We start from the raw sequence: 115,200 nt of genomic DNA on the forward strand, positions 1-115,200 counted from the left end.
TTTTGTAATGTGGGTAAAAGAATTCTGGAATGAAGGGGTAAATAAAGCCAGTGTCTGTATTCAGAGACTACGCTCCCCCTGCCCCTCAATCCATTTTTGTGGAATTCTTTAAGAGGCAGGGGAACCCACAGAAAATGTTTAAAACCGTAGGTGCTGCACTACTTCGGGTGCAGGGCTCCCTTCCCTACAGAGCTGTAAAGCAGAAATGTGGCGAGGGTTAATTGGCTCAGGTGTCCTAGTGCCCCCCACCCAAGCCTGAGAGATTGGTGCAAGTAGACCTCCCCTGACCATCCAGAACACTGAAAGACTCTGCACAGTTGTTTCCAGGTTTTCAAGTGTTGAAAGGAGTTCTGAAGAGGGCCTATATTTGCTCCTTTCTCTCTGATCCCCAGCCAGCGACAGTATTGACATGTTGGGGAGGGTTCCAAGCTTCGTCAATGCATGTCCTTCCCTTCCCCTACAGATATACACGGCCACTGTGCAGAGGCCAGGGGAAAAGTTAACCCCAGAGACCAGGCAGCCCACAAATGCTATAGGAGGTTCTGTGGGGCATCACATTTTTGGGTGGCTTAGCCTCCGAAATGCTAAAGGGCGGGGAGGCCTTTCCTAAGGAAGGGAATATTCTCCTCTTGCTGCACTGGTAATTACACCTTTCACTCTTTAACCTTAATAAGAATCTACCAAAATCCCCAGACATCAAGGGAAGACCTCAGAGAAGCTTGAACTATTCTGGCTACGCCCGAGCGTAGTGTCAGTGCAAGAACAGAGGCGAGGCGTCCCCTCAAGTCATGCACTTGCAAAGTGTAGCATGTCTTTTCCCATTGCTACCTTCTACGCCCTACAAGATCTGTCCCCAAATTCAAACCCCAGATATGCAGGCGCTTAGTGTACTAGGCACGCAAATTACAATCACTGGCTGTCATGCCTGTAGATCAGATTCTGCAGGATGCAGTCACATACAGTTATGCCTGCAAGACCAGAATCAGGCTCCAGCATGTCTTTCTGTTGGCCTTCAATGCCCACATTGGGCCAGATCCTGAGCTGATGTAAATCAGCATCGTACCACTGAGGCAATGGAACTGCGCCAGTGGACGACAGCTGTGGATCCGGCCCATTGTGTTTAACATGACTAATGAGGCACCTTACTCTGTGCTGCAGCACCAGCTGGTGGCTAGCAAGGGCTGTTAACGGCACAGAATCCATCGGCACAGGACAGCTGAATTCATTCCCTTTTTGTTCCAACAGAAAATGCTTTGTAGTTAATCCAAGCCCGTGCCAATCCTCCTATTTACATTGATTTACCTAGTCACAGACGAAGAAAAGAAAATCACTCGTATTTAACACGCTCACACACTTTACATCACTGCCACTCTCCCGGATGGAATCGGAGTGTGGGGACTTAATTATACTCTTAAATAAACTCCACTAAGTCAAGAAAAGACAGTTAAAAATAGAAAAACATTTAGTTCAATTTATTTAGCAGCATCTTTATTGCAACAAAAAGGATTTGTAATAAAACGCGGCAAAACTAATGTTTCCACTTTACATGATTAAAAGCCATGTAGCTAGAAATGGAGGGAAACCCATAAACCTACTGGCGTGAGACATGCAATTTTGTTAATACAAGTCGACGCTTAAACAGCAGGCACTTCATGTTCTAAAATTAAACACCTGAACTTCTACTGTGCAGAACATCAAAGTAAAAACCACAAAAAGACCTGTCCTTTCATAAGGGCAGCCCAAAGCACCCCGGAGGATACAGTACTTGTATTGACAGGGGTCTGGTAACTCAAGTAAATAGGCAATTCAAGGCAGTGTTCTAATCTGTCTGATTTTCCCCCACCTTGTTATTGCCCTCTCAGTATTCAGTGTCATGCTAGCAGCAAAACATACTGCTCTCCACAGGGAACACACAGATCAGCGAGAAACACAATCGATTATTTTACTTTGACAGGTTGAGTCTCAGGACCCTATTTTGTCAGTTAATGTCACAGCTGGATTCTTTGCTAGATGCAACACAATGCTCATACACAGCTCTGAAGAGTTAAACCTTCAACGTGTCAAGCCCATCCGGAAAGTCTCTGCTAAAACTAATCCCAAATACCCCTATTAGCAAGGAATACGTTTTCCATTTTACTATAATTAAGGTACTTTATTTTCAAAGCTTCACATCCTGATCAGAATTAATTGCTTCATTAATTAATATTGGGTAGTAAACTGAGTTTATAAAAATGAAGTAATTCTAGGTAATGAGTAAGATATATATTAATACAAATGATATACTTGGAAATGTGGAAAAAAAATGCAGATTACTTGCCCCAATCTAAAGTGTTCCCTGCCTTCTCCCTATTCTTTATTAAAAGGAAGATTTCCTGGCTTATGTAATGGAAAGCACTTCAAAACATTATACCATAGAATCTGTCTCCACTGAGGCAAACCGAACACAATTCCAAAAATGAAAACAGACAAAAGATATGTACACTGGCATCCCTATTCAACACCACTAGTCCCTCAGTTTTCGAAACCCAGCCTTTAATAAATGCTCTATCATTTTTCAGCAAAAGTTAAACGTGGAATTTTAGTGGTCACAGGATTGGGTGGTAAGATGCAAAGATACCTGCTACCGTAGAAAAGAGATTTACACTCAACACTTCGGGCCCAATCTTGCTATCATATACCACAAGGCGTAGTGGTTATTGCTGAGAGTAACCCCGCTGAACCCAAGAGATATGTCTAAACAGGGATAAAAAACAAAAACTGTGGGCTCATTTGGCTCAGGCTCACAGTTCTAAAAATCTCTGTAGACGTTTGGGCTCAGGCTGGAGATCAAACGCTGGGACGCTCGACATCTACACAGCAATTTTTCAGCCACGGAGCCCAAGCCCCATGAGCCCGAGTCAGCTGACCTGGGCCAGCCGGGCGGTTTTTTTATCCCTGTGTAGACATCCCCAGCTAGGGATTTATTTTGTGGGGCAAGGTGGTGATCTCTCCTTCATGGAATATTCTGTTCTCAGACTTCCTACCTAGGGAGTTCACTAGCCCTGCTTAAAATTTAAAGTAGCATTACCACATGGCCATTTTTAAAGTAAGTCCACAAACAAAAACAATTTAAAATAAATCCAAATGTAAAACATCATGGGCAATTCTTCTTGAGTGAAAGTGCCATCTCTCCAATCCAGAGATTTTTGGACTTGGATTTAGGCAATTCCAAGGATCCAAAATGCTGCAGTAACACTACCATCATACACAGTACTCCGGACAGATACTGTATCATAGGAAGACTGGCTTACAGCTGGCAACAGATGCAGAATTGCTGATCTTAGATGTGGCTTGTCCCACCAAGACCAATCAGGATATAATATTCTTATCTAGTGAGCAGCATCTCCAGTTTTAAGAGTTACTGATGGACTTACATTTGGTATTTCACAAGGCAGTGCTCATTCCCTGTGGACTTGATTGTGCCCCTTTGAAATCAACAGGAGTTTGGTCATTAACTTCAATGGGAGCTGGATCAGACCCTATGGGATATGCCTTTCATTACCGTTACATGTGGCAAGCATCCTTCGTACAGAACTACGAAATACTGATAGTAAATCCTTCCAGCATTTTCACAAGGAAAGAAAACATGGAGTTTTAAAGTGCCTGATAGCTGTAAAGGAAATTATTTTTGTAGAAAAGAAAACCATAATTTATGTTGCAAAATAAATAGAGTACATACTTGGTACTTTAATAGTTTTCTGATATATAAGATATATTTAAAATAAAGAGAGAATGCATTATTAAAAAGTTACATGTAAGCAATTTTATCATGTTCAGTGCTAAACCAAAATCTAGACTTGATTACCAGAATCCCATTTAATTCCTTCTTTGCTGTAAGCACTGTTCCATAGAGGCCATTTTGTACAAAAGAATCAATTTTTACTTCAGAATCATATACATTTATATTCAAGAGATAATCTCTGGAGGAAGAACAAAAATACACCCCCAAACACCAGTTAATTTAACATTGAACAAAATATAAACAACCTTGGAAAATGTGATACCATCCGTGTGTTATTTTATACATATAGGTATCTATGGACAGATACAGGGTATGTCTACACAGCAACAAAAGAACCTGCGGTGCGAGTCTGAGTCCAAAGCCTGAATGTCCGCACTGCTATTTTTAGCCTGCAGTGCAAGCCTGAGTCAGTTCACCTGGGCTGTTAGACTTGCTTCCCTGTGTTTTCTTTTGCTGTGTAGACATACCCATAGATATATGTATATATACTACAGCATAAATACATAAAGAACCAGGTGGGATACCATAGTAACTAATTTGTAGTTTTTATACTAACTGGCGCATTGTTATTCTTCAAGCTTATCAATGTACCAGCTTGTCTGTAAATACTAACTACAGCACATGCCATAGGATGGCTGAAAATGCCGGCTTTTTCTGAAGGGAATTCACTTCAGTTACAATAATTAGCTATTGTTGGTACAAAGAAGACAGTGTAGATATTGGGTTCCTTAGATTCCCCCAGTGCCCCAAAATAAAAACCTATAAACCTATTTCCATATGCTGATGGTGTAAATTACAGGACTTAAAATACCATAAGTCCAATTCAAAATAATTGAGAGAGATCTGGAAAAAAACGGTATATGCTTACAGGAAGTGTGTTTGCTTTGACTACCTTTAGCATAAGCCAGTGGACCTGATTCTGCTGACTCTTACACAGCTCTTATATCCAGGTGATTCCACTGACTCCAGTGGAGTTATTCCCAATTAATACCAGTGTCACAAATATCAAGGTCAGGGCCTACTGTTTTAAGTGTTAGAGTTCTAGGATCTGCTGATCATTCATTCACCTAAAAAAGTTATTAAAGCACACTGCGACAATATTTGGGTATTTCAAGTAGGAACACAAGCCACAGGGCATCCAGTTTTCAAAAGATGAAAAGAGAATCTTGCTCTGCTTCTCTCTCCGTAGCATCAAAATAGAAGGGGAAAAAGTTCTTGGCTTTTTAAAAGAAAGCACCTAAAAATTATGGGAAGTTAACACAGAAACCACAGGCAGAGGTGTCTGGTTTAAAAGTAATAATTTGACTATGGAGTTCTAGTTTAAACAACATTTTGAAATTTAAAAGTGTTTTCAAACACTTCACGTTTTTCAGCCACATCCAAAACCACACTAGCAAAGAAAATCGTGCTTTAGTGTGATTTTATACTGCAGGGTGCTAGCTTCCAGCAGCATTACCTTACGCAACATGGACAAGGGTTTCGCTCGGCGGACAGCATATGACCAGGCTACACTGCAGTGCTAGAGATGACTCAAGGGGTGATGGCGTCTATCTATATATACGGGAGCAGGGTGACTAGGACAATATACTTTCTCAGCACTGATGTGAAAATAATGCTAAAATAATGACAACAAAAAAATTTAATAAAACACAATTTGCATTGCTTCAATGTAGTGTTGATAGGCCCCCATCTTACCAGCTCCCCAGTGGACACTTGTACTTGGGTGTTGGAATTTTAAAATCTTAGTGAGGGAATATTTATACACCCACCTGCTGAGATAGGAAAGTATTCTGAAAACAGCCCCAAAATGCACATTGGGTGAAAGTCCCTGGGAATAGGCTGTATTGTTAAAATATGAGAAATATACAAAGTTTCAGCTGTTTGGCTTAAAACTAGTTTGCTTCTCAGCATACCCAAAGCTAACTTTTCTGCCCATGTTATTGTAAAATACATTTTTCACCTCCCTGTGTGAAATCAGGTACAAGCTGTTTATCACACTACAAAAGAAAAAAGCAGCAAGATTTGTACTACACAGAGATGAGCTCACTGAAAAAACTGGCCTGATCTTAGTTAAAACCAAATTATAAACTTCTTCAGGAGGCAGCTAAAAGTGTTTCTTTTTAAAAATAATTATCCCCAACATCTGGTTATATAATGTGTCTAATATGCAGCTAATTCCTAATGAGCCGGACATCCCTTGCACGAAACATAAACTATTACACATTACATTTTAAAATGGTATCAAAGTTGTAACCATCCAGCCAGATTTTTGCCATGACGTGAGTGAATCATCCAATATTACCTTGTTGTAAGAAACTGAGAAACACACTGTAAAAAAAAAAATACACCAATTAGACTCGCACAGCTCAATGTTTTCAGATGGTGAAGATATGGTGTTGTGGATATGTGTTACCGAATTTTCAGCTTCTTCCCCAAAGAATTTGCATGGTACTGCTGCATGCCACAGACATTTGATTTTATTTCCATTTTTAAATTATTAGGCCATTGTACTGTAGTTTCCTTGTATGGCACCTAGTTTACTTAAAAAAAAAAAAGTCTGTGTGTGGGTGCGCATGTGGGTGTGTGGGCTCGTGCATGTATGGCAGGCACCAAAATGCAATATTCTGTTCTATTTTCTCTACAGATCCATTTCCTCGTTTGGTTAAACAGCCAGTGTATCAGAGTTCCACAGAGGTCACAATTACATTGCCTTCAGTGCAGCAATGTGGGAGCCAAGATTCTCTTGCAGATAATGCAGCAGATGGAGTTCATAATGCTCTCCAGACTCAGGGACCCTTATACTGTGTCTCTCCTGAGGGTAAATCTAAAATATGAAATAAAGAGTAGTGAACACACACGCGCACACAACTGGCTAACAGCAGCACTGAAACCAGCTACCTGACACAGGTTAATGATAGGCAAGTAACTGTGTGAGAGATTAGAGAAGAATGTTTGATATAGAGCAGGGGTTCTCAGCCCTTTCCACATCCTGACCTCTGTGTTACAATAGAGGGGGAGGGGGAAGGAGAGAGAGATTCAGCACCCCTCTCCCAAGTAGCAATAAAGAAAGGGAGGGTAGATGCAACCCAGGATCTAGAGAACCCCATTTGCAGGGAAAAACCATTAGTCTCTATAGTAAAATGCTGGATCAATATATGACTTGAACATTTTTTGTTGCAGTAAAAAACAACAAATAAAATTGTCCCCGTCTCTCTGATGGAAGGACGATGGGGAGAGAGGAAAGAGCTAGAAGCAGGTCGGTGTTGGGTATGTGTTTGGACTGCCTCCCCCAAGAGCAGGGCAGCAGGCTGAAAGGTTGAGCAGCATGGTTAGGGAACGCCTATGTTTTCTTCTTGGCACAGGGACTGAAACCCCAAAATCCCAGCACTCAAAGGAGAAGCTTCCCTTTTACAATATTCTTATTTATCCTTAAAACAGAACTTGGTGGAAGAAACCTACAACTACTTCCTTCCTTTTCCAAATCCAAAGCGAGTGTAAACACAAATGAGTCCAAATGGCTAAACCAAATGTTAACATATTTTCAGCTCCAAATTAATATCAGGATGGGCAGTGAAGTGGAAAAAACATTCAGTTTTTAGAGCAGGCTCTTAATCCCCCAGTCTTGTCATTAGATGTTTATGATCCACAACAGATCAAATACACTCCATGTGTTCCAGTCTGGGTTTCCTCAGCCCTAGCATAAACTCAAGCAGAGCTGAATCATTTTCATATCCAGGTTCTCACAGTTTAGAAACCACTTACCTGTAAATCATATGGTTTTCCAGCCCTCACTAAAAAACTCAGCAATATACTTGTGTGTGCAAAGTGAACGTTCTCATCCAAGAAACCATGCAACAGCAACAAACGGTGTGGTCTGAGAAAGGCAAGAGAAAAACATTTAGAATGCTTCCTGGAATTTTCCAGTCATTCTGCAAACTGTGCGAGTCCCTTACAAAAATATTAACCATAAAAACACACTCCTTTTGGTTTAAGCAAAACAAATGGCCCAATCCTGCAGACTGCTCTCCAGCAGGAATTCCACAGGCTTCCAATGCCAGGCTTTCCTTCCCTGGGAGATTTTTGCATATACAGATCAGGACTGGGCCTTATATTTGCATATCTACTTTAACCTCCCCAGAAACACTTGATGAGAGAGGATGCTAAAATTGGTTTATATGTGCTCAAATCGCCACTGGACACCAATTCTTTAGTAAGATCTTTGCATTCTAAACACATACAAATGGATTTGCTCTTACATCTAGGATAAAGCATTTTTATCAAATATAACTTTTTGCCTAGTTCAATGCAGCTCAGACTGAAGAGCTAATTACATAATTGAAGTTATGTCTGCCATTTCTTTATGCATAAGAGATATTCTTTAATTACAGCCAGTATAAAAGGGATTACTTGGAAGGGCCGTAATTATGCAAATGTTCATTCAAGTTTATTAAGTGGTGGTTTAATACTGGCATTTATGGTTTCAGCATTTAATTACCAAGAACTAGGAGATAAAAATGTGGGTGTAGGTTTGAATGTCACTGGTCGGGGGCGGGGAGAGGGGGAACTTAACTTACTCTGAAGGAAACTTCTCCGCTTGCATGGCCACTGATCCTAGATAATATCCCTGCTCGTTGTGATCAGGGTGTCCCATGTAACGCTCTGTGTAGCCTGTGTCATAGAATATCCACAGTGTGACTGGGGCTCCAGCAATGGCAACCTGGAAGTTCCAACAAGATCAGCAGCATAAAAAAGGGATACAGGCGGCATATCTTACTGACAACGTCCAACCGTGATCGCCCAAAGGAGACACTTAACTCCTACGGATATTCACTGTGAACTCCAAAAAGAAACCAATGCAATGATAAAGCCTGCTCTGAACGGCATTGACAATAAGGTAACCAATCAAAAATAAAAAGCAATGATAATTAGCCAACACAAAGCAACAAAGCACCTTTTCAAACTTAAGTGACCTGCAAATGGGCAGCGGGGGTGCGGTGGGGGTGGTGGTGGTGGTGGTGGGGGCGGCGGGTGAATGTCTCTCATCCTCCCTCTCACACACACAGGGCTAGGGACTCCACTTGTATAACTCGCCATGACCCTACAACCATTTACACCAGCTAAGGCTCTGGCACCAAAAGCCTCTCTTTGGGTATGTCTACACTGGAAACTTCAAAGTGCTGTTGCGGGAGCGCTCCCACGGCTGCGCTTTGCAGTGCGAGTGTGGTCGCACGCGAGCGCTGGGAGAGAGCTCTCCCAGCGCTCCGCCTCCACGAGGGGATTAGCTCCCAGCGCTCGGAGCCTGTCTACACTAGCACTTTAAAGCGCTCAGACTTGCTGCGCTCAGGGGGGTGATTTTTCACACCCCTGAGCCAGCAAGTTAGAGCGCTATAAAATGTAAGTGTAGACATACCCTTTGGCTTGGTCTACACGTACAAGTTTTATCACCATAGCTATGTCGGTTGGGGGACTGATCTGCTACTGACATTTTCATTGGGTTTATACCAGCTCCCCAAACCAGCATAAGATGTACCAGGATAAGCACTTTTATACCTATATAACTGCATCCGTGTTAGCTATACGGGAATGACCATACCAGCAAAACCCTCCCAGAGTAGAAAAGGACTTGCATTAGAAATTCAAACCCTGTGCATCCTTGAAGGCCCTTTGGATGAACAAGGGACTACACTGAAGAAGTGAAACCCGAGCGAGAGGGGAAGCGGTTATTTTTGAGACCAGTGAAAGGTCTGGTTTTTCTCTGCAATACCTCTGTCCACCAAATGCCTGACAGATACCTGGAAGAAAAAGCTCTCCAGGATTTGACAACCCCAGGCTCTTCAGTTAAGGGCTGAGATAGCTACCACACCACATGTCAGGATGCTCCAGGGAAGACCTCCAACAAAACCAGGAAAGAGACTTGACATTGCAAATATTTTTTAAAGGTAAAATAAATACTTTAAAGGTCTTTCAGGCCTGCTTTGCACACTGCAATGAAGCAAAAAGAGCCACAAAGAACAAAATGCATGCTGTTAGTTTGAGATGACAATCAATAATTATAATTGTATTTTGCACTTCGTTAGCACCTTTCGTCTAAGAACCCTCTAATGCCGTGTCTAGACACAGAAGCATCACTTTAACAATACCACTATAAAGTGTATAACATCCCTAGGGCTTGGCTACACTTACATTTTATAGCGCTCTAACTTGCTGGCTCTGGGGTGTGAAAAATCACCCCCGAGCGCAGCAAGTCTGAGCGCTTTAAAGCGATAGCGTAGACCGGCTCCGAGCGCTGGGAGCTAATCCCCTCGCGGAGGCGGAGCACCAGGAGAGCTCTCTCCCAGCGCTCACGCGCGACCACACTCACACTGCAAAGCGCAGCCGTGGGAGCGCTCCTGCGACAGCACTTTGAAGTTTCCAGTGTAGCCATGCCCCCAGCGTGGGTACAGTTATCCCAGCATAAAGGTACTTTACGCTAGCATAGCTAATCCTGTATTGGAAGGGGAATAACTGGCTATACCAGTATAACTGAGTCCACACTAGGAGATGCATTGGTATAACTATATCTGGTTTTTTTTTTTTTTTTTAAAAAATCACACTGCAACCAACAGTTATACAGAGACAAAATCTATGAACAAACAAAGCCTAACTGCTTTGCAAACGCTAACTGACAATCACAATATGCTGTTGTATAGGAACATACCATCCCCGTATTACAGACGGTAAAACAAAATGACTTATTCAAGGTCTCACACAGTCATATCTGTTTACTGCAATATGTCCTGAAACTCAGATTAAAAATATACGGTACCTTGAATTTGAAAGCAATAATTTTATAACGTAGTGAATATTGTCTATATTCAAAAAAATATTTAAGTACAAAAGCTTGAATTCAAATATTTTCAGCCCCATACCAGGTAGAAATGTACTTTGGAAATGGAAATTTACTTTGTGGTAACTTTGTTATATCCTATGCCCCTCCACTGTTTGTATCTTGGGATGCAATAAAAACCAGACTATTTTGCACATGCATAGCACTCACTGTTTACAGTTCAAAAGTCTTTGTATCTACAAACACACATGGGACATGGAGATATAGTTTGATTAAGAAACATCCTTCCTGTGCCACAGAGATAAGCCTACGATACATTAACGTACCCTGAAGAGGTCTGACCTCTGCATTAATGCCATCAGAGACAGGTATCCTCCATAGGACCAGCCATGAATGCCAACTCGGTCTAAATCAATAAAGTCATACTGGGATGCTAAATACTGCAGCCCTTCCACTTGGTCATCAATTTCTATTTGACCCTGTTGGATAAAGATTATTTTTTTTTTGTTAGTTCTTGACAAAAGTAAGATTCTCAGAGTTTCCAAAAAACAATCACCTTTGAATATTATGATTAATGATTTCTACTGCAGTACCACCTAGGAGCCCCATCCCAGGATTGGGCCCCCACTGGGCAAGGTGCTGCACAAACACAGAACCAAAGGATTGCTCCTTCCCCAGAGGGCATATAAGGACACATTCCCTCCACCCCGCTCAGCTTCCTCATGGGAAATGTTCACAGGTGTGGTGTTCTGGTCTGTGGTGTTCTTGTTTGTGGAAAGGGGACTTCCTTAACCTAAGAGACAAATTCCTCTACAACATCTAGGGCCAGATTCTGGCTCTGTGCATCAAACTGGCACAACTGCCCCCCTCAAAACACATGCACATCATCCCTGCAAAGCAACACAAAGATGGCACTTCCTTCCCCTCCATAGCTGGCTGAGCAGGTTTCCTCTACAAACAGGACCCTAGGAATCACCATGCCCCTAGTGCAGCGATCCATTGTCTGTCTGAAGGTATCCCACCTTTGCATGGTCAGCAGGAGCGGGTTCAGAAATTCCACAATGGAAAGTTAGGGACTAACTCGCTCATGTCAGAGGTTGGCTTATAGCCGGTTAGATCCCTTATATTTTATATCCTCTCTCACGATCCGTTTTGCTGCCCAGTTCCATACCAGCTGGATGTGTCCACCCCCCTCTCAAGCCCAGGGAGTGGAAGGCTCTACAGTTTTGTGTAAGAAGCACACGAACCACTGCCAGAGCACTAAGGCAAGCTAGCACATTAGCCTTCTTCTGTAGGATGACACACCAAGACTCGCTTCCCCCGGCTCCCCATCTGAAAGCCAAGGAGCAGGCTGCATTGCTCAGAACCACATTGGGACACTGGCATACATCCCACCACTTACCATTTTGTATTTAAAGGCACCTTCAAACTTAAGCCCTCGGTGGCAGGATCCCCTGTTGTCAATTACAACAACTACGTAACCCAGCGAGGCCAGTGTGTTCAAGCGAAAATACTTGATTCCTTTAAACCGATTGTTCACCAGCTGCACCTGGAAAAAGACAACTGGAAATATTAACAGAGCAACATCAGACAGACCACTGGAAATAAGTGCAAGGGGCTACAAGCTATAGAACTGACTGCTCATCTCTTAATCCGATTCAGGATTGTTTGGTAATGTCCCCAGTGTCTCAGCTCAAGTCACCCACACACTGAATTCACCCCCTCATTGTGGATGCTGCGACAAAGCCAGGAGCCCTGTCTTCGCACCTCTCTTTATGCACGTGTGCAGTGATCCCGAATTCTCCTCTGCAGGGATAAGGGCCAACTGGTTCTCCTCCCTTAGCCTGCCCAACGTCTTCCCCTTGAGACTCACAGATCAGGTTCAGTGCTGCGCGGCAGCCTTCCGAAATTCTACTCATCCCCCTCATCCGAGGAGAGTTTTTCCCTGCTCCCAGGTATATGAAATATTGGGTTTTCTAGGGCCCAGGTAAATTGTTTTGTGCCTGGGATGGTAAATCCTCATGGTGATTTGCAAGGCTGCTGTCCCACATTAGATTTATCCCTCCGACCGTACTACCTTGAAGACACTGTGCATTTCTCCCCCACCAGTAAAATGAAGTTACAGGAAATGCTTTAAGTCCGTTTCATAGTCACTCAGGGTCAACCCCCGGCCCCCCAATCCCAGCTCAGGAACAGCAAGTACAAGAAACAAAAATTAGCAGGTATTTCTATCAGCCTCTATTACACTGCGCTCACCTGCGGCCCTCCATATATGAAGAGCACTGTGGGGTATTTCTTCCCAGGTTGTAGGTGGTGAGGTTTGTACATCATGCCATACAGTGTAAAGCCTGAGGAACTCTCAAAGGAGAAGATTTCCGGGGGAACATAGTCGGGAAGAGGACCTGCAGGCAGGCAAGAAGAAATGGGCCCATTTTAACAAGGACCTGATGGACAGAGGGAGCTCACAACCCTGCCCACACTACAGATGATGTCAGCGTGAGGCAGGATTGTTGTCATGTGTCTTATGGCCAGAAGGGACCATTGTGATCATCTAGTCTGACCTCCTGTATAGCACTGGCCATAGGATTTCCCTGGATTAATTCTTTTTTGAACCATGGCGCATCTTTTAGAGAAACATCTAATCTTGATTTTAAAACTGCCAGTTATGAAGACTTCACTGCAACCCTTAAGTAAATCGTTCCAGTGGTTAATTACCCTCAATGTTAAAGATTTGTCCCCTATTTCTAGTCTAAATTTGTCTAGCTTCAATTTCCTGCCATTTGATCATGCTACACCTTTGTCCGCTAGATTGAAGAGTCCACTATCAGAGTTTTGTTCCTCATGTACATACGTGTTTCTGGCATAGTTCTAATGCAATTTCTTCCAGGTCCCCCATCTCCCAAGAACTGTGTTAAAAAGTCACTGAGAGGAAGCTGGCACTACAGGAGGGAGGGGAAGGGGTTTAATTTTGTCTACAGCACACTTAGCACTGGAGTGTCTGCACCACGTAGGTCCAGTGCAGGTCCAAACCCTCACAGAGTTCAGGGATGTTTGGATCTGTGGGTTTTCATTAGGCCCATTACTAGGTAGTAAGGTTCTCATTCACAGAAAATGTTCTGAGTCAGGGATCCTGTGCTAGATGCATTCTAGGAAGGTTTCAACCCCAGCAGGGCCGGGGTGAACTCTTCAACCCTTTTTGGATGCCTACACTGCACTCTCAGAATGTGCTCGCCACTTGAGCTGACTTACTTGAGCTAGGTCTAAACAAGCTAGCTCGGGTCCCAGAACGGAGAAGCTGCAGCTGGACAAGACTCCCTTAACTGAGCTGATAATCTTCAAGCAAGAAACAAAATTAGCATAATTTTTCTGCAGGGGAGAGTGGGGCACTATTGGAATCACCTGCTTCTAAAATACATTTAAGATGATTATGAAACAGAGAAAACTTCCTGTGTTACCCAAAAAAAAAAAAAAAAAGTATGCATTCAGTCCATGTTCTCTAAGAACAAATCATTTTAATTCAGATCCCTAGGTGTTGTTCTGCCCTAGCCAGTTTCTTACAGTTACCTTGGCTAAGGCACTGTGGGTGAAGAGTGTCGGAGGCATGACCTGTGCGTCTGAGTCGGAACTGAGACTCCCCCTCCTGCACGCAGGCAGCTGGTAGAGAAGGAGCAGCTCAATGAAAGAAATCATCTTCTGACCAAAGTACAGCACATGGAGCCAAATTCAGCTGTCACATCAGCGTACGCTAAGAATCACTCCATTAGTCTCTCAGCGTGGGCTCCGGATGGACAGCAGCGAAACAGCAGATTTTAACACATCGCCTAAACGCCACTTGGCCATGAAGGCTGTTAACCAGCCCAGGAGCTAACTATGCACATCATTATCTGCAACAAGCTCCAAAATAAAGAGCAGCCTTTTGGTCATCCACAAGGTACAAAACTTGCGGGGATGCCCCCTTCAAATCTAAGAGTTTTCTGATTACACGTCCTATTAGCCCTGTACCCTTCAAATGGTTTGGAACAGCACTTACAAAACAACAAGTGTTTTGTTGATAAGGCCCAGCAACACATTCAAACTTATAACAGACTTGAATACTATGGCCAGCTACCCCTTCCTGACCTCAGCACAAAACCAAAGGCCGATCCAGCAATCCTTGCTCGTCATACATTCCCACAGGAGTAAGAGCACCATGATCTAGCCCATGAAGAGGAACACAGAGTACTGATGCTACAATAAACATGCAGCTAGGAGTCTTTTGATTGGGAATCTTTGAGGCAGAACTGTAAAGGAGAGCCAAAGCTATTACCTGCCGAATCTAGAATCGTGGCCCAGAATTCCTTCTTTCTGTGAGCAACATCATCTTCAGAACCAGTCAGCCTGTACAGTGACACACAGTGCGGGTTCTTCTGGTTACTGAATTTACTGATGAACATGTCACAGTCCTACACAGAGATGACAATATTTTCTTGAACAACACAGTGAAGAAACACGAGCCCAAAGCTCCTTTACTTTTGCACTTACAGCTCTCTGAAGAAGCTCGGATCAAATAAAAATTAGGAGTCCCAGCTCCTGTGAGAGGGGAGATAGCCTTAGGAGCTGCAGTTTTACTCAGTTACAGGCAGCATAGTAGCCACAAGGGTGTTAATATTCCAAATTTTCTGCCAGACACTGAAAAATGCACCAGCAAAATTAGCGGTGGCATTAGTCTATGTCTGCAAGTTGGCACTGATTCTTGCCATTCGCCAGGTTGCACACCCAGAGGTCAGGTTTCTGCAGTTGCTAATATATGCCCCCATCCCTTCACTCATGGGTTTTATAACAGATTTAAAAAAAGCTGAAGCCAACTTCCATATATCTGAACACAGCTAGCGCAAGGTGTGCCAAAAACCACCAAGCCCAGCCCTTCCCTAGAAGATGGTCCCTCGGAATACAGATACCTGACTAATGGAGCAGGCGTGAGAGTAGCTACGGTCCGTCAGTCGCTTCACCTCTCCAGGATTCTTGTAGCTAACGACATACAGGTGATGCTCTAAAGGGGAATCCTTTGTGCCTTCAAAATACACCAGTTTTTTTGCTTCGTCCACGTGGATCTGCCAAAAAAAAAACAAACAAACCCCAAACACAACCTTAGTCTGTACCAGCCAAATCACTGAGCTATCCCCACAATGATGCCCAGGACTCTCCGTCCCCATTTCCCAAGGTGATTACAGTCAATTTAGAGCCCAGCAATGGACAGAGCTAGTTCAAATTAGCCCTTCCAATACACACAACTTTGCATTTGTCAACACTAAATTTCATTTGCTACCTGGTTTCCCAGGTCTGTCAGGTCCCTCTGACCTTCCTTATTTTCTCTGGTCTTGATTATCCTAAATAATTCTGTGTCACCTGTAAATTTCCCCAATTCACTGTTCACTCCCTTTCCCATATTATTAATAAATATATTTCACAAACAGAAGCCCCAGCATGAAACCATGGGGGCACCTGTCTTTAAACCTTTTGCCATGGTACAAATTGACCATTTTTTCCTACTTTTTGACTATATAACAGGAAACAGTTTCTGATCCATAACAGTTCATCTCTCACCCTATGACTACTTTGCTTCCTTAATAATCTCTTGGAAGGGCCTTTATCAAAGACCTTTTGAAGGTCCAAACAACTGTTAACTGGTTCTCTCTGATCTACTCTTTTATTGACACTCAAAGAATTCTAGTAATTCAGAGAATTGTTTTCTTTTACAGAAGCCAAGCTGGTTAGACCACTGATCATACTAATCCAGGTGTCCTGTAACTATTTTTAGTAATTATTGCAACCAATTTCCCTGGTGCTCAAGTAAAGCTGATTGACCTACATAACCATGATCACCCCATGTATCTTTTTCAAAAACAGGCAAGACAATTGATACCCCCCCAATCCTAGAGTACAGCTGCTGATTTTAATGAGCGGTTGTATATTTTTTCTTAGTGGCCCAGCCACCAACTGCAGCAAAAACTGTCTCCAAACTGAAATAGTTGGGTTACCAAGATTGCTGTCCCTTACATAAACTACAAGTATTTCAGCTCTACTCAACTCATTTCAATGTACTCACACTTATGGTTTATTTTTTTTTAGATAACAGAGAAACATGGTCAGACCTGAGTAGCCACAGACATCGCTCACTCAAACTCTTTAACATTTAAAAAAAGAAGCAATTAGAAAGTAGGGGGTATTTTATCCTAGCAGGAGGAATTCCATGCAAAGTCTCAAAAGTGGACCTGGAGACACAAATATTGGGCCTCCATAAAAAGGAGAAAGAAGAGGCCAAAGCTGAAAAGAGCAGTGCTGCCCAGGTGTGTGTTAATCCCTTTGAAAAAAAGAGTCCTCAGATACTGGACAGCAGCTGGATGCTGGGGCTTCAGCCCTTCCATCCTACTTCTCATGGGATGCTTGGAAACGTTCCTTCCATCTACCTGCAATGCTACTTCTCTCCCCCTTCCACCTCCCTACAGGTCCATACTTCGTTATGAGCCTCTTTACTAGACAGTGGCAAACTCCTGAGAAACAAAGAGCACAAAGCAAAAGAAATCAGCAGCTAGAGATGCCTCTCTGTGCTGCTCATCTTCATTATCGAAACCAGAGACTCAGGGCTGGAATGGTGAGTTAAATAATGAGCTCAGAGGACAAGCTGCACCTTTGCTAACATTAAAAGCAAAGCAGCACTGGCTACTTTTGCTCACCAGCTGAGCCAATCAACCATCCCCACTTTTGTGCTTAAAGCTGCAGCTTGACCGGAGACCCAGTTCCTCTATTAATTCACCAGGGTACTATTCTCCCCAGGCAGGCTGTCCGCACCCACAGCCTTCTATTGGGCTTTAGTGGCTCAAGAGTGCCTAGTCCTGAAAGGCGAACAGATGTGAAGCACAGCCCTCACGCTGGCTCTTTGTACAGGGGTGAGTTTAACCCAGAAATGAATAGAAGCTTGGGCAGGTTTCTCCGTGTTGCCCCAAACCTGACCTCAAGAGACACCCCATGTGTGAGAGAAGGTAACTCAGTTTCCAGGTCCCCTACAATCTCTTGCACCTCTGCTGCATCATATATGTTTGCAGTTATGTGGATTTCCATGTTAATTTTCTGATGTGAGAGGTTTGATTATGGGGGTGAAATTAAGGAGTTTGCAAATAGCACTTTTTATTCAGCAAACAGAAAGGTCACAGCCTGGGCCTGGACAGCTGAAAGACCTCAAGCCATTCCAGGCAGCTTTTCCTTTTCTCAGTCTCTCAGCAATCCTGCCCTTCACAGAAATGACAATACGGGCGTGTCTCTCCTCTCACAAAGAGTGGGCTGCATGGCCAAGACACCAGAGCAGAGCTACATGAGGAGTGTCCAGCCTGCACCTTCTCCTCTGCCTCCAGAACAAAGTGTGTGACCTTCAGCACATGAGAGGTCATTCCCCTAAGAAGGGAGTCCCCAGATTGTTCCCAGAGCTGTTTCCCGTTTAGTGAGATGCTCTGGCAGGCACAACACCAAGATCAAATTCACAGGTTTTAAGGCCAGAAGGGATCATCATGATCATATAGCCTTGCATAACACCAGATAAACTGAGGTGTCCTCCATACAGCTCTACCATTCTATCTAGATCCTTACCTTGCTGTTCCTTAGACATGACTGGTGCCCTCTGTAGTCAGAAGAGGGTAGCTGTATAGTCTGGCAAGATAACCATGAGGCCCATGACAGACTCTAGGACCTAACTAATTTTGTTTGTTATCTAATCCAGAGTTTAACCCAGGCTATTTTACAGATACAGATCTTCATTCAAGAAAAGTAAAATAAAGGGACATACGTTGGAACCATGTCTACCAAGTACTTCCCATTCTCCACTGGTAATTGCTAATTCCTCTTTGATGGGACATTTGAAGTCACCTATAAACAAGACATGTACAATTAGAGATTTTATACTTTTCATCACAACAAAGCCTCTCAAATAGAACTTCACCTTTCAGGCTTTGCTTGCTTTAACCGAGTCACAAACTGGGGTTGGGAAAGAATCACTCCCCTGCCAACTCTCCAGAGCAGCATTACACAGCTGGCCCGAGTGTTCCAGGAAGAGATCACTAACATACTGGGGAAAATGTCAAAGAATTCTCAATTCAATAGGTTCTCCCTATCTTGTTCTGCATCCTTCAGTGTTTCCTTTTCCCACCACACTTGCACAGAAAGGCAGGTTTTGAACTGAAATATGTGAAACCTGATCTATAGAATTGGTAAAGGTAAGGTGTTAAAAATGAAGGATTTTTCTGGAAAAAATAGCACTTTTTATCAGGTTGGCTCACTTTCATTCAAAAGGAAGTTCTATTTTGTGCGAAGCTGCAAAGTTGAAGGATTTTGCAAAAATCAAATCGAAGAGTAAAACTCTGAAATGTCAAGATTTTCTAATTTCCCCAAGAACATTACACACAGCTTTATGTTAAATGGAAATCTTGCCTTCCTCAGAAACATGAGCTATTTGCCACTTTCAGAGGCAGGACGTCAGGCTAGACAGACCAACACCACTAGAACCGTTACGAGGTGTTTAACCACTATAGGAATAATGAGTTTTATTTCAAAAGGGGATTTTGCCTTCTGGAAGAATCAACTGCCTGACACTGGGATGCTGTAACTAGTAAAATGAGATGCATCTTTCTTTAGTATGCAGGGCTTAGCATGCTGTCCTCACATAGCAAATAGATCAATAGTATCGTAACTGCCTCCAGGCACAGGTTGCAATATAGGAGTTTAACTGAAAGAATGCACAGTGTAGCAAGATGTGCAAGGGTTCTGCACATAACTCTACTGTACACCTGCCTGGGCCAAAGTTTGACCTAACCTTGCAATTAACTTTATTTTATTTAAACTGAGTGTTCCTGTGTTTCCATTTGCAGCAGCTGCCAGTATTCTTCTTCTGTTAATTTCTCTGCCATAAAAACTTAAGAACGGCCACACTGGGTCAGACCAATGGCCCATCTAGCCCAGGATCCTGTCTACTGACAGTAGCCAATACCAGGTGCCTCAGAGGGAATGAGCAGAGCAGACAATTATTGAGTGATCCATCTCCTGTCGTCCAGTCCCAGATTCTGGCAACCAGGGGCTCAGGGACACCCAAAGTATTTTGCCTAATAGCCATTTGTGGACCCATCCTCCATAAACGTATCTAATTCTTTTTTCAACCCAGTTATACGTTAGGCCTTCACGACATCCCCTGGCAATGAGTACTACAGGTTGACTGTGCGTTGCGTGAAGAAATACTTCCTTTTGTTTATTTTATACCTGCAGCCTGTTAATTTCATTGGGTGACCACTGGTTCTTGTGTTATCTAATGGGATAAACAACATTTCCCTAATCACTTTCTCCATACCACTCATGATTTTATAGACCTCTATCATATCCCCCCTTAGTCGTCTCTTTTCCAAGCTGAACAGTCTGAGTCTTGTTAATCTCTCCTCACATGTTCCATACCCCTAATCATTTCTGTTGCCCTTCACTGAACTTTTTCCAATATATAATTTTCCAGTATATAATTTTCTTTTCTTTTTCTAATATAGCTTTTTTGAGATGGGGTGACCAGAACTGCACACCAGTATTCCAGGTGTGGGCGTACCATGAATTTATATAGAGGCATTATGGTATTTTCTATCTTATTATCTGTCCCTTTCCTAATGGTTCCCAACATTCTGTTAGCATCTGTCCAAGCAGCAGCCTCCCCGATGCCTGCTATAACAGACACAGCACCATGAATAGTCTTTGTTAGAGCCAGCACGCTGGGTATAATGGTGTGGTTTTTATTCCCTTCCCCACCCTAAAAACAGGCCAATTTTTGGCCTCAATCAGATATTCAATATTTCTAGGCATGAAACCCAAGGCACATCTTTCTACAGTGTGGTGTGTTCTTTACTTTAAATCTTTATATTGAAATCTGTGCCTAGAGGCAGAAAGGAGAGTGTTGTTATTTTTACACATTACATGCCAACAGTCCGTGCACAGCCCTGTGCACCAAAGAGCTTTACTATGTGGAGACCACAGATTTCACACACTTTATTTCTCCCTTTGGACATGACCCACATTACTACTAGACTGGTTAATCTGCAAGACCAGGACAGTATGTCAATAAACCAATCTTTTATCTTGACCAAAAAAGAAGCCAACAGAGCGTATTTCTCAGTTCGGGCTGGGATGTGGGCACTTAATTTCCATTTGTGCTTCTGAAAAATCTCCCCCTTTGTTAATGAAAAAGAACCACGATTAAAACTGAAGCCCGTTACGTACAGAATTATCTGTGCCATCCTTCCTCCTGCTACAAGCATACGTGCAACACTGAGCCAGTGAGTAGACCCAGTGATGTCAAGGAGACTAGTGCTATATAAAAGCTAGGGATTATGATGATGTACATGCTCCAAAACTCTGCTGGATGGGGGCCAGTCTACACTAGGGAGGGAGGAAGAAAGAGATCTGTCCTGCCCTCTGGAAGTGGCTGCAGTTACTTCACCAATATTCAGTGGCAACTGCCCAGTTAAAGAGAGAGAGTGGTATTGTTTACTTGGAGCAGGGAGACCTCCACATGATCGCTTGTATCTGCTCTCCTTCAAAACTGAGATGATTTTGTACAGGTGCCGGAACCCCGTTTGACATTCAGAGGCGAATATAAACTCTATCTCGTCTTGGCGGGTTTGAGAGAAAACATGGAAGATATCATGGATCTGCAGAAACAAAGCAGTTTGTTCATGGCTATTGATAGGACTTGGACCACAATGGAGTCCCTGTGCAACTATTACTTCTCACTGATCCAGCGCAGACAGGTGCAGAAGATGTATGTTATACCGTAGCGTAGGGGTTCACCCAACTTCATTCTATGGATCTATTATATAGGACAGCCCCAACTGGCAAACCTTACAGAGGTATGAGGGTGAGGAACAGTGAATAATTTTAATAAATGAGGGAATTTTCAACGTGATTAATAGACACTGAGGGACATAACTGTTTTAGGTAAAAAACGGTTTTAGATAATTGTGATTAGGATAATCACGTGGGCTCTTTGGTTTTGTGCTTAGTTCTAGAAGATATGCTGTGCTCCCATAGCATCAGTCTGTTGGAATCTGCTGTCAGTGAAAGATCTAAGGAGACTTAAGGAGCCTGAGTCTAATATAATGCAAAGCAGAGAGACAGTGTAGTCTAATAGATTGGGTGATGGATGGGTTCTAGTCCAAACTTTGCCACTGTCCTGCCACATGACTTTGGACATCATTTGCCCTCTCTGCTTCCCTAACCTTTTCCTGGTTGGTCTACATTGCAAGCTCTTCAAGGCAGGGACTGTCTTACACTGTGTCTGTAAATCACCTACCACAATGGAGACCTTTACCCTGATTGCACCCTTTAGGCACTACAGTAATGCAAATAATATCAATGCCATGAACCGTGTGACAAATAGTGCCCATAACTGCATACTGTTGGAAGAGTAAAAAATAAAATTCTTACATTTATCCAGATATCTGTTGTTTCTTCATAAATAGTAAGTGGTGTAACAGAGTCTGGCACAGCGTCTATTAGTTTCTGTCTTTCCATAGCATCATCTTCTACTGCGATAAATAATGCAGGGGAGATCAACACTATCTGTAGCCGTGTTTGGGAGCGATCCAATAAGATGGACCAGGCACTATTGCAGAAAAAAATATGAATAATTATGAGTGCATTTCTTTTAAGTATTAGACAGCAGAATTTTATTTGACTCTTAATAACACCAAGCATTTTGGTGGCATCAAGAATGGTCAATTTCAGGTCCAGTTAGAAGATCCCTTTAACTTTGGCCAGGTAAAACAAATTTTCGCTCTAGCATTTCAAAGAATCACGTCAGCTCTGAAGTAGGGGTAGAAGAACCAGTTTTGCCTGATTTCAGCCCCACTCAAACCCTGTGGTTTCAAAAGCTCAACTATCTCTAATGTTACCATATTTGGATTCTGCAGAATGTGGAAAGAGGAGCAAAGAAAAGAAAAATCTAAAGGGAAGGAGGAAGCAGAAGTTTGTAAACTGAAACTTAAAAGCCACTTGTGAAGATATTTCTAGTCTTCTTGGATGCTTAAAAAAATTATTCTGAAGCTTAAGTGGCTCGACAGTGTCCTCTCCAGTGGATCCAATCAGCCTGTTATCCACGTAGCCTTGTTAACATTTCTGTAGGAAGCCAAGCAAACATAGGAAGCGGGCTCCTGTATTTCTTCCATAAAAAAAAATGTTAAAAGGAGAATGTCAGCTTTTGATCCAAGAGGTGGGATAAGTACAATTCTTGTGAATTAGAAACACTGCACCACCTTGTCTTTAGGGTTAAAAGTTTCATGTAAATGTAGTTAGCACTTACAGTGGGGTTTCTGACCAATGAGTTTGGTCAGCAACCATGGCCCAGTGGTTCAGGTGCTAACCTAGGACTTGGGAGCCCTGGGTTCAATTGTCTCCACATCCACAGAGTGCCTCTGTGACCCTGGGCAAGTCTCACAGTCTCTCTAGCACTCAATTCCCCATCTGTAAATGGGGGTATCATCACTGCCCTGCCTACCAGAGGGATTGGGAGCTGTGTTCCCTCTAAGCCACACGACCACCCAAGAGTCAATCAAGTGTCACACACATCTAGCGACGTGTGCTCAAGTGCCCCTCCCCACCGCTGCTCTGCAGCCACGTTGCTCCTGCCCTCTGCCTTGAAGCCCCTGGCCAGCTGCTCCCAGAACCCTCCGGCTTGCTGTGCCGTGCAGAGCAGAGGTGGGCTGCTAATGTCAGGGTGTTCCCCTCCCACCAACCAGGTACCCCACCTCCACAGAGCGGGGGTGGGAGGACAGGGCTCAGGAGCGGAATGGAGTTTCTAGCAGCTGCTGCGGTCTGAACGAGCCTTCTGGTGAGTGCTGCTATGCTTAAAGAGATAGCGCATGGTCTCTCATAGACTTCCCCAGCAGCCAGCATACACACACAGTCTCTGTCTCTCTCTCTCTCTCTCTCTCTCACACACACACACACACACACACACACACACACACACACACACACACACACACACACACAGTCTCTTTCACACTCACTTCCCAACACATACTAGTGTTATTGTTGATACTTTTTGGTACTTCCTGCAAAGCACATACATTCTCTGTAATTTTATTCTTTCAAAGGGCTGTTATTTTAGTTTTTATACTGGTCTGTGCATTTCATAATTTTATTTCTCTCTTATGCTACGTTTAATTCTTTAAGTAGCGAGTTCTCAAATGCCTAATCTGTCCTGGCTGGAGCAATCACGCCTATGGTAACTTATTAAAAATACATATTATATCTAGGTTTTTTGCTTCTATTGGAGGCACACATCCGCACATGATCTCGATATTGGTGCATGTAACAAAATTCATTCTGCACGTGGATGGAAAAAAACAAACCAAAACAAAACAGAGGGGACACTGACTGGGAGGATAAATACATTGAAAAGACTGTGAGATGCTCAGCTACTATGGTGACTGGGTCAGATAAATACCAGAGACTGATTTGACTCTCTTTGATTTTGAAGAAGTGCCCCCATCCCCTTCACTCAAACCAGGGTGGAGCGATGCATAAACAAGAGCAGGCTTATGCCAGAAAGAAAGACAGAGCCCAAAACTGCCCATTTCTAACTGTATCACCCCAACCCCTGTAAGCAGAGACAGGTTTAACATACGCACTATTTTCCTTCTGGAGTCCACCCAGCTCTTGCAATATACTCTATTCCTTCAAACAGGATCTCGAATGGCTGCACTAGTTCTTTATCCATGACAGCTGCAATCTGTTGAAGACGACAGCAATTCAGTGACACTGAAATAACCTCACCAAGGTACAGTGTGTGCACGTATGTGTACACACACACACACACACACCAGGTATCTGACACTAGAACGGGCCTATCCTGTTTGAAACACCGATCCACAGATTAAAATTTGACAACTGCACATCAAAGAAGTCTGTTTGCTTTGACATGAGATACTAATTAAATAAAAAGTCATAAATGTCAAATTAATGTAGGAGATAAATGAACCTTAAAACTTACTCTTCCTTCAGCATCAACTGTTATTTCTGACATTTTGAAAGTGACCTTTGGATTTGCTGTACCTATAAAACAGACAGGTGTTAGCAGTCACACACAAACAGTGCAACAGACTATGTGTTTGCCTCCAGGAGGACACACCCAGGTTTCCGATAATTCTGAAATTCAGTTCATATAGAAATGAAAAAAGCGAAGACGCTGATTACCCTAAATGCGCTGTCTGTGGAGGGCATGGAATTCAGGTCAAAGAAGAAGTAACAGACACATCTTAGATTTAGGGAGAGGAGGAGGCATCGAGTGAAACTGCATAACCTGCTAGAAGAGCAGCAGCTCTCCAGAACAGATATTGACCTCTTTAGACTTGCAGCACGATCTTCACATGCAGTTGTAAGTTATCTCTCCAGACGCCTACATGTCAGTTCTGCCTACCCACTTCCAAATATCTCAGTACGCCAGTGTCCAACAATATTTGTTTCCCACCCTCCTGCTGCAATACAGTATCTATAAAAACCCAAGCCTGGCTGCTGGAGACGCTTACTCTTGCCATTCCAGGGGCAGTGACAGGACCACTAGCTGTAATATTGGGTCAGGAGCACACACAGTCTGTGGCCCAAGCTCTAAGCAGAAAGAGTGCACCAAATGCTCCGAACCCCCATGCCACATCACTAGTGCACTGCCAGCAGCTAAATACAAAACCCGCAGTGAAACGTGATCACTCTGCAGAGTTCACACTGAGATGTTGCAAAGAGAAACAACGCCACACTGTCAGATAAACATATGACAGCAGCTCCAAAAGAGGGAAGACATAGTGTGTTGCCAACTCACGAGAGACCTAGGTTCAGCAGTGAACTTAGGACCAACACCACATTGTAGCCGGAAAGCTGGCACGGACACAAGTGAGTAGTCTGACCTCCAGGGAGGCTGTTGCCCCAGCCATATTCAGTCCACAAGCACAGCACCATTCATAGAACCTTGTCTTTGGAGGCTAGGCTGGGCGTTGCCATAAAACAAGAGGAATACAATGAGAGCATCCCAGGCGATGAGACAGGGGAAAGAGGAGAGAAGACAGCAATGGTCTCACCTGTTTTGGGATATCTAAAGGAATCCGTCCTCCTGGTCTCCAGCATGGGGGATGTGACATGAATAATTTCCACCTCTGACTCATCGTTTTCTTCATAAAGAATCCTAAGAATTTTGCCTCCAGTGACAGCTAGAAAGGAACAAATATATATATTATTACAGCTGTGCTGAATGTGAAATGTATCGCACACAGCAATACTGTTCCTTTGGGTACTAGTGGGGAAGCTATATCGTATACCACATGATCCAACTATCCAGTAAACTGTATTTGACCTTTCACTACGCCAAACAATCTTGAATCTCTTACAAATGCTGTTATCACATGGGTTAGTAAAAATCTCTTCTTTCCAGGCTACATCTCCAGATCATGAGCTGACCTCTCATGAAAAACAGAGAGAGATTAGCCCTTCTGCTATATATTGTATGTACTCCCCTCCCTTTGTTCTTTTCTCCAATATTACTATAGGGACACTTGCCTAAAAGCAAATCTTCAACCTTAAGAGCTCATTTCCTTCTCTCCCCCTCTGAAATCATGGTTTTGTCTGGGGCATCATGCATTAAGCAGCAAACTGTTGCGAAGTTACAAACAGAGGGTCATACCGCAAAGCGGGCTGAGAAGCAGGAAGTGAAATTAGGCAGAGGCGTTGAGGTCATTTCCACCCAATTTCTAGAGAAAGTCTGTGACACTGGCAGACCATGTGCCAGCCCAGGCCTGACTGAGCACTGACAAACGTATAGCCAAAAACCAGTCTTGCCTATCTGCGTGTTCGCATTATCAAAATAAATATTAGATGTTAAGTTGATAAGAATGTGCTTAGTGTTTTATAAAATGCTTGTAGGATGCCGCATGTATTGTTCTCACCCAATTACACCCCACGTTATAAGGTAACAGCAAACATTTGCATTGTATATACACCTGCAATGAGGTAACCCATCAAATAGAAAGAAGCCTCAAGTAATGTAAATGAAGGACTATAGCGGGAAGGTGTAATTCCAGTGCATTTCAAAGCAAGTGGCCATTGTGTGTGATGATCGGAGATCAACAACTAAATGCATTCCTCATCCTCCCATCGTGAAAGAAAGAGCCCATGTGGGTCACAAAACTGTCAACTTGTTTTCTGTGAGAAGAAACTATGAATATGGACCCAAGAAAAAATTCATCATCTCCTGTTGGGATTCTATGAGGGCAGAATAACTGAATGAGAAGATGGAGATCCCCAGAGTTATTCTGGGCAGCCCCGAGAGACTTTTGGGAAACTGGCAAATTACACCATCTCTGTTACCATTGGGAATTCACTGTGATTCACCTGTATATATATTTTACCTCCTTTAACCTCTCAATAACTCATTTCTTTTTCCTAGCTAATAAATCTTTAGTTAGCTTACTATAGAATTAGCTACAAGCGTTGTCTTCGATGTGATATCTAGGATGCAAATCAACATGGGTGAGTGACTGGTCTCTTGGGACTGGGTTTAACCAAAATATTTTCTGATTTTTGGTGTAAGTGACCATTTATCATATAGTTCAGCTTGCCTGCATGGCAAGCTAGACTGGAGTGTCTAAGGGGACTGTCTCTGACTCCACTGTAAGACTACTGTTGTACTTTGGGAGATCACATTTGGTAGTAGGCTGGTGAAATCTAATTATAGAACATACTACCAGTTTGGGGAGCCTGCCCTGAAGTAGGCACTCCTGGCCGTGAGCCACTCCAAAGTGACGTTTCATGCCTGTCAGACAGATTACATTTAGCACACTTACTTGGCTCAGCATTCGGACACCACCAGTAGCCAGTGTATCTATCAAATTCCTCCTGAAGCACAAAAGTAGCTACCCCAGCAGATCTGGGATCCTCTTCTAGGTTGGCCAATTCTGAACAGGCAACATGAGAAACAGTTAGCCAAGATCTGAGCTCTTCTGCTGCCACAGCACCTAAAAACACTCCCAAGTTGTGTTTTCCCAACCGTTGGCCAAACTCACCCCCAGGATAAATTGACTGGAAGAGGAAAACAAGCCTTCCTGCCTTCTCAGCTTCCAACCAGTTTCTCAACTTTGAATGAACTAGTACTAATGAAGAAAATATTCTCTTTGCACCTGCTAGCTTAACTAAAAGCTAAAGTAACTATGGCAAAAGCTTTTCTGCACAACAGAAACTGAAAGTACTTACATTGGGAAAAATGTAAAACCAGTACCAGCATTCATTCCATTGTAAAGACTGAAAATAATATAGATCCTTAATGCAGTGCATGACATTGTGACTTACTTATAAAGCTTGAGTTGACCTCAAAAGTTAAAGATGTTTTCCCCCTGCTTCCATATATCATCGAAAAAGCAGCACCGTTAAATTATTTAAAGTTGGAGGAGGGTTTATTAATGCAGCATTATTTATTTATATGGGTTTTAGGAAATTAAGGCCTCAACACAGGTTGTCACTTTCATGTTTAATGGGTTTAAATTTAAAAAGAAGAATGTATTTAACTCTTAAACATAATTAATTTTAATTGATTTTTATCCACCGTGGAAGTGGGTATTTCCCCTGTTCCTTCATCCAAGTCACACACTGGTATATCTGTAAAATACAAGGAGTACTTGTGGCACCTTAGAGACTAACAAATTTATCTGAGCATAAGTTTTCGTGAGCTACAGCTCACTTCATCGGATGCACGATGAAGTGAGCTGTAGCTCACGAAAACTTATGCTCAGATAAATTTGTTAGTCTCTAAGGTGCCACAAGTACTCATTTTCTTTTTGCAAATACAGACTAACACGGCTGCTACTCTGAAACCTGTAAAATACGGTTAGGGTGGAAGCAAAGGAAGAGAAATTATTATCTGAACATGAGGCAGAAGCCAGTGTGCAAGTCAGAAGCACTTTAGATCACTTCCAAGAGCTTTGCAGCACGTCTGGTCACTGGTGGGAATTCTCCTCCAGTTCTGCCCAGCTCATAGCGCCTCCATTCTGAAGGAAGCAGTCACGGGGAAAAGGGAAAACTTTGGGTTCAACGAGAAAAGCTTCCTTGATGCATTCAAAGAATGAGCCACCTTGCCAGACTTCATGGACATGGAAGTGAATTGCTCCACAAGCCAGCAGAAGAAACACAGAGAACGTAACATACAGATGGCCAAATTCAGCCCTGGAATAACAGGGCCAACTCCCATGAATTTCAATAGAAGCCATTAATGCCAGTGCCAAATTTAGTCTAGAGAATACACACACACAGCTGAAGAGATTAAAGATCTGGATTGTAAATTGAACATGCATTACCGTTATGGACAAAGGTTAGCCTCCTTTCTTCTCTGGTTAGTATATTAGAAATCCAGATGTCATTGCTATGGATAAATGCAATCCAGTTTGGATCAGCTGGGCACAGTTTTGGATCCATCCGTATGTTTGGACAACTGGTCTCCACTAAATTGGGCTTTAAGGGCTGTTGCTGTTTAAAAGAAGAAAAGATGAATTAGACAGCAATATAAAACACATCGACAACAGGAGCTGAACTGTTACTCTGTTCATCTCCAAAAAGACGGATGGTTTCCATTAAGTACAGATACAAGTGTTACTGGCAGGTACAGTAGCCAACTTCTACTTGCATTCAAATGCTGGGGCTTAGTGCGAGAGGAATCCAACCTTTTTTGACCAAGAAAAACATAAAATACCCACATGCTGCCGGTAGGGAAGCTTCTGCAGCCACTGTGCCTACTGCGTGGTTCCACAGATGCCACGCTAACGGCCCTAAGACAGACACCTTTCATTAGCACTAGTAGAAAGTCAGCTTGTTTACAAAGGCTCAGTGCACTTTAAAAAATTGCACCCTGATGGATGACCTGGCTGAAGCACGTAATAGCCTCATTTGCTAAACCCACTGAGAATGCAGCAGCATCCATCAGATGATATGATTAGACTGACATCAAGCATTTGTTACATTAAAAAGAAATTACTCTGGCTTGGAAGTCGGAGTCCAGCTTCAGCACTTAGGCAGCAGTGACCCCAGCTGCTCTTTCACAAAGTTCTCTTCTCAATTCTTCAGCCCAATCTAATGAGTAGAAACCTTGTAACAAGTAATTTCACGGAACGACTTTTACAGTCTCCAGATTTATGATTTAGTGTTACTATGCACATTCCTTTCTCCTCTTCGCCCATCTGTTCAACATTACTAGCCGTCGACTTCACGTGATTTCCCCCCCAATCTCTAGAATGCATTTCAGTGACCCTAGCATATTTGTACATCCGGAGCTGGCTGCTTGATCTACAAATCTCATCGCCTGGACTCTTCCGCAAACAAATTCCTGACACAGTACATTAACAAAAGGATTAGCAATGTACTTGAACTCACAGTAAATCCATGAGGGCCGCCGTCTTTTACGTGGTAAATTCCACTGCCAGCCTGAAACAGAAAGGTGCCACTTTCTCTGTGATAATCGTAAGAGGCAATTCCAACTGTCCCAATGCGCTTTCTCTCTCGCAGCAATTCTTCTTCGCGGGAGTACATCCCGTAGTCTAGGGAAGCCTGAATAGGGAGAGAGAGGAGAACTCATCTGGCTTGCTCTACTTTTTACTTGGTCTTCTCATGTACAGAAAGCATCTTCTCTGGCACCAAAGAGCCAAAGATGGCTGGCTGCTTGAGTCGTATTCTAGCATCTCTGGCAAACAAAGAAAAGTGTTAATCTAATGAGAATCCCACTGGCTGCAAGCAGCCTGCTCATTCTTGAGTCTCTGTCCTCGTACCAGTAACTCTGGTTCAGATCTCACATCATTGTAAAGCTGGCTGTAATTCCGCCACCAATTTAAATGGTGTTAGTCCCAATTTACACCGGGGAGAACAAGAGCAGAATAAGGCCCTGTCTGAGCAGAAGTCCTGCTGATATGAGGTAGAGGTAAGAGTCTGATCAATAGTGCCCCTTTGGATGGAAAAGAGGGTAGGAGCAGATAGTGCCCCTTTGGCTTTTTAGCAGTCTGGGAAGTCTCCCCGCAACAGTCTTTGGGGATCTTATTTGAACCAGGGAAACAAATGTTCGTGATGTCCCTCGTAGACACAGCCATTTTCTTTGTAGGATCTGCGCTACCTTTTCCCAGTATCGGTGCATGGGCAGACATAGGCCAATTCTGTCTCGGGAGTTTTACATACACCCTTTTGAGCCAATGAACAGGAAAAGAGAGGAGAATGTTCCTTCCTGCTGGTTTCAGATCTGATTTCTCAAAGGAAGGATGGAAGCCAAAAGTGACCTCGGGCTGGCCTACACACAAGTTGCACTGGTTTGACTTAGGGCTTGTCTACATGAGAAAGTTGCACTTATATAACTTGAATTGTTCTAAACACAGTCAAACTGGTGCAGAAAGGCTGTCTGGACACTCTCAGTTCAGTATAAGAATAGCTCATTTTGTTTTTTTTTAAACCTGCTTCTAATCAATTTAAGCCAGGGGTGGCCAACCTGAGCCTGAGAAGGAGCCACAATTTACCAATGTACATTGCCAAAGAGCCACAGTAACACGTCAGCAGCCCCCTCATCAGCTCCACTCCACCCCACTCCCGATCAGCTGTTTGGTGGTGTGCAGCAGGCTCTGGGGAGGGGAAGGAGCAAGGGCCTGGCAGGCTCAGGGGAGGGGGCAGGAAAGGGTGGAGTGGGGGGCAGGGCCTGTGGCAGAGCCAGGGGTCGAGCAGGGAGCACCCCCACCCGGCACACTGGAAAGTTGGCGCCTGTAGCTCCAGCCCCAGAGTCGGTGCCTAGACAAGGACCTGCATATTAACTTCTGAAGAGCCGCATGTGGCTCCGGAGCCCCAGGTTGGCCACCCCTGATTTAAGCAAAACCAAAATAAGCTCCTCTTACACCAAAATAAGAGCATCCATAGAGCCTGTTAACTTTCTTGTGGAGATTTAGTTAAATTGTTGCAAGCTTCAATGTGGACACACAAACTGGTTACACTGGTTTTGCTTGCCCTTACAGCTGCAAGCTAAACCAATATAAGCCAGATTTCAATGAATTTAAAGAGTATCCATACAAGATTGCACCAATTTAACTAAATCAGTTTAAAACTCAACCCCCTTTGGTTAAAATTAGGCAACTGTGTGCACAGACCAGGCGCTAGAATGAGCAAGCGTCTGGAAATGCCTAGGGAGCTCTAGGTTTACAAGGGAGATTCTGCCTTAGGAGAAAGAAGCAACCTGGGCCGGAATGGTGCTCAGAAAGCTGCACAGTTTGTCCACTTTCGCTTCCAGACCCAAAAACCTAGTGACAGTCCATTTTTGTTTTCAGCAAATCACTAGTGGGTGCTTTACTGCTATACAGACAAGGTCCACACACCAGGAATGTCTGGCTGGCAGCTCGATGGTTACGAGGCAAACAGAACGTGTTGTAAAAGAATTAAAAATGTCGGCGGTGACTAGAGAGGAAAAGTAGTAACACAGTGTTTAACTAACTCAAGCCAAGATCCACAGTGATCAGCTGGGAGGGATGAGAGCACCACGAGCATTTTTAGTAGGACCTACAGCCTCATGAGGGGACAGACTGGTAACATCCAGGGTGCTCACGTCATAGCTAATGCAACAGGGGCAAGTCCTGCCACCCTTCCACACCAGAGGACTGCTGCAGGTTTGCTGAGGGGAAGGACAAGGACACAGGGAGACCACATAAGGGGCACATACCGCCTGTGCACTACTGAGTGCAGCTCGGAACTCCAACATGAGGACCAGAAGCAGCTGGGGAATTAAGCATATGGATCAATTGATCAATAACCCCCTCCACTGCATGGTATTCACTGTGGGCTCCCGTAGTCTTGCCATTGACACAGCAGCCATACAGTAGACTGGTAGAGGAGGATTTTGGGGAAGGCAAAAGCTGTGACACCTTTAAACCAACTGTATCAGAAGTCACCTGGACTCATTAGAAGTGAGGCTTCTATAATAAGTCCCTTGCTCTTCCTTCAGAAAAATTACTACAAGAGATCTGCTGGAAGCTACATGCAGCAATTGCAACCCCTGCAGGGGGAGCAAAACCATCCAGAAAAGGATTTTTTTTTTAAATGATTTACAAAAGGCTACAACATGCATAAAGTTGACAAGATAAGATCTTTTTAAAATTTAACAGTAAAGCGCTTAGCTATGCACGAGGGAAAGTAAAAACGTTTAAGACCTTAAGACATTGACTGCACAGCCTCTTGGTGGCTCACAACTGCAATAACTCCAGCTTGCCTGAGCAGCATGAATGCCTGCCATGAGGGAAAGAAGGTGTCATCATGTTCACGTACCTGAAAGAGATCCAAAAGGGGTTTCCAGGAAAGCATTAGGACTTCAGCTTTGTTTATGGTTTTGGGAATTTCCGAATAGAACAGCGTGTTCTCCCTGTTCTCGCCAGACATGGCTATAAAGGAAAATAGTATTCATTCCCCGTTATTGAAATATGACAAATGCTCTCCCAGGAGTTGATAAAGACAAACCAAAAGACACAAGAGCATATTGAGCAATTGCCTTCCTAAGGGGGAACCACTGAATGTCTGCACATTGCAGCCTCATTCACAGCATGGGATGGTGGGGCTGGGGGAAGGGGGGGCGCTGCAAGCAGAAAAGGAGGAGGTGCCTGTAGGTGAAATTTTGGAACAAGGCACCACACCAAGCACACAGGCATGCTGCCCCAGCACACTGACATTCCCTGGAAAGTCTATATCAGGACCTGTTACTGAGGGACAATTCAAAATCAAGCTCCAGCAGCAGGGCTTCTTAATTATTAAAAGCTCTTTGCCGGATTACAGAGTCATGCCCCTTGCCTGAAATGGTACGTCTACACTGCAGCTGGGACAGCAAGCCTAGGCCTACCCAGGCTAGCGTTGCTTAAGCTTGCTCATTAAAAATTGGAGTGTCGCGGCAGTTGCACAGGTGGTGGCATGGGCTAACTGCCTGAGTGCATACCTAGGGTCTGAAGCAGGACTGGACTCCGGTGGCTAGCTGGTGACACTGTGGCTACACTGCTATTTTTAGCAAGTTAGCTTGGGTATGCCTGTGTGTGGTACAATCCCTGTTCCTGATTGCAATGTAGCCATACCTCAAATGAGAGGGTTTCCAGCTACCTTTTGATGGGGTTTCTCCCTCACCCCCAAAAAGTACACTTGTTAGACAAAACAAATCCACACATTTTTAATCTTCAGCATGGGGGTTGGACTAGATGACCTCCTGAGGTCTCTTCCAACCCTAATAGTCCATGTTTCTATGTTTTATAACCTTTGGGGCCAACTCCTTCTAAAGTTAATGGGACTTTTGCCACTGACCTGATTAGCAGCAGGATTAGACCTATTTACGAATCACTTTCAACATAACAGTCACTCTTCTGCCTAAACATTCTTTACCTCCTTTTGTTAAAAAGAGCCCATAAGATTTCTCCAAAATGAAAGAAAAATTTCTCTTTATTTTTCATTGTTTACTTTGTCTCTAGTCAGTTTCGCCTTCCCCTGTTTCAGACAGACGCTTTCCCATTATCTGCATGGGTTTTTCACACAGCAACAACAGAGAAAGGTATATACCTTTTAAATATATAAAAGATTGCGATAGTAAAACTACAAGGAGAAGCAGGGTAGGTGCAGTTCCTGATTTCCTGTTGGGCTATGTAAGGGTTAAGTAAAGACTTGGAAAATCGCTATCACGGTAATAGGGAGTAGGCACCCACACACACGATTTCGTTGCTTGATAAAGTTGCCATCCCTCTCCCTTCCCTTCTGCTTGTTAAGGACTGATAAGTGTTGCAGCTGCATAAGGAATGTGGGTGTCTAAAGAAAACACTTCTTTACTCAAAGGGTAATCTCCCCCTTCCTTCCTTTCCCAGCTACATAGATGAGCTCGGGGTCATGGCTCCTTCCTCCCTTCCCTACGAACTGCTGAGTAAGGGAATTTTTGGCTACAACTACTGCAAAGTAATGTATCTTCAAGGTAAAAATGGCTGTATAATATGCTTAAACAGTAAACAGGGGCGTCAATAATCATATTCAGTATATAGCTATTAATATTCATTGTATGGGCGTTCATATTACTCAATAAGGGCTTTGGGGGTGTTGCAGTAAATGTAGGTATTTATATACTAACTTAGATAAAAAAAGTGTGCTGTAACTAATCCAGTGCTTGCTCGACAATTGGGTCGAGGGGAACAAGTACAGCAATAAAGAAGCCCGTTTACTCAATCCGCCTCTGGGTCCTCCTGCTCAATCTCTAAAAAATTACTTTAAAAGTACTGCTATAAATGGATGAAGTGTCAAATTAACCATGTCCATGAAACTGCCTCACCGGGGTGCTGTGAAGGCCAGTTAAAATGTTACTAACTCCCATTTTATGAGAGGGGAAACTGAGGGGCACAGATCATCAGTTTCAGGTTTTGGATCAGCTTGTGGGCAGACTGTGCCCCCCATGTGGCACTCCATGGATTTCATTGAGGTTCCACACCTTCATTCTGAATTGCTAATCAGACTCTAAGGGTACATTTATACAGGGATAAGAGACACACAGCAGAGCTGCGGGTGGCTCAAGTCAGCTGACTTGGGCTCGCAGGGCTAAAAATTGCTGTCTGGACTTTTGGCATTGGGTTAGAGCCCCAATGTTTACACAGCAGGTTTTCATCCCTGGAGCCTGAGCACCATGAGCTTGAGTCAGCTGACCCAGGCCAGCCGCAGGGTTTTCTCCCTATGTAGACTTTCTCAAGAAGCAAGCACTGAAGTCAGAATTCAACTCTGGCTCTGTTTTCTGAACAGGGCTTCACCACTCCCTGTAGACTGGATTTTTCATGTTTACTACTGTGGCTTTTGGACAGAAACCACAAAACCTGCTAAGCCCCGCCCCCATCACCTGCAGTACCTTTCACACTACAAAATCACATGGAAGTACTAAAATTGGCACAGCATTGACTTAGAACCCCAGATTTACCCAGTTTAAGTGAACCACAATTAGTAAAAATGAGTGAGAAGTGAGGAGAAGAGGCCAAGAATAACAATTTTAATACATCCATTCACGAGAGAAGCCAAAAATAACTACAGGAAAAAGAAAGCATTTCATTTGTGTAAATATATATGTCCCCATTTCTGCATATCCTCCCAGCTATCTGCAGTGACCCTGGAAAATATGCTCCATCTGGAACAGTGGCATTGAGGTGTCTGAAAATTATGCTTACAATTTCCCTTTTTAGGAGGCTAACATGCAGATATGCTCTTTTCCCCCTCCATCAGGGTGCAAGCAAATAGGTAAAACAGATCAAATTCTACCAATGTTTGGGGGGAGGGGGGGGGGAGAAATCAAACTTCTTGTCAATAGAATCAAGTCCATAACAATGGGAGACATAAGCCCAGAAAGACCTCCACGGGTGGCTACTCCATCTCCCCAGCTAGTGCAGGACTGTTCCCGAAAGAACACTTTCTAATTCTTTGTCCAGTTCTAAGAGTCCCAAGAGATGAAATTTCCACCACCCTCCCCGCTTTCCTTTGGAAGATTTTTTTTCACAAATGTTAAGGCCTGAAAGGACCAGGACGATCAGTTAGTCTGACCAGCAATTGTAGCCTCAAGCCCATAACGAGCCCTTCTGGTTTTGCTGTCCAATACATCTTATTCACAGGAACACCATGAAAACCACCACTGAGGTTGTCTGGGTTTGAATCAAGACATGGGTCACGCAAGCAACTTACCCAGATAGTAGATCCTATCTGAATGGGGTCCTTCAGGGTCATTTTTCTTCACAAACGTGAAATCATGAGGAGCCTTGGCCACCATGTAGCCATGGTATTTCCTAGTGTCTGTGAGCAGTTTTTTAAGCTGACTCCAGGAATATCTTTCTACATAGAAGGGTTCCAGTGTTGGCTGCTCCTCTGCCTCAGCATGCTCCTCGCTTTCAGACGTTCCAAAGATTTCAAGACCCAGCTGTTCAGTTTCCATGGCTGCTGCCATGTTGCATGTTTCTGGAAGAACGGGACAAAGGGGACACTTCAGACAGCTGCCTTTTAGCATGCTAGCAAATATACTCCAAAAAAGAAATAGCCCAGCAAAAACAATACAAGCAAACTGCTATTTCAATACAAGTTTTAAACAGAGATTTTTATTTTGGAAAATACCTTGTCATCATTAAGGCCCAAACCTTTAAGCATGAGATGTGAGGATGACATTAAGAACTTTGCAGATCAATGTATATTTTATATAAAGTTTTCTACTTTTGTTAGATAGGTGCTTACTCTCATTTTACGAAGGAGGTACAACAACAATTCCTTGGTTCTTCTTTGTTAAATCTTGCATGATTACTTTTCTCTGTCATTATCCTGCATACGTTACCTACCTTTATAGTATAAGCCTACATTACAACCAACGATGACTAAGGTTGTGCAGCAGTCAGGGGGAAAAGTTTCCAGATACTGTATATGGAGCCTTCCAACCGTGCACAGTTGACCAATGCAACCACATGACCTTATTAACATCGTCCTCCTCCTTGCAGTCACTTGATAAGTCTTCTTTCAAGTTAGATCATAAGCTCTTCAGGGCAGAGATCAAGTCTACTCTTGTGTAGCGCAACCTGATGCTAACTGGGGCCTTTGTGCACTGCAATGCAATACTGCTAAATAACAATGATGCAAATATTACCATAACTGTTGACACTCAGGTTCAACATTCCCTCTACACAAGAGAGTGCCGTGCCATTAAGTTCCAGTTGAGCAATGTGAACATCCAGCATGAAGCCCAAGTCTTGTTTTGTGTTTTTCTAGAGATCCATTTCAGAAATTAACAAATTGAGCTAACGTTCAGTTTGCCAGGATGGAGAGCCATCAGCATGGAAACTGAATTGCTTGTTCGCTCCTAGAGGAGGTCCCTTCAGTGCAGAGGAAAGGGGGAGGGGGGCACCATAGGAACGATGGTGTTGCCATTAAGCGTTACGTACCTCTTCTAGGGACAGAGAGGGCTCCAGCGTACAGGAGTGTCAGTCCAGCACTTTACACAGACACTGAAACAAAAATAAATAAAATACTTTCTTTTATAAAAAGAGTGCCGTGTTGCTACAAGTCCCAGTTATACCACAAAGCCACACAAGTCCAAGCTCCCATGCAACTATAATACACACACACACACACACGTGTGCCTGACATACACAACAACATACAACAGGCGAGCTGAATAACAACTGGAGACCAGCCAAAGTCGCTGGGTGTGACCTGAACCCCAGCCCATTTTAATACAAACAGCTAAAATTCAGGGGCCTGGGGAGGGCGTGTTTGGAAAAAGTTCCAGTTTGGCCCCATCTTTGCAAAACAATCATATTATCAAGAGCTTACCATCCATAGATCTCAAAGCGCTTTACAAAGGACGTTAGCATCATTATCCTCATTTTACAGATGGGGAAATTGAGGCACAGGGAGAGGAAATGACTTGCTGGGACTAAAACCCAAGTTTCCTAATTCTCAGTTTCCAGCCACTAGGCCTCTCCAAATAAATCTCTGCCCTATTTTTCCTTTGTCCAGGCCATTTACAAAGCATAAAACGGACAGCAGAAATGAAATGCCTCCTCCATCACAATCAAAGCACATTTGGAGAGTGTCCAAAATCTTACCTGGGTTAAAGCAATGCTTTGCTCATAACCTAAAAGAACTTAAGACATGCGTGGGCAAACTTTTGGCCCGAGGGTCACATCGGGGTTCCGAAACTGTATGGAGGGCTGGGTAGGGAAGGCTGTACCTCCCCAGACAGCCTGGCCCTTGCCCCCTATCTGCCCCCTCTCACTTTCCACCCCCTGACTGCCCCCCTCAGAACTCCCAACCCATCCACTCCCCCCCCCACTCCTTGTCCCCTGATTGCCCCCTCCCGCCCCTAACCGCTCCCCGGGGATGCCATCCCCTATCCAACTCCCCCTGCTCATCGTCCCCTGACAGCCCCACCCCATCCAACCGCCCCCTGCTCCCTGTCCCCTGACTGCCACCCGGAACCCCCTGCCCCTTATCCAACCCCCCCGCTCCCCGCCCCCTTACCATGCCTCTCAGAGCAGCAGAAGCTCGCAGCCATGCTGCCGTGCTCCCCGGCAAGAGAGGCGGGCTGGAGCACTGGTGGCGCAGCGAGCTGAGGGGAGACAGCAGGGGAGGGGCCGGGGGCTAGCTTTCCTGACCAGGAGCTCAAGGGCCGGGCAGAACCGTCCCGCGGGCCGTAGTTTCCTACCTCTGACTTAAGAGGTCAGACCTCACACTTGCATCAGAAGCCTCTTGTATATTTTGCAGAGTCCAACAAAATTATTCCTGGTAATTTTTTCTACCCACCTACCTGGGTAGGTTTCCAAAATTCTGGTTTTCAACATACACATAAAAAGCAGCAGCAGCTTTTAACAGGCAGATAAGCATGAAAAATGTCTACCCACATAAAAAGCTGAAGTCAACAGGATTTTACATAGGAGCAGGGGTCTGCCCACTCACAGCTGAATTTGAATTACAAATGTCATCAGCCCCTTTCACTCAGTTGACACTTGTGGACGCCCCTCCCCACCCTCTTCACTCCCCTCCCAAATATATTTAGGACATCAAAATAACACTCTCTTAAGCCCGCTTAATGGCATAGCTGCAGCCTACACAGAGGATGGAGAGGTAGTGAGGGATTAGATGCCCACATCTGTGTCTCCGCATTAACCACCACAGAACAATATCTTATGAATAACATCCTTTGGAGTGGCTTAGCTGTGCAAGTGTCAGGCAGGTCAGGTTTTAGAGCTTGCTGAACACCCATACATCTGCCCACACAGTCAATTAGGAGGACATATTTTCTTGTTACAGCTACGACTTCTATGCCATTCAAATGAATTAGAAGTCAAGAAAGGATGCTTGCAATAGGAGAGGAAGCTGGAGTATGACCAGCCGAAAACAAACAGCTTTCAGGCTGTAAGAGTCAGGGGTCTGAGGCGTGGCTGGCCCTGAAAGCTGCCTGGCAAAGGGTGGCAAAAGGGATCACTTCCTCTTTTGGAAAGGGAGGCAGTGTTGCTTAGAAGACAGAGCACTGGGCTGGGAGGCAGAAGATATGGGTTCTATTCCTGACTTTGACGCTGACCTGTTTGACTTGCCAAAGTCCACCTCTTTCCCCTCCTTGTGCCTCAGTTTCCCCACCTGTAAAATTTAATCAGACTGACCTCCTTTGTATAGCACTTTGACACATATGGATGAGAAGGGCTGTATAAGAACTTGTTATTAATATTTCTTTGCTGATTCTTAATTAATGCCCTCTCCACCCCGATCTCTCAGTATATTAAGTGGAGGGTAGAGAAAGGCTATGGTAACTGCTTTGGGGATTGTGAAGAATATGAGATACCTAAATGGAAGGCCTGAGATTTTTTTCCCCCCCACCATACTTTAAATATCCCTAGTGTTAACCGGAGTGTGAGTGGGGTGAGGAAAGAAACCACTCAGGCCTGACTGGTCTCTCTGGAGGGTACTGACCCAGATAGGAGGCTCTGTCCAAGCCCTGTTGCATTTTATTCTCATACTTTGAGCTGGGTATTCCCAACAGCCTTCCCCACCTGGCAGTGCTGTCTGCACAGCAGCTCCCTGTTCAAACATACCCTGCCAGAACGCCCCTATTGTCATGACCCATCTGGGGAAGGGTCCTGCATGTGAGTGGTAAGTCAGGGGAGAGAAGAAGTGGGTGCATGCATGTGGGGCACAAAGAGAGAGAGAGAGAGAGAGTGTGTGTGTGTGAGAGAGAGAGAGAGAGAAGGGAAACATCCTCCGGGTGGGGCACAGGTGCGTGTGGGCAGGGAGACCATTCCTGCAGATAAGTCACTTGGCACTACAGAGAGTATGAGAGTCCAGCAGATAAGGCCCTCACAGGAAGAGCCCTTTAGAGGGAAAGGGGGGAGGAGAAGTTATTACAAAAGACTTTACGTAGGCAGAGAGTGAGGGAGAGCATGGGGGCTAGTGTGGGACCAGCAGCGGGGAGCGGGTGGGCACGTGTGTGTGGGGGAGGGTGGGGTGTATGGAGCCCTGCAAGGTCGGGGGGGACAAAGTGTGGGGGTTGTGGGATCTGGCAGGTGGGAAGACACAGCAGGGATGCGTGCACACATGTAGCAGGGGGAGGAAGCACAGGGGGAGTCCAGAGGTGGTGGAGAGGAAGCCCAGCCATGGGTGTGTAGCCCCGCTGGAGAAGGAACACAGGAGCTCTGTGTGCGTGTAGATTTGCAAGGTTGTGTATGTGGGGAGCACAAGGATTGTGTGTAGCCCTGAGGGGGGATGGGACAGAGGGGGGGTGTGGGAGGGGGAGCATTCTCAAGGTAAAGAGAAGCATGTCTTGTGGAAAAGGGGAGCGCTGTGTGTCTGCGTAGCCCTGCAGAGGGGGATATGGGGCGGGGAGTGCTGTGTGTGTGTGTGCAGCCCTGCAGAGGGGGCTATGGGGGGGGGAGCGCTCTGTGTGTGTGCAGCCCTGCAGAGGGGGCTATGGGGGGGGGAAGCGCTGTGTGTGTGTAGCCCTGCAGAGGGGGATATGGGGGGGGGAAGCACTCTCTGTGTGTGTGTGTGTGTGTGTGTGGCCCTGCAGAGGGAGGCATGAGGGGGGAGCGTTGTGTGTGTGTGTGCAGCCCTGCAGAGGGGGATGGGGGGGAGCGCTGTGTGTGTGTAGCCCTGCAGAGGGGGATATGGGCGGGGGGGAGCGCTGTGTGCGCGCGTAGCCCTGCAGAGGGGAATATGGGGGGGGAGCGCTGTGTGTGTGTCGCCCTGCAGAGGGGGATATGGGGGGGGGAGCGCTGTGTGTGTGTCGCCCTGCAGACGGGGATATGGGGGGGAGCGCTGTGTGTGTGTGTCGCCCTGCAGAGGGGGATATGGGGGGGAGCGCTGTGTGTGTGTGTCGCCCTGCAGAGGGAGATATGGGGGGGAGCGCTGTGTGTGTGTGTTGCCCTGCAGAGGGGGATATGGGGGGGAGCGCTGTGTGTGTCGCCCTGCAGAGGGGGTTGGGGGGGGAGCGCCCTGTGTGTGTGTCGCCCTGCAGAGGGGGATGGGGGAGGAGCGTGCTGTGTGTGTGTGTGTCGCCCTGCAGAGGGGGATATGGGGGAGGAGCGTGCTGTGTGTGTGTGTGTCGCCCTGCAGAGGGGGATATGGGGGGGGGAGGGCGCTGTGTGTGTGTGTAGCCCTGCAGAGGGGGATGTGGGGGGGGGGAGCGCGCTGTGTGTGTGTGACGCCCTGCAGAGGGGGATGTGGGGGGGGGAGCGCGCTGTGTGTGTGTGTCGCCCTGCAGAGGGGGATATGGGGGGGGAGCGCTGTGTGTGTGTTGCCCTGCAGAGGGGGATATGGGGGGGGGAGGAGCACTGTGTGTGTGTCACCCTGCAGAGGGGGATATGGGGGGGGAGCGCTGTGTGTGTGTCACCCTGCAGAGGGGGATATGGGGGGGGAGCGCTGTGTGTGTGTGTCGCCCTGCAGAGGGGGATGGGGGGGGGAGCGCTGTGTGTGTGTGTCGCCCTGCAGAGGGGGATGGGGGGGGAGCGCTGTGTGTGTGTGTGTGTCGCCCTGCAGAGGGGGATATGGGGGGGGGCGCTGTGTGTGTGTCGCCCTGCAGAGGGGGATGGGGGGGGAGCGCGCTGTGTGTGTCCCCCTTCAGGGGGAGAGGGGAGCCCCGGACCCGCGGGGGGGGGAGTTGCAGCCCCGGGGGGGGGTTACGGGGATAGCCCCGAGGCCTTGCGAGAGGGGCAGCTGCAGCGCCGCGGGGGGGGGGGGGGGTCCCGGCCCTGTCGCCACGGTGACAGGCCCGGCCCGGGTGCGGCTCCCCCGGCCCGTTACTCACCGCGCGGGGGCGGCGGCGGCGGCGGCGGGCTGGCGGCTCCCGGCCGGGTGGCTCTGCCCGCGGGCCCGGCCGCCGCGGAGGGCCCGGACTGGGGCGGGCCGGGGGCGCGGCGGCGATCGCAGCCGGCGCTTCCGTTTCCTCGCGTCCCTTCGCTCCGGAGCCGCAGCCCGGCCCGCCGAGAGCCGCCCCGCGCGGCCGAGCCGGGACACTGCCCCCGGCCGGGAGGGAGGAGGCGCTGCCGGCAGCGCGCCCGCCCCCGGCGCCGGCAGCACCTCCCCAGCCCTGCCCGGCCGCCAGCGCCGGCCGCCGCCCCCCCGCGAGGGCAGGGCCCAACCCCCGGGGCGGCCGCGGCGGGCCCCGCGCGGGCCTCCCGCCGAGTGCGGGCTCCGGCCGCCGGGGCCAGACCCCGAGCCCCCCCCCCGGGCGCGGGCAGCAAGGGGTGTTACCCGCCCCCCCATATCCTGTCAGGAGAGGGCCCAGGTAAGGGGAGCTACTACGGGGGGGGGGGGGGGAGCTCTTGTAGGGATAATCAAGGTGGGCCATTTCCATCAGTTGACAGGAACGTCTGAGGAACAGTGGGGGGGGGGAAATCAAACATGGGGAAATAGTTTTACTTTGTGTAATGACCCATCCACTCCCAGTCTCTAGTCAAGCCTGAGTTAATTGTATCCAGTTTGCAAATTAATTCCAATTCAGCAGTCTCTCCTTGGAGTTTGTTCTTGAAGTTTTTTTTGGTGAAGAATTGCAACTTTTAGGTCTGTGATTGCGTGACCAGAGAGACTGAAGTGTTCGCCGACTGGTTTTGAATGTTATAATTCTTGACGTCTGATTTGTGTCCATTTATTCTTTTACGTAGAGACTGTCCAGTTTGACCAATGTACATGGCAGAGGGGCATTGCTGGCAGATATCACATTGGTGGCAGATATCACATTGGTAGATGTGCAGGTGAACGAGCCTCTGATAGTGTGGCTGATGTGATTCGGCCCTATGATGGTGTCCCCTGAAACCTCTCCAGCGCATCATCAAAGATCTACAACCTATCCTGAAGGACGACCCATCACTCTCACAGATCTTGGGAGACAGGCCAGTCCTTGCTTACAGACAGCTCCCCAACCTGAAGCAAATACTCACCAGCAACCACACAACAGAACCACTAACCCAGGAACTTATCCTTGCAACAGAGCCCATTGCCAACTGTGTCCACATAGCTATTCAGGGGACACCATCATAGGGCCGAATCACATCAGCCACACTATCAGAGGCTCATTCACATGCACATCTACCAATGTGATACATGCCATCATGTGCCAGCAATGCCCCTCTGCCATGTACATTGGCCAAACTGGACAGTCTCTACGTAAAAGAATAAAATGGACACAAATCAGACGTCAAGAATTATAACATTCAAAAACCAGTCGGAGAACACTTCAATCTCTCTGGTCACTCGATTACAGACCTAAAAGTTGCAATTCTTCACCAAAAAAACTTCAAGAACAAACTCCAACGAGAGACTGCTGAATTGGAATTAATTTGCAAACTGGATACAATTAACTTAGGCTTGACTGGAGACCGGGAGTGGATGGGTCATTACACAAAGTAAAACTATTTCCCCATGTTTATTCCCCCCCTCCCCCGTACTGTTCCTCAGACATTCTTGTCAACTGTTGGAAATGGCCCACCTTGATTATCACTACAAAAAGGTTCCCCCCTCCCCTCTCCTGCTGGTAATAGTGTGTATGGTAACACCCATTGTTTCATGTTCTCTGTGGATATAAATGTCCCCACTGTATTTTCCACTGCATGCATCCGATGAAGTGAGCTGTAGCTCACGAAAGCTTATTCTCAAATAAATTGGTTAGTCTCTAAGGTGCCACAAGTACTCCTTTTCTTTTTGCGAATACAGACTAACACGGCTGCTACTCTGAAACTTGAGAAAGGGATAGATAATGAGACAGAAATATCATATTGCCGCTGTAATTCCATGGTACACCCACATCTTGAATACTGCATGCAGATGGGGTCGCCCCATTTCAAAAAAAGATACATTGGAATTGGGAAAGGGCAACAACAATGATTAATCTCTCCTCATATGGAAGCCGTTCCAGGCTGCGACTTTTCAGCTTGGAAAAGAGATGACTTAACCCCTGAGGATAGGACAAGAAGCAATAGGCTTAAATTGCAGCAAGGGTGGTTCAGGTTGGACACTAGGAAAAACTTCCTGTCAGAGTGGTTAAGCGCTGGAATAAATTGCCTAGGGAGGTTGTGGAATCTCTCCATCATGGGGGATTTTTTAAGAGCAGGTTGGACAAACACCTGTTTGGGATGGTCAAGATAATACTTAGATTTGTCTTGAGTGCAGGGGACTGGACTAGGTGACCTCTCGAGGTCCCTTCCAGTTCTATGATTCTATGACTAGGGGAGATATGATAGAGGTCTATAAAATCATGAATGGTGAGGAGAAAGTAAATAAGGAAGTGTTATTTACGCCTTCTCATAACACAAGAACTAGGGGTAACCAAATGCAATTAATAGGCAGCAGGTTTAAAACAAACAAAAGGAAGTATTTTTTCACACCACGTACCGTCAACCTGTGGAACTCATTGCCAGGGGATGTTGTGAAGGCCAAAACTATAACAGTGTTCAAAAGAAGAACTAGATAAGTTCATGGAGGAGGATAGGTCCATCAATGGCTATTAGCCAGGATGGGCAGGGATGGTGTCCTGTCCCTAGCCTCTGTTTGCCAGAAGTTAGGAATGGGTGACGGGATGAATCACTTGATGATGTCCAGTTCTGTTCATTTCCTCTGAAGCACCTGGCATTGGCCACTGTTGGAAGACAGGATATTGGATTAGATGGACCTTTGGTCTGACCCAGTATGGCGGTTCTTATGGAGTCAATTCAAAAATATCTGGCGGTCTGGCTTTGGCCTGTAGCCCACCTACTGACTACCCCTGCCTTACAGTATCTTTGGGGACCAATGGGTTGCTGTAGGATTGTGTGGTAGCCCCTGTAGGAAGGTTACTGCCACCACCACTCCAGCAACTACAAACAGGGGCATTAGTTAGGGAAGGGGCATAGTATGCTGGGGCTTGTAAACAACTCGGGAACAGCACAGCCACCGGGGTAGTTAGTCAAACTAGATTTTCCAGAAACTCCAACAAAGGAAGAGCTTTTGGTATAAAAAGATGAGCTTGAGCTGACCCAGGGTGTTCACTTTCATCCAGCCAACAGCAGGATTGTCCCAGGGGGTCCCCAGATCTTGCAGACGGTTGAAAAGTCTTTGGCTTAGTAGGGCCCCATAAGACTGATAGGTGACCGCTGGTAAGCTTTTAGCAGGTATATAGGAACAATTATTGTCTTTAAAATAAATGTACTTTGCTGAGAAAGAGCTTGTAGGCAACCATAAAAAGAGCACATCCAGATGCTGGTCTTTCAGCAGACTGGCTTGCTGGGGGATACTCAGTGTAAGACAGGGAGCTGAGCAGACTTCAACCTCCCATTCAGAAGGGAGTGAGGCAAAGGTCCCAGCTCAGAGACAGGTGACAGCTGGAGACCTGATGAGGCATTCCTGGAGCAGCCCACAGGAAGGAGACTGAGGTGCAGTTACCCTGAAACTGTGACACTCACCATCTACTTTGCTCCACAGCTTTCAGAATTTTGTGGGGCCTTTTCCCCACCCCCTCCTCCTAATTGATGGGGAATTTCACTGCTTAATCAACAATGGCTTTAAGAATCTGCTTAGTTTCCATCCCTCCCAGCTGTCCCATGCAAACATCAACTATTTTTAGTCCTACTAAACTTGTACCCTAGGAGTTAAATGGTGCATATTTGGGAGCTGTAAAAAAAAAAAAAAAGTCCATTCCTAATCATATGATTTGATGCCAAATAAGACTACAAATCTCAACCCATCCTGAACTGTGGAGCTGCTAGCAATATCCTTCTATTTAATGAATTAATGAGATCAGATATGCTAAATTCCTAAGCCAAGGTCAAAAGAAAACATTACATGTGGTACACCTCAAGAGCCTTGGTCCCATCTGCTGTTGATTTTTGCACCCTTTGCATTGTCAGTAAACAGAAACGTAACATTTGACCCTACTACAATATAGCTATTTTTCTTTGAACAGGATTAAACAAAGAGAGAAAGGATTAAAGTAAACCCAAATTGTGCTATTATTCCATGACTTCCATGCACTATCCCATCTCTGAGCACTGGGAGAGGCTGATCATGTCACACAAAGGATTCAACACAATGTTGTATATGCTGGCAGTGTTTGGAGCAAGTCACACAGGGCACTTGCCTCACTGTGTTTAATTTTAAATTGAGATGTGTTTGTGTGTTTCCTTTCATGCCGGTGTTTCTTTGAATAGCTGATGGGATTGTAAAGCAGACTGGGGAACCTAGAAGTCTAATCTAACTGTCACCAGCCACCAAATAGTTTGCTTTCAGGACATCCCAGAATTAAAATGTTCTGCAGTCCATTAGGTCCCTGTCTTGCACATGGATCTGTGCAGGTGCACCGCACGTACCTGCAAGGATTCACATCATGTCAACTGGGCTCTATACAGGCACGGGTATACACCTGTGCGGATCTCACTGCAGGATTGGAGCCTTCATTTGTATGATGAATAGATCTGGAAATGGCCCAAGAGAAATTCAACCTACAGAGAAATTATTCTCATTAAAAAAAAAAAAAAAAAAAAGCAGCTAACTTCAGGGTTAAAAACACGTCTGTTTTCAGACACACGGAGATTGTCCGTTGGGTGGAAACCAGAATCACTATTCACCATGACAGCTCTGTAGAAATAGTAACAAATGTATGCATTGTGAGCCCAGTCCAAAGCCTGTTGAGCCTTTCCACTGGACTTCAATGGGTACTTGTGACATACCAGGGTGCAACTGAGATCAGTGAGGGGCAGTGTCACCCCTGCCCTACAACCGTGGGTGCCTTACAATACCTTGCTAAAGTAGCTCCCACCTGGGCCACTCACAAACAGCCTTCCAGCATGCAAGCCCCATGTTGAGTGTCTGTGTGTAACAACAGCCTGACAACCACACTTGAGTTACACTCTGGCTCTCATCAGCCTTGGTTATACCGGAGGGTGAACCCAATACACTCCCAGTCCTGGATTCCCCCCCCAGAAATGTATGCCTTGTATGCCCAGCCCTCCGCTGAACAGTCCAAATATGACATCTGTTATTCCTTTAAGGGAATAATATACACCAGCTTACCACCCTAATGGAGTTACTCAGACACTTTAATTTAAAACACACCAGATTAGATAAAACAAGTTTATTAACTACAAAGGTTTTGAGTACAAGTAATGAGGCACAGAAGTCAGAAATGGTTACAATAAAGATAAAAATGCTTTCCAGCACCTACCTAAACAAAACTACATTAGATTCAAAGCAGTGTCTCACCACATGCTTACAACAGCATTACTGACCGAACTTTCAGGTCAGGACCCCTTCCCCAGAGTCCAACAGCTGATTCTTTTGTCTTCTCAGGTGTGGAAAGTGATATGGGCAGGGGGAGAGAGAAGGGTCTTGGGCTGTTTGCCCCTCCTTTTTATAGTTTCAGTCCCAGTCTGAAAAGCATTTCCAGCTGAGAAGCAAGAGACAGGGAGTCTGGTGAAGGAAGGAGACCTCATGCTGTTTCTTTACTAAGATGCAGATTTCTTTGTCTCTGGGACCAAGGAAATCTGAGGGTCCTTGTTGTCGTGACAATCTTTTCAATGATTTATCATTGGGAAGCAACTGTCAGCCTTCAGGGATGCTAGATTCAGCTGTCTTCAGGCCAGTGGACAGCCTATGTTCCAGGGGGAAACGCTGATCATCTCAGCTAACAGTGGATGGCCTTCTCCAGCTAGGAAGGACAAAGATCCAACCCACAGCACTGTCTGAAACTCAGGAGGACTTGGTGTTTGTGTCCTCAAGACACTGCTGAGCCTCAGAGGATTCAGACTCCTCAGTCAGGATCTGCATAATTTTATCCACAAAGTGGCACTAACGTACTTCACCGGGAGAAAAATTAACTCCACAGCTATGTGGCTGCCGCCAGGTTTAACCAGGCTATCAACTCCCTGGAGTGGCTCCTCTAAGGGCTGCTGCAGGCGAGATGGAGAAGGCTCCCTCCACCTCCAGCATAGCCACAGTTTCAGAAAGGCCTAATGTGGCAACTCGTGTCAAGTGACAGCACTCAAACTGCATTCCTCCCCCTTCATCCACCACTCTACATCCCTAAACAGAGGTGACCTATACAGGTGAAGCAAGGGGAGAGGTCAGGCAGGAACCATTGTACTGATGGGCAAGGACATAAATATCACAATGAAGAGAATGGCCTTTAATGGAGCAGCATGTTGGTCCAAGATGAGTAGGGAAATCTCTACCATCCTGTTCCAGGCACGGCATGGAATCATAGAAATGGAAGGGACCTCGAGAGGTCATCTAGTTCAGTCCCCTGCACTCATGGCAGGACTAATTATCTAGACCATTCCTGACAGGTGTGTGTCTAACCTGCTCTTAAAAATCTCCAACGATGGAGATTCCACAACCTCCCTAGGCAATTTATTCCAGTGCTTAACCACCCTGACAGGAAGTTTTTCCTAATGTCCAGCCTAAACCGCTCTTGCTGCAATTTAAGTCTATTGCTTCTTGTCCTATCCTCAGAGGTTAAGAAAAACAATTTTTCTTCCTCCTCCTTGTAACAACCTTTTACATACTTGAAAACTGTTATGTCCCCTCTCAGTCTTCTCTTTTCCAGACTAAAGAAACCCAATTTTTTCAGTCTTCCCTCATAGGTCATGTTTTCTGGACCTTTAATCATTTTTATTGCTCTTCTCTGGACTCTCTCCAATTTGTCCACATTCTTCCTGAAATGTGGCGCCCAGAATTGAACACAATACTCCAGCTGAAACCTAATCAGAGCAGAATAGAGCAGAAGAATTACTTCCTTGTCTTGCTTACAACACTCCTGCTAATACAAAAAAAGCAAACAACATTCTGGAATGTAACAGTGTTACACAGTTGACTGATATTTAACTTGTGGCTCATTATGACCCCCAGATCCCGTTCTGCAGTACTCCTACCTAGGCAGTCATTTCCCATTTTGTGTGTGTGCAACTGATTGTTCCTTCCTAAATGAAGTACTTTGCATTTGTCCTTATTGAATTTCATCCTATTTACATCAGACCATTTCTCCAGTTTGTCCAGATCATTTTGAATTTTAATCCTATCCTCCAAAGCACTTGCAACCCCTCCCAGCTTGGTATCGTCCACAAACTTTATAAGTATACTCTGTGCCATTAATCTAAATCGTTAATGAAGATATTGAACAGACCCAGAACTGATCCCTGCAGGACCCCACTCCCTTTATGCCCTTCCAGCCTGACTGTGAACCACTGATAACTGCTCTTGGGGAATGGTTTTCCAACCAGTTATGCACTCACCTTATAGTAGCTCCATCTAGGTTGCATTTCCCTAGTTTGCTTCTGAGCAGGTCATGCAAGACAGTACCAAAAGCTTTATTGTCAAAAGCTGTCAGCAAAGCCAGAAAGGGGAACCAAAAATCACGTGGGATGGTCCCATGGTGGCCACATAGTCCTGAGCGGGGCCAGAATGGCGCTCTGCACAGACACCCAGCACAACTGGCCTCAGCAACTTCAGAACCAGAGCAGCCAGAAACCTCATCAATCCAATTAGCCTCTTCCCGGGGCACCAGTGCCATCAATGCAACAGGTGTGGTGCACCCCTTGTCCCTGCTTCACTAAACACCGACGCAGTCCATAGCTCCCACGCATCGGTGCTGCAATCCCTAGCCTGGCTGCACCAAGCCCTAGTGCACTGCCTAGCCCCGCTGCACCATGCACCGGTGCTACCTATGGCCCCGCTGCACCATGCACCGGTGCACTGCCTAACCTGCGGCACCATGCACCCGTGCTACCCCTGGCCCTGCTGCACCATGCACCGGTGCATTGCCTAACCTGCGGCACCATGCACCCGTGCTACCCATGGCCAAGGTAGCCTAGCCTACCTGCACCATGCACCGGCGCTACCCAGGGCCGGGCTGCACCACGCACGGCCTAGCCTAGCTGCACCATGCACCGGTGCTACCCAGGGTCCAGCCGCACCCTACACAGCCTAGGACGTACCAACCCCTCGCCCGGGCCCAGCCCCACGGGGCACCCCACTGGCGGGCGGGCGGAGACAGCGGCAGGGCGCGTGCGCATGGGCCCGGGCGCTCGCTCCGCCCCACGTCGGGGGCAACTAACCACCCCGGCCTCGCCAGGCGCCGCGCGGAGCCCTCGGAGCCCGGCCTGTCCCGGCCGCCGCGATGCAGCGCCAGAGCCTGACCCCGCACGTGCACTGGGCGCAGCGGCACCGCGAGCTCTACCTGCGGGTGGAGCTGAGCGACGTGCAGGTACCGCCGGGCCCCCTATCCCGCGCGCCGGGCCGGCCCCGCAGCCCGGGGAGCCGCCCCCCGTCCCCGTGGCACGGCCTCTCCCACGCTGTGCAGCGCCCCTGCTGCGTGCAGCGCGCGTACAGCCCAGGGAGGCGCTCCTGTCGCGTCCCTGGGGCATGCAACCCAGCGAGACCCCCCCCCCCCTCCCATGCATGGGCAATGCGGACTCGGGAGACACTCCGTCCCCACTGTGCAATGCCCCTGTCCCGGGCATGGTGTGTACAGCCCAGGGAGACACCCCCTCCCTGCTGTACAGCGCCCCCTCCCGTGCACGGGGCATGCATTCCAGGGAGACCCCCCCCCCAGCCCGCTGTACAGCACCCCTGTCCCATGCACCGCGTACAGCCCAGGGAGACCCCCCCCTTGTACAGGCCCCCGCACCGTCCTCTGCATGGTGTATACAGCGCAGGGAGACTCCCTCCTAACTGCCGTTCCCCCATCTCATGCCAGGTGCATTAGGCTCCAAGAAAAAGTCTGGAGAACCACAGGTGTAACTGGTAACCTGGGTACTTTGCTGCTTGAAGTGCCCCGAGGCTCTTCTGGGTCAGTTTCTGAATCCCCCTCAGTTGCCACAATCCTGGCCTTAAAACAGTTTGTTTGAAAGGGGTACACGCCTGCCGCCTAAAACATCCTCTCTTTCCTCAGAGCCCCGAGATCACCATTATGGACGACGTGCTTCATTTCAAAGGTAGGCGACTACGTTTGTTTTAAAGTGAATAGCATCCCTGATCCCTCTGCACAGGGGTGGACTCCTAGCAACACGCAGATGTGCAGCCTAGGATTGCCAAGGGATTGCTGGCCACAACTTCTCTCATTTCTTTTCTTGGTCGTAATGATTTCGGCCCTGATCCTGGACCCCTACACTCACCCAGGGGAGCTCGAACATCAGAGCCTTTAGGCAGAAGTGTAACACAAAACAGCTGGAGCTGGTGGTTTTGGGTTTCAGATAAATGTTCTAGGTCTAGCTGTAGTAATTGATAGCATCACCATATTTAATTAAAAAAACCCAAACAAACCATGCACCACATTTAAATATGTCAGCTGATTATCCATGTGTTTTTCCCTAAACTTCACATTGAAAGCAGTATTGCTGTCACAAAGACCTTGTGTGCAAATATTATCAGGTTTTGGACCAGGAACTAAAATTCAATTTGAAAGGTAAATAGATTCCTTTGTAAAGGTTTTTGTTTTGTTTTGACTGAACAGGTCACCCTTAAGGGACCGAGTTCGCTGTTTTGCTTGTCAGGTTAGTGCAAGGAATATACTGTTGCTTTTTTGCATTAGGAATCTACTATCTATCTTTCATACTGCATCCTTGAGCCTGTATACCACTCTTGTGGCCCAGAAGCATATGGTAAAGACATAATGTGTTGGCTTAGATTGTATCGTTTTATGTGGACAGGATTATTTTACAATGGCACCCTTTAAAATGGCATATATTTTGCCGAGCCTGCTGGCTTTCAGAGGATTTTATGGGGAAGGACCTGGCTTTGTAGGAAACTGATAAATCCTGGGGCGTATTTGCACTCTGTCGTCACTGATGTTTTAGGGATTTCACCATTGCATCTTAAATTGGGCAGCTGATCCTTTGCTGCGATAGATCCCGTTGGGAGGAACTTGCTCCTCCTGGAGGCTCATCCATTCCTGCCTCACGTGAAGGTCCTTTTCCAGCACTATTCTCTGTTATAGTGGATGTCGACCCCCCTATAAGGCACCCAACCCATTTTTAAATGTCACTTTGTTAAAAGCGAATTAAATTCTAAAAAGCTGTGACGCTGTCTTTGCATGTCCATTATTAAATAGTTTGATCATGCAGCACCGTGGGGCAGGGGAGGGCACTTTAAACAAACACTGAATAATTATAGTTAAAGTACATTTTGCATATGGTGTGCGGTGGTGGTGGGGAATCAGGATCTTTACACTGATTGTTGCTCCTTTTCTTTTAGCCCAGGGTCATGGTGCCAAGGGGGACAATGTATATGAATTTCAGCTTGCATTTCTAGAACCAGTCAAGCCCCAAGTATGTATTTTTTTCTTCTATGTTTTACAAAAGAAAAGTATTACTGTTAAGTGGTTAAAAAAAAATAAAACTCCAAAGGGAAAGGGCTATGCTTTAAATCTCCTGGGATGCTATTTAGGGCTGTTGCTTTGCTTCCTGATGCTATAACACAGAGGTGGGCAAACTACAGGCCACATCCAGGCCCGCGGGACCGTCCTGCCCAGCCCTTGAGCTCCCAGCTAGGGAGGCTAGCCCCCAGCCCCTCCTCCGCTGTCCCCCCTCCCCCGCAGCCATGCTGCCGCGTGGGCAGCATGGCTGGCAGTCCTGCCACTCTGAGCAGCATGGTAAAGGGGCAGGGAGCAGGGGGGTTGGATAAAGGACAGGGGGTTCCGGGGGGCAGTTAGGGAACAGGAAGCAGGGGGTGGTTGGATGGGGCGGTCAGGGGATGGGGAGCAGGGGGGGTTGGATAGGAGGTGGGGTCCCAGGGGATAATGAGCGGGGGGGTTGGATGGGTTGGGGAGGCACAGCCTTCCCTACTCGGCCCTCCATAGTTTCGCAACCCCGATGTGGCCCTCGGGCCAAAAAGTTTGCCCACCCCTGCTATAACAGATGATTTTACTAATGTTTAAAGTTCTAAATGCAGTACACATTCAATACCCTGTCTTTGAGCCTGATTCCGCAACCTCTCTCACACAGATCTCATACTGCTCTCATAAAGATGGGTTTACATGAACATGGCTTTAAATTAATTACAGAAGCGAGTGGTGGGTAGCTTAAAAATTTACTGGAGCAGTAAAATAGCAGAGAATCTAGCAATTTTTCTGAATGAAAACATCCCATCCGCTGTTAAGTTAGCTTATGGGAAGTGCAGCCTCTCTGAAATAAAACACCACCACCTCTTACGTATTCTGTGCCCTTGCTAAAAATCTTGACGTGGGCTCTCATTGCTTGTATGAATTACTAAGAATCCCAGCATGAACATGTTGCAGCGCTCACACTGTGAAGCGCTGTCTTAGTTCCTGTCTTATAACTGGAGAGAGCCTACCTGGGAAGATTGACCCTTCCTGGCGCTCCCAAGATCTGCCTGTCCTTTTAGTCACAGGGGGTCCTGCAAAACTGATCTTCACTCCCAGTGGGGAGCAGCTGTAGCAAGACTTGTCCTGTAATTGTCCTGGTTCTTTTTATTTGCCCACCAGGAATAGCGGCAGTAAATCTGGGAAATTCTGCAGAATCCTTCCTTCCTTGGGGTAGATAGACCTTCCCTTCCCATCTTGCTGAGCAAAGAAAGGAGAGGAGTCACTTCACTTGAAATGCAGAATTTAACTCCTCTCTGGAGGGGTAAATTGCTGAATTTCAAGGGAATTGCCGACCCATCAATATCGAAGCAAAGCTTTGCAGTAAAAGCAGCAAAAGTTCTTTGCCTTAGACTCCACTATAATAAGAGTTCCAGGCCTTGTCTACCCAAAGATTTGCAAGAAAACAACAGGAGGTGAGAATTAAAATTGATCTAGTTAGTTATTGTGGTGCATGGGTGCTCTTAGTGCAGAATAAAAAACAAGTGTTCATCTATTTAACTAAAGTCAGCTGGCTCCATAGACTCTAGTCGCTTCTATTCTGAAATAAGTGTCCACTCACAGAACTGCAGTGAAATAATGACATTGGCTCTAGCAAACTGATTTGGTTAAGCTGGCACAGGCCTATGTGTGAACCAGCCATTAGTCTAACCCCAAATCACTCCGAGCACGTCCTGCTGTATTTGTGCACCTGCACATCCCCCATGCCAATGCAGAACAGCGTTGTTAAGAGACTTGACATGTGTTTTTAAATATCTGATAAAGACCAAACAATGTGCTGGCTGGCAGTTCGGATAATCTGAGGCCAGGACTGGAGAGCGAGCTATGGCTCCCAACAAGTGGCATCTTGAGTGTCATATTACTAGACAGCATGGAAAGCTAACCAGTGATGGCCATATTGCCGCAGATGAGCCCACAGAGGTGCTGGAGCCCCCTGGGCCAACACAGCTGTGCCAGCCAAAGTCCATAGCGTAGATTCAGTTACAGCTACAAAACTATGCTTTGATTGGTATAGTAGGAGCACTTTGCTCATATAATATACCTGTACCGGTGAAGCGCTCCCAGTCTGGACGCAGCTATTTCTGGCAAAGTTATGGTATCGTAAAACCACCCCCCATGAGTGAAACAAGCCATGCCAGTAAAAGGCTAGTTTTGCACAGATCATTGCATCTACACTAGGGACTTTTACCTGCACCCCTGTGTTGGTCAGGGAACTCGCCTCTTCACACCCCTGGCCTGCATAGCCATGCTGGCAAAAGTCCCTAGCATAGACCTGGTCTCAGACAAGCAGGTCCCAGGCCACTTGTGGTGCTATAGATCAAAACCAATCTCTTCATCAATCCCTTGGAAGCCATCAGGCACCCAGGGCAGGGCGCAGCATTAATAGAACATGCTAATTAAAAGGCTACTGGGTTTTGCACCAGCTTCGGTTTCTGGACGGATCAGAGATGCAGCCCCATGCAGAGTGCGCTGACAAAGGACTGGAGGATGGTAGCAGGGGGTGAATGGCGTAGGGGAAACAGCTGCACTGTGCTGGTGCCACATAGGGTGGAGAAAAGCTGTTGCTCTCCGGTCAGCTAGTAGGTGGGAATCGAGCCACCCCAAGATTGCAAACTCAAACAACAAAACGTGGAAACACCCTTGTTCAGAGGCAGATCTTACCTTGGCCATCGCTTCTAGTTGCCTTCTCCAGTCTTCTAGCATCCATCGTATCAGATTGAGCTCAGCTCATTGGCCCTAATTTGAGCTAGGTATAGAGTAAGGTGATCCTCTGTACTGGCTGGCTTGGAGAGGAGAGAGCAGGGTATTATCAGCATTTTGAAGGACTGAGCACCCTCAGCCAGGAGGAACAAACACCACCATCCTTTTAGATGACTTAGCAAGAGTAACAGAGTCCCCCAGGGCAACCCCCTCAAAAGCTGTGGTGATCTGCTGGTGGGTGAGCACCACCTTGCAATCAGTGGTAACAGACCATCCCGCATTAGCTGATGGAGCTAATGATACTGCCTTGGACACATGACCTTCATCCCTTCCTTCCCAAATCACTTCATCAGTTTTTTCAATAAACTTAATCAAGGGTGGGGCCGGCATGTGACTAGATTGTTGAATAGATTAAGAGCCCCATGTTGTGCAGCTCAGCTGTTTTACATCTTCTCTATAAATACCTGTAGGTCCAGTCAGTCTGGTTCTCCAACCACAGCCTCAGCTTATTGACATGATACCCTACTGCCACAGGATTAAATCTGGGATGTTTGCTGGTGGCTTCATACGGGTGGCTCATATTTTCAGAGATGGCCGCTAGCCATCTTGCAAATAAACAAAAGTGTTTCACTGTCCATTAATTATCCATTGTCTCCATCACATCAAAGGAGAGCCACACAGCTCTGCTGCCAGTGGGAAGTAATCAGAGCCCTCTCCCCACGCTGTGATGTATGTAAATATAATTAAAGTAGGTATAGGAGTGCATGGAGGGAGACCACACCCCACTCGCTACAGTAGAATAGACCTGGAATGAAGGACCATTCACTGAAGATGCACCTGATCATGTGTCTCAGTGTGGTTGAGTTAGAAACAATTTAACTTGGCTGCTTGAAGAAATAAAGCTTTGAGTAAAACTCCAGCTTCTCCGTAAGACCCCCAAAACATGAAAACGTTAGTTCCAGAAATGAGATTTTTAACATAGAAGTTGTAAGTTGTTGTTGCTTTATTTCAGCCCCATTTTTAACTCAAACTCCACACATGCCCTCCTCAATGTGTCAGGGCTTTGGAGCTGTGCTCTGGCTCCGCTCCAGCTCCAGGCAAAAACCTGCAGCTCCACTGCTTCAGAGCTGCTTTGCGCTCCAAAGCCCTGCAATATGTACTGTCCCTCGCTACCATACAGTGGGTTATTTTAGTCTTGAGTGCATTTTAATCTCATATATTGAGAAGTTCAATTGGCAGAAGCCTTGGCCTTTAACAGTTGCAAAGTCCTGGACAAAGGGAATGTACCTAATAGCTGGAATAGGACACAAAGAATCAGTTTTGTAAAGATATTTAGGCAATCAAGGATGCAGTAGTTGCCTTGTGTGGTTTTCAAAAATACTGAGGGTGAAAATTCCACAAGGCACCTATCTGGTCCTCTGTGTCAGGTTTCTGTACCACTGACTTGCTGTTTAAACTCAGGCAACTCACTGTTCTCTTTGAGCTTGAATTCACTAGCCTTTTGTACCTGATTCCTAATTAACGTGAGATGCTTACACATTTGAAAAGGCTAGTGTAATTCACCCACCACACATGTTGGATGCAGGTCGATCAGGTGTTTATAGCCTGGCTCAAGTGTGTGTGTGGGGAGGGGAGTGGTGACACTAGCCTTTACGAATGTGTAAGTACCTCAAGGGGCCAAAGTCTAGTGCAGTTGTACCCTGCTACCTCATTTGTCTGCTACCTCATTTGTAAAATGGAGAGATCTACTCCTGAAGGCTTTGTGTTTGTGAAATATTTAGCACCCCTTCTTACTCAAAGGATTGTAATCAAAGTGCTAAGTGTGGATTCAAACTGCACCAAAGATTTGACAGGTAGGTGGGGTAGTGTAGAAATCCAGACGTGTGATTTTGCCCCCTTTCTAATTAAAGGTGCAAATATTCGTTCCATGGCCACTGCGGGGGGCAGGTGTTATAGTTAGGAGATGGAGTTACTGTGCTGTATGAACTATCCCCAGTAGAAACATGGGGAAGTGGCTTTCCCACCATTGGCCTGGTTCTTTGGCAGCTTCTGAGTGCCTGATCCATGACCTTCATGTGCAAACATGTGGTCACCTGTCTGGATTCTTCTCTGTCAAAGGAGCTGATAAAATAAGAAAAGAGCAAAAGAACTGAGAAACTTTCACTTTGACTTGCAGCTACACAAGCGGCCTCTCGGCACTTCCATATCTCTAGGTTATTTTAGGAACTTTTAAAATTGGGGCAGTTGCCCCTTGGGAAAGAGAGACCCCTTTCTTTCAGTTGTTACCACTGTACATTTTGCTAGTAAGAACTCACCACAGCCAGTGCTAGCAGTATCTTCACGCTTAGCCTGAAATGTACTTATTAAGGAGGATTGGGTGGTTCAGGGGCTGACTAACAGGCCCCAGCACTTTTTGCATTTAGGTCACTGGTTCAACTCCAGCCTGAAATTGATAGTTACCCTCTAATGCAGTTAGATTGTGATCGACTGGTCAACCGTGGAGTATCTGGCAGTGAATCTCAGGCACTGAGACTGAGATTGTCAGAGGCTCCATGATCGACCAGTCGATTGCGATCCGGTTGCCAACCCTCCTGCAGCCGAACGGGGAGTTTGACCATGAACAGTCCGGTGGCGCAGTGGGGCTAAAGCATGCGTCCTGCCTGCCCTAGCCCCATTCTGCTCCTGGAAGTGGCCGTCATGTCTGGCAGTGGCTCCTGGGGGAGGGGGTGGTTCCCGTTCCCAGCCAATGGGAGCTGCGGGGGCGGTGTCTGCGGACAGGGCAGCATGTGGAGCCATCTGCCTCTCTTCTCCGCCCCCCCGGGGGAGCCACTGCCGGACTCGGCGGCTGCATCTGGGAGCGGTGTGGGGCGAGGGCAGGCAGGGAGCCTGCCTTAGCCCCGCTGCCCGGGAGCTGTCTGAGGTAAGCAGTGCCTGGCCAGAGCCCAGACACCAAATTCCTCCTGCACCCCAACCCCTTCCGCCAGCCCTGAGCACCCTCCTCCCCGCACCCAAACTCCCTCCAGAGCCTGCACCCCACACCCTCTCCTGCACCCTGAGCCCCCCCTACACCCCGTACGCTTCCTGCACCCCAACCCCCTCCCACAGCCTGCACCCTGAAGGGTATACTTGTGTTCATTTTAAACAAAATGTGATTTAGAAGGTCCGTAGGCATAAAGAAGCATTCTGTGGCTCACCACCCTAGGAATATTCTAGAAAAGGCCAAGGGGACAGGGGTGAGCTCAACGTGTGGAGTGGAGAAGTATAAGCATGTGATGAACAAATCCATATATGGAAAGGTTAAATATGATTGGCTAGAGGTTAGTGTTACGTAACTGCCATGTACTATAAAATAGCAACGGGAGGGGCTCCTTGCTGGAGGGACTCTGGCTGATCTTCGTACCGGGGCTCTCCCTTTGTTTGGTTATTATTGGGAACCACAAAATCCCAACAACCCCGCAGCTCAACACCCTGCCCCAGCCCACTCCCAGAGCCTGCACCCGAACCCGCGGCCTGAGCCACCTCCCAGACCCAGCACTCCTGACCCCCAGCCCTGAGCCCCCTCCTGCACCCAAACTCCCTCCCGGAACCCACACCTTGAACCCCCTCCTGTACCCCTGCCCCAGGCTCAGTCCGGAGCCCCTCCCACACTCCAAATTCCTCTGCCCCACCCCACAGCCCGCCCCCCCTCCCACAACTCAACCCCCTGTCCCAGTCTGATGAAAGTGAGTGAGAGTGGGGGAGAGCGAGCGACAGAGGGAGGGGGGATGGTGTGAGTGGGGCTGGGGCATGGGCAGGGGGCGGGGCAAGGGTTTTGGGGTTTGTGTGATTACTGTTATTTCTACATTTCCTTTGAGGTAGATCTTGGGTTGCGCTTAAATTCAAAAAGTGATCTTGTGCTTAAAAAGCTTGGAGACCACTGCTCTAATGGCTGCTTAGTGGCCTGTGTGAAATGAGCTGAGGGTCTTGTGAAACCAGTCTACTGACAGCTAGACCATCCCAAAAACTACCACCACTGCAGCTGGCACCCTTGATAGGCAGTTACCGCAGAGGCACCAGACGCTGAAATGTGGCTGTGGGTACTGAACTGCCTTCTCCCCTTCCGGTAGATCCATACTGCAGTTGGGGCATGATTGCAGCTCACGCAGACATACCCGAGCTAGCTTTAATCTCAGCCCAGAGCCGTGAAGCTGCAGCAGCCTGGGCTTCCGTGGGGGCTAGCCGCTTGAGCGATTACCCAGCGTTCCAGGTGGGCTTGTACAGCATGCTTTTCTGTGGCTTACTGCTACCCTCCCCGAGCTAGCTAGAGTAAAAGTAGCTCAGGTTTGTCTGTGCAAGCGGCACTTGCAACCCCCCGACTGGCAGGTAGGCAAATCCTCAGACACAACCCTTCTGCTCTCCAGAGCTGTCAATACAGAACCTTTCAGCAGCCCTGATTGAATCAAAAACATTCTTGTCATGAGGGCCCCAGTTCTAATGAGGCATGTTCCTGTGTCTGCCCCCCATTGTGTGTTTCGCAGCTGGAGTACAAAGTGACTCAGAGGCAGTTGAACATCAGCGTGCAGAAAAAAGAAAGCAACTGGTGGAAAAGACTCACCAAACAGGAGAGGCGCCCGATGTTCCTAGCCCCTGATTTTGATCGCTGGCTAGATGAGTCGGATGCTGAAATGGAACTCAAAGCAAAGGTCAGTACTCCATGCTCTTTCGGAGCAGTTTAAATAAGCAGCTAAGAGTGCATGTCCTAAGAAATACCTAGATTCTTGCCATGGAGTTAACAGATTTATAGTTGGGAGTTCTGACTAGTGTGCTGGTTGCAAGATCCAAATTAAACAATAATAAATGGATTCAGTATAAAGACCTGAAACTAAAAGGGGAGGCCCTATTAGGTGAGGTGTTTGGTTTAAAATGAGCATTATCTGTAAATTATTATACACAGAGGCCCCAGTCTGGATCAGGGTCCCATTGTGCTAGACCAGTGGTTCTCAAACTTTTGTACTAGTGACCCCTTTCACATAGCAAGCCTCTGAGTGCGACCCCCCCCCCCCTTATACATTAAAAGCACTTCTTAGTATATTTAACACCATTATAAATGCTGGATGCAAAGCAGGGTTTGGGGTGCAGGCTGACAGCTCGCAACGCCCCATATAATAACCTTGTGACCCCCTGAGGGGTCCCGACCCCCAGTTTCAGAACCCCAGTGCTAGACACTATATAAACATATATGGATGGTCCTTGCCCTGAAGAGCTCGCAGTCTAAATAAGCTGAAATCCATGGGATATCTGATGTTGGCAGACGGTTCAAGCTATCTTGCCTACCTGCGAACCAAGGTCTCCAAAAGTTGAGGTGCCTAGCCATGAGAGACAGCATGTCCTCTGTTCTCCTTAAACGAGACTGTCTCAAGCACATGCTCGTCTTTTACTTATATTGCTTTTAGAGTTGGCCCCCAATCAGAATGCTCCCAAATGGATCTGGCTCTGAACCTGACAGGTTATATCCTCTAGATAGTGTGTGCTGTTTCCTTCAAAGACCAAGAGAGACTCCCTTTCTAAAACACTCCAGCCTTGCTTGTGTGAAAAGTAGGAGTCCCGAGGTTGTTTCTAAAATGAGGATTTCTAGGTAGAGTGTCCAGAAAGCAACCTCTGAGCCATCAGGCTGGCCCGTCTTTACATTCAGCTACGTGGTAATTCAAATGCTCTCTACTGCATTCAGAATGGTTAGCAAAGAAATAGTAATCCCTCTTGGAAAGGACACAAACATCCATGCAAAAGTGCGAGTGGGGTCAGTTCTACAACACACGCTGCCCCAGAAGGACAAGTCTATTTCTTACATCCTAATGACCACGTAAGTTATACAGGATATTGCAAAGGGCTGTTTTGATTTATACAGCAATCCAGAGTGACTTTACTTCTTCCCAGGAGTTAACAATTGGGGTGTGTGTTAAATGGTCTGAAGAGAGCCAGAGGATGACTTCACACTCTCATAAGAAAAGGAACAGTTTTGAGTGCTGGTAATGATCAAGAATTAACATGGAAAATGGCAGTTTTCACACCACAAAACGTATTCATTAGATGAAAATGTGCAACGGAGGTTACATAGCTGGCTAGACAACCATTAGCTATTGCAGTAACACTCTTTCCTGACAATGAAGAATTTGCACAGTTTTGCCTAGGTGAAAAATTTAACACATTAGACTCGTAAGTGGATATTAGCTGACTCTAAAACCCCACTAGCTTTGCAGCAGAACAGTTAACTAAATATTAGCTGCTAATTACTGTACAGAAATACGACACTAAAACCATTTACAACTTTATCCCTAATTTTTAGGAAGAAGAAGAAAGGATTAACAAAATCAGAATTGAATCCAGAGTCCCTAAAGACCGTAAGTGACTGTATCTTTAAATTAGTAAGGTTGATTTGGTGGATAAGATAGTGGCAATGGCTTGCTTATGCACACACAGGCAAAATATTACCTCTGTAAGCATGCACTTAAGTACTTCCGATATGGTCACGGTAGTGTTGATAGACTTGTTGTCTCTCTGTAAAACTAGTATACAGCACTTTATTATGTATATAACTACTTACAAGCTGAGTAAAACCACACTACTGGTTCCTAGAGGATTTGATCATTTTTGTCATCAAACGTGCCAGCAGGTGATGTGAAAGCCCAGCCCAAGCTGAGATAGGTGCAGCAGTCCTGTTACTTCAGTGCTGCATTTCCCTTGAGTCCACACGGCAAATCTTTGGTAGTCCTGTATTATCCAGAATAGCGTGAAACCTTGTTTTCTTTTGTAACCCATCTTCAGATTTGAAAGGCTAACTCAGTAACCCACCTCGCTGCTGAGAGCCAGTTGCAGAATATAGGAATGCTGATGCATTTTGCTAACATGATTGTTTAACGTTGATTATAGCTTTCAGACAGCTGAAGAGAGGATATTTGTTCATGTATAATCTTGTGCAGTTTTTGGGGTTCTCCTGGATTTTTGTGAATATGACAGTTCGCCTGTTTATCTTAGGAAAAGGCAAGTAATAAGCACTATTTTATCCTATTTTATTTTATTCCTCCTTTCACCCTTTGCAGTAATTTCTAAACAATGACATCTAAATTAAGCCACATGAAACTGTAAATACTTCATTGAAATGCACAGCAAAACCCTCCCAAAAGTTGTCATAACATTAAGGACAGGACCTGTAAATAATTGCAGAGCCTGTGATTTATGGGCATCAGTAATATTTGCTGTAATCTATACATGCTAAATTTTAATTTTAAAAAAGAAACTGTGTTGTGGGGTGGGGGGGAATGAAAAATCTCACTTGAGACTTTTATTGGACCGCCTTCTGTTGGTGAGAGACAAGCTCTGTGTGGCTTGAAAGCTTGTCTCTGTCATCAGCAGAAGGTGGTCCAGTAAAATATATTATCTCACCCACCTTGTCTCTCTACCATCCTGGAACGGACATGGCTACCACGACACTGCCTCGCACTCGAGACAGACGTTTCTTCCATTTAGAGAGCCAGTATTACTAAAAATGGATTGGCTCAAATGTTATTTTTCTAAAAGATCCAGTTGTCCATTCTGTTAATCCAGAGCACAGCCCTCTTTCTTTTCCATATTATTTACTGAAATAGCTCTAATTGTACTTGCATTGGGGGTTAGACTAGATGACCCTTGCGTCCCTTCTAACCCTATGATTCTGTGATTCTTTCAGCATAGGACTTTTACTTTGATCGGGTAACGTTTTTAAGACTTTTACTCTGACTGCACACTAGCCTGCATATAGGCTTTACACACAAGGTTGAACACTAAATTTTTCCAACACAAATATAGTTCTAAAATATTTGAGTGAGTTAGTATATTTTGGGGGCTGTGTAGTTAAGCTGGCTTCTCCTGGCAGGCAAATTCAGATGCCTTAAAGCGGTCTTTTGTTTGATAGATTCCTTCTACGATACATTTCACACCATTGCTGACATGATGTACTTCTGTCAGACGCTCGCATTTATAGAGATCCTGAATTCACTAGTAGGAATCGTCAGGTCACCATTTATACCTTCTTTTCTCCAGGTAACATTTTAAGATTCCTCGCACCCCAGGTTATTACAGTTTATATTGTGATAGTCTTAGCCATTACTGCTTTTAAAAAAAAAGCAGGGGGTGGGGAAGGGGAGGAGGAAATGGCATCACTGTGGAGTTACCCCAGGGATATATATTGCCCCGTAGGTAAGAATCCATGGTTCCTAGCCTGGGTTGGTAGGCTACCTTCTTGGGTTGTCTGACGAGACAAGGAGTTGGGGCAGAGACCAGAACAGCAAGGGGGGCGGGTGGGAACCTCATGCACTACCAGCTCAACTTCCCACAGCAGACACACTCTGCTGCAAAAGGCGTGGCCACCTTCTCTCTCTGCTCCTGGGTTGGCCCCTAATACAGCTGGTCAATATGTACAAGGACTGCGGGCTTAGGAAGCACTTCCCCAGCCCACAGCTCCGCCCCAGAGGCACATGCCGTGGTCTTCCAGCACCACTAATGTGCCCGGGCCCTGAGCTGCGTGTGCCTTGGGCTCTTAAGGAGCCTGTGTATTTCTAGTGGTAGGGGCTCACTGTTGCCCTCTGACTGTGCCACACTGGTATCCGTTGAGTATACTCACGTGTATGTGTTGGTGTTTTGTTAAACAGGTACTTGGAAGAAATTTTGTCTTGTTTATTGTCCTCGGAAATGTGGAGGAAATGCAAAGCAAAGCGGTGGTGTTCTTTGTATTTTACTGCTGGAGTATTACTGAGTTATTCAGGTTTGTAGGATTTTCCTTTGACGTGCATGGAACGCCAAGGGTCTACTGAAAAACAGCCTTTTGCTTTAAAATAATTTTGATTTTGCCATTAAGAAACACCCGGTGGCATTCGCATTATAGCCCCTGCTGATAAAGCATTCCTTGGGACTCAGATTTGTCACAGCATAAGTGTCTTGCTAGTTTCCTGTATCTCACGGAGTCTGGGACTGATTCCAATGTGAGATACGAGAGCGCATGTTGCTCCATGTCTGGGAAAACTTGCTGCTATGTTCCTCTACCCATTTCCTAACCCTTGGTAAGGAAATCTGATTTTCATGTCACTTTCCACAGGAAATTCAGGCCTTTGGCTAAAGAATGTGATGGATTCTGGGAATTTCTGGTGTTTGTCAGACAAACTACATTGTATTCTGTTCATTTTTTGGGATCTAAATTGAAATATTTGTTGAAGAAAGCAGGCAGTTAAACCTATCCAGGTTGCCAGGATAATAGGTCTAGTACAGTAAACTGCCAGAGGAAAAACATACCTGCCGCAGCTCCCTATGAAACAGTCCCTTTTTAATATTCTTAATCATTATTTACAATTAAGACAATAACTAAAGAAATTGATCGTGTTTATCATGAATATTGGACATTGATGACATCATACAGTGATTATGCACAATATTGTAACTTAAGTGGAAAGTTAAACTTTTAAGTAATGTCTGTCTTTCAAACTGAATTTTACTCTAGGTATCCATTCTACATGCTTTCCTGCATTGATATAGAATGGAAATTACTAACTTGGATCCGATACACCATCTGGATTCCTCTCTATCCTTTAGGCACCTTGGCAGAAGGTATGCTTCAAAAACACAGCCTTGTAGATCATGCTGCTCTGTATAGAGATGAGAGAGTAATTCATATTTTGGTTTGATGGTGGGATTGAAAAACCTGAAAAAAATTAGTTTATTTTGAACCAAAATTAATTTTTTTTTTGACAAAACCAAAATAATTTCATTCTGATCAAACACAAAGTTTCAAAACAAAACTGCTAGTTTTGAAGCAACCTTTTGATGGTTAGTTTCAAAATAAAATGTTGAATAGGTTTGTTTTGACTTCTGCGTCTCCTCCCGCCCCCCCATTTGTTATTCTACCCAAACCATGTGCTGAATTCGACCTGAATTTTAATAGTTTGGGTTGCCTCACAATTGCATTTTTGGCAAATTTGTTAGTCAACCGAAAATGTTCACCCAGCTCTCGTTGAGTCTAATGCACTGTACTGTGCCTTGGTCACGTCTGAAGGGTGAAAGCTAAGGGTAACACCGGCCCCCATTCCCACTATTTGCATAACAAAAGGGGTCGCGATAATTGGCGGCCTTGCTGAGAGTGTCAGAGAGACCTACGGTTGGATTGGTGCAGAAACTGAACTTACCTCAGACCTGTAGAGGTGCAGACGTGAGGTACGTCTGCACCAGGGAAGCTTGCACTATCATTGGCTTTGCTTTACTTCGCCCTTTGGATACGTAGAGGACTTCCGTCTCCAGCTCTGTCACTTCCTTCATCCATCCTACTATCACCCATAACACCTCAAGAAGAAATGTTCGGATTGCCAGGCTGGCAGTCTAGCGCTTCTGTCCGCCAAGAGGTGCATCGTGGAGTTACACTGGTGTGAGCCACAGCTCCTCCCACCTGATACAAATGAAGGCATTGCTAGGAGCTTTGGGAAAAGTTACATGGCCATAGCTGCTCAAAAACTAGTTACAAAGTGATAGGAGCGGCTGGAGCAAGAGTCGATGCTACTGGTCTGCGCTTGAAATAATCCTTCTAGGCTAAGGGCGAAGAGAGGAGAATGGTCCCCGGTCAGGGTTTCTCCCTTCGCAAAAGAGAGAGTCTGCTTAAAGTGAGGTAGGAAGCACGGATCTCCTAATAAACAGGAAGAGCAGGAGAACGAGACGTGAGGCATGGGCACAAGCAAATCACCCCACACATGATTGAACAGGAAAACGGATGCACAATTTGTTTACTTTTTTTGGCCGGTTTGGGTTGTTGCTCTTCTTCGTAGTGAGATTTGGGAGAAGCTGTTTTTCACTTTGTGCGTGTGTGAAAACGCTGTATGGTCCCTATCCTCTCCTCCTGCAGCAGGGAAGGAGAGCCGTGTCTGTGCACTTTGTCACTCGGGGAGTCTGCCTCCTTCTCCCCTGGACGGGGAGGGCGTAATGGTCTCACACGGGCCTAAATCGTAAATTGCACAGGGGACCCATGAGCAATCTTGGCTCCAAGACCCTGGATCTTGGGACACTCACAGGGTGCCACTCTTCCTGGAGCTCCTCCACCCACTGGCTCTGTGACTGTGCTACCAGTCATTGCAGCACCAGGGGGTAAAAGCCATAGAGTGGAAGTAGTCTGCAGGCTGCAGCTCCTATTCCTGTAGAGCCCGAAGTATAATGTTCTCATGAGAGGAGCGTGGCCAGCTTTAGAGGCAGTTGGGGAGCATGAAACGTGGGCTGTGTCCCTTCCTGTGTTTTTAGGGCCAATTTGAAAACAATTACTTTGGGGAGACAGCAAGGCTCGAATTCTCTTGCTACACATCATCTTTTGTGGAGATGAATGGTGTGTGTTTAACTTCTGTTTCACCGCAATAGAAATTTATACCAACATAAGTTCCTAAAGAAACAGTGAGAAACAGCAGAGTGCACTGAACCTAGCTAGCAAGGCTAATATCTTGTTGCTGTGGGTGGATTCATAGTATTGCCCACCAATGCCAACAAACAAACAAACCAACCTAGGAAAATATCATGACTTAGGTGCAGCTGTGTTTAAAGATACCACTTAAAACTAGTTTATGCTGAAGTCTTTCTAGATTACAAGAGTTTGTCAGAAAGTATCAAAATATTTTACCATTTGAGAAGCTTCGTTTTTTAACCAGCTCTAGAGTTTACCTTGTCCTTTGTATTTTGTCAATAATCTTCTTGGCCTTCTGCTTTCAGCTGTGTGTCTGATTCAGGCCATTCCATTCTTCAGTGAAACAGGGAAGTTTAGTTTCACACTGCCATATCCGATGAGCATCACAATCAAATTTTCATTCTTTCTTCAAATCTACCTTATCATGTTATTTTTAGGTAAGTTTTTGTTGTTGTTTCATTGTATTTCTCTCCTGTTGAAATACCAAAAGTTGTTTATGTACAAAAAAGGAGTAACAGATTGCAACTTTAAATTAGCATATCTGATCGGTCATTGTTATACCAATTTGAGCTTAACCTGTCTTCATAGTTGTAGTGAATAGCACAGGTTAACCCAGAAAGGAGACCTCAATAACAGATCACCTTGAAGCACATGCAGATACATCAGAGGCCAAAATATTACAATTATTATATCAGTATCATTGGGTAAAAGTGTGGACTTCTGCAGGATTTTGCTGGATTCTTTGTGTACTTCAAAACTATACAGATGTCAACCAAAATACACTGATACTAGTGGAATATGAAGAAGCAGTTCCCTGAAGAGCTTCATAGGAGGGTTGTTTTTTTTAAACAGTAGTTTAATGTTTAACTGATCAGCTACAATTGTTTGTTCTCTATCATTAGTGGACCAATGATAAAAGTGTACTGTGGGCAGGTTGAGCCTACACCTCTGGGGATCCAAAAGTCTCACTGAAGTCAGAGGAATACAGAATCTAGCCCATGATTTTTAAATGAAAATTTTGAACTCCAAACTTCAATCTATCAGATGAAAAAAGACTTAAATGACACCAACCCTGTTTCTGTGGTTTAGTCTGATGTGGGCTGCTTAGGTTTGTGACACTTTTTCTCGCAAGCTATCACAAGATTCTACAATTATTTCCCCCTCCCTCTATCTTCAATACCGCTACCCCTAAAGGGTGACAACCAGAACTCCTAAGAACCCCTACAATAACAAACAATGTGGGTTGTTGCAGTCTCAACCCTACCCCAGCAAGGACTCATTTGTCGTTAGCTTTCATAGTTTTATGTACATACGTGAGAAGAAAATCCGAAATCATTTTTAACTCAGTGCAGTCATTCGGCATAAGGAATCTGCAGATTTTCAGCTCTGCCTCAACCATTATTTCTCTTTTCAGGTTTGTTTATAAACTTGCGTCACCTCTACAAGCAAAGGAGGCAGCACCTTGGATCAAAAAAGAGAAAGATGAAGTAAAGCAGGGACTACAGTGCTTCCCTGACTTAAATCAACGACAGGAGCCTCGGAGTCTTACAATTTTATCTATTATAATAATGGAAAGGATTTTCTACAGCTAAATGATCATGTTAGATTTCATAGTGCGTCTTCAGATAGCATTCCCATACACTGTATTGAGTTCCTCTTCAGTCATACATGCATGGCACTTAATGTTGAACAATGGCAATAGTTAAACATGTTTCCTATCAGTTACCATATTATAAAAGGTTTCAGAGTAGCAGCGGTGTTAGTCTGTATTCGCAAAAAGAAAAGGAGGACTTGTGGCACCTTAGAGACTAACCAGTTTATTTGAGCATAAGCTTTCGTGAGCTACAGCTCACACTGAATGCATCCGATGAAGTGAGCTGTAGCTTACAAAAGCTTATGCTCAAATAAATTTGTTAGTCTCTTAAGGTGCCACAAGTCCTCCTTTTCTTTTTGCGTATTATAAAAAGAAATCCTATTCTTCGCAAAAACCTGAGCGGTTCTAACTGGGAATATAATAGTTATTCTTACTTGGATATTTGCTCTCTTTCAGATATTGAATGCAGATAGGGCTTGTGATGCTGGGGTATAATATTTCAGACCATCCACTCCATGATATGTGAAACCGACTAGGAATGGCCTGAGGAACAGAGACCAAGAGCAGCATGGAAAATATATTTATTAATGGTCAGTGCTAGGTCTGCTTTTCTTCAGCAGGCTTTTGCTGATACATTTAAACCTGGGAGCAACTAGTGTCAGCATTGGACAGCACCAGCTTGTTCTTAACATATGTACAATAGGAAGGCTTAATCTCTCTCCCGCATGGAATAGAAACACGTAGTGGTGTCCCGCAGCCTCTGTCTGGCTACGTATGTCCTAGCCAGTCATTAGTGGGAGCTACCTACTCCTTCAAATTTCCCTCACCAGTTGACATAGCTGCTACTTTCCATGGCCTTGTGGTCACTAACTCTGCCCTTTCAGATGGTGAGAATTTAAATGTCCAAACTCAGACACTAGAAAACCAGGCTGTGTAGGGTTGAGCTTCCATTCCCTGCCATTCTTCCCCCCAGTAGCACACAAAAATTAGAATTACACCAGGAAATGCAGAGGTAAAGCAGGCCTCCCTTGAGATGATCCCATAACGTTCCTTCTGCTACTATAGGGAGGCCAGCCCCTTGTCCTCTCTGTTTTGGGAATGGTGGTGTAAGTGCTTGGTTCAAACCCTGTTGAGAAGGCAGCAAGCACCTGTTTTCCTATTCCTTCCATATTCCCTGAATGCAGAGGACTGCAGCTAAGGAGTCTGCAAGCCAGGCTGGCAGTTTGCTTTTGGGGTGCAGTGTTGGGGGCCTAATAAGTGAGGGACCGTTTTGGTATTGTGTACCAGTGTCAGCAAATGGGAGGCAACTGGTATGTTTCAGGTTTATGCCTTAGGTGAATTTTAAATAATTAAAATTACTTTTACAACAAAGAAACCCCCATTGGTTAAAAAGGAGCCGTTTTGAATAAAAGGTACCATGATTAAAATGACCCCTGTGCTCCCAACCTGATCTGCCAGGTCTTAGCCCCCTCTGATCTTTTGCATCTTCCCTGAAATTAACTAAAGTGTGATTTAAATAAACTTAATTGTAACCTTGACTACAGAGCAGCTAATTGCACTGTTGACCCAGCTGAGTCTAGTACTCTTTCCCCCAGCACCCACTGTAACCCTTGTGCAAGTTAATTCCAGAGTGATCACTAAATTTTAAGATCAATTTATTGCCATCCCACTGATTGTATGGTTTTGTTCTACGAAAGCATAACACCAGGAAAAAAACAACAAAAACACCCACTATACAGGAAAGTAGGTACTTTTCGTTCTCCATCCCTAATGCATCAAACATGTTGCTGTATTTTCGATGTGAAATATCTTTTCCCCCAAAGATTGTTATTGTGAGGTTAACACGAGGACATTTAGGTGGGGTTTTTGCAGAGAAGTGGTCCCAACCGCCACTGAAGGCATTCTGCAAAAAGGCACCATCCTAAGGAACTTTCACCACTATTGAAGGGCAGGTCCTCCAGCACAGCTCACCGCTGTAGCACTTAAGTGAAGTCATACCTAGGCCAACGGGTGAGCGTCTCCACAAGAGGTGGTAGCTGTGTTGACAGGAGATGCTCTCTCACAGACATAGCACTGTCTACACACTAACCCCGGTCAGTATAACTGCATGTCGCTCAGGGGTGTGATTTCACCCCTGAGTGACGCCGTAATACCAATATAGGTCTGTAGTGTAGACCTGGCCTAAAAGTGTTAGAAGGAGCCTTTCTGCATGAAAGGCTAAAAAAGGGCATGGCCAGCTTCCTCAGGGTAGTTACACCATAATTTGTGTACTGTGTCACTTCTACATACACATCTATTTGACAGTGAATCAAGGGAGTGAATATCTTGGTGCCGACACTGAGAATTTAACACCGCATTCATTCTTTTAATTCCTTTAAAGGGCATTTAAACGTTTATGAAATACATGGTGGTGAAGGTATGGGGCAGGCACTGCAACCCATATTTAGTGTGATTTGCCATGGATCTTCCACTGAGTTTGGTTGTCCTTCCAAAGGCAGCTGAATGTGTATTTCTATTAATAAAGATTTACAAGCAAAGTCTTTCATTTTGCTATTTGTACAGCCTCTTATGCAAGCGAACAAGAGAGCAATTTGTTACCTGATCTTCATGATGGAAAGACATGATCAAGGTCTAAGCCTCTGTAATGCTGAACACGCATATCTGTTCTTTTGAAACTGGAATCAAAACCACTGAAAGCTTCCATAAAAAGTTACTCTTTATTGGTTAATATGATATCTTACAATTTTGTTTAAAAGTGAACTTTTCTCTTGCTAGAATGTAAGTTACTTTCTCAAATATGAATGTCTTGAGGCACATGAGATACCTGAAACTTTAGTAACTTTACATTTTGAAAGGCAGGCCTTAAATCTTTAAAGTAAGGAGTGCAATTAGTGACAGCACCCAAAAATTGCCAGCGATACATCGAACCACATGCAGTATGCATACACTCAGTCTTTGACTGGGCAAGTCAAGTGCATGCAACTGCATAGCTGACATTTTTGAAAGCCAGGCCCTAATAGATAACACCTGCCTCTCACTGGAGTGCTTTTGTGCACCAATCTAATTGTTATGGGTTATGTGTGGGGTTACTTGATGACTGGTTCTCGGGGGAGAAAAAGGGGGGGGGGCAGGGGGAACAGTTGTAAACCACTGGCTCCAGTCCATTGCATACGGCAGCATTTTCCTCATCTCCCCTCACACACCTTAATAATCATACTATATAACCTCCTTTATTCTTGTGAGACTTTCATGAGGCATTTAAAAATACAATTTCCAGGTAAAACTCTGAATCCACTAAGAGCTATACGAATTAATCCCAGCTTTAGAAACTAGATTGTTTTAGAGCCCTGTTTGCCTGAGAAAGTTCTTCAAACAATATTTGAGTCAGTCCTAGAAAACAAATGAAACAGGAAAATTTGGAGCATTTGAGACTTAAAAGTAATGTTCTAAAAAGTGCATCTCATATTCTTTCAGTGCTGCTACTGGAGAAGTCTGTCTGCAGTGGAGTGATGTTATGGTCATAGGCGGCATATTCAGAGGTCCCATTACTTGCTGCTTTGAGTTGCTGAGCAGCGTGTGTAAGCTGAAATGCTGCATCGGGATGAGCTGTATCAGGCAGCAGCGTACACTCCCTTTCCAGCATATCCGCCACTCCTTTTAAAAGGTCCAAAAACCCAAAAGCCAAGGCTGCCTTGCGTAAACGGTTGAGTTCCTGGAAGGGAGAAAAGCCCCATTTAAAGTTATCTTGATTCTTCTGAAAGGATATTTTATTCATTGCAAATTTGTTCACTCAGGAGAGAGATGGGAGGAAGGGGGCCCTCCAGCAAGCTTCCTAAGTGCTATCAGCATAAGAGTGAATTCTAGTGCTGGTGCGAGATTGGAGACAGCAGATATAGCACCTTAAGGTGTTAGCTTTCCCACAACACCCTCCCAGTGTGCCTCAGCAGCTCTCACCCCCGGCTCCAGGGCCCCAGGTGGATAGCCCTCCAGCTTGCAGAAGGGTGCGCTTTGTTATCTGCTCTATTTCAGCCACGTTGTCCAGCAGAATTTATAGAACGTGATTTTCTTAGATTGTAAACTCTTAGGACAGGGACCACAGTTTTGTGTGTGTTTATAGTGCACATACCAGAACCCTGGTTGGGGTGTCTCTTGGGGTTTGTGTCACTGCTAGGCTTGAGGGAAGAATTATGGTCATAGTCTGGTTTTAGAGTGGTACAATGTAGCTAACTGTATCTGGCTTATTGGATTTCTTGCCCTCTGCATCATAGGTGGAACACACAGTGATAGTTGACTTTGTTACCCACGTATAGGCTGCTCTCTACCTGTGCTCTCATTTCCTTCTGTGATGCCCTTTGATCCCTCAGTATTAGTAATATCTGCTGCAAAAGCAGCCCTTGATTTCTGCCTAGGAGGCAGGATAAGATTGGGTCTCCTGCTGCTCTCCAGTTCATTCCAGAGTCCAGCTGGCAAGGGGTATTTGAAGTGCACACCGTTTCTGCCCTTCCCCATGGAGATGTGTACAACACCTCTGGGATACACGGGATCGCAAAGGGTCACTCACTCTCAGACCTAGGTCTCCCACAATTGAACCCTATATGCTGTCCTGTGAGAGGAGCTTAGATCAGGGGATTCCAGGCTATAGCTTTACCAAGCTGTGCAATAGGTCAAGTATCTACCTTCCTCACTAGGGCTGTTGAGAATTAACGTTTGCAAAACACTACAAGCTCTTTGGCCGGAACACACAGAGAATTATTAACCTCATCAGTCAATGCGCTCTACGGATCAGGCTTGTATCGGTACAGTCACATGTTACATGCAAACCCATAACATGTTACTCACTTTGTAGAATGTCTGAGTTTTTTCAGGGAGTTTTCTTGCATTTCTCAAGATCTTCTGTACATCTGTCTGGAGGGAAAAAAAATACCATAACTTTTGGGGGAGGCTGCAAGAAAGAAAGAATCCCCAATTATACTGATAAATAATCACTTGATCATTCCCGCAGGCTCAGTGATCAGTCACTGTTTATGCAGCTCATACAAGCTACCATACAAATGGTTTACACACTAAACCAGATGCCAGGCAAAGCTTTCATTCAACAAACTATGTGCCAATGTGTTTTAATTATGACACTTCAAACAGGAAGCTTTAATAGGAATTAAAGAAAAAAAATTACACTAGATGGAAGTGACAAGTATAGAGACCCTTCTTCTACTGCCCAAGTGAGACGACCCTTTCAAAGCATTGATACTGAACTGTGCAAGAGCAGCAAGGCTAAGTACTGAGTTGCTACCTGGAGGCCGCTTGGTTTGATCCACACAGTGACATTCTGCGCATAACTGCGCTTGTTTTTGGGCTGTAAGGGGAAAGGGCTTTTATTGTCATCTTCACCATAAGGATTTTCTTTAGCATCTGAAAGAAAATAAAGCTTTTTAAGAAGAAGACATGACAAGGGCATTAACATAGAAAACATCAAATGCGCGAGAGACTTTAAAATCAGTTTGGTTACTACCTGAAATAGGCCCAAGCTGTGCCATTTTCCCTAGCCAAGGCAGGGGCTCAGGACCAGGTTCAAAGAGAGACATCATGAGGTTTGATTTCTTCTTACTATCAGCTTGGGAGTACAGCATTCCATGCCATTCAGGCCTAAAGAAATGAGCAGATTGCTAAGGTCAAAACCGCCCATACCTCATCCCTAAAATTCACCTCCCACCCTCGCTACCTTGGGGCTCTGGCTTTCATTATTTGCAAATTATTTACACCGTCAGTGCAGAGTCACAACACTACTAAACATGCTTGTCAAGCCACCTGGGGCTCACGGCTCGGCGTGCAGTATTTCATAGATGACTGGTCCCAAAGCATCACCCCCAAAAGGGACTTTTCAAAGAGAAATGCACCTCCGTACCCGAACTGAACAATGGCCACCATGCCTTCCACTTTAAGGCTCCCATGCAGCAGTACACAGAAGTTGGGTATTTTGCCAGCAATTTGATTAGCTGAATTCTCATCCTCAGTGTCATCAGTGATCCCCGGACCCACCTCATCACCTTCTGTGCAAAAAAAAAAAAAAAAAAGAACAAAAACAAGAGGGAGATTCACACTCACTAGCGCTGCTTTGTTTTCTGTCATGCTCAACACCTTACAACCTCTGCCCGGCAAGTCACCCAGCAACAGCCACCTCCTTGTCAACCCAAAGCAAACCACCCTACAGGGCAGTTCAACAGAGCAACCTTCCTTACACACAGCACAGGCTCCAGTTCCGCAAAGCTTCCCAGGCTGTTGGCACTTTGAAGACGTGAGGTATTTCAATGCTGTTGTTTCTGGGCAACGTCAGCCTCCTGTCTGACAAGCTTGAGCCTTTGCATTAAGACTCCAGCATAGCAGTGGCGCGAACAGCTTCCACGTGGGACGCCCGGGCATGTGGGTGGTGTGGCTAAAGAGGCACAGCATGGCACGCTGTTCTAGTGCAGTGGTTTTCAAATTTTTTGTACTGGTGACCTCTTTCACACAGCGAGCCTCTGAGTGTGACCCTCCCCCCTTAAAAACGGGCAGTTTAATTTAATTTAACAGGGGCGTGGGGCTGTCAGCCCCACAGAGCTGACAGCTTGCGACCCCCCTGAGGAGTCACAACCCCCACGTCTGCCCTGCTCTGGCCTCAGTCCAAGTGAAACCTCACCTTTGGGAAAACCAGACTAAAATACAAGGTTCCAACACAGTGCTGGTTGCAAGTGACCCCTTTTAAGGGAACCCTTAACCCCTCCCTTCATATGATTTTTTTTTGTCATGAGCAACTTACTGAGTTTTAGGAGCTGAAAAACAGCTGTTCTTCAGCCATCAGCATGAAGTTCCCACAGGGAGGAAAGGTTTGGCACAAAAGAGGGCGAATACACAGAGCCAAAACCCACTAACCACATATTTGGTCCTTTCAAATTTTCCCAAGAAAAACCTCATATTTCCTCCCTGCTCCACTTGAGGAGGCGTAACTAGGAACCACACTGAAAGGGCAACAGAAGCCCTTCTGAATGTAACCACAAGCACACAGCAAGTACAGACAAAGCAAAGCCTGAGATTTACCCAACCTTCCTCACTACTTACACCAGCCTCCAGGGCACAGATACAAATGTTAACACAAGTGAGCAGTAGCTAGTATTCCTGAATAACAATGGATAAATCAAAGCACAAATACCAAGCTCTCAATTACCACCCCCCCCCCCCCCACAAGGTGGGTGAGGTAATATCTTTTATTGGACACAAGCTTGTCTCTCTCACCAACAGAAGTTGGTTCAATAAAATATTACCTCACCTACCTTGTCTCTCTAATATCCTGGGACCGACACGGCTACAACAACACTGCATACAAGCTTTGTTCTGAAGACCATTTAAAAAAACCCAATCATTACAAGCAGATAAAAAGATGCATTAAATATTCAGCTTGATTCCTGGCCTAGAATTATTTTTATCTCTAAGTTCAAAAAGTTCTATTTATGATGTCACTAAAGAGACACTGTCCCTCTTATTAACGATGCTGTTTTATATACAGATGCACTGTTAAGAATACTCTTTTTAGGAAAGGTAAAGAGCTCGTGTTTAAGTTTTTAATTTTAATGGGATCATCAAAAAAGTGTTCTCCAAATGGCATGACACTTGTCCTTTAAGAGAACTTTGGAATGTCTGGCTCTAATTCACCACCAGCAACCTTGAAAACCTTGTCAATTCCAAACAGTGCAATGTTCACTACTAGAAACAAAAATGGCTCACCTTTGTTGAGTGCAATGGGCAGTACCAAGTGTCTAGATAATACAGGAGGGCTAGAAATATCAGCTATATCTATAAAACCAACTATTTCTAGATCTGCAAAGAAACAAACAGTCACAAGTCAGCCCTGGAAACAGCTGAGGATTTATTCATATTAAGTTTAACATCAAAATAGGAATACTCTTCCTTAGACTGTGAGCTTTTTGAAGCACAGACCATATATAACTACAGCACTTTGCACAACGGGGCCCCAATCTTGATCGGGGCCGCTAGGTGCCATTGTAATACAAATATTTACTATACAATAATGAGTAACTTTAAGATGAGCAGTTGAAAAGCAGCTACAACAGACAGAACCTGGTGTGTCTAATGGAAGTTATCTATGAAATATGTTGTTATACACCATGCTTTTGTTCATTGGTACCTAACACTTTGCCCATAGCAGAGAAATAACGAGTCATCTTTAAGAACAAAGGGGCAAGCTATCTGCCCTGATCCACTCCTTTGCACTGCTCAGGTGTCACAAATGCCCCACCCCGGGATAGCCCCAGTGTGGAGAGTCCCTAGCAGATATAAAGCCAGGATAGCCGCCACCAACACCTCTATTGCCAGAGCTCCTGTGCAGAGGGCAAGGAAGGGGAGTGGCCAAAGCATGATGCTCTCTGATTATGCCCAGCTTGCACATGGTCCTTCAGAGACCATATCCACCTGTCACAAGTTAGAGGAGCCTCTGAGGCTATTCTAACTTGTGCTGAGGCCAAGAACCAGAGAACCTGACAGCCCTCTGGTCTGTTGCAAAGAATCTGTCCCAAAGGCTGATAACATTGATGTTTTCCATAGCTAAATAATATACTGCTTAATTAAACTCACAAAGACATTCAATAATTGACTGAAGACGTTGAAAGGCGTATTTTAAAGGATGTAGAATGGAATCTCATTTATACCCAATTCCCCTATCTCAAAGGACAGGAGATCCACCAACATATATTAAATACAATTAAAAGTCCTCTTGTTTGGATAAGTTTCATGCCCCCAACGTCATTCAGTTGCACTATTTTCCAGTAGTTAACTCAATTAAAAATTTGATGTATACTAGTCCAAATTCAGTATAGAGCCAAATAAAAAGTGTTATTACTGTGTTCCCCACTCCAGATGGATTTCTCTTGCAGCTGAAAAATCAAGGAAACTTGGATGGCATTAATTTCAGAGTTCCTACTTCATTTATTAGAGTAATTTAACCTTAATTGTGCACCCATCAGTTTTTGGAAAGAACCGCACACTTTTTGATGAAGAATCCAATAGAGCCAGATATTGTTTAAGACATGTCACAGAGCAGGTTTGGGAAAGCAAGTTACCACACAGTTACCTACCAAGCACTCTACTGCCAAATTGTAAAGCATAAAACAAAAACAAAAGCACACAAGGCCAAGCGCACTGCTGAGGATGAAAGTTTACTTTGGCATAATAAGCAGGTCTGGATTAACCAATGTATAATCTGTGCACTTGCACAGGGCCCCCATCTCATGGGCCCCTGCCCACTGGATTTAAGTGAGTGCACTGCAATCTGGCATGCGGGGGTCGCAATTCTGTCATGATGGGGGCGCAGTCGGGCAAATTTAAGTGAAGGTGGGGGGCCCTGCAATTTCCATAGTGCATAGCACTCCAACATTCTTTAAATCAGGCACTAATAACAAATAAACCTTCATTCGGTAGGTCATATCTGCAAATATTGCAGAGCGTATTCTCTCCTTGAGGTGCATTCGCTCATTTACGCATTGTGTGCATGCACCAGTGACAGAATGGACCCCCTCTTCCCAGGTGAAAGTTTGGTCTTTGGGATGGAATGAGGAAGGTTGCACTCTGCACAATTGTTTTTTAAAGTGAATTAAGCGGTGGTGAGAGGGGCAAATTAACACTCTTGGAGAATGAAGACATAAGTAAGGGCAATGCAAGCTTCCTCCATGTTCCAATGTCTCAATATCAGCCTTTGGAGGGTAGTTCAGACTCTACAGGATTCAACCCTTGGTTTCTCTGCTGAGGCTGCCAACAAAGGTGCCAATTAGTTCCAACTGAGATGGAGCGGGGAGGGTTTGTGATGCAGGTAAGTCTAATAAGAACTGCCCTGACACCACCAGCTCATTTGCCACTGAGCACCCCTTAGAAGATAATGACTTCTGCTCACCTCCAACCTGGACTGATTTCAGATTAGTTTCCTAGAAGTGAAAGTCTCCATATCCTGAAGCAGCCAGCCTACTTCTAAGAGACACAGCCAGAACCCACAGCCCAGGGGTGCTATGGTGGCTTTAAGACACCTGTGGACCCGCCCAGTTTTGGGCTGTTCCATGGGCCAAAGCAGTCCTCACTTAGCTAAGTCTGAGTGGTGCCTAGATTACATGAGGCTGTATATGGGCAACCAGAATTTCAGCAGGATTATGTACTGCTGCCCTAGTCCGAACCTGCCCCTCCTGCCCTCTACATCAGGCTTGCAAGGGAGTCCATGGAAGATAGCCCACAGCTGTCTTCCACACTTCCTGCAATGTGGGATTCTCAGATGGCCACAGATGGGGTTTTAAAAACTCTTCTATGCCCCTCTGGCCCATCTGCCAGGTATACAGGGGCCAAAATAGGGTGAGACTCTCACCCTCTGATGGCAGATGTAGCTGGCCATTGCTATGTTATTGGAGACTGTATTCCATTCTCTTCAGATCAGAGAGAAAGTGGAGGGAACAGGCACTATGCAGGGTAGGGAATGTCAACAGAAAAAGAAAAAGTTAACATGACAAGTTTAAAAAACAAACAAACGTTTGTTACCTGTATTAATTGCTTTAGGGATGGGATCTATTTCCTCATCTATAATGAAAGGTTCTGGTCTGGGAAATACTTGCACATCAGATGTTAAGTGACCACATTTGAGAACAGCATGGAACGGTGTATAAGCCAGGTCTATTAGTTTTCTAGAACATGATCATTTATTATTAGGGAAAAAGTAATACAAATCAGTTGAAAATAAGTTTTGCAAGCTTGTTTAAGTACATTATACTGAGCTCCCAAAATGGATTTTTTAAAAAACCTTGAGTTAACTCAATAGTTCCAGCATTGTCAAATTACAAAATGCTACAATACGTTACAGACAAGGTGGGGGAGGTAATATCTTTTGTTAGGTATTAGATATTACCTCCCCCATCTTGTCTCTCTGCTATCCTGGGACCAACATGGCTACAACAACACAGCATATGTGATACATTATGACATTTATGGCAAATTAATAGCAGCTCCTGAAAAGCCTATGACCTAATCAACCTTTCAAGTTGCCCAATCACTGACAAAAGGAAAATCAACAGAAGTTGCCCAATCACTGACAAAGGTAGCATCCATATCACTGTAGATACTGATGCTACTGTTTTTAATTAGAGAGTGAACAAAACAAATATCAGCCTTAACCAATGAAAGTCAAAGATCAATCAATAGTCGTCAACATATTGGACTAGGAAAGAAAAAGAAACCTATGAATCAAAATAAAACAAATCAAATGTCTTGCTTTATGCTTCGTTTTCTTTACAGATGTTAATTTCACAGAGTCACGTTAGTTACAAAAATACTAACCCAAACATGGACTGTACATTCTTCAAGCAAAGAGGTCCATCGATGGTAAAAATCTGTCCCTCCCCATTATTCAAATCTACAAGTCTTTCCAGACAATCTAAAGAATCTGAGCTCTGGAGCTGCACACACACAAAAAAAGAAATTATACCTTTTTTTTTAAAAAAAAAACAGCATAAGAACAGAAGATGCAGTAGACTGTTTTTAAGGAAATATATGCACATGAGAGTAAATGTCTGAGGCCTGATCTACACTAGAAAATTAGGTTGGTTTAACTACTTGGTCAGGGGTGTGAAAAATCCACATCGCTGAGCGGTGTTAAATCAACTAAGTCCCCACGTAGGCAGTGTTAGGTCAACCTAGCTATTGCCTCTCAAGAGAGGTGGATTACCTACGCTGACGGGAGAACCTCTCCCATTGGCACAGATAGTGTCTCCACTGAAGCACTACAGCAGCACTGCAGTCGTGTTTTAAGTGTAGAGAAGCTCTAAGTCAATAAAAAAAAGATCAGGACAACCTTATCTCGCTAATTTTTAAGGAAGCCAATGTTTCTTCCCCACAAGAGATTTACTCCTAATGTAACATTTATTATTAGCCCAGAAGGTTGTCCCCACACTGAGGTTCGTAATACATTGTTTTACCAAGTCAGACCTAGCTTCCAGCTCTTATATTAATAGATTCCAAAGCCAAAAAGGATCATCTAGTCTGACCTCCTGTATAACGCAGACTATTAGGACTTCCCCAAAATAATTCCTAGAGCAGATCTTTTAGAGAAACAGCACATCTTGATTTAAAAAGTGCCCTTGATGGAAAATCCACCACAATCCTTGGTAAATTGTTCCAGTGGTTAATTACTCTATTAAAAATGTACACCTTATTTCCAGTCTGAATTTGTCTAGCCTCAACTTCCAGCCATTGGATCGTGTTATACCTTTGTCTGCTAGAATTAAGAACCCATTATCAGATATTTGTTTTCCACCCTAGGTTCTTATAAACTGTGATCAAATCACCCCTTTACCTTTTCCTTGTTAAGCTAAATAAATTCACAGATTCTCAGTCTTCAAGCGCGCACGAGTGCCTTTGATAACATAATACTTTATATTTCTACAGTGCCTTTCCTCAGAGGATTACTTAGGCTATGTCTATGCTACAGAGGCTACAGCAGCATAGCTGTGCTGCTCTAGTGACATTGCAAAGACACATGCTACATCAATGGAAGGGCTTTCCTGTCACCGTAGTTAATCCACCCCTCCGAAAGGCGGTAGCTAGGTTGATGGCAGAAGTCTTCCACTGACCTAGCAGTGATATACCGGGGCTTAGGTTAGTTTATCTACGTCTCTCAAGGGTGTGAACTTTGTACAATGAACTTACATATATTGCAGGTGAATGTGACCCAATTATCACTAAAACCAAACACATTACCACCAGATTATTAGAATAAATCTTGGGGAGAATATGTGATTCTGTAAAAACAATAATCACTCAGTGTAACAAAACCAGCAAGAATTTGTTAAAGGAGTCACCTCTTCTAGATTAGCCATGCACATGATGTATAACTTGGACGGGAAGGGGAAAGGCAGTGGAAATCGGTTGCTTTCATTTCGTTGGTTGCAAGTAGCTAAGGAGTGCCTCAGAGAGCCTCTGCCAATCCCTAAACAGCCATCAGTTACTAGAACAACCTAGTGCACACACAAACACACAAAAAAGGATACATTAGCATTTTCACCTAAACACATTTCTTCATCTGCCCCAATCCTGCAAACACTTACACCTGTGCTTTGCTTTACTTCTGTCAGTAGTCCCATTGGGACAACAGGGCTTAGTCCTGAAAATCCCTACTCACATGAGCAGTCCTGACTCGCAATGAATTAATTACATAAGGATTACTCCTGTAAGGTTTGCATGTAAATTGTATATTTAAGCAATTAACCGTTACAAATACAATGCTCTACATAATAAACAGTCATCTATATTTTAAGATTTAATGAAGAAAATAATGGCTAGGATTTATTTTTATAAGCTATAATCAGACCCTACTACTAATGAACACAGAGTAACAATTAAAAGTACGTTTTTCAGTTTTAAAAAGTCACACCCCCTTTCAGTGTAGAAACTACACTGCCACAAGGAATTCCAACTGCCGTGCAACTCAAGAGCCTCAGAGGAAAGATACTCAAGAGTGCAAGGTATTATAATCACTTGGCAGAACTTAGGAGCCAACCCAATTCCCACTGAAGCCAATATGGGCCATAAAAAAGAAAATATCTGTCAGGTACATCAGTCCCTCAGTACTTAGCTAACTATTACAGCATGTCTCAACCCTTTCTGGTTTTTCAGCAGCAGCACTACGGCACTAATGTGATATTTTTCATCCAAATGGATCCCAAAAGTTATTTACACAACATTGCACTCCAAGGTTAAATAAAATCATTGGATTTGTTTGCAGTCCACTGAAATGCTGCCATTTCTGGGATGGAACATGGCAGCGGTGTGGTGTTCCTGTGCACCAAGAAACAACAGTTTTGGCTAGCAAGTAAGGAATACCAACTCCAGCTGAAATTAAGCATTTATTCTTTCCATCCAGATTTAGAATCCAGGTTTGAACAGGTGAGAGAACGCACACTTTTTATTTCTCCCTTTTCCTCAACACACCTGTCACTTTCATAGCCTCATTAGTGCTTGTATTTGCTCTGATGCTTGAAAATAACCTGCCTTACTTAACAAGAGTTTGCGCATTTCCCATGGCCTTTCATCCCCCAGCAACCTGATGTGCTAGCACAATGGCCTATGGTGGCAATAAGAGATCACCCTACTGAAGATCTGATATACGCTTGATTTTTACATCTTTCTGTTTGGTTCTGACCTCTGTTTTTTCAAGGGGTCTTTTATGGCTGTATTACAGGCGGTCCCAATCCACTGAGCTGCAAAATCAGTGAATGCAAATCATAGCCCAACCAACAATGAGGGCCAAATGCAGGCTTTTTCCCCAAGAAGGAGCACTGCATGGGAGGGGAAACCAGACCCAAAGCTGTAACAGCCCAGTGGAAGTTCTGAGTCCTTTTAGCTGAGCACGGCAGATGCAGACACAGTGGCTCAGCAGGGCTTGGGGATCAAAGACAGAACACATTCAGCAGCAGTCCTTACTACTGCTTCAGAGTAGGGGACACTGCTGAGCCCAGCACCAGCAGGTGCTCTGTGTTTGGCCATGCCCCTTACCTGCTGACTGTGCTCCCTGGAGCTGGGGAATGCAGGCAGGAGCATAAACCAAGCCTTCCAGAAATGGTAGGGAACTGTTCGATTTTGTAACATGTAGGTACCTCAGGAGGGAAAGGGGATCAGTGTTGAAAGGGGTCCTCAAACATTTTTTTCTCTACCACAACACTGCACCTGAGCCAGAGACGGCAGAAATTAGCTCAAATGTTGCTGCTGATTATTTTATGGAAGGGCTGAAGCATTTTGTTGCCATAGTGGCCAACCAAATATATTCAACTGATAATCTGCAATTTATAGAATTCACCAAATACTGCAAGCTGGATTCTGAGAACAGTCAAAGGCGGCAACCAATCATTACCTGGCAGGGAATCGCAGCACCCCATTCCTGTTGCACAACATTACAAACCCCAACCAGTGCAGATTCTAAGCACGTTTTGTCATAATCATCCATGTTACTTAGGGCTTCCTGGAAAGAAAAATTACACATTATCCTGCCTGAGTGGACAATTGTTATCAGGGAGCACATGCAGCTTATTGAAAAACAGGAAGTAATTCATAAATACCTTCCCTTCCCACTATACCTTTATTAGGGAAGTATTGTATTCCCAAGGATGATCTGCAAAGTTTTTAAAAAATTGGGTTTATGCCCTTTTGTAGGATGTAGAAAGCAGGCCTGAAAGAACTGAAGTTTGATTTGTTTTGTTAAGTATTTTTCTGATTTCCTTTATATTAGAAATTAAAGCCTGAAAGGCCACATATTGGCTGGGAAACAAGTGAAATTCTGACCTCACAAACTGCAAGTAAAAGCTGAGAAGGAAGGAATTCTGGTCCACAAAGGGTACAGACCTATTTTTAAAAAAATCCTTTACAAGTCTACTAAGAACAGTACAGTCAAAACCTGGAACTATGTTACTCCCTCAAGTAAAACAAAATGTCTACTCCCATTGTTCTGATATTTCAACCCCCCAGAATACATGTGAAATAATAATCATTTACCTTTTTATAGCACCTTCCATCCAAATCTCTCTAAATGCTTTACAACCATTAAAGGCTCCTTTACTCACACTGAGTAGTACTTTATGCCACAAATAGACCCAGTGAAGTCAATGGGAACATAGTTGCTGCTTTAAAGGGTACTATTTGTTGGTATCACAATATGACCTTAAGTAATATAGCCTCACAACATGCCTGTGAAGTGGGTCAGTAATTTTATACCCAGTTTATAGATGTGGAAACTGAGCCACAGAGTGCTTGGCTAAGAGCCTACCATGCAGGAAGTCAGTGGCAGGGGAAGTAACAGAATCCAAGCCTCTTACATCCATATCCAGTCTTTAACATCAAACTATACTTCCTCCCTCAAAAGGACAAGTTTATACGGGATCAGAAAAACACCACATAAAGTGTCTGATGCTCCAAAACACACACAGAAGTACAAGCTAGAGCAACTTGGTTAGACATTTGGCCTGGATGGAAGATTTCCACAAGGCCAAACAGCAGCAATGAAAATGTGCTAGAATTCCTATGGTAAAATATGGAAAACAGCAAAGGGAATTTGTTCTCAGCAACATATGTAACATCCCTCCACCCGCAGCTCCCTGCTTATGACCCTGTGACCCTCGCTCCTGGCCCTGTTTGTCATTAGTTATCCCCTGTATTTACATGAGATCTGGGTCTGGTAGCTCCTCCCCTTAAGCTGGGGGAAGGGGCCTTCAGATGTTGGCAGAAGCAATCCCAGATTCCCAATAGGTGCCAGAAAAAACGTATGTAACATAATCAAGTAACATGAAACTTGGAGACAGGTTTCAGAGCGGTAGCTGTGTTAGTCTGTATCAGCAAAAAAACCGAGGAGTACTTGTGGCACCTTAAAGACTAACACATTTATTTGGGCATAAGCTTTTTCATGTTCTCTGTGTACATATATATCTTCCTACTGTATTTTCCACTGCATGCATCCGATGAAGTGGGCTGTAGCCCACAAAAGCTTATGCCCAAATAAATTTGTTAGTCTCCAAGATGAAACTTGGAGTGCCTTGTCCAGTCTCTTTTAAAGCACTGAGAAGCTTCTGCAATTTTCAACTTATAACCAAATTCCACCCTCAGATAAATTGACGCAACTCCCATTAGGGTCAAAGGCTTTCAACATCATATACCATTCAGCCCCGAGCTCCTTCTCAGATCTTATCTCCTTTCCATGTTCTCCCCACCTCCCTCCACTCTGCCAATCATGTCAGGCCTGAAACATCCTTCGTCACTTTTCCCACTCTCTTCCTGCTTCCATGTTACCGCAGGCACAAAATGCCTTCTCTAAACCGGTTTACTTTATTCAGAACCCTTCCTGGAGCTCCCTTATGCTGTGTCACCTCTGAAGAGCACATCAAAATTCTCACACAAAACAGGGAAGTCACAAAACCATCAGTGTATGGACATGTCTCCTCAAGTATCCTGCTGATCTCATTACTGGAACCCTCTGAACAACTTCTCTTCATACCCAACTTTGCCTTCATTAGCCCTACCTTGTTGGGTGACATCTGAATTTACACTGTAAGCTCTTCAGGACAGGAAGTGTCTCTTGACTTGTTTTGGTAAACTACCCAGCACACTTTTGGATGTTCAGACGACATTACAGGCAACACTATCACTGACTTGTCTGATTATAAAACACAACTTTCCCCTGCCTCAGTGTCCACATTTTAAAATAGGGATAACACCCACTTCATAGGGTTGTTGTGAGGCTTAATTAACAGTGCATAAAGTGATACGAGATCCTCGGATAGGAAGCCTAAGGTTTCACTGCAGTTATGAAACACACACAATGTTTTGAAGAGTAGTGACTTGCTGATCACAGTACGTTCTTTATAAGGTGTACCTGAAGCGTGTTGTAATCTCTTGTAAAGGGAACCATCAGTTCCCAAAGCGAAGAGAAGACCACCAAGGCTGTAAACTCAAGTTTGTAATTGGTGGCCATGTGCTCGAACAACATGGTCAATCCATGGACAGCCAGGTGTTTCCGTTGATACTCTTCAGAGCCTTCCACAGAAACAGGCCGGGTCATGGAGAGTGACACGTCCATCACCACCACAGTCGGCATGATGATCCTTTCTCTGCGTAACCAAGAGGAGGGATTCACTGCAAAGGGGGAAAAGCTCTACAGAGTGATTATCCCAAAGCACTGAAGAGAAACATATGCCCTGTCCAATCCTACTGAATGGCCCTATATGAGGCCACATCACGCTGTAGCACTGACAACACATTAAGACTTTTACATGCTTAAAACTGTAAAGTGCCCCAAGACTGGGTTATGAGGGAATACAGAGGGTTAGCTGGGATAAGAGGGGTAGCTAGAGGTCAGGAATAAGGGCTTGCCTATATTTTAAAATTAATTTGGATTAAAGGTATGAATTTAAAGTGCATTGGCTATTTGTGAATAACTCCATGTGTGGACACACTTATTCTGGAACATGAGTGCCTTGCACCAGTTTATCTTGAATTCAAACTGGGCTACGTGGTCCAAGGGGTTTGTAAAAGCAGGCTGCTAAGTACTGTTGGATAGAGCTGAGAGAGGAGGAGGAGGCGAAGCAGCAGCAGAAACACCACATAAGCACCCAAAGAAGGCAGCAAGGATACCCCAGAGAAATGCAGTTGTAGTGAGCTTTTGGGAAGAGCAATGGCTGGTAAGATGCTTGGAACTGTGAGCAAAGAAACCGTCTCCTGCTGTTTGAGTCCTTCTGTGTTCAGGGAAACAGGACATTGTGTACATTCTTGTAAGTAAGCAGGATTGCATCAAAGACACACCTGACTACGTTAACAATTTCTCCTTCCAAAGGAAACAACCAGCTACCCCCCAAAATCAGCATGGGTCACACAGGATTTAGCTAAACTGAACAAGATACTCCTGTTATAGAATAAGAGTGTCCACACACGGAGTTATTCAGGAATAGTTATTCCAGACAAGATATTCCTGAATAACTCCATGCATAGACAAGGGGCAGGGGTTGCATAGGGCTGAGGCTGAGAACAGGAATGGGATAATGGGTGGTGCTGGTGGCATAACGATTTGTGATGTCCTGGAACTTTGTGTTTAAAGGGTCCCAGAACTGGGATAGCAAGAAAGGATCTGGACTTTTTGGAGGGAGATAAATGTGTGTGCGCAAGGAGGAAGGTGGTTAGCTAGAAAGGAAGATACAGCTTTGGGAAGGCAGGACAGGAACAGCAGGAAGGGCAGAATTTCAGGGTTCTGGGACTGAGGTGTGGGGTAGGATTCAAGGAGTCCCAGAGCTGGGATAGTAGGGATGGCTGAGGGAAAACAGAATTCGGGGGATGGGGGAGCAGGGAGGGCTGAAAGGGACAGGTTTGGGCAGAGGTCCCAGAGTAGAGAAGTTCGGATTTGAGGGAACCCAGGGAGGGTAGATTTTGGCAGTATCCCAGGACAGGCGGACAAGATTCAGAAATCCTGAAGCCGCAGGGGATCAGGGACTGAGACAGATTATGGAGATGTCCCAGGTCGGTGGGGTGGGGTGGGGTGGGGAAGGACTGAGGGTCCCAGGAGCTGTGAGAACTGATAGACGCTGATGGGGCAAGTTTGGGAGAATCTCAGAGCTAGTGCGGGGCAGGATTTTGCATCCCGGGGGAGCTGATAGGGGTTGGTGGCTGAAGGGGCAGGTTTGGGGGAATCTTGGAGCTGGTGGGAGGAGCAGTTTGGGGGCAGGGGAAGCCAAGGTTCAGGGTCTTGGGAGCTGGTGTGGAGGTTTGGGGGCAGGGGGCACAGGTTTGGAGGGGGTCTTGGAGTAGGCGGGGGAAACTGAAGGGCAGGTTCAGGAATCAGGAAGCACTGGAGGGGAGATTTGGGGGGCCTTAGTTAGTGGGGGTGCTGTGGCAAGTTTAGGGGTCTCAGGACTGGTGCGGGGCAGGGTCTAGGGTCCCAGGGGGAAGGGGTCGGGGCTCTGGGGCACCGAGGGGGCAGGGTCCGAAGTCCCCGGGCTGCAGAGGGCCGCGGGGGGCGAGCGGGCGCAGAGGGCAGGACCCGGGGCTGTGGGAGGCGCAGAGGGCCGGGGCACTCGGGGGGGACGGGCCGGGGCCCCGGCCTGTGGGGGGCAGGCAGAGGCCCGGACTCAGGGTCCCGGGTCTGGGGGTCCCCGCCCCACCGCCGCAGTTCGCGGTTCCGCCGCCCGCTCCCCCGGCCCGGCCCGGCCCGGCCTGGCCCGCTCCGCTCACCCCGGCCCGAGGCCTCCGCAGTCCCAGCCCCGCCGCCGCTGCCATGAGTCCGGCCCCAGAAACCTTCCCCCGCTGCGGAGGCCGGAACTCAGGGGCCGGGCACAGAGCGGCCCGCTGCAGGGGCGACCCGGGCAGGGGGAGCTGGGAGGTGCTGTGTGGGGCAGCTCAGTGGGGGGGCTGGGAGGTGCTGTGTGGGGCAGCTCAGTGGGGAGGGGGGGTTGCTGGGGGGGGGAGCTGGGAGGTGCTGTGTGGGGAGCTCAATGGGGAGGGGGGGGTTGCTGGGGGGGAGCTGGGAGGTGCTGTGTGGGGCAGCTCAGTGGGGAGAGGGGGGTTGCTGGGGGGGAGCTGGGAGGTGCTGTGGGGGGGAGCTCAGTGGGGAGGGGGGGTTGCTGGGGGGGAGCTGGGAGGTGCTGTGGGGGGAGCTCAGTCGGGAGAGGTTGAGGGTACTGTGGGGAGAAGTTCCATGTAAACATCTGCAAAATTTAACTGATTATCCTCCTTCAAATTCCTCCCTAAACGTCTCCTTTCTGCGATGCCTACAACAAGCTTGACAACACGTAGGCTGCTGGAGGTGCATTGTTTCAAATAGTCCTTTGAAGCTCATCACACTTTCCAGTTTTCACACTGGTTATGTCTCCCCACAGAGATGTTACATACAATCCCACAATAATATACACACCTTTGCATTTCTAATACAATGAACTCCTAAGGTCTTTAAAATTAATTCAGTATGATTTGGCCTTGGAAATTGCCGGAAATTGCCAAATCTGCCACACCTAGCTCGTGGGGTCTTGTGATTACATGAGAACCCCACTTCTCCCCACTGAGCTCTCCTGCACAGCCCCTCCTAGCTCCCCCCCCCCCCAGCAACCCCACCTCTCCTCACTGAGCTCCCCACACAGCACCTCCCACCTCCTCCTCAGCAACACCCCTCTCCCACTGAGCTTCCCCCCACAGCACCATCTCAGCTTTCAGTTGAAAAAGCAAGTTTCTAGCCCTCATGGTAGCAGAGAAAAGCATGAAAATGTGACCTGAATAGATCTTCATGGCTCAGAAATCAGAAGGCAAATAGAAAGCCCCCAAGTGTATCTATAGGTTTTTAAAATCTCATGGTCTTTTGGAGCCTGACTTAAATTATGAACACATGAGGTTGGCCACATTACATACTTATATTATGGACTGTCTCCTACTCTGCTCCAGTTGAAGCCACTGGCAAAACTTGTATTTCGACTTTAGTGGGGCCCTATATGTCTGCTTTACTGTCTGGTATGGGTTGTCCTGGTGGTTGATGTAATGTGTGAATTCTTCATTATCCGTCCTGGTGCCAGTCCAGCAGAACTCTTGTCACACAGCAGAGGGAGCTAAACATACCTTCTGCTCTACAATTTAATATTGAACAACTTTGCACATCTTGGAAACATGCCCTGTTTTTTCAGAACGGCAGAGCACAAACAGAGCTCACTGAAGTCAACGGGCTGTGTAGGGGCTCAGCACTTTTGCAGATTAGGCCAAGAGGTTACAGGGTATGTGCATACGTGTACAATGCATCATTTGCCAAGTCACATCATGATTTACACCCAGATAATGGAGGGTAGGATCAAACTCTTGTGGCTGGTGCATACAAAAGGCACCTACACTGGACTGGACCTCAAAAAACCCAGTTCTAGTCTTGGCTTCACCCCCCCCCCCCCCGTGCCCCAGTTTACCCATCTATAAAATAGAGATATTGATACTGACCTGCTTTGTAAAATGCTTGGAGATTTACCGATGAAAAGCACTAGATAAGAGCTGAGTATTATTATTACTGACCCACAAAGAGTCACAAATCATGGGGACTATATGCTATCTGATGGGTAAATGTAACCCACTGGTCAGTGTGTATTATGTATCCCTCATTGTGCTGGAGCTAGAAAGAGTGAGTCTGTTATAGCCCCATCATGAAACCAGGCTGGATAGCTCAAGCTATAACAATTTATGCTTTTAGTGCTGGAGGTCCCAGTTCAGTTCTCAGTATCAGCCAAGACGGTGATCATCGCATAAGCATCTCCTTTCCAACAGCCACAGAAAACTGCATTGGGCAGTATCTCCTTCCCCAAGGCAGTCCGTGACTTTCCCCACCATCCTCTTCATATATTTCATGTTCTTGGCAATTAATATTACCTTAGCCTCCTGCTATTGTGCCATGGACAGGCAGTTGGAGAAATCTTCTAAAAGGAGCTGTGAACTAAAGAACTGGGCTCATGCATAGGCAATGAGAAGGAATGTGTCGGAAGATGACCCTACCCCTAAAAATTCATCTGGGAAGGCAGAAAGAAGTTCTCACTTCCCTAATAGCAGACTCTTACAACAGACCAGGAAAGGAAAGGGCTAGAAGCCAAACATATCCATATCCGCATCAAGAGGAGTCAATTCTCAGCTATCAGATGGTATTAACTTTTGATCACCACCAAGATGAGCAGATTAAAAGCTGGAAGGACAGATCCGTTGACTCATTCCCAAGCCCCTGGGTCAGTCAGTCCCCCACAGCTGTTTTTAGTTTTCTTCATTCCACACAACAACATGGAAATGTATAGTATGCCCATAATGCCACCTTGCAGGCCACATCACCACATAAACCCCAGTTAAAATGCCACCTGCCATATTTGTGGCAACAGTTTAGAAATCCATATCTGAGAATGAAGTAAGAAATCCCAACACTGGACTTAACCAGAAAAGACCAAGTGCCAGGAGAGATGATCATGGCAAAGCAATTCTTATTATTTCTAAAGCAGCCAAAATTGTACCAAATGCTACCTGGGCATGCAAGAAGATAGGCATCTGCCCTAAAGATCTTACAGTCTTTGGCCCAACTCATGCAAGCTGACCTGCTTGCATGGGGCCTCATTGGGGCTCCATGCATGTCCTGGGTTCTGTCCACACAGACAAGGGATGCAGAGAAAAGATTTAGCACAGAACAATGCCCCCCTTAAACAAACAGTTTAAGCCCCGCAAATCACCTTTTACTTATTTCTGTTTAGCAACACTGCTAACAGATTGCAATGCATTTAGCATTTCACCCTAATGGAGAAAAATGAAATATCTGACCAGAGTTTTCATGCTCCCTCAATCCTGGAGCCATTCTGTGCCAGTGACACCCCCACATGAAATACATTACGCTGGCCACCCGCCCCCCCCAGGAATTGCCAGAGCATAGGGGTGTTCCATTCACGCCTCCTTCGGTCTGTCCATGACCCCCGTGCTGGAGGTGGGGCTGTAGGAGCTACTGTGGCAGGCAGAATTCTCAACTAGCCATTTCAGGTGCAAAGCAGATTTATAGCAAAGAAGGGGTGGAGGGTCTGGCCCATTTTCCTTTGCTAGTTATTGAACTTTAGCTTCTAGCAGTGTTTTGGCTGACAGAAATTCTAATTTGGGAAATAATTGCTAGCGATGTGCAATGCTTCATCAAAATGAAACCGTGCACAAAGCCATCTGCTAATGGCAAGTACCTCAGGGGGAGATCCACAACTGGCATAAATTATCATAGCTTCCTTGAAGCCAATGGAACTATGACAGTTTATGGCAACCGAGGCTCTGTCCCCGAAGTCTGCCACTGGAAAGATCGATAGCATCTTACTGTCCGAGGGTTGTTGCTGTTGTTGTGTGTTTCATTGCAGAGATTATCTCCTGCTCTGAAACTGAGAACATCCCATAGTCTAACACAAAGATATTTGCTTCAGAGATAGTCCCGAACCTATAAAATACTATTTAATCTTCTTACAGGCTGCAGGTATTAAACTGGATTGTCTATTCCTCCAGCAATATGCCCTTCACACCTGACCCTGTCTCTTATTGGAATTCAGCTGGGAGAGACCTAACAAAAATGGGATAATTTTCTGCTGCTTCTACCCATAACTCATCTCATTTCTGGGTGCTACATGTCAAAGAAACTTCCAGCACTAAATGCTATCAATGAAACCCCAATTCCTCTTGAACATCATTTTTGAAGGTAAGCTATGGAGTTTCATATGATTGCCTGAGAGATCTCTATTAGATAAGACAGTCTAATCACAAGGTAAAGGAATAGGTTTGAAAATACTCTGCTTACAAAAGAATATTATAATAGTCTTCAGTCAATGAGACTGGAAAAAACAAGGGATAGATGCTCAGAAGGTATTAAAGTCATTGAGCTATAAATTTCCATCAGCTGATGATCTGCCCTTTACTTGCAAAAATTGTTTGGGTAGCTCATTTTGGAGAGGAAAAGTAAATTCTGTTTAAATAAGGGGTTAGTTCAGGTATCCTTTTCTGTTCTCTGTTTTTCTTCTCTTTCTTTGGTCATGCTTTTTTTGTTGTGTTATGAAGGGTGACAATTTCCTTTACTTCTATACACTTTACTGAAGAATACAGCTGGCTGTATCATTACATGCTTATAGTTAATTATGTACATGAACATTTTAGACACTAGGAGTAGGATTTATAGGATCTCTCTCTCTCTCTCTGTAGGCACTTCTGTAGCCCCCCATTACTGGAGTGTCTGAGCACCTCCCAAGTATTTAAAACAGAGATAGCAACATCTGCACCTGCCCTTCCTTTCCCCTAGTTAGAAATCTAAATTGATTAGCTTATGGAGTTTTAAATATGTGAGTACATGTGCTTGAAGAATAACATAGTGAATGGCTTAGAATTGTGTTCTATTTACATCCTCTCCTCATTTAATATAACAATCCTATTCTGAAAACTGTGCTCAGAATAATAGTTTACGATACAATACACCAACTCCAAACTGCAAGGTGAATGCACATCAATGTTTCTGTACTGCCATAGCCCAGGTTCCTGTTGCTTTGAGATTTACACTTTGGCTCCCTCTGTAAGTATGTAAAATATGCTAATTATGCCCAAACAGACAGTGTGATAACTAGTCCACTTTGCCAGTCCTAATTTGGACAGTAGGTTTGAAGAGGTGTAGCCATAGTAACAAATGAATGCTCAGCACCTTTGTTTTTACTATAGCCAGGCCTTGTCTTCTGCTCTTCTCAAACTGAAAGCAAACATAGAAATCACCTTTTGTTTGGTTTGTACCTCATGAGAGTGCAAACGTTGGGAAGCTGTGGAGTGGTACTAGCTGGGAGATATTAGAGCAATTGCCAGGTACATTTCCAGCAACGTGTCAAGCTTATGTAGGTAAGTAACTGGCCTGTATGAAGAGTGGATTTAACATGATGGGGTCGTCCTTAGTACTTAATCTTCTATAGTGATTTAGACTGTAAGTAAGCTCCTTGGGGCAGGGACCATGTTGACTTATATGTTTATAAAGCACTGAGCACAGTGCTACAAACTATCAGATGGACCCAAATCAAAACCCAGATCTGAAGAACCCTGAGCTTTGTGGGGCGAAGTGATGGGGGAGAGCAGAATCCAGATACAGAGATAAATGTTGTGGCTGGCTCATCTCCATAATGAGCCAAACAAAAATGCCAGATCTGTACAGCCCCAAACTTTGGGAAATGGGGGGGTTGAAATCTGGATCCAGATCTGAATTTGCCACTTTAGGCCCATCTTGTATAATGCAAACATAATGCCAGTTAATAATGCGTTGAGTTGAGTTAGGTGACAGTAGATCCTTGCACTACGTGTTTCACACTAGAACTTCTTCTTTTGTAGGATTCTACACTTTTTGTAGCATGTAGTTCCGGTCCTGTTGAGATCCCTACATCTAGGAGCAGCAAGAGACTCCCAATGATAGGTGTAAATGCAGTTTGGTGACCAGGAGAAGTCTCCATTGGCTCCAGGAACATTGATCAGATTTGTGAGCATTCGGGAAATGCATTTACCACTGAGGAGAAGGCTTCAGAGGAACCGGGTTCTTTTCCTACTGTCCATGGTATTGGCTTTTTCCATCTATCAATTTCTCTGTGGCCCTAAAATTCGTTCAGCACCTTGGACAGCATCTCAGCCTGAGGACCAAGTGAAAGTGACCACCAGGGACCTTTCCAGCAACAAGGCTGCTGCAGTGGACAATGGGACAACAGCATCCAAGATAAGGCATTGTGTATATGTGGACCCTACACCAACCGTGCCCATCACATCATCAGTAAATGCAACCCCACCCCTAGGAAGTGTCAATCTGAGCCACCTGGATGAAGAGGGAAGTTACCCAATACCCCCCTCCCATGGAGAATACCCTCAAGACCTTTTTAGCTTGGAGGAGCGCAGGAAAGGGTGGGTCATACTTCACATCTTTGGCATGATGTATGTGTTTGTGGCCTTGGCCATAGTGTGTGATGAATATTTTGTCCCCGCCTTGGATGTAATCACGGAGAAGTTGCAAATCTCCGATGATGTGGCAGGGGCCACCTTCATGGCAGCAGGCGGATCAGCACCAGAACTCTTCACCTCTCTCATAGGTGTCTTCATCTCACATAGCAACGTGGGCATTGGCACCATTGTAGGCTCAGCAGTGTTTAATATTCTTTTTGTCATTGGCACCTGTGCCCTTTTCTCGAGGGAGATACTCCACCTGACCTGGTGGCCCTTGTTTAGAGACGTCTCATTCTACATTCTAGACTTACTGATGCTCATCCTGTTTTTCTTAGACAGCTTCATTGTTTGGTGGGAAAGCATCCTTTTGTTGAGTGCCTACGCCCTCTATGTGCTCACCATGAAATGGAACGTTTACTTAGAACAATGGGTGAAGGAACTGGTGAACAAGACAAGTAGTACTGTGAAGGCGGCCACTTCTGAAGACACAAGGAAGGTTAGTGTCCTCGTTGTTTTGTTGCCTCGTTGGAAATATTTGTTCTCACTTAAAGCACAAAGAAAGGTTGAGGCTCCTTGGCAAAGGGTGCATGGGACCAATCTAATCAACCCCTTCAAAACTACAGCTGTTGGTCAAGACAATTGCTTTACTTACTGATGATTGTTAAAAGGTGAGGGAACGTAATCTAAATATTAGAAAGTGAGGGGGAAATCAAGGAAAAGACCATAATCCATTCAAAGGGGGATCAACTGTAGAACAATTCATACTGTATCCATTAGGCGCACCTCTGCATTTTCAGAGAGATGTATGGTATTTTCCACTCAGCTGTCATTAGTGGGAACTAGATGATTCAGTCCCATTCGCTGCTGGAGATATAGGGTCTACATTAGCAGTCGGGAACCACAGAAGACACACTGGCTTGAAATGAGCATCCTAGGAGCGAACAGGAGCATTTCTTTGGTTGTTTGAATCTGAACAATATAAAGATCACAATCCTTCCCTTTCGCCTGTCAGGCTAGATCAGGAGTGGGCAAACTTTTTGGCCCGAGGGCCACATCTGGATGGGGAAATTGTATGCAAGGCCATGAATGTGGGGCTGGGGCAGGGGATTGGGATGCAGGAGGGAGTGCAGAGTGTGGGAGGGGGCTCTGGGCAGGGGGTTGGGGTGCAGGAGGGGTGCGGGCTCTGGCCTGGTGCCACTTACCTTGAGCAGCAGCATGCAGCGGGGCTAAGGCAGGCTTCCTGCCTGTCCTGGCCCCACGCCACTCCCTGAAGTGGCCAGCATGTCCGGCAGTGGCTCCTCGGGGGCGGGGGCAGGCAGCTCCGCCGGGTGCACTGCCCTTGCCTGGGGGTACCACCCCCAAAGCTCCCATTGGCCGTGGTTCCCTGTTCCTGGCCAATGGGAGCTGCAGGGGGCGGTGCCTGCAGGTGAGGGCAGCGCACGGAGCTCTCTACCCCGCCCCCACCCAGGGGCCGAAGGGACGTGGTGCCGTCCACTTCTGGGAGTGGCACAGGGCAAGAGCAGGCACAAAGCCTGTCTTAGCCCCAGCTATGCCACGGGGCTGGCAATCCCACAGGCCGGATGGAAAGCCCTGATGGGCCGGATCTGGCCCATGGGCCATAGTTTGCCCTCCTCTGGGCTAGATGCTGAGCAGTCTAAGCTACTGACTCCTGTGGTATATGAAAACTATGTGTAATTGTGGTATCATCACACCTTTTTTGTGCAGAATGTGAAAAGGAGCAGAGACCAAAGAATAGGAGTACTTGTGGCACCTTAGAGACTAACCAATTTATTTGAGCATAAGCTTTTGTGAGCTACAGCTCACTTCATCGGATGCTTATGCTCAAATAAATTGGTTAGTCTCTAAAGTGCCACAAGTACTCCTTTTCTTTTTGTGAATACAGACTAACACGGCCGCTACTCTGAGACCAAAGAATGATACTGAAAGGGATGAGTGGCGCAGAGAGCGCTCCACGTAAATCAGGAGACATATGTGCAAATACTGCAGGACAACCTGATCTAATGGGAAACTGAGAAAGTTTTTCTAAGGAGTTTTGCCATTTTCTTTAACTGTGGATCTCCAACCCCCTTTTGCTCCCCTAAAAGAAGCTGAAGAAAGGGAGCAAGAGTGGGCTGGAGATCCACAGTTCAAAGGTGGGGAAGTGTGGAGCCAAGGAGCTGCCAGCCCATGAATTATGCTCCCCTCTGAACACGGCAGATTTCCAATAGGAAACCCATGTGTAACATCAGCTGCGTGCATAAATCAATACACACACCATGGTCAACAGCAAGAATCAAACCTGGGGTCTTCAGCACCCAAGGCACAAGCCCCTGCCCCCCTTTGAACCAAGGGAGAACTCTAGCTGTGAGACAGCAGCAGACTGTATAGCTGCTGGAACCAGCCATGAGCAAGAAATGTGATCCCAGACTCCATGTGTGGAAAGCAACGCTGCACAGTGCAGGATTAACCCCCTCTGCACCTGCTCTCCCTCTCAGCAGATGGGTAAGGCATAGATGCTGGGGACAGAGGCAATGGTTACCCAGCTCCTCAGGAAGTACTGCAGAAGGGGAGGCTATCCTGGGTCTCGCACAAGATTCATACGACTGTGTTTTGTCTTGCTCACAGATCCTGGGGATCTATAGGGTTTCCAGGCCACTCCGCCTACCCCTCTATGTGGCCACGAGATCCTCCCCACTGAGGCAAGTGTGTGACTCCAGTTCTGTGAGCAAACCTCATAGGCAGAGTTCTGTAGACACTTCCTTGCAAGGGCAGCGTCCGTGCAGGTTGATGAAGAACGAATGGCATTCCCACAATTTTATATTCTTGTTTCCATGCAGCAAGGCAATGGGTCAGTTGCAAGGGGTGGAGCAAAACACTCAGATGACAGCAAGAGACCGGAGGTAGGTGGATATAATAGTCTGTGCAACACTATATGGATCTGGAGTTATTGCAACTGGAACCAGCTCTGAATTTAAATAGATACACCAGGCAGAAACCGTTATGTCCGTCAGGAAAGGAAAGGGCACAAACGCCTTTCAGAACGTGTCCTCTTCTCGGTGTAAGGAAATATGAATCAAATTCTGCCTTTGTGAACAGGAGCAGCCATGGCCATTGAGCAAATGGAAGCGGAGGCAGAAACTGGCTTGTCTCAGGATAGGCCAGTGCTGTAATCTGATGCTACTCTCGGGGATACTGTGAACTTGATCAGAGGGGCAGGCTTAGTCAGAGTAATGTGGATGATTCTCAGACCACTTCCCAGCAGACAAATGCCCACAACAGATAAACCACCATAACTGGAACTAAGGCCCCAAGCCAGCCAACAGCTTAAGCATGTGCTCAACTTTAAACATATGCTTTGCTGGATCAGGGCCTAACTTAGGACCCTCCTTGTTGGCAGTCTCTGCAGAGAGGCCATGGATAGGCTATGGAGACTGACCTCCTCTTTCTTCCCTGGAGCTGGCTGAGACATGTTAGTGAGGCAGGGATGGGAAACTTGCACTGCTGCTCCCTGTCCTGGCCCTGTTGATTGGCTTGGAGACATCAGCCTCCTGGGCGTCAGCACTAAAAGACAGGAATAGTCAGACTGTGGGCAAATACCGAAGGGGCCTGGGATTAATGGCCGTGTTGTACATTCACCCTGTTCTACAGCTCATGCCACCCTTCCAGCGAGGAGGCAGCGCCGCCTCTCTGCACAACAGCCACATGCGCACCACCATCTGCCAGCTCATGATCCACACCCTGGACCCCCTGGCCGAAGGTGAGCTAACGCCCCACCTCTGTGTGATTCGACTCTCAGTTCTGTGGCCTGGATGCAGGCAAAGCTCATAGCGATAGACACAGGATCAGGTCCTAGGCTGGTGAAAATCAGCACAGCTCCATTGAAATCAGTTTGGCTGTTCCAGTTTACAGCAGCTGAGAAGCTGATCCACAGCAGTGTGTGCACATAATTATTTCAGAATGGGAGTACTTTCCAAAGTTCAGTCCTCTCTCCAAGCAAGGCCCTGTGCCTGGAGGAAATGGCACTCCATTTCTGATGTGCTGTGGGAGCTGTTATTACAACAACAAAAACCACCCAGACTCATTAAGCATACCTGGGAAGACACAAGCAAGGACAAATTCAGCAGATCTGGTTTTGCTGTGGCGCTGAACCGTTTCCCCAGCAGCTGAAGGATGACTGGCCACATAAAAATATGCACCTTTCCAAGCTGATGTTTAATGGCGCCGTGAATTTGTAGCCAGATGTTTTCTTTTCACCGGGCTACAAAATAAGCTATGTAGAGATTGCTGAGGGTAAATCTGACATCAATGTGCTTTGGAAGGCAAAGCGCTCTGACCTTGGTAACACACCACTCTTAAAATTACAACCCTAACCTGAGGCCTTCGGTTCTTACTGAGGTCAACTTGCTTCCAACCGGCATACAATAGCTGGTGTCTCCCATATGATGCCAGCCGCTCCTCTTATGTGGTGGAGGTGGCACCATAGGTCCCCAGGATTTCCAGTGGCTGTAGGCATGCTTTCAAAATGTTAATTAAAGCACTAGCTAATTTTGCCTCTAATATATAATTGCAGCTATCTGGCAGGTATAACAAAGTACCATTTCTGATAGTGTTCCATGAAGTTCACACATCAAGTAAATTCTCATCTTAATACTAACACCCACTTTTGATCCAGGGTTAATTAAGTAAAGGGATATACACAATGTAAATTGATGGCAATCAATAGGTTACAGATAAGTGAAGACAATAGCATTCACATTTCCCTTGACCCATATGAACACTCCAGTGAATTAGTACACTTAACATTCCTTTGATGCATCCGATGAAGTGAGCTGTAGCTCACGAAAGCTTATGCTCAAATAAATTGGTTCGTCTCTAAGGTGCCACAAGTCCTCCTGTTCTTATTCCTTTGATAGTCACACATAAGTTAATTGGTCTGTCAGAGTCACAGGCACTATAGGAAAAAAAAACGTATCTAAACAGATTAAACTAGCAATTGAAGAGAAACAGATCAACAGTGACTTCAGGGGGGTTTCCTCTTGTTACACCAAAGCCGCATTTGGCCCCGTGGGCGTTACAGCCAGGCAGGAGGCGGAGGATTCAGAACAACACTGGAATCAGGGATACCCGTTCTTTTCAATAGGCTCAGTAGGCCACGCTGATCTCCTGCCATGGAGTGCTTGAAGCCAATTCCATAAGAGGAATATACAAGAAATTAACAAACAAACCAGGAGGGTGGGATATCAGACACTGATCTTCCCGTGGTGGTTAGGCTGCGGAAATGCACAGGCAGACACAAGTTACCTGTCATCTTGCATAGCTGATAACTTCTCCATGAGCGAGACAGCTCAGGTTCGTGGGTAATTTGCAAATGATAGTGCCACATGAGCTGCAGGGAAGAGGGAAGCTCTCTCCTGGAATGGAGAAAAGAAGCCATTCTGCAGAGGGTATGTTTATTGCTTCGCTATAAGAAACCATAGCATTAGCTATGGTGTGCCTCCCCGCGCCACAGCGCTGCCAGGATAAATGGGGGCAAGGTGGTGGTGGAGCGAGGCAGCTGAATAAGCCAGAGCACTGACAGAGACTTAACCTACAAATATCCCTTCTCCCTGCACCAACCTGCAGTTGATGCAGCCTCCTAGGCCAGCGACAGCCCCCGCCCTTGGAACGCATGTCAGGAGAATTAATGTCCCACTTTCAAATCACTGAGGCTGATCTCATGCAAACTGGCCAGTGGCCAGTCAGACCCGAAGCTAATCAGTTTATCTTGGTCGAGAGATGCCCAGCCTGCCCTCACGCTCCACTCCTAGAGGGGTCCACAGACTTCGCTCAGGGAGCCAACAGCTTAGTCCCGTACAGTGCTGGGGCATGGCTGCTCTGATCCACCCCTCTGCAATTCAAGTGCTTTATCTCCCACTAGCAGCTGGGAGAGCATCAGGGAGACAGGGTGGTCTAGTAGTTAGAGAGCGAGCCTGGGCATTCGCCACAGCACCCAGCTGTTTGCATCTGTGCACAGCAATGGGGGAGCTCTGCCTTGGAGCATTCCATACCCACTCTGCACATGGTTAAATGACAGTACAAGGGGTAAGGCTGCAGGGAGTCTGGCTCTGAGCTCTGACTTATCCTTTCCCCCTCTGTACCAGGGGGATGAGAGCTAGAGCTGGTTGGAAAACTAAAAACACGGGGCTGCAGTTTTACTCCCCCACCCCCATCGCATTTCTCACTGAAATATCATTTGGCTAAATATGCCCCCACCAACTCTGTCATCCAGCTGCCTTTGTCAGGTGCTATGAGATCGTGGCCTGAGACACTAGTGTTGCCTGATTTATGGATTATGTGTTAATTATACTGATTACTTAAGAATCATAGAATATCAGGGTTGGAAGAGACCTCAGGAGGTCATCTCGTCCAACCCCCTGCTCAAAGCAGGGCCAACCCCCAACTAAATCATCCCAGTTAACACTCAGATAGGGTCTTGTCTCAAGATCAGGCCCAGTATTATTAAAGTTACTGTTCAGCCTGGAACCCCAATGTGCACAGCTGTAACACTCACATTGAGGAAACCCTTCTGTCTCTGTGATTGTTTTATTAACACCGTGAGCAAAGTCACACACACTGTAACCCTGCCACGTAGCTAGCAATAATACAGGACGAGCATGCGAGCAGCCCTATCCTCACACCATCCCCTGCAGAACAACCTGAAATGTTAATCAGTCACCTCCACACTCAAAACCTCTCACCTGAACTTAGTGGTGCTTTCAACCCAGGCTTGCTGGCCCATCCTGGGATCTAGGCTAGATCCCGGGTGCTGCTCTTGCTAGGGCTAGTAACCTCTCCACTTTGGTAAACCACTCAAATGCTGATAGTCCTCCAATGTCTTCCCACAATGCCCCATGTGCCCAGGAGGACAGCCAGGTTCTCCCACAATTCACAGGGAAAGAATTATAGAGCAGATCAGCTTGCTGCAAAGAACCAGGGGATGTACCCCGCAATGTCCTAGCACCACACATGGGGGAGCGCAGTGCCAGTGAGCACACAGTAACTCGAGTAGGAGGCTTTGTGGGGTGGCTGCTCACAACTGGGTGGGAGTTAATTCCTTACTCCTGATGATAGGCCTGTCCCTCTTCTTATTCCCAGCAAAGTTTAAAGACAAGCTTGACATCATGAGCAATTTGGCCACGGGCAAACTAGGCTCTCAGGTCAGACAAGGAGTGAAACCGGAAGGTGAGCTCAAGGCAAGCTGCGCCATTTGCCTGTAGCGTCCTTTTGCTTTGCACTGTACTTGCTCACCCCACCAGCGCTGCAGATCTGGGACGGCCCATGAAATGTAGCCATGCAACACAAATTCCTACTCCGCGAGCACTAATCACATGCAGCTGTCTGTGCAAAAGCAGCTGCAAACGCTCGGGATATATACCGGCACCAAGAGCTGGCAATCAAGTTCATTCCTGCAGAGCCCTGGGAGTACGTTAGTTAAATAAGCATCCAAATGGAAATGACCAGGATGCGGGACGGGCTATTCAATCAGAAGGGAGGATTGCGCCGTTACATTCAGCAGCTGGGTGCTGATGCGTCACTAAGACAACAGGGGGGCTGCAAATGGGATTTGTTCTTTAAAACAAACATAAGAGCCTGAGCCTGGGAGCTGGGTCTGACTCCTCGACTGGAATGTGGCAGGGTGACTGTGCGACTGTCTTCTGAATAGCTGCTGGCTTTATCTATTTCAGTAGCAATTCATAGGCTGCTTGAGCTAGCACTTGTAGAGGTGGTAGCTGTCCCGCGCTGCAACATGGATCTATGCTATTCGTGGGGCTGGAGCCATCTGAAAGTGGATGGGTAAAATTCGCACTGAAGCGCCCATGTTTGCAGGCACGGTGCTATACCACTGGAGTGCCCTGACCATGTAGTAACATAGTTTGGACTTGCCTGTGTAGATGGGACCAAGCTGCGGTAAAGCCCTAGATAAAGATCTGGGGGCGTATTCTCAGCTGGAGTAAATTTTCATAGTTCCACTGACTTCAGTAGAGCCACCACTATTTACCCCAGGTGAGGATCTGCCCCCTGGAGGATCCTTCTTGTATAGATGGGCTAGGTGACATCCTATCCAAGTTACCAAACTGTGCTATACCCTCAGGCCAGACGTTTTCAAAGTCCCACTTCTGCGCATCTCGTTATGCAACCCCCAAATGGCACATGCCAAGGACAGCTTCTGAAAACCTGACCTCACATTTGTACAAGGCTGTAAAAAGAGGATCACTAAAACCATTATAAGGGAGTTAGGTTCAGCCTGTACAGCTCAGGCAAAACCATCCTACAATACTAGCCTAGGTATGATTCTGTTTGAACATGATCCCCTGACCCAGCAGATTTGGCTATATAGATGGGCCCAGAACATATTCGCTAAGCCACATTACAGCAGCATGTCAAGGTCCCATTCTCTCTGACTCAATGCCCGTCTTCCCACCACTGTGCAATATCCATGTTCCAGCACTGTTCTGAGCGGCTGTTTGTAGCTTTCTCTCGCTTTCGGTAACATGGGTTAATGACGTTCCTGGAGGGACCAGCACAGAGGAGTTCTGGGGATTTTTTCCTTTGTTACCGGGTGTCAGCACTTTTCTCTTTGGACATGTGCCAGGTGATTAGGGATTAAAGCCTGGCAGCCAGAACAGTCGTTTCTGAGAAACCTTGAACAATGCCAGCCCCTAGAGAATGCCCCTGTCATGGTGGAAAGGAGGAAGCAGAGCCCTGCATCCTGCCTGGTTGTTGAGGCTGGCTTTAATAGAATTCTCAAACTCTGCGCCGTGACACATGTCCGCTAGCAATCAGCCAATCAGCACTCCCTCCCCTCGCTATGCGTGCCTTTAGCCGCACGGTATTACAGAAGTGATGCCCCAGCACAAAGAGGTGAGGCAAAGCTGCTATAACGACCTTACATCCAAGGTTAGTGGGCCTGATCGTGACCTGCTTTTGCTGGCCACACTCTATAACTGGGCTGTATCTGTAGGATAATCAGAGGAAACAAACAATAGATTGACCTTCCAACCCTTCAGAAAGAGCTTGCTCTGCACTGCTCCAGTTTATGGGGTTGGAAACGTAAATGTTTCACACTCTCAAGCTCCCTGCTGATAAGGGGGGAGGTCATCTCTAACTGCTTGCATCGCTGGGCCCAGCTCTCTCTCTCATCCTTTCAAGCAGAGAACAAAGCAGAAGCAGAATTAGCAACCATTGTTCAAGCCACACCTGTCAGCGACTCCAACCTCAGCGCGGTGGAGGATGAACACAGTGCGGACAAACCCCATGGCGGGCAGGTACTGTGAACTGGAGCCACATGGAACAAGAGCTCAGCCCAGGCCAAAACCTCAGAGCCATGTCCGGTGAAAGAGGGCACAGCCCAACTCAAGTAATTAGCCACTCTAAACAGACCTTCCTTGTAGTAACAAGCTAGCTTGAGTGGCAACAGAGAGAGCGAACACGAGTAACTAGTTAGACCCAGTCAGCTAAGACCCCAAAATGTTCCTTCTAGTCAAATCCAGGCTCAGAGGTCCTACAGCACCAGACTGTGGTAGCCTCACGTAGTATACTGCTTTACTTCTCAAGCTGTCCCATTGATTTCAGTGAGACTGCTCAAGGAGTAAGTGACTCCGCAGTGGAAATGAGGCTATCACAACCTGTGTAAATTGGTTAGGGCAAAGACTGTGTCATCCTCCGTGGCAGTTCTTTTTGTTTTAATATGATTTGCCCTAACCCAGGGAAGGGACAGTGGCCCCTTTAAAGAGATGAGGATATTTTGTGGTGTTGATGACCTGGTGGTTTTAAAGCCAGGTAACATGTATTGTCTGTGTGTGTCCAGTGCCCAACACAACGGGGTCCCGATTCATGACCAGGGCCTCTGGGCACTATTGCAATACTTAAGATATTCAGGAGTCTGACTGCAGCCTCTCTGGTCACCTGCACTGAGAGGGGGTCATTCACAACGTGGTCACGTAATGGTGACCTGGGGGACGGACTGTTCTGCAAATATTTACAAGTGGGATAATCAAAAACAAGATCTCTGCCCTGGGGGACAGGAACACACTGAGCCAGCCACGGCTCTGTGTGTGTGCACACACGCACATGTGGAGCTGTCAATGTAGATTTCTAGTTGTTTCAAAATGTGTGTGGGGTGTGTGTGTGTGTTTTTTTGGTTTACAGCGCTCTCCAGATACAGAAGGCAGCAGCTCTGAGGAGGAGGAAGATTGTGATGATGAGAGTGAGGAGGAAGATGAGGAGGAAGAAAATGATGAGCCATTATCCCTCAAATGGCCAGAGACCAGGAGAAAACAAGCGATTTACCTTTTCCTCCTGCCCGTTGTGTTCCCTCTCTGGCTCACAGTGCCCGATGTTAGGAACCCAGTAAGATTTTACTTTCTTTATGCCACTGCGATGGATAACTGAACTCTAGCTTTATTAGCAACAGAGCCACGGGGTTTGTGTTTTCCCCATAGATAGCTAGGGCCTCTATGTACCCACTTCCCACTGATGGTAGTGGGAGCTGAAGCCCCAGTTCTGGGCCTGGGGTTGCTTTCAAAGGCAAGAAGTAACCAAAAGCAGGTATTCTTCTCTACCTTGCCCTGAATTTTACTGGGCAAAACCAGCAGGCAATGGCTAATGCTGAGTAGCAGAGACTCCTCTAGGAAACCGCGGAGGCTGTGTCAGTCCCAGATTTGGTAGGACAGAAACCACCACTGCAGGTGGTACTCTCAGCTAGCAGTGGCAGAAGAGAGGCTAACAACAGAACGAGCTCGGAGACCGAGCTCCCCTCTGTCCTTGCCAAGGAGTCGGTCCGTGTTGTGTGGGAGGCAGATCGGCAGGGAAGCGTGGGCCGCTTCGCGCTGCCGCTGTGTTCATTATACCTGCTCGGAGCTAGAAAACGTCACTCCCCACGTCAGCACTTTTTTTTTTTAAGCAAACACTGAAAAATGTAAAGAAGAAAAACAAAAATCGTTTCTGTGCCTGCGTAGGACTGGCCATAGAGCTCATTAACCGGTAGGAGACTGAATTACTCCACACTGCTGCTCTCTAGATCCATGGCATTTCATTGGCAGCGGGTAGTCATAGCACCTAGCGGCACTGGTTACATCAGATATTTCTCTACTACAGCGGTTCTCAAACTTCACTGCACCACGACCCCCTTCTGACAACAAAAATTACTACACCACCCCAGGAGCCCGCCCGAACCCCACCCCCCCAGCTGCGGGGGGGGCCAAAGCCGAAACCCGAGCCCCGCCGCCCTTGGGAGGGTGCGGGCAAAGCTGAAGCCCAAGGGCTTCAACTCCAGGCAGGGAGCCTGTAACCTGAGCCCCACTGCCCAGGGCTGAAGCCCTTGGGCTTGGGCCTCAGGCGGTCGGGCTCGGGCTCGGGAACCGCTGCTCTACTACATGGCTGCAGGCCGTTAGCAATGAGGGTTCAGTCTGCCCACTGAACAGGCACATGACAGGATGCAAGAGCCTCTGCAAAAATTACTGGCAGTGGCATGAAACGCAATAAAATAGCGTGGAGTGGAAACTAAGCCCGGTGAAGCTTGTTTTAAGCAACCACCCAAGGTATCAAGAAAAACTCGGCACTTAGAGGTGTGAAAAATCAAACAAAATGATACCAGAGGCTATGGGGCCATGTTAAAATAAGACTATGAGGTGAAGTGATGGAGGGTGGATAGGGCTGTTGGAAAGATCAGAACCCTAATTGTTTTCTTTTCAAACTTGCTTTGAACAGAGGTCTAGAAACTTATTTGCCATCACATTTCTAGGAGCCATCGTCTGGATTGCAGCATTCTCCTACCTCATGGTGTGGTGGGCACATCAGGTAAGAGGTTCTCTTTCTCCCTAAAAACAAAGAGTGGTTCAAAAAACAAGTGGAGGGGGGAAAATGCCCCACTGTGGCAGACACATTTGACCTGGTCTACACCCTACAAATTAAATAGACCAAGCTACATGGCTCAGGCCTGTGAAAAATTTTGCAGCCCGTATGATATAATTAGGTCAGCCTAAGAATTGTTCCACGGACCTAGCTTCCAGCTCTTGGAGAGGTGGATTACAGTGACGGAAGAACTCTTTCCGTCGATGTAGGAACCGTCTATATTACAGTGGCAGCAGCAGAGATGTGCTGTTGTAGCACAGATGTTACCCTTTGTTTTCAATGACTTTACAGCTACTGCCATCCAATTAACACGAGACATTTTGTTCTGGGAGAACTCAAGTGAGAGTGTTCAATTCCATCCTTTTTCATTTGACAAAGATTAATTCCATTCCCCCCCCCCCCAGTTTCTAAGGGAATTTGTGCATCAGTGGAAGAAATGTCGTCAAGCTGACAATTATCTGAATAGTCTTTTTATCAATGCATGTTTCGATGGGGGGACATAAGTGTTTTATCCTTCTCTAATTAAATTTCTAATAATATAGGGTCTGATATAGCACGGTGCTCAGTGCCCTCACGCCTCTTGCCTTAATATCAATTTGCTATTCAAGGGGAGGCGAAGGTACTCGGCCCCTTGCAGGATTGGGGCCTACAATTTGTTTTTGGTGATATATTGTACGCCTATCTTATAGTTAATCAAACCACGAATCAGCAGAAATTGTGGATACCGAACCATAGTAGAGATCTCAATCAGCAAATGGGATTGTGTGTCCAACTAGGCAGACCACTCAGAGAAAGAACTGATCATGATTTGGGCCAGTTTTAAATTAGGAGAGTAAAGCGAACGCCACACCTTCTGGAGACGGTCCAAGACAGACGCGTGCTGTGCTGCAGCGGAACACGCTCCCACTGCGGCTCGCCTCCGAGGCCCCACTTTGCAGTTAGAAGGGGATAAAGGAAATAGCTTTCCATTAAAGAGAGGGTTTCATATCAAAACAAGCTAGAGAATTAGGCCATCTTGTATCTTGAAAAGCAGAAATAGGCTACAGCCTTTAAGGGGGTTTCAGATAAAATCATAACCCAAATACAGCACCAAGCCTTCAGGAATGAAAAGGGTTAATTCAATTCTTTGTTTTAAAACTAAGGACCATTGTTGCTGTTTATTAGGTTGGAGAAACCATTGGGATTTCGGAGGAAATTATGGGTTTAACAATCCTGGCAGCAGGGACTTCAATCCCTGACCTCATCACAAGCGTTATTGTTGCACGTAAAGGCCTGGGTGACATGGCTGTCTCCAGCTCTGTGGGCAGCAACATCTTTGATATCACTGTTGGGTAAGTACTAGCCACATGTTAAGAGTCACATTTGTTTTGAAGTAGAAAATGCTGTATTTCTAGTCCAGTCTAAATCTGACTCGTTACTTTCACGTTGGATAAAAACCAAATTAAAGAACAGCGGGACAGTTAGTTACGCACATTCATTTGAACAGATTTCTTTAGTTAACTTGACCCAAAAAGAGAGACTTTATAACTAAAACCCAATGCCAGGTACTGCAGTGTGGGGATAACTCAAGACTTTTTAAGTGGTGTAAGTTTTTAGTTTAAACGGCTGTAGTGCCACTGAACATGAGTATGTGGTTTAAAATAAATAATAATAGCAGCTTTACCCAAGGATCTCAGCGTGCCTCAAAACATTTAATCTTTCAGCACCAAGGTGTTGGAGACAGTGACAATGTCCCTCCTTTAACTGAGAAGGTTTTCCCCCTCTTAACTGACATTTAAAAAAAAATTATTTCTGGTTTTTTTTATGGTTTAGGGTAATGGGACTTGCATTGATCCTGTTACAGTTTGATGGATTTTTATACGATAAGATCTAGAGATCTGCTGCACTCAGCTGACATTGCTAATTTTAAAATCAGACATACTGTGGTACTCACTGAGTAGCTGTTTTTCCAAAATTAAATAGCTCTGTCATTTAAAAAAAATGCAAAGGGGCTTGCACATTTAGTGTAGCTTACAGCATGACACAGCACAGTGACAGTTATTGATCAATATGTTTTACTAGCTATGCTTTAGAGAGAAATCTGAAAACATGGTTTAAGAAGAGTTTGTTTTTCAATGATTCAGGCCAGATGCTAAGCACATAGTGCTGTCAAGTGCCTGTTTAACAATTAGGTACCTTTTGAAACAGTAGAACACTGACCATGTGATGGGGCAATTCCTGATCGACCAGACTGTGGTGCACAGAACCCTTTCTGGTGGCCTGGATTGCTGCCAAGTTACCTGATCCTGCTTCCTCTTCCTGCTCTGGGGCTGCTTCTACAGGTGCCCAGGCTCTTCATCCCTGGAGTCTGCTCAGACTGGCTGGAACAGAGCTGCCATCCCTCTAGATTGCTGTGTTAGAGATCTCTGATAGATAAAAGAAGAGGTGGTAAAGGAGTGGAAATTTCCTGACTCAGTAATTTTCTTTCTGCTAGCAGCATCTCACACAGTCCTGCTGCGTGTGGGCAGTGTACTCCCCTCCTGTCTGCAGTTTCCGGAGGCAGTTCAAGGCCATAGAATAGCCTGTGCTAGCCATGCGCCCTTCTCGGGCCTGCTGCCAGGCGATTCATTCCCAAGCTGTGTGGAAACTGGGAGAGAATAATGAGTGAGTAATTCCAACGCCAAGCAAGTAAGACTATACAGTAAGTCCTTGCTTATATGGTAGCTGTCCAAATAAAATGGTGACTCTTGGCTGCAGAGCCATCCAGCGTAGCAGAATTGTGGGAGATGCTGCTAGCAGAAAGGAAATTATTGGGGAAGAAAATTTCCATTCTGCAGCCCAGCTTCTCCCACAATTCTGCTACTCATGGGAAGTAGCGAGCAGTGGCTAGGAGCAGGGAGGGTTAAGAGAACAAACAGAAGGAAAAGGAAACCCCTCCCCGCTTCCCCCATTTTTCCCTTTCGGATTGCTCAGATGGCAAGGTTGTTACTGGACCACCACCTGCAGCATCCTCTTCCCTTGAGACAGGGATTTCACTGTCAAAGTAAGGTTTCCATACAGAACTTCGTTTTCTTCACCCATTTGTTGAGTCTTTTAAGGTTGAAGATGGCACTGACATCCCCAGGGTGCTTCTGAACAAAGATGATGCTGGAGTAAAATGCTGAGAAGCGTTCTTCTGGAGGAACGCCTTCTATCATTCCTATATCCAGGAGATGGGAGAACTCATTCTGGACCAGCTTGCACCTGGCAGGATCGCTAGTGATGGAAGAAGGAGGGATGGGATGAAGCCTTTAGTGCACAAGGGATACTCCTTCAAGCTCTCTCTCACACCCACTTGTCTGTGGTAGAAGCAACCCATTCATCTGGAAAGTGGGAAATCCTGTGTCCTGAGCTCAGGTTTGGGCAGAAGAACGTTCTCTTGTCGTCATAACGAGTCCTTAGAGGCTGCAGGAGCATCTTAAGGTTTTCTGCTCACTCCTTGGGTCCCTTGACATATCTGTTCTCTTTCCTCTGGAACCTCTATGAGGAAAATGGATGAAAGGAGCTGATAGTGGGTTTGTAGTTCCTTCTGAGAGCCTGTCCAATTTTTTTCTAAAGAGGAGAAATCCTGTAAATTTAACACCGGACTTGGAGTATCTACTGTCCAGGGAGCAAAGCCATATGTGTCTCCTGGCCACTGAGCTGGATGCCCTGGCTCTGGCAGAAAACCTTATAGCATCTAGTGGAGCATCGGCCATGAATGCTGCTGCTAGAGAGATTTTTCTTAAGTATAGATTTAAAGTCAGGTTGGTTTCTGACCTTAAGGGCTTTAAGGTCCTCCAGCCATGACACTGTGGCTCAAACAGAGCATGTGACTGCTAGAGATGCTCTAAGGGTGTCTGAAGAAGCACCAAAGCCCCTTCTAAGGCTTCCACCTTCCTATCCATTGGATCCTTGGGGAAGAAGTCCCCTTTGGATGGACTAACCCTATGCTCTGCTAGAGATGCTATGGCAGCATTGACCACAGGCATATCTGTGAGAGCATTCTTTGACTCTTGCAGCTTGTAGAATCTGAGAACATGCCTCTCAATGCTTTTATCATTTTCAGGAGATTCCCACACCTCCCGGATTACCTCCTCAAAAAGGATGGGTGCAGGGAAATCACTGCCTCAAGGGAGGATTTGTCAGTGAGGTATTTGCTCTGAGACTTGTGCTCAAGGGCCTGCTCAGGCTGGAGCTCAATTGTGGAGAGAACCTTTTTGCACCTGGTTACAAACTTCTCAGGGGGAAAACACCTTTGTTGCATTTTGTCCAGGTCCTGCTCAGAAGTAGTCTGCCAGCTCTCCTTCCGCAGCCGAGGAGGAGGTGTCTGAGTCAAAGGACAGATACCTTCTATGGCAGGCCCTTTTGCAGCTAGCTTTGCACTGGGCTCTGAGCCCTCTAGAAATTTCTCCCTCTGATTCCTCTCTTGTAGGCTCACACTCCCCCAGGCCAGGGGATGCAGATTCACTGCCAGATTTTCCTGCCTCAAGCGGTGAGGAAGGGATGCTGATTGTGAGCCCTGCTTCTATCCCCAAGGCACTTTGGACCCATTCAAGATGTGGGGTGGGATGGGGTGGGGCCAGGAGCCTTGTCGGTAAGTCTTATCCTTAAGGTCCTGAATTGCCCCAGGACTCCCCTTCCCCCAGGCTGGCTGAATGGAGTCCTTAGAACTGCTCCCTGTTCTGTTCTGTGTCTCCCGGTCACGCTTGTCTGTGGTGGAGTCGCAGCTTCCTGGGGGATACAGGTCCCAAGCTGCTTGTCGAACTCCAAGCTCTGCGCCCTAGCAGCGCTCAGGTCAGCTGGCTGACAATAGGCAGGGCATAATTTGCCCTCTGTAGAGCCCGTTAAAGCTGCCTCACGAGATGGAGCCCCTTTGGGGGTTAGCCGGGAGCCTGCGCGGCTGCTCTGCCATCCCTGAAAGCTGGCAGAGGGTCTTGAGCCACATGCTGCTAAATACCTGGTCCAAGAGGGAGAGAAAACAAAGCAGGCTGCTACCTGCTGCCCAAAAACAAAACCCCAAAAGGCAAAGAAAAGGTCGGGAACACAGAGGACCACCTCTGATGGCCCCTGGAGGCAGAAGAACTGGCAGCAGGCCAGAGAAGGGGGCACAGCTAGCCCAGGCTGTGCTACAGCTTTGAACGGCCTCTGGAAACTGCAGCCCAGAAAGGAATCGCCCACACGTAGCAGAAGCATGGGGGCTGCTAGGCTGCAGAAACAGGAGCCCAGCCAGAAGCAGGACAGGAAACACCAGGTGCCAGTGGGCCCTGGAACTAGGTGTCTGGGCAACACATGCAAGGATAGAAGAGGACAAGTCAGCAGGAAAGCATACGTAGAGGAAGAGAAGCCTGAGACCAAGCACTAGAGCAGCAGTTCTCAAACTGTGGGTCAGGACCCCAAAGTGGGTCACGACCCCATTGTAATGGGGTTGCCAGGATTGGCTTAGACTTGCTGGGGCCAGGGACCAAAACCTGAGGGGCTTCAGCCCGGGCATTGGGACACAGGTTACAGGCCCCCTGCCTGGGGCTGCAGTCCTTGAGCTTCAGCTTTGCCCCCCCCCCCCGGCCCACGGGGGCTCAGGTTGGCTCAGGCTTCAGTCCCTCCTCCTCGGGTTGCACAGTAATTTTTATTGTCCAAAGGGGGTCATGGTGCAATGAGGTTTGAGAACCCCTGCACTAGAGAAGCACATGTTTGGGAGTAGGAGTCAGAGATGGACAGGAGAAATAGAGCAGAGATTAAATGAGTGGCAAGAGGAGACAGTGGGATCAGGTTTCATCCCCCCCCCCCCCCCCCCGGGCAGATCCCGTGTATTACATTTCAGTTTTATGTTAGCAGCCGATGTTGCTGCAGCAGGTCTGTGAAAGAGGTTATTAAGATGCAGCCCAATCTCTGGAAAAGTTTGAGCATACGCCTCCCTAGGCTCACCCAGTTTCAGTTTTTCAAGAGAGCAACAAAGATCTCTTGGCCTAATGCTCAGGATTTGGAGTCCGGAGATCCAAGTTTTGTCTCATCTATCTCAGGCTTCCTGTGGGAGTTTACTCAAGACACAAGCTCCACGCCTGTTTTCCCCCCATCTGTAAAACAGAGATAAGACTTACGTACCTGACTTTGTGGTACAGAAAGGTTTAATTCATGAATATTATTGGTAGGGTGCTTTGAGATTCCTGGTTGAAAAGAATGAAAGCAGTGCAGAGTACTATCCCAAACTCAATTCCTAGGGTAGAAAGCAAGATAAGTCAGTTTTAGATAAAACAACATAGTGAAGATTGCACATTAAGTTTTTCTGCATGGATCTTGATACCAATTGCTTTATAGCTATGTATAAAATTCAATTTTGCATGAACTTCTCTAAGCATTCCTTTAAACTGCTTTTCCCTTACTTACAGTTTGCCAGTTCCTTGGTTCCTTTATTCGGTCTTCAATGGACTCAGCTCAGTTGCTGTCAGTAGTAATGGTTTGTTTTGTGCAATTGTTCTGCTTTTCCTCATGCTCCTGTTTGTGATCACCTCGATTGCTCTATCTAAATGGAAAATGAACAAACTGTTGGGGCTCACCATGTTTGCTCTTTACTTTGTATTTTTGATTATCAGTGTGATGCTAGAAGATAGAATCATATCCTGCCCAATATCTGTGTGAGGCTTGGGTGTAACTACTCTTTGGGCAGCACAAGTCGATGTGATCTCCATATACAGTATGTATAAGTGAACTTGAAAATGGGTTTAAGGTAGTTATGTTTTACTTACTTAAACCAATTGTAAACTTACTGAAAACTGTGAAAACTAAGCTTAGTGAAACTTAAATTCAAATAAAGATTTCTATTAATATATTTATTTGCATGAATATCTATTTAGGCCCCAATCCTGCAAAGACCCACACAGGTGTTTAAAGTGTTATGCACTGCAAGTAGTCCTATTGACGTAAGAAGATGAAAGACTGAGGCCCTGCCCACTTGTAGTCATTAAAGATCCCCAGCAATTTTTGCAGGAGTCAGAGTATTATTAGTCTGTGCAGAAACAGGGTCTAAATTGTTAATGAAAGGGCCTGATCCTACACCCACTGAAGTCCATGGAGCTTTGTCAATGGGTGTGGGATTTAGCCCTGTGGAGAGAGCCAGTGCTGATCTTCTTACATCCCCCAAATAGGGCTTAAATAGGATGCAAGTGTTGAAAAGGCCTAGAGTTGGTCCCTCTAAACAGAGGGGAATTTCACCCTAAACTCTTTGGAGACAGAGCAATAAACTGATTTCTGTGCTCAGTCGGAGAAACATTTACCAGTTACACAGCAATCCTGAAGGAGATCCACTCTTCTCCATTATAAATAGGCATCTAATCCTGCAATGTGATCCCTCAACTCATGGTGAAATCCTACATAAACCAGTGGGACTCCATGTGGACCTAAGAGTCCATTGGTACAGTTTGCTTTGCAGGATTCGGGGACTAGGAGAGCAAGTTGCGTAGCAGTAAAAGGTAAGGAAAACAGGAAGTGAAACTGTTATAAAAAGAAGCAGCAGAAGTGATCTTATATTGCTTTTCACCCCCTGAAAGTGATTGTATTCAACTTCTGTTAGCACTAATGTGTTTTGCATAATTGTGTCACATGAGGAAATGCTAATTGTCATCCACCATTATCAATTAGCCTGTATGGTTCAAGGTTACCAATGCCTCAATTAAACCAGCAAAGTGATGAGAAAGTATAGATGCTTCTGTCATTCTTAAACCATTTAATAAAATTTAAATGAGCATAACCATCCTGAGAACTTTAGCTTTTTATTTACTTGTAAAACTTTGAACTTTTATTCTTTTGGATGAGACAAAAAGGTTTATCATTGTGAACAGTGACCTATATATTTTAAATGAATTACAAAACAAAATAAACATCCAACAAACTGATGTTCTTTTTGGTAAATAAAATTTAAATGTTACATATTTACAAATCTACAACCATTCATTTAAAAAGTGCTGTTTGCAGACTAACAAAGTACCATTTTAAAATCCAGGTGAGAATATTATAATATCTAGAAATACCCCCTCTCTGAAATTAAAATTTGTACCTTCCATTTGTTATACAAAGATTTTGCATGCAGAAACTGTTCCTTTCTTTCGTTGGGCTAGAAATTATTTCATTTGTCCGTGGAAATTTAATAAATCCTTTTATCATAACTGTACCAAGAGCAAACCTAATGGCAATGGGCAGTATTTAACAGTCACTGAGAAAAATTTCCACTTCTAATAGCATCTCATTATTCCATCCCTAACAGTACTTTTCCCCTCTGCTGCTATGGTGGAACAAGAGAAAAGCATGGTATATATATTGCACTAAAATGTAAAACACTTATTTAAAGTTAATGGAAAGAAGCACTATATAGTACACATAATATTTTACAATTTTTAAAATTGAAAATATATTCCAGAAATACTAGAAAACATTCATCCTCGCAATACTGGAAAAAAATCAAAATGCTTTTTTAATAAGGGACAGTGAAGGCTGAAAATTATTTCGATATTGGATTGTATGATGCTTAAAAACTTTCCACCTTCAGGACCTGCATTCTGACCAC

The 115,200-nt window shown here is 45.8% G+C and overlaps 4 protein-coding genes and 1 long non-coding RNA gene across 9 annotated transcripts; 2 read left to right on the forward strand and 3 right to left on the reverse strand.

The window, feature by feature from the left end:
* Window positions 1-1,504: 1,504 nt before the first annotated feature.
* DPP8 (dipeptidyl peptidase 8) lies at window positions 1,505-50,671 on the reverse strand. 4 transcript variants are annotated; one of them, XM_074966569.1, is made up of 22 exons: window positions 49,925-50,671; window positions 49,199-49,393; window positions 37,619-37,681; window positions 36,381-36,650; window positions 32,976-33,088; window positions 30,066-30,239; window positions 28,997-29,165; window positions 27,494-27,604; window positions 25,736-25,864; window positions 24,658-24,719; window positions 24,296-24,396; window positions 22,089-22,266; window positions 21,154-21,313; window positions 18,424-18,503; window positions 15,545-15,697; window positions 14,914-15,049; window positions 12,864-13,009; window positions 12,010-12,156; window positions 10,934-11,086; window positions 8,356-8,498; window positions 7,544-7,655; window positions 1,505-6,605 (listed from the first exon to the last, which is right to left on the reverse strand). In XM_074966569.1, exons 4-22 carry the CDS (start codon window positions 36,637-36,639, stop codon window positions 6,483-6,485), a joined length of 2,649 nt encoding a protein of 882 aa, XP_074822670.1. In that variant the 5' UTR covers window positions 36,640-36,650; window positions 37,619-37,681; window positions 49,199-49,393; window positions 49,925-50,671; the 3' UTR covers window positions 1,505-6,482. The 4 variants fall into 4 exon arrangements, with proteins under 4 accessions (XP_074822670.1, XP_074822671.1, XP_074822674.1 ...); XM_074966570.1 differs by lacking the exon at window positions 49,199-49,393; XM_074966573.1 differs by lacking the exons at window positions 49,199-49,393; window positions 49,925-50,671 and adding an exon at window positions 45,057-45,270.
* A 40-nt stretch (window positions 50,672-50,711) lies between these two features.
* HACD3 (3-hydroxyacyl-CoA dehydratase 3) lies at window positions 50,712-68,976 on the forward strand. The gene is made up of 11 exons (XM_074966575.1): window positions 50,712-50,895; window positions 51,583-51,625; window positions 52,884-52,957; window positions 60,228-60,392; window positions 62,033-62,087; window positions 62,617-62,727; window positions 63,638-63,765; window positions 64,374-64,486; window positions 65,216-65,322; window positions 67,453-67,584; window positions 68,562-68,976. Exons 1-11 carry the CDS (start codon window positions 50,809-50,811, stop codon window positions 68,636-68,638), a joined length of 1,092 nt encoding a protein of 363 aa, XP_074822676.1. The 5' UTR covers window positions 50,712-50,808; the 3' UTR covers window positions 68,639-68,976.
* On the reverse strand, window positions 65,900-68,485 carry LOC141995398 (uncharacterized). The gene is made up of 3 exons (XR_012641316.1): window positions 68,461-68,485; window positions 67,405-67,619; window positions 65,900-66,154 (listed from the first exon to the last, which is right to left on the reverse strand). It is a non-coding gene; the product is annotated as an uncharacterized LOC141995398 (long non-coding RNA).
* Window positions 68,977-71,442: 2,466 nt separating the features above from the next.
* Window positions 71,443-88,639, reverse strand: INTS14 (integrator complex subunit 14). 2 transcript variants are annotated; one of them, XM_074964833.1, is made up of 12 exons: window positions 88,518-88,639; window positions 86,173-86,432; window positions 83,665-83,772; window positions 81,617-81,772; window positions 80,097-80,215; window positions 79,305-79,447; window positions 76,497-76,589; window positions 74,644-74,788; window positions 74,251-74,384; window positions 74,032-74,150; window positions 73,581-73,646; window positions 71,443-72,453 (listed from the first exon to the last, which is right to left on the reverse strand). In XM_074964833.1, exons 2-12 carry the CDS (start codon window positions 86,392-86,394, stop codon window positions 72,202-72,204), a joined length of 1,557 nt encoding a protein of 518 aa, XP_074820934.1. In that variant the 5' UTR covers window positions 86,395-86,432; window positions 88,518-88,639; the 3' UTR covers window positions 71,443-72,201. The 2 variants fall into 2 exon arrangements, with proteins under 2 accessions (XP_074820934.1, XP_074820935.1); XM_074964834.1 differs by having other exon boundaries at window positions 86,173-86,407; window positions 88,518-88,572.
* A 3,800-nt stretch (window positions 88,640-92,439) lies between these two features.
* SLC24A1 (solute carrier family 24 member 1) lies at window positions 92,440-113,312 on the forward strand. The gene is made up of 10 exons (XM_074966581.1): window positions 92,440-92,502; window positions 94,158-95,250; window positions 97,592-97,654; window positions 98,403-98,511; window positions 101,889-101,975; window positions 103,947-104,059; window positions 104,943-105,143; window positions 106,503-106,592; window positions 107,811-107,977; window positions 113,030-113,312. The coding sequence occupies exons 2-10, from the start codon at window positions 94,246-94,248 to the stop codon at window positions 113,277-113,279; spliced, it is 2,085 nt and encodes a 694-aa protein (XP_074822682.1). The 5' UTR covers window positions 92,440-92,502; window positions 94,158-94,245; the 3' UTR covers window positions 113,280-113,312.
* Window positions 113,313-115,200: the final 1,888 nt, after the last annotated feature.

The sequence above is a fragment of the Natator depressus genome, chromosome 10 (assembly GCF_965152275.1).
Source record: "Natator depressus isolate rNatDep1 chromosome 10, rNatDep2.hap1, whole genome shotgun sequence".
Taxonomy (NCBI): Eukaryota; Metazoa; Chordata; order Testudines; family Cheloniidae; genus Natator; species Natator depressus.

Bases quoted from the DNA above. Each gene is read 5' to 3' on its own strand.
- DPP8 (XM_074966570.1), bottom strand. From the start codon at position 36,639: ATGGCAGCAGCCATGGAAACTGAACAGCTGGGTCTTGAAATCTTTGGA. The intron at 15,050-15,544 runs GTATCTGTATTC...ATCTCTGTGTAG, and splicing joins ACGCCTGCTCCATTAGTCAG to GACTGTGACATGTTCATCAG. The intron at 8,499-10,933 runs GTACGTTAATGT...TGGAACTTCCAG, and splicing joins AGAGGTCAGACCTCTTCAGG to GTTGCCATTGCTGGAGCCCC.
- HACD3 (XM_074966575.1), top strand. From the start codon at position 50,809: ATGCAGCGCCAGAGCCTGACCCCGCACGTGCACTGGGCGCAGCGGCAC. The intron at 62,728-63,637 runs GCAAGTAATAAG...TTTGTTTGATAG, and splicing joins CCTGTTTATCTTAGGAAAAG to ATTCCTTCTACGATACATTT. The intron at 67,585-68,561 runs GTAAGTTTTTGT...TTCTCTTTTCAG, and splicing joins CCTTATCATGTTATTTTTAG to GTTTGTTTATAAACTTGCGT.
- INTS14 (XM_074964833.1), bottom strand. From the start codon at position 86,394: ATGCCGACTGTGGTGGTGATGGACGTGTCACTCTCCATGACCCGGCCT. The intron at 83,773-86,172 runs GTACACCTTATA...TTTTCTTTCCAG, and splicing joins GAGATTACAACACGCTTCAG to GAAGCCCTAAGTAACATGGA. The intron at 74,789-76,496 runs GTGAGCCATTTT...TTTTTTGCACAG, and splicing joins GCCCATTGCACTCAACAAAG to AAGGTGATGAGGTGGGTCCG.
- SLC24A1 (XM_074966581.1), top strand. From the start codon at position 94,246: ATGCAGTTTGGTGACCAGGAGAAGTCTCCATTGGCTCCAGGAACATTG. The intron at 95,251-97,591 runs GTTAGTGTCCTC...GTTTCCATGCAG, and splicing joins CTTCTGAAGACACAAGGAAG to CAAGGCAATGGGTCAGTTGC. The intron at 107,978-113,029 runs GTAAGTACTAGC...CCTTACTTACAG, and splicing joins ATCTTTGATATCACTGTTGG to TTTGCCAGTTCCTTGGTTCC.